A 144,179-nucleotide genomic window follows, 5' to 3' on the forward strand; every position below is an offset into this window, starting at 1 on the left:
TGGAGTCCAATGATTTGTCAACCTGGCACTGGAGTCCAATGCTTCGTCAACCTGGCACTGGAGTCCAAGGCTTCGTCAACCTGGCACTGGAGTCCAAGGCTTCGTCAACCTGGCACTGGAGTCCAATGATTTGTCAACCTGGCACTGGAGTCCAAGGCTTCGTCAACCTGGCACTGGAGTCCAAGGCTTCGTCAACCTGGCACTGGAGTCCAATGCTTCGTCAACCTGGCACTGGAGTCCAATGCTTCGTCAACCTGGCACTGGAGTCCAAGGCATCGTCAACCAGGCACTGGAGTCCAATGATTTGTCAACCTGGCACTGGAGTCCAAGGCTTCGTCAACCTGGCGCTGGAGTCCAATGATTTGTCAACCTGGCACTGGAGTCCAAGGCTTCGTCAACCTGGCACTGGAGTCCAAGGCTTCGTCAACCTGGCCCTGGAGTCCAATGATTTGTCAACCTGGCACTGGAGTCCAAGGCTTCGTCAACCTGGCACTGGAGTCCAAGGCTTCGTCAACCTGGCACTGGAGTCCAATGATTTGTCAACCTGGCACTGGAGTCCAATGATTTGTCAACCTGGCACTGGTGGAGTCCAATGATTTGTCAACCTGGCACTGGAGTCCAATGTTTCATCAACCTGGAAATGGAGTCCAACTCTTCGTTAATATGGGATTTTCAAAATAACGAATGAATGCTAAATGAGGCTTTTTGCGTGCAAGGTGTTCTTTTAGTGACTCGATTATGCTCACCTGGTACTTTTAACCTGCCAATGCAAGGGCGAAATGTGTAAGTCACATCGTCTTTTTAACTGTGTAGGATGTAAAGTTTTAACTGTGTAGGATGTAAAGTTTTAACTGTGTATAATGGAAAGCTTTAACTGTGTAGGATGTAAAGTTTTAACTGTGTATAATGGAAAGCTTTAACTAAGTGTGTATCATGGAAAGCTTTAACTGTGTATAATGGAAAGCTTTAACTAAGTGTGTATCATGGAAAGTTTTAACTGTGTATAATGGAAAGCTTTAACTAAGTGTGTATCATGGAAAGCTTTAACTGTGTATAATGGAAAAGCTTTAACTGTGTATAATGGAAAGTTTTAACTGTGTATAATGGAAAAGCTTTAACTGTGTATAATGGAAAGTTTTAACTGTGTATAATGGAAAGCTTTAACTTAGTGTGTCGGATGTAAAATTTTAACTGTGTATAATGGAAAGCTTTAACTGTGTATAATGGAAAGCTTTAACTGTGTATAATGGAAAGCTTTAACTCAGTGTGTCGGATGTAAAATTTTAACTGTGTATAATGGAAAGCTTTAACTGTGTATAATGGAAAGCTTTAACTGTGTATAATGGAAAGCTTTAACTCACTGTGTATAATGGAAAGTTTTAACTGTGTATAATGGAAAGCTTTAACTAAGTGTGTATCATGGAAAGCTTTAACTGTGTATAATGGAAAGCTTTAACTAAGTGTGTAGGATGTAAAGTTTTAACTGTGTATAATGGAAAGCTTTAACTAAGTGTGGAATGTAAAGTTTTAACTGTGTATAATGGAAAGCTTTAACTAAGTGTGTATCATGGAAAGCTTTAACTGTGTATAATGGAAAGCTTTAACTAAGTGTGTATCATGGAAAGTTTTAACTGTGTATAATGGAAAGCTTTAACTGTGTATAATGGAAAGCTTTAACTAAGTGTGTAGGATGTAAAGTTTTAACTGTGTATAATGGAAAGCTTTAACTAAGTGTGGAATGTAAAGTTTTAACTGTGTATAATGGAAAGCTTTAACTAAGTGTGTATCATGGAAAGTTTTAACTGTGTATAATGGAAAGCTTTAACTAAGTGTGTATCATGGAAAGCTTTAACTGTGTATAATGGAAAAGCTTTAACTGTGTATAATGGAAAGCTTTAACTAAGTGTGTAGGATGTAAAGTTTTAACTGTGTATAATGGAAAGCTTTAACTAAGTGTGTAGGATGCAAAGTTTTAACTGTGTATAATGGAAAGGTTTAACTATGTGTGTATCATGGAAAGCTTAAACTGTGTATAATGGAAAAGCTTTAACTGTGTATAATGGAAAGCTTTAACTAAGTGTGTAGGATGTAAAGTTTTAACTGTGTATAATGGAAAGCTTTAACTAAGTGTGGAATGTAAAGTTTTAACTGTGTATAATGGAAAGCTTTAACTGTGTATAATGGAAAGCTTTAACTAAGTGTGTAGGATGTAAAGCTTTAACTGTGTAGGATGTAAAGTTTTAACTGTGTAGGATGTAAAGCTTTAACTGTGTAGGATGCAAAGTTTTAACTGTGTATAATGGAAAGCTTTAACTGTCTAGGTATAAAGTTTTAACTGTGTATAATGGAAAGCTTTAACAGTGTAGGATGTAAACTGTAAAGTTTTAACTGTGTATAATGGAAAGCTTTAACTGTGTAGGATGTAAAGTTTTAACTGTGTATAATGGAAAGCTTTAAATGTGTAGGATGTAAAGTTTTAACTGTGTATAATGGAAAGCTTTAACTGTGTAGGATGTAAAGTTTTAACTGTGTATAATGGAAAGCTTTAACTGTGTAGGATGTAAAGTTTTAACTGTGTAGGATGTAAAGTTTTAACTGTGTATAATGGAAAGCTTTAACTGTGTAGGATCTAACGTTTTAACTGTGTAGGATGTGAAGTTTTAACTGTGTATAATGGAAAGCATTAACTGTGTAGAATGTAAAGTTTTAACTGTGTCGGATGTAAAGTTTTAACTGTGTATAATGGAAAGCTTTAACTGTGTAGGATGTAAAGTTTTAACTGTGTATAATGGAAAGCTTTAACTGTGTAGGATGTAAAGTTTGAATTGTGTAGGATGTAAAGCTTTAACTGTGTAGGATGTAAAGTTTTAACTGTGTAGGATGTAAAGCTTTAACTGTGTAGGATGTAAAGTTTTAACTGTGTATAATGGAAAGCTTTAACTGTGTAGGTATAAAGTTTTAACTGTGTATAATGGAAAGCTTTAACAGTGTAGGATGTAAAGTTTTAACTGTGTATAATGGAAAGCTTTAACGGTGTAGGATGTAAAGTTTTAACTGTGTATAATGGAAAGCTTTAACTGTGTAGGATGTAAAGTTTTAACTGTGTATAATGGAAAGCTTTAACCGTGTAGGATGTAAAGTTTTAACTGTGTATAATGGAAAGCTTTAACTGTGTAGGATGTAAAGTTTTAACTGTGTATAATGGAAAGTTTTAACTGTGTAGGATGTAAAGTTTTAACTGTGTATAATGGAAAGCTTTAACTGTGTAGGATGTAACGTTTTAACTGTGTAGGATGTGAAGTTTTAACTGTGTATAATGGAAAGCATTAACTGTGTAGGATGTAAAGTTTTAACTGTGTCGGATGTAAAGTTTTAACTGTGTATAATGGAAAGCTTTAACTGTGTAGGATGTAACGTTTTAACTGTGTAGGATGTGAAGTTTTAACTGTGTATAATGGCAAGCTTTAACTGTGTCAGATGTAAAGTTTTAACTGTGTATAATGGAAAGCTTTAACTGTGTAGGATGTAAAGTTTTAACTGTGTATAATGGAAAGCTTTAACTGTGTAGGATGTAAAGTTTTAACTGTGTCGGATGTAAAGTTGTAACTGTGTATAATGGAAAGCTTTAACTGTGTAGGATGTAAAGTTTTAACTGTGTATAATGGAAAGCTTTAACTGTGTAGGATGTAAAGTTTTAACTGTGTATAATGGAAAGCTTTAACTGTGTAGGATGTAAAGTTTGAATTGTGTAGGATGTAAAGCTTTAACTGTGTAGGATGTAAAGTTTTAACTGTGTAGGATGTAAAGCTTTAACTGTGTAGGATGTAAAGTTTTAACTGTGTATAATGGAAAGCTTTAACTGTGTAGGACTGTAGGTATAAAGTTTTAACTGTGTATAATGGAAAGCTTTAACTGTGTAGGATGTAAAGCTTTAACTGTGTATAATGGAAAGCTTTAACTGTGTAGGATGTAAAGCTTTAACTGTGTACAATGGAAAGCTTTAACTGTGTATAATGGAAAGCTTTAATTGTGTAGGATGTAAAGTTTTAACTGTGTATTATGGAAAGCTTTAACTGCGTAGGATGTAAAGTTTTAACTGTGTAGGATGTAAAGTTTTAACTGTGTATAATGGAATGCTTTAACTGTGTAGGATGTAACGTTTTAACTGTGTAGGATGTAAAGTTTTAACTGTGTATAATGGAAAGCTTTAACTGTGTAGGATGTAAAGTTTTTACTGTGTATAATGGAAAGCTTTAACTGTGTTGGATGTAAAGTTTGAACTGTGTAGGATGTAAAGCTTAAACTGTGTAAGATGTAAAGTTTTAACTGTGTGTGATGTAAAACTTTAACTGTGTATAATGGAAAGCTTTAACTAAGTGTGTAGGATGTAAAGTTTTAACTGTGTATAATGGAAAGCTTTAACTAAGTGTGTATCATGGAAAGCTTTAACTGTGTATAATGGAAAAGCTTTAACTGTGTATAATGGAAAGCTTTAACTAAGTGTGTAGGATGTAAAGTTTTAACTGTGTATAATGGAAAGCTTTAACTAAGTGTGGAATGTAAAGTTTTAACTGTGTATAATGGAAAGCTTTAACTGTGTATAATGGAAAGCTTTAACTAAGTGTGTAGGATGTAAAATTTTAACTGTGTATAATGGAAAGCTTTAACTAAGTGTGTAGGATGTAAAGTTTTAACTGTGTATAATGGAAAGGTTTAACCAAGTGTGGAATGTAAAGTTTTCACTGTGTATAATGGAAAGCTTTAACTGTGGCAGATGTAAAGTTTTAGCTAAGTCTGTAGGATGTAAAGTTTTAACTGTGTATAATGGAAAGCTATAACTAAGTGTGTATAATGTGAAGTTTTAACTGTGTATAATGGAAAGCTTTAACTAAGTGTGTAGAATGTAAAGTTTTCACTGTGTATAATGGAAAGCTTTAACTGTGGCAGATGTAAAGTTTTAGCTAAGTCTGTAGGATGTAAAGTTTTAACTGTGTATAATGGAAAGCTTCATCTAAGTGTGTAGAATGTAAAGTTTTAACTGTGTATCATGGAAAGGTTTAACTAAGTGTGGAATGTAAAGTTTTAACTGTGTATAATGGAAAGCTTTAACTGTGTATAATGGAAAGCTTTAACTGTGTATAATGGAAAGCTTTAACCCAGTGTGTCGGATGTAAAGTTTTAACTGTGTATAATGGAAAGCTTTAACTGTGTATAATGGAAAGCTTTAACTAAGTGTGTATCATGGAAAGTTTTAACTGTGTATAATGGAAAGCTTCAACTAAGTGTGTAGAATGTAAAGTTTTAACTGTGTATAATGGAAAGCTTTAACTAAGTGTGTAGAATGTAAAGTTTTAACTGTGTATAATGGAAAGCTTTAACTCAGTGTGTCGGATGTAAAGTTTTAACTGTGTATCATGGAAAGCTTTAACTGTGGCAGATGTAAAGTTTTAGCCAAGTCTGTGGGATGTAAAGTTTTAACTGTGTATAATGGAAAGCTTTAACTAATTGTGTCGAATGTAAAGTTTTAACTGTGTATAATGGAAAGCTTTAACTAAGTGTGGAATGTAAAGTTTTAACTGTGTATAATGGAAAGCTTTGACTAAGTGTGTATAATGTAAAGTTTTATGTGTGTATAATGGAAAGTTTTAACTGTGGCAGATGTAAAGTTTTAGCTAAGTCTGTGGGATGTAAAGTTTTAACTGTGTATAATGGAAAGCTTTGACTAAGTGTGTATAATGTAAAGTTTTATGTGTGTATAATGGAAAGTTTTAACTGTGGCAGATGTAAAGTTTTAGCTAAGTCTGTGGGATGTAAAGTTTTAACTGTGTATAATGGAAAGCTTTAACTAAGTGTGTCGGATGTAAAGCTTTAACTAAGTGTGTATCATGGAAAGTTTTAACTGTGTATAATGGAAAGCTTTAACTAAGTGTGTATCATGGAATGTTTTAACTGTGTATAATGGAAAGCTTTAACTAAGTGTGTATAATGGAAAGCTTTAACTGTGTATAATGGAAAGCTTTAACTCAGTGTGTATCATGGAAAGTTTTAACTGTGTATAATGGAAAGCTTTAACTAAGTGTGTCAGATGTAAAGCTTTAACTAAGTGTGTATCATGGAAAGCTTTAACTAAGTGTGTCGGATGTAAAGTTTTAACTGTGTATAATGGAAAGCTTTAACTAAGTGTGGAATGTAAAGTTTTAACTGTGTATAATGACAAGCTTTAACTAATTGTGTGGAATGTGAAGTTTTAACTGTGTATAATGGAAAGCTTTAACTGTGTATAATGGAAAGCTTTAACTAATTGTGTAGAATGTAAAGTTTTAAGTGTGTATCATGGGAAGCTTTAACTAATTGTGTAGAATGTAAAGTTTTAAGTGTGTATCATGGAAAGCTTTAACTAAGTGTGTAGAATGTAAAGTTTTAAGTGTGTATAATGGAAAGCTTTGACTGTGGCAGATGTAAAGTTTTAGCTAAGTGTGTAGGATGTAAAGTTTAGTCAAGATAATGATTTGACATTGTTTACACAGTTATATACTTCGTCGCCGGAGGCATTGTTATACTTCATTATGAATAGTTTCGATTAGTTTGGGCATATTTATGTGATCATATTGCAGGGTCCTAGAATAATTTGGGCACACTTCGTCAAGTAATGATTGGTATGTTAATAACTACAATATTATAACTGCGATGGCTCAAAGTAATGTTTATAATGGGTAACGAGCTACACTCTGCGGGGTTACCTGAAGGATGTGGTGTACAGTAGGTAACCAGATACACTCTGTGGGGATCCCTGAAGGATATGGTGTACAGTAGGTAACCAGCTACACTCTGTGGGGTTACCTGAAGGATGTGGTGTGCAGCAGGAAACCAGCTGCACTCGGAAAACTTCGACATGAATCCAGTAACCCTGTATGCATCTATCTTGGGAGAATTTTTTTGCTGAATTTGTCGTTTAATTGTTCATCGATGTCATCACTGGTCACTTTGAACCTTTGCAATAACAAATCAGGTAAGCAAACCTTATTTTTGCTCAATTACCTGTGTTTTCTTTGTTAAAATACAAAATATTACTTGACGAAGTGTGCCCACATTATTCTGGGACATCCTGTACATATAATTTGTGAAGTGCCTGTTTGAGTCTTTGTTTACCTCCACCACCAAAGGTATCCGGAGGTTATGTTTTCATCCATGTTTGTCTGTCCATCTGTCTGTCCGTTTGTGAACAAAATATCTGAAAAAGTTGTGGACGGATTTGGACGAAATTTGTCAGAGATGTAGCGTACTGTATGTGACAAGGACGGAATGATTAGATTTCGGTGAAGATCCGGATTCGGATCCGGCTCCAATAATTATTTAATTTCTAGTAATTCTTCACCATTGGGAGATAGGGCCAAAAACGATACATAGCAGGATATCTCAAAAAGTCGTGGACCGAATTGGACGAAACTTGGTGGACCGGTTGTGTGTGTGAACAGCACTAATCATTTCGATTTTGGTGAAGATCTGAATATAGATTCGGCTACAATAATTATTTAATTTTTAAGATATTCTTCACCATTGAGAGATCAGGTGAAAAGCGATACATAATATGATATTTAAAAAAAAGTTATGTACGAGTTATGAATAAACTAGGTGGATGAGTTGGTTAAGTGACAAGAACAAGCCGATTCGATTTTGGTTCAGGTCCGAATCCAGATCCGGCCTATCAGTGGGATATAAAACGTAAACTGTTCACCAGGTGGAGGTATGCTCTCGACTGAGTGCCGTTCTAGTTACTGGTTGTGTTTGACATCTATATGACTATATGCACTCCTGAACTGATGGATTGAACAAGATAGAAATTGGTGGTTGTACCCGGGAGAGTGTTAAGGGGGTAAAAACAAAAATCAGTCACAGGGGTTCAGGTTAGGAGGACAACCCCAATTTTCTCTTTACGTAAATGTGTATCGTATAGCACCATCTGGTGGAAGTCAGTATTATTAATCATAATAAAATATACACCCCAGACGTCATCCAAGTGGGGCAATTAAGTAGGATGGCATTTTGATGGCGAGTATAAAATGTACTATTATTGATATATCCCCATAACCGCCAGTCCAAGCCAACTGATGATTAAGAAAATATTAATGACTTGTTCACACATAATTAATTATCTTGCCTTAAATATGATTGATTCTCTCTCTAAATGCATCCAGGGTACACAAACCATCAATGCGGCCTCAAGGATCATTTTGCTTGTTCAAGATGCCATCGAGCGTGTGGCGTTCATTGCACTTCTCATGACACTTTGAGCCTTAGTACGCTGGAGGATTTTGATTTTGCATTGGCGAAGAGCAGGAAGGATTCTTCACCGACGTCGACCTTCTCCCAGTCTGCGCAGGCGATCGTCGGAAGGTGATGGACCGGTACGAATCGTTCGTAGCCCTGCCATCTATAAAAGCATGTCATAGAAAAATGGGAGTTTTGTCTCTATCCACTGCGACCATCATTAATCACGACGCAATTAACCACCACAATCTCGCCAATAATCAGCTCACTCCTTCATCTTGCTCTGCCCCATGCCACTTCCTGTGCCCACTCTGATGCCCTCATTTTGCTGCCATAATAAGTTACTCAGATTACAGGAGCTTATTCCAACACTGATACTCACCTACAAACATGTTTCTCATCTCACTTCAGACTGGCCTGCTTGGTATTCTATATGAGTACAGGGTTCGAGATGCTAGAATATCCCAAACTCAAATTTCATATAAACGAGTTGATTTGTCCATTGCCTCATTATCTCCTTGTCCGAAGCTCAAACATCAGCCTGAGATCATAGTTGTGCTTCATTTTGCTACCAAACCAAAATTTTGAACTGTGTGCAATTTTTTTCCCAAACATACGTATCTCTGATAAAAGCAACAGTATAATGGTGTATGGAAAGCTTGGTGGTGCTCCCTGCTGCCTCACATTTTACCCAGAGTCGGGGGATAAGATCTTGATCGGGCACAGCAAGCCCCATGCAGGCAGATGCCAGTCAAGTACTACCATCACTCATCGTTCAGGGGTGTGGTTTTACCATCACTCATCGTTCAGGGGTGTGGTTTTACCATCACTCATCAGTCAGTGGTGTGGTTTTACCATCACTCATCATTCAGTGGTATGGTTTTCCCATCACTCATCAGTCAGTGGTGTGGTTTTACCATCACTCATCATTCAGTGGTATGGTTTTACCATCACTCATCAGTCAGTGGTGTTGTTTTACCATCACTAATCATTCAGTGGTGTGGTTTTACCATCACTCATCAGCCAGTGGTATGGTTTTACCATCACTCATCAGTCAGTGGTGTTGTTTTACCATCACTCATCAGCCAGTGGTATGGTTTTACCATCACTCATCAGTCAGTGGTGTTGTTTTACCATCACTAATCATTCAGTGGTGTGGTTTTACCATCACTCATCAGTCAGTGGTATGGTTTTACCATCACTAATCATTCAGTGGTGTGGCTTTACCATCACTCATCAGTCAGCGGTATGGTTTTACCATCACTAATCATTCAGTGGTGTCGTTTTACCATCGGTCATCATTCAGTGGTATGGTTTTACCATCGCTCATCATTCAGTGGTATGGTTTTACCATCGCTCATCAGTCAGTGGTGTGGTTTTACCATCACTCATCAGTCAGTGGTGTGGTTTTACCATCACTCATCATTCAGTGGTATGGTTTTCCCATCACTCATCAGTCAGTGGTGTGGTTTTACCATCACTCATCATTCAGTGGTATGGTTTTACCATCACTCATCAGTCAGTGGTGTTGTTTTACCATCACTAATCATTCAGTGGTGTGGTTTTACCATCACTCATCAGCCAGTGGTATGGTTTTACCATCACTCATCAGTCAGTGGTGTTGTTTTACCATCACTCATCAGCCAGTGGTATGGTTTTACCATCACTCATCAGTCAGTGGTGTTGTTTTACCATCACTAATCATTCAGTGGTGTGGTTTTACCATCACTCATCAGTCAGTGGTATGGTTTTACCATCACTAATCATTCAGTGGTGTGGCTTTACCATCACTCATCAGTCAGCGGTATGGTTTTACCATCACTAATCATTCAGTGGTGTCGTTTTACCATCGGTCATCATTCAGTGGTATGGTTTTACCATCGCTCATCATTCAGTGGTATGGTTTTACCATCGCTCATCATTCAGTGGTATGGTTTTACCATCGCTCATCATTCAGTGGCATGGTTTTACCATCACTCATCATTCAGTGGTATGGTTTTACCATCGCTCATCATTCAGTGGTATGGTTTTACCATCGCTCATCATTCAGTGGTATGGTTTTACCATCGCTCATCATTCAGTGGTATGGTTTTACCATCGCTCATCATTCAGTGGTGTGGTTTTACCATCGCTCATCATTCAGTGGTATGGTTTTACCATCGCTCATCATTCAGTGGTGTGGTTTTACCATCGCTCATCATTCAGTGGTGTGGTTTTACCATCGCTCATCATTCAGTGGCGTGGTTTTACCATCGCTCATCATTCAGTGGTGTGGTTTTACCATCGCTCATCATTCAGTGGTATGGTTTTACCATCGCTCATCATTCAGTGGTATGGTTTTACTATCGCTCATCATTCAGTGGTGTGGTTTTACCATCGTTCATCATTCAGTGGTGTGGTTTTACCATCGCTCATCATTCAGTGGTATGGTTTTACCATCACTCATCATTCAGTGGTATGGTTTTACCATCACTCATCATTCAGTGGAATGGTTTTACCATCGTTCATCATTCAGTGGTATGGCTTTACCATCACTCATCATTCAGTGGTATGGTTTTACCATCACTCATCAGTCAGTGGTATGGTTTTACCATCACCCATCATTCAGTGTTATGGTTTTACCATCACTCATCATTCAGTGGTATGGTTTTACCATCGCTCATCATTCAGTGGTATGGTTTTACCATCGCTCATCATTCAGTGGTATGGTTTTACCATCGCTCATCATTCAGTGGTATGGTTTTACCATCGTTCATCATTCAGTGGTATGGTTTTACCATCGCTCATCATTCAGTGGTATGGTTTTACCATCGCTCATCATTCAGTGGTATGGTTTTACCATCGCTCATCATTCAGTGGTATGGTTTTACCATCGTTCATCATTCAGTGGTATGGTTTTACCATCGCTCATCATTCAGTGGTATGGTTTTACCATCGTTCATCATTCAGTGGTATGGTTTTACCATCGCTCATCATTCAGTGGTATGGTTTTACCATCGTTCATCATTCAGTGGTATGGTTTTACCATCACTCATCATTCAGTGGCATGGTTTTACCATCGCTAATCATTCAGTGGTATGGTTTTACCATCGCTCATCAGTCAGTGGTATGGTTTTACCATCACTCATCAGTCAGTGGTGTGGTTTTACCATCACTCATCATTCAGTGGTATGGTTTTACCATCACTCATCAGTCAGTGGTATGGTTTTACCATCACTCATCATTCAGTGGTATGGTTTTACCATCACTCATCAGTCAGTGGTATGGTTTTACCATCACTCATCATTCAGTGGTATGGTTTCACCATCACTCATCATTCAGTGGCATGGTTTTACCATCGCTCATCAGTCAGTGGTATGGTTTTACCATCGCTCATCATTCAGTGGTGTGGTTTTACGATTGCTCATTGTTCAGTGGTATGGTTTTACCATCACTCATCAGTCAGTGGTATGGTTTTACCATCACTCATCAGTCAGTGGTATGGTTTTACCATCACTCATCATTCAGTGGTATGGTTTTACTATCACTCATCAGTCAGTGGTATGGTTTTACCATCACTCATCAGTCAGTGGTATGGTTTTACCATCACTCATCATTCAGTGGCATGGTTTTACCATCGCTCATCAGTCAGTGGTATGGTTTTACCATCGCTCATCAGTCAGTGGTATGGTTTTACCATCGCTCATCATTCAGTGGTGTGGTTTTACGATTGCTCATTGTTCAGTGGTATGGTTTTACCATCGCTCATCATTCAGTGGTATGGTTTTACGATTGCTCATTGTTCAGTGGTATGGTTTTACCATCACTCATCATTCAGTGGTATGGTTTTACCATCGCTCATCATTCAGTGGTGTGGTTTTACCATCGCTCATCATTCAGTGGTGTGGTTTTACGATTGCTCATTGTTCAGTGGTGTGGTTTTACGATTGCTCATTGTTCAGTGGTATGGTTTTACCATCGCTCATCATTCAGTGGTGTGGTTTTACGATTGCTCATTGTTCAGTGGTATGGTTTCACCATCACTCATCATTCAGAGGCATGGTTTTACCATCGCTCATCAGTCAGTGGTATGGTTTTACCATCGCTCATCAGTCAGTGGTATGGTTTTACCATCGCTCATCATTCAGTGGTGTGGTTTTACGATTGCTCATTGTTCAGTGGTGTGGTTTTACGATTGCTCATTGTTCAGTGGTGTGGTTTTACCATCGCTCATCATTCAGTGGTATGGTTTTACCATCACTCATCATTCAGTGGTATGATTTTACCATCGCTCATCATTCAGTGGTGTGGTTTTACCATCGCTCATCATTCAGTGGTGTGGTTTTACCATCGCTCATCATTCAGTGGTGTGGTTTTACGATTGCTCATTGTTCAGTGGTGTGGTTTTACGATTGCTCATTGTTCAGTGGTATGGTTTTACCATCGCTCATCATTCAGTGGTATGGTTTTACCATCGCTCATCATTCAGTGGTGTGGTTTTACGATTGCTCATTGTTCAGTGGTGTGGTTTTACCATCGCTCATCATTCAGTGGTATGGTTTTACCATCGCTCATCATTCAGTGGTATGGTTTTACCATCGCTCATCATTCAGTGGTGTGGTTTTACGATTGCTCATTGTTCAGTGGTATGGTTTTACCATCGCTCATCATTCAATGGTGTGGTTCCACCATCACTCATCATTCAATGGTGTGGTTCTACCATCGCTCATCATTCAGTGGTGTGGTTCTACCATCGCTCATCATTCAATGGTGTGGTTCTACCATCGCTCATCATTCAATGGTGTGGTTCTACCATCGCTCATCATTCAATGGTGTGGTTCTACCATCGCTCATCATTCAATGGTGTGGTTCTGCCATCACTCATCATTCAATGGTGTGGTTCTACCATCGCTCATCATTCAATGGTGTGGTTCTGCCATCACTCATCATTCAATGGTGTGGTTCTACCATCGCTCATCATTCAATGGTGTGGTTCTACCATCGCTCATCATTCAGTGGTGCGTGGTTCTACCATCGCTCATCATTCAATGGTGTGGTTCTACCATCGCTCATCATTCAATGGTGTGGTTCTACCATCGCTCATCATTCAATGGTGTGGTTCTACCATCGCTCATCATTCAATGGTGTGGTTCTGCCATCGCTCATCATTCAATGGTGTGGTTCTGCCATCGCTCATCATTCAAATGTGTGGTTCTACCATCGCTCATCATTCAATGGTGTGGTTCTGCCATCACTCATCATTCAATGGTGTGGTTCTACCATCGCTCATCATTCAATGGTGTGGTTCTACCATCGCTCATCATTCAGTGGTGCGTGGTTCTACCATCGCTCATCATTCAATGGTGTGGTTCTACCATCGCTCATCATTCAATGGTGTGGTTCTACCATCACTCATCATTCAGTGGTGCGTGGTTCTGCCATCGATCATTCAGTGGTGTCATTCTATCATCGCTCTTCATTCAGTGGTGTCATTCTATCATCACGTGTTGTCCAGTGGTGTGGTTTTACCCACACCCATCGTTCAGTAGTGTGGTTCTATTGTAGCGGTTACCGCTGGATGCACACAATCACCTTGCACCGGCCAGAACACGGCCAGACGCGCCTCTCCCGGGCATGCCCGGACTCACTGTTCCCGGGCACGCCCGAACCTCCCGGGCACGCCCGGTCTCGTCTTTCCCGGGCATGCCCGCTCTCGCCTTTCCAGGGCTCGCCCAGAGCGTCCGGGCATGCCCGCTATCGCCTTTCCAGGGCTCGCCCAGAGCGTCCGGGCATGCCCGCTATCGCCTTTCCAGGGCTCGCCCAGAGCGTCCGGGCATGCCCGCTATCGCCTTTCCAGGGCTCGCCCAGAGCGTCCGGGCATGCCCGCTATCGCCTTTCCAGGGCTCGCCCAGAGCGTCCGGGCATGCCCGCTATCGCCTTTTCAGGGCTCGCCCAGAGCGTCCGGGCATGCCCGCTATCGCCTTTCCAGGGCTCGCCCAGAGCGTCCGGGCATGCCCGCTATCGCCTTTCCAGGGCTCGCCCAGAGCGTCCGGGCATGCCCGCTATCGCCTTTCCAGGGCTCGCCCAGAGCGTCCGGGCATGCCCGCTATCGCCTTTTCAGGGCTCGCCCAGAGCGTCCGGGCATGCCCGCTATCGCCTTTTCAGGGCTCGCCCAGAGCGTCCGGGCATGCCCGCTATCGCCTTTTCAGGGCTCGCCCAGAGCGTCCGGGCATGCCCGCTATCGCCTTTCCAGGGCTCGTCCAGAACGTCCGGGCATGCCCGCTATCGCCTTTCCAGGGCTCGCCCAGAGCGCCCGGGCACGCCCAGCCTCGACTTGCCAGGCCGCAGCCAAACACGCCCGGGCAGGTCCAGACTCGCCTTTCCAAGGCTCGCCCTTGATACCCGGGCATGCCCGGTATAGCTTTTGCCGGGAAAACTTCCCGACATAAATGTGTATATATATTGCTGCCCGATAAACGGGCTTGTCAGAATACCTGAGCTGTTTTGTTTCAATAAAGCAACTCGGACGAATTCCGTCTTTGGTCGCGTCAATTCTTTCGACTCGCGTTGGAGCGCAGCTCCTTCACTATCATCATTTGGTGATTTTGCCTCTTTTTGCTGCTGATCACTAATGGCATTTGTGTGACGTGAAAATCCATTAATGGAAATCAATTGTGGATTGGAGTGGACATGCCAGTTTTGATTACTCCCAAAGCACCCACAAACAAGGTTGGCATAGATAGGAGTGAGAAAACAGCCATGAGCCCTCAAGTTGCAAAAATCTCAAAACATCAGTAGATGTGCTTGCGTCAAGGGGAAATTGAACAGAAAACGCTCATACCTGTAAATTATGCTGTCCACCATGTTGCTTGAACCATCAAAGGAGTTGGCAACAATGAGAAAGCTGTCATCTCCGACTGTGAAAAATTCCCAGTCCGTGGCACTATGTACAGACAGGAAAATGTGCCGTTACCTTGGACAGTAGGAGAATACAGTGCATGATTCTGCAGCATAACAAAAAAACATTTTATATCTCCCTTGACAACAACGATGATTCATTCATGCTCCGAATCTCTTCCCACTTTCATCAGGATGCGATGTAGTCTTGTTTCAAAAGATGACTTGCATTGCAAAAGCAAATGGCCTTCCTGGGTGTTTGGTACCACAGCTATTGACCCACCACGCTGTGAAAATGCACCTCGAGTGTGTGTCCTGTCAGGAACATTCTCCATCAAATTGCGAATCAGGTGCAAAGAGCAAACGTGCCAAGCTGGGGCCTGAGGATGCATTTATCGTGGCACAGCCAAAGCCATTTTGGCTTCTCCTCGGGTAACAAATATACCATGTTCCCAAACAGGTCATTAGTGTTTTGCCATTCCTTTGAGCACAAATTGAAGGATCTTCTTCTGTCCAGCCTGCCATTGCTCTTTTTCTAATAACGTGCCAGATTACCACGACTGATGTACATGTTACCTTTGCTCTGTAGGAAATGGATCAGTCCTGCACTCCCCTGGCCACCTGTTGCCAATTTAATTGATTGGGCATGATTTAGAAACAAACACACGTTTATATATAGAAGGTCCCACAGTTGACGGTTCTATATAAGGTCCCACAGTTGACGGTGCATGTCAGAGCAGAAACTCTACCATGAAGTCCAAGGAACTGTCCGTGGAACTCCGATATAGAATTGTGAGGAGGAATAGATCTGGGGAAGGATGTTAAACAATTTCTACAGTGTTGAAAGTTTCCAAGAACACAGTGAGCTACATCATTAAGAAATGGAGATTATATGGAACTACGCAGACTCTTCCTAGAGCTGGCCGTCCAACCAAACTGAGCAACTGGGCAAGAAGGACCTTAGTCAGGGAGGTGACCCAATGGCCGCTCTCACAGAACTAAAGAGTTTTTTTTTAGCTGAGATGGAAGAACCTGCTGAAAGGACAACAGTCTCTGCAGCACTTCACAAATCTATGCTTTATGGGAGCGTGGCCAGACGGAAGCCACTACTGAGAAAAAGGCGCATGACAGCATGCCTTGAGTTTGCAAAAAGGCACGTGAAAGACTCTGAGAACAAGAGGCGAAAGATTCTGTGGTCTGTTGAGATTAAAATTGAACTCGTTGGCCTGAATACAAAGTGCTAAGTCTGGTGGAAACCGAACACAGCTCATCACCCATTTAACACCATCCCTACCATGAAGCATGTTGGTGGCAGCATCATGCTATGAGGATGCTTTTCAGCACCAGGGATTGGGAACAACTAATGTAGCCAAATACAGGAAAATCCTTGAGGAGAACCTGCTTCAGAGTACAAAAGACCTTGGACTGCGGCAAAGATTTACATTCCAACAGGACAATGACCCCAAGCATACAGCGAAAGCAACACTGGAATGGCTTCAGAACAAGAACGTGAAAGTCCTTGAGTGGCCCAGCCAAAGCCCAGACTTGAATCCCATTGAGAATCTGTGGAAAGACCTGAAGATTGCTGTTCACCGGTGCTCCCCATCCAACTTGACAGAGATTGAGAAAATCTGTAAGGAAGAATGGGAGAAACTCCCCAAATCCAGTTGTTGATCCAGACAAACCCAAGAAGACTCGAAGCTGTAATTGCTGCCAAAGGCGATTCTACAAAGTATTTACTCAGGGGGTGGAATACTTACGTAAATTAGATATTTCTGTCTTTCATTTTCAATAAATTTGCGAAAATTCCTAAAAACATGTTTTCACTTTGTCATTATGTGGTATTTTCTGTAGATCGGTGACAACATTTTAAAATTTAATCCATTTTAAATTCAGCCCGTAATACAATAACTGTGAAAAAAAATCAAGAGGTGTGAATGCTTTCTGAAGGCACTCTATGCCATCACCTCCTCATGGGGATATATAGGGTAATGACAATGTCACCAGTGAAGTGGTATTCCAGTCATAATTGGTTGAATTGCAATCTTTATCTGAAAATTGTGAAACTTCATCTATCTTATCTATGAGCCATGAATGTGAGGGAAGACTTAAATTTATGACATACATATCCATGCCAAGAAAGTATGTTACATAATAGGGTGCATGGATGATACGGTTTTATGGGCCATGTAATAGCAGTGGGCCATAATGGTAGCGTGTTCAGTTAACGATGGGATTTTTGTTCAGAATTAATGCGCAAGGTGAGACCGTGCGCTCTGCGAGTGCTGTTCGAGTTAATTTTGTTATCGGAAGCAGCCTCAGATAAAAATATCACGATATTAAGCTATCTATACAGTATACACCTTAACATAGATTTCACCCAAGGTGGAAAACACCCTTGGAGAGGAGGCAAATGAAGTTGCTATAACCTCAATCGTGTGACCCTTCATCTTCTTGTCAAGTTCGGTTCATAATCATCATCACCATCATCATCACCATCATCATCATCATCATCATCATCATCATCATCACCGGGTCGATCTCGATCGGACACAACTGACAATCCTTTTTCATTGTTCTCTTCTCGCCATCGCTTCAGGGAGGTCACGCCTGTTGATTTTGGTGTCGCGTTCCAGTGTATCGATGTAGGTTGTAGGGGGTCATCCTCTTGAGCGGTGACTATGAGAAGGTGCCCAGAAAAGTACCATCTTGGCTATCTCTCGATCACTTTTCCAACAATGCCAACTAAACCTGAGACGTTTCTGGAGTAGTGATTCCGATACTCTGACTTTGCTATGTATGCAGTTTTCAGTGCTGCACGCTTTTCTATTACATTTTCATGTTCCGAAAGTACTCGACATTTGCAATTAATCTTTTCTGGTATATGTTTCTCAGCTGCGTAGTTGTGAGCGGCACCGATATTGTTGTACATAGCATGTACAACATTCCTGTACAGCTGCGTAGCAAGTTCGGTTGAGATTGGATAAGTAAGGACCAAATGTATCACAATCAGACAGACAAACAGACATACACCAAATTGCATGTTTTAGGAGGATATACTTAACGTTATCTGTGATATTGTTATGTCGGTGGGGTAGTGATGACTTTAGACCAGGTAGATTTGTATAGGTAGCCTGCTCCAACTGTCGTGTAGAAACCACCATGTAATAAGAACTTGTTAGCCCGGATGTCGGATTAAATGTATATTTGTCCCCGTCACGAGGGGGCGGGCATGTTAACTAGCTTAGGGAACAAGGGTAAATTATCCCTTGTACGTCGTCCCCTTGGTGATTTATCTTTTGTCCCTTTTGGCACCACACCATAGACACGAGTTAGAATTGCCATTAAACGACACTAAATAATAATAAAAACCAACCGGAAGATAGGCATCAAGCACTAGGCTGACAAACCCGCCTGGCAGACACACATAGCTCAGGCAGGCGAAGAGCCATGCCCTGAAGGGCAGTGATTTGGCGGGAGTTGACCAACAGGAAGGGCGGGGTAAAAAGCACCTCGCTGATTGGTAGAGGGAAGGGCGAGTAGGAAGCATCACGCTGATTGGCAAGGCACGACTGACGACGTCAGAAGGCGGACTGTGCGCTGATTGGTGGGGAGCTGGGCCTCTGGTGTTGGCCTGCGGAGATTGGAAGAAAAGGGCCGATGCCGTCAGAGCGGGACGTTAAAAGAACACTCTCCAACCGGGAAATTTTCTCTCTTGCGCTCTTGCCTCTCTCTATTGCCTTCATCTCCTTCTCGCTCTTGTGTCTGCTCACGTTCTGGACCTCACAAGCGATTGTGCGTGGACGACCGGCTCCAGGAAGCGATCGGACTGACCGTGTTCAGAGACGCCATCGGGAGATGTGCAGAGGCAACAGGAAGAGCCGCGGCCCGGGAACTGCGGTTCTCCGTGTGGACAAGTGCGGCTTGCCGCTGCAGCGTGACGAGGCCAAGTGAACAAGGGCGCATCGAGGCCTACTGAGCGTGTTCCTGCGCACGGACCTCCGGGGCCTTGGCGATTCCTGTTGAGAGCCCCCCCCCCCTCCCCCCGAGTTGATCAGACCTAAGTGCACGATAAACCACACGTTTTTATTTTCCAGTTTGTTTTAATCCTTCATCTGTGTTTTAAGTCTGGTGTGGGGGGACGTCCCATTTAGGAATATAGTTTACCGGCGCATTTTCTTATCGGCATTTCTTTTAATAAACCCTTTTGTTGTTTTTGTACATTTCTAAATCCGTTTTTGTTTGAGTTATTTTCTACAGGTTCGGGAACTGCCAGCGGACAACAGGTAAGCTCTTCTGTTTCTCCCTTCTCCCTTTCTTCCCCCGCGTGTATAAAGTCCGCATTTGATCGTCGCCTCAGAGTTAAAGCTTGCTCGGAAAATCTGTTTCCTGGTAAAGATTTTAATCGCTAGGAACGCGACAATATTATATTGACTTTCACAGAAATTTGAATTATTATCATCCTATATTGCACACTTCTAATTTCCCACAAAAGTTTCAAGGGGAACAGCACCACAAAAGTTAAAGTAATCCAATCTTTTGCACAGTATTATATATGAATTTGTTTTTCCTAATACCTTTCCAAATCCCTGGGTCTATTTCTGGGCTCGTAAGTTTTTTTTCATGTGTGTTTTTTCCCCTTGCCCATTCTTCTAACAAGTGTGCCTCTGTTGGGCGGTCTACCCTGTGTGTTTCCCTCCTTTCCACTGTTTTTATAATGGATTTATGGCTTTGCCTATTTATGGTTTGATCTTGGGTAACAACAATCAACTTGATGCTTTACTGAAGTCTAAATAACCCGATCTTGATCGGGTGACCCAACTTGCTCAACATATGATCAACATCGAGATACAAAAAGCGATTGCAAACACTCTAGCGAACAGACCGAGGGATGGATGGTAAACAAATAACAATTTAATGTCACAGTGACTTGGTGCCATCTACCTGTACGTCAGAATATCTTGGAACTTGACAAACATAAGTTGAGCCAAGTCCAGTTCGTAGATGGTTGAGTTGATGACGTACTCGCTCAGCCCACTGGCAGGTGGAGTGAAGCTCACACTGTTGGCCACAGCAAGGAAATGACGCTCATCAATTGTGAAAGGTTCCCAGTCGGTGGCACCACGAGTCTGCGGATAGAAATCTCGAATAATACCTATAAGGGTTTTACTCCATGGGCCTTCACCGCATGTTACCACATAATTGAAAGTTTATTATGCATCGCCACCATAGTTCTATGAAATGACAAACAGGTGCCTCAAAGTGAAAATATGAAATGCAGTCAAATTTGTCTCATGATAACCCAAGATAAGCGAGGTTTGTTTGTTATAAGTCTGGTATTTCAGCAGCATGATGGAATCCATTCCTGAAATTCAGCTCACCTTAATAGACTGAAACAGGACAAAGCGTTCTCCCTGAAGAACATAGATTGCAGAGTCAACATGTGTGGATGAACCGTTGAAGGAATTGGCAACAACCAGGAAGGAGAAAGCACCGACAGAGAAAAACTCCCAATCATATGCACCCGAAGTAACGATGGCTTGGTGCTCCTCAAATCGACGCCGATTGCAGTTCCACTTGTATATGATGCTCTCAGTGACGTGATTGAGTTCTGCTCGCCATACCAAGGGGCTCATGGTGAGCTGAAATAACTCGGTCTTTTTGAGGAACTTCAGCGAAGGTCCCATTTTAATGCCATTGAAATCAACTTTTTATTGTGGTGCAAGATGCATTATAGAATTGTACAAACAAAGCACAGTCGCAGAAACACAGAGTGTGGTGGCGTCGCAGAAGTGCAGAGCACGGTGTAGTTGCAGAAGCGTAGATCATGGTGTAGTCGCTGAAGCGCAGAGCGGGGTGGAGTCGCAGAAGCATAGAGCACGGGGTAGTCGCTGAAGCGCAGAGCGGGGTGGAGTCGCAGAAGCGCAGAGCGGGGTGGAGTCGCAGAAGCGCAGAGTGCGGTGGAGTCGCAGAAGCGCAGAGCGTGGTGGAGTCGCAGAAGCGCAGAGCGTGGTGGAGTCGCAGAAGCGCAGAGAGTGGTGGAGTCGCAGAAGTTCGGAGGGCGGTGGGGTCGCAGAAGTTCGGAGGGCGGTGGGGTCGCAGAAGTTCGGAGGGCAGTGGGGTCGCAGAAGTTCGGAGGGCGGTGGGGTCACAGAAGCGCGGAGGGCGGTGGGGTCGCAGAAGCAGAGGGCGGTGGGGTCGCAGGAGTGCGGAGGGCGGTGGGGTCGCAGAAGGGCGGAGGGTGGTGGGGTCACAGAAGCGCGGAGGGTGGTGGGGTCACAGAAGCGCGGAGGGCGGTGGGGTCACAGAAGCGCGGAGGGCGGTGGGGTCGCAGAAGCGCAGAGGGCGGTGGGGTCGCAGAAGCGCGGAGGGCGGTGGGGTCGCAGAAGCGGAGGGCGGTGGGGTCGCAGAAGCGCGGAGGGCGGTGGCATCGCAGAAGCACGGAGGGCGGTGGGGTCGCAGAAGCGTGGAGGGCGGTGGGGTCACAGAAGGGCGGAGGGTGGTGGGGTCACAGAAGCGTGGAGGGCCGGGTTGCAGAAGCGCAGAGGGCGGTGGGGTCGCAGAAGCGCGGAGGGCGGTGGGGTCGCAGAAGCGCAGAGGGGGGTGGGGTCGCAGAAGCGCGGAGCAGGCGGGGTCGCAAAAGCGCAGAGGGCGGCGGGGTCGCAGAAACGCAGAGTGCCTCAAATGAGTATGCAAAAATATATATTTTTAAATGAACCAAAAACTTCTAAACTAAATCGAGCTGTACTTTCACTCAATAACTCCTAGTATGCCACTCTACCCTTGGTCCCGACAGGTTGATCCAGTTTATACACTTTGAGCTGTCTAGTCTGGGTTCGATTCCAGATCCGATTATAAATGTCAGATTGGTGCTCCATAGCCAGGGCATTTGCAAAGTCACAATTACATCACAACACAAAGTCCCTCAGCTGGCATTAGTTAAGTCGGGCATCCCATCCGTTAACATTAGTTGCTCAATGCTGAAGATCACATTGTGCCTTTGTGTTTTTGTGAACAGTACATCCTGAACAAATTAAAATTCCTGACAAACCTAGCAGGGACACCACATCAGAGGTATAGTCGCTCCCCAGAGATGATGCAACCTGCAGGCAGAATTTGTATCGGACTCCCTGCTATTATGCATACAGATGAATGAAATATATCCATCCCTCAGAAAAGACCACTAAGAAAATTCAACGCTATTTTTCCATGATCATCCTCTTGCCAAGCTCCAGTTTTTGAAAGTTATTTAGCAACATGAGGCACAAACTGTATCTCGTGACATCATGCAATCCAGCTTGCTTCCAAAGGCAGATGACGCTTAGACATTCTCTGCAGCAAAAGACTCGTCTCAGTTTCGCACACCTTTCATCTGCAGTACGTTTCCTCACTTTTGGCTGGGACTCCTGCAACCGATCCAGCAGTTTTTGAAGCTGTCAATTCTGAAGTCCTACTTATGGCTGTGATATCTCATTTGGAAGTCCATAAAGACCAGGATTTATTTTCACAGCAGAGACGACAGCTGAGTATTTCCCTGACTGGAGGTTCTGAGGGTGACTCTATGCTGTGAAAACTGTCCTTGTACCGTATTCCCTTTGAGCCAATCTCTCCTACCAGGACCTGGCAGGTCATACACATTAATCAACTACTATATGATCTCCTTGTTATCCCAAAGTTATGAAACATTTTGCTGACCTGTACTCTTTTTCTCCCATCTATTGAATCTTCATACATCTCTCCGCTCACCTACACTATCTAATGTCATCTCCCATACCTATCCTCCACCTTTTCTCTGCACTATCCTTGTTTGTTAGTTTGTCCCATGTTTTCCTTTATCCGTACTACTAAGCTGGACACTATGTTAACCTTCTATAATTTTACGGTTAACTTGCCTTTGAGCTTATAGCTACTGTAAGTAGACTGAAGGATTCAGTTGAATGGATTACTCTTGTATTTATATTTTGCACCGATAATCTTCAATAATCACATGACACTGTGGAGACCTTTCACGTGGTTGGCCACCACCAGGTAAGTGTTTCCCTGGAGTTGAAATGCCTCCACATCTCGAGCGCCGTTTGTGTGCAGGTGCTGATGGGGCAGGAAAAGTTGTAACCGACGGTTCCAACGATAAACGACCGAGCTCGGCTTTCTGTTGTCTTTCTCACCTCCCAAGTTGGCCACTGCAAGGAAGATCTGTCAAAATGAAATTAAACATAATCATCAGCGGAAGCGTAGACGTTGTGTAAACTGTATTCGTCTAATGCCTTTTGTGTGTTACCTACTCCTTGTGGATAACAGATTAATTATTGAATAAGGTCTGGTCAGGTCAGGTTCTGGTCAGGTCAGTCTTTAGGGACTGCCACTGCTAACATGTATGTGGATAACAGATTACTTATTGAATAAGGTCTGGTCTGGTCAGGTTCTGGTCAGGTCAGTCTTTAGGGACTGCCACTGCTAACATGTATGTGGATAACAGATTACTTATTGAATAAGGTCTGGTCAGGTCACGTTCTGGTCAGGTCAGTCTTTAGGGACTGCCACTGCTAACATGTATGTGGATAACAGATTACTTATTGAATAAGGTCTGGTCAGGTCACGTTCTGGTCAGGTCAGGTCAGGTTCTGGTCAGGTCAGTCTTTAGGGACTGCCACTGCTAACATGTATGTGGATAACAGATTACTTATTGAATAAGGTCTGGTCAGGTCACGTTCTGGTCAGGTCAGTCTTTAGGGACTGCCACTGCTAACATGTATGTGGATAACAGATTACTTATTGAATAAGGTCTGGTCAGGTCACGTTCTGGTCAGGTCAGTCTTTAGGGACTGCCACTGCTAACATGTATGTGGATAACAGATTACTTATTGAATAAGGTCTGGTCAGGTCACGTTCTGGTCAGGTCAGGTCAGGTTCTGGTCAGGTCAGTCTTTAGGGACTGCCACTGCTAACATGTATGTGGATAACAGATTACTTATTGAATAAGGTCTGGTCAGGTCACGTTCTGGTCAGGTCAGTCTTTAGGGACTGCCACTGCTAACATGTATGTGGATAACAGATTACTTATTGAATAAGGTCTGGTCAGGTCACGTTCTGGTCAGGTCAGTCTTTAGGGACTGCCACTGCTAACATGTATGTGGATAACAGAGTAATTATTGAATAAGGTCTGGTCTGGTCAGGTCAGTCTTTAGGGACTGCCACTGCTAACATGTATGTGGATAACAGATTACTTATTGAATAAGGTCTGGTCAGGTCACGTTCTGGTCAGGTCAGGTCAGGTTCTGGTCAGGTCAGTCTTTAGGGACTGCCACTGCTAACATGTATGTGGATAACAGATTACTTATTGAATAAGGTCTGGTCAGGTCACGTTCTGGTCAGGTCAGTCTTTAGGGACTGCCACTGCTAACATGTATGTGGATAACAGATTACTTATTGAATAAGGTCTGGTCAGGTCAGGTTCTGGTCAGGTCAGTCTTTAGGGACTGCCACTGCTATCATGTATGTGGATAACAGAGTAATTATTGAATAAGGTCTGGTCTGGTCAGGTTCTGGTCGTCAGGTCAGGTCAGTCTTTAGGGACTGCCACTGGTATCATGTAACCCAGTGCTTCCTGCCGCATGGTCGGGTTGGCGGCGACAAAACCGACATCCCTCACTGATTTTGAAAGTGGGGAAGATGACTGTGACCCAGCCAAGGCCAAAAACAACACCTAGCAAAGGGCGGTTGAGGTCCTGTAGGGAGCCAATGGCCATCCGGCAAGGAGATGGTGTCTCCTAAAAACACACATCCGGTTTGGACCGGTTCTTCCATGCTCGAAATGGTACGTGCTGCTTCCATGCTCGAAGAGGACAGGGCATGGACAATCCCCATCGGTTGTCATCCATCGGGAGGAGGAAATTCCTCTTGAGGAAATGCCACGCTGAGTACGGTGAGAAAAGCGGCGCCATTGTTGTGATATCGCTGGTACCCAGAGTATCCCCAGGAAGTGACAGAAGTGACGGTACTTCTCCCCCAACCTCAGTGGCTGTGTTAAGTGTTTGTCTTGTGTGTGTGTGTGTGTGTGTGTGTGTGTGTGTGTGTGTGTGTGTGTGTGTGTGTGTGTGTGTGTGTGTGTGTGTGTGTGTGTGTGTGTGTGTCAGCTCTATTACGATCCTTAGCCTAAGTATAAAAAAGGGAGTGCAGCGACAGGTAGTTTTTAATCAATATGTAAGACTATAGTCAGACGTGAAGTTGTTTATCAGGTTGTTTTATCAGGACGTACAAGGAAAGTTTGGCTAACCCCCGCTCTTGCAGGGAAAATGGCCTTAAAATTCATGTTGTTGTTGTTGTTGTTGTGTACAAGGAAAGTTTGGCTAACCCCCGCTCTTGCAGGGAAAATGGCCTTAAAATTCATGTTGTTGTTGTTGTTGTTGTTGTTGTGTACAAGGAAAGTTTGACATAGGAGGCTCTTTATCCAGTCATCTCTGTGCTTGTCTTTATCACCTTTGTTATTACTGTATATATTTACAGGTGTTCCTGAAGTCATTGTGCAATTTTTAACTTTTGTAATTTTTGATGAACACATATGTTATAAACAAACTGAAAATGGCAAATGAAAGCATAGTTCATCAAGTCTTCCCTTTTTGGAAGAAGCACCAGTCATTGGTAAACGTTACATTGCAATGTTGTAGAATTTATTTGTTCCCAAACGATGACGATAAAATCTTTTACATAACACCTTGTACCAGCAAGACTCGACTCCGTGCCCCTATGCTTAGAATGTGCGACGGTTCCTGAATGACGTCCTCCGAGAGGAGTGTATCAGTAGACGTGGACCAATTGTTTGACCATCTTGTTTCTTGTCCTGCCCCCATTGGACTACATTTGATAGGGCTACCCAAAGCTGTTGTTTACTCATCAAAATCACGTTCGTTGGACTTATGGCTAAGATCACAAATGCAAATCACGAAATTACTCAGCAGCACCTGGAGAATGTTTTCAACAAGTTGGAAAATCGGAATGAATGATGTATTATGAAAGAGGCGGTTATGTTGAAGCCTAGAAATTTGAACCGTATTGTGTAAAACCTCGATGAACTAGGACGGCACTCGGTAGAGCGCATACCTCCACCAGTATGAACGGTTTACGTTTTGTATCCCACTGATAGGCCGGATCTGGATTCGGACCTGAACCAAAATCGAATCGGCTTGTTCTTGTCACCGAACCAATGCAACTCCTGGTTTTGTAATAACTCGTGCACAACTTTTTAAAATATCATGCTATATATCAGTTTTGGTCCCATCTCTCAATGGTGAAGAATCACTCAATAATTTTAAAAATTCTCGTATCCGGATCCAGACATTCACCAAAATCTAATCATTTCGTCCTTGTCACACACCCAACCTATCCACCAAATTTCGTCCGAATCTGTCCACAACCTTTTGAGATATCCTGCTCACAGTCAAACGAACAGACAGACAGGGGTGAAAACATAACCCCATCCACCTTCACAGAGGTAATTGTGCTTTCATACACTATATACAGTTTGTTTCTAACATGTTCACATCAAAATTCAAAAGTTATAAAAGTTCAAAGTTGCACCAGGAGTCTATGGGCACCTTGCATAGATGTAAATATGTTTAAGATCATCGAAAAGCGAGGTGATGGGGGGTAAACAGTCAGTGAACCGATAGTGGGGCAACAGTTGGGCAAAACAAGAAAGGTGAGCAGGGGAGGGAACATGCAAGGTTACATACAAGCTTAGAGGAGTTAATGGGGGTAAAAATATAACAGGTAGAGATGGGGGTGACCTAAGATAGTGGTGCACCACCTGCATGAAGCTCTGGAGGGAGAAGTGGAGACAGTTCACCCCAATGTAACCTTTATGTTCACCTAATTTAACATCTACATCCCTTTATATTTAATTTTAAAATCCTGATTTACTTATCGGCAGAAATCTGATGGGATGAGGCATATTCAGTTATGATCGCATGAAAGATTTGATCAGACTTGGATTTCAACGAAATGAACGTTCAGGTACGAGGTACTCGTGCAGGTACATTGGCAATACCCTTCCAGGTATTAGGTAGGTGTGATGGTGGTGGCTGACAAATTAAAGACATCTTTCTCGTTTGTAATGAAGTTGATGAAGTTGGAAAGAGGATTGACGAGAAGGGGAAGAGGTTCAAGGAGTGGCAGAAGGCGAAGGGTACGGGAGCAGAAAAGGCAGAGCATGAAAGTTATAAGGCAGCCAAGAAGGCTGCAAAGAAAGAGGTAGCAAAGGCGCAGGAGGCATGTAGGAAAATGTTCGGAGAACGCTTGGATTCGGAAGAGGGTCAGAGAGCGGTATTCAGGGTTGCAAAGCAGATAGCGAAAGAGAGGTGTGATGTGATGGGGGTGAGCTGCTTGAAGGATGAAGTGGGACAAATCGTTGTGGACCCAGATGGAATTAAAGGAAGATGGAAGAGATATATGGAAATACTGTTGAATGCAGAGAATGAATGGGATGGCAACATAGAGAGTAACCCAGTGTTAGGAACGGCAGAGAAGACAACTGAGAAGGAAGTTGAGGAAGCGATAAAAGCAATGAAGAGTAGAAAAGCAGGAGGGCCGACGGAGTTGTGGGAGATATGTTGAAGGCAGCAGGAAGTTGCGGCGTGAAGAGAATGACAGAGATCTGTAATCTGGTGGGGGAAAGAAGGCCGCATTCCAGTGGTTTGGGAACTGAGTACCCTCGTCCCTCTATACAAGAGGAAAGGTGACCCTCTGGAGTGTGGCTCGTATCGAGCGATAAAGTTATTGGAGCATGGAATGAATGTATTGGAAAGGGTGTTGGAGAGGAGGATAAGGAAGAAAGTGAAGATCGACGAAATGCAGTTTGGATTTATGCCAGGAAGAGGTATGACAGACGTGCTTTTTATTGTGAGGCAGTTGCAGGAGAAGTACATGGAGAAGAAGAAGAAGTTGTTTCTTGGGTTTGTTGATCTAAAGAAAGCATTTGATAGGGTTCCACGCGAAGTAGTGACATGGACATTGAGGAAGTTACGAGTGGAGGAATGGTTGATCAGAGTAGTGATGGCAATGTATGAAAGAGCACGCATAGCTGTAAGGATGAAGGACGGGAACAGTGGTGGGTTTGAGGTGAAGGTGGGGGTGCAACAGGGGTCGGTACTAAGTCCACTACTATTTGTAGCTGTGATGGAGGTGCTGGCTCGGACCATAAAGGAGGGTTTACCGTGAGAGTTGTTGTATGCAGATGATCTGGTATTGATTTGGGAGAGTAGGGATGGACTGAAGGAGAAGATGAACAAGTGGAAGGAATGTATGGAGGCAAAAGGTCTGTCGGTGAATATCGGAAAGACGAAGGTGATGGCAAGTGGTAAAGCATGTGGTGAGGTTGAAAGAACTGGGAAGTGGCCGTGTGCTGTGTGCAGGAAGGGTGTCGGAGTGAACTCCATTCAATGTACAATGTGCGCTGAGTGGGTTCATCAAAAATGTAGTGGTCCGAGAGGCAGCTACATTAACCAGTGTGGCAGCTACATTCAAGTGTAAGATGTGCACAGAGGGAGCTGCAGATGGAGGAAATGTTGAGTTGGATCTTGGAGACCGAGTGAAGCTGGAAGGTGTGAAAACATTTTGCTACCTCGGAGACATGCTGAATGGAGAAGGTGGATCAGACTCGGCAACGGTTGCTGGAGTGAGATGTGCATGGAAGAAGTTTCGGGAACTGAGTGGCGTGCTGACGAGGAGGGGAGTGTCGTTGAAGCTGAAGGGAAAGGTGTATGCTGCATGTGTGAGAAGTGTTATGATTTATGGGAGCGAGACATGGGTCATGAACATAGAGCAGCAACGAAGGCTGGAAAGGGTGGAAATGCGAATGGTTCGGTGGATGTGCGGAGTATCGTCGAGAGAGAGGAAGACAAATGATGAATTGCGAAAGATGATGGGAATAGCACCTGTGATGGATGCTGTGAAGAGAAACAGGTTGAGATGGTTTGGTCATGTGTTGAGGAAGGATGAAAGTGACTGGTTGAGAAGAGTGATGGAAATGAATGTAGAAGGAAGTAGAGGACGGGGAAGACCGAGAAAGACTTGGCTAAAGGTGGTGGAAGAAGAAATGCGGGCAAGGGGGTTAACAAGGGGAGATGCAGAAAATAGGGCAAAATGGAGAAGATTGTCATGGGGTCCGCAAGGCTAACCCTCGCTCTCGCAGGAAAATGGTCTTAAAATGCCTGTTGTTGTTGTTTCTCATTTGTAACAAATAATTATGGTAAAGATAATAATTACAGAGTTTATTAAAATATAATAATTGCAGATTTGTTCAAGAATGTAAATAAGTTCTTCTCATGAGAAAACTTAAGTTGATTTCATCTGAATATACGAATTCATGTTCATTAGGGTGAATGTGAGTTCGGCTTGACTGCAGCATTATGCTCCATTACTGTACATTTTCATGCACTGGAACTACAAGATACTTACTGTCATTCAACATCACATTGCAGATTTTCGTGACTTGATCGCAAAAAGCAAAGAGGTGAAAGTCCCATTTCAGAGGGAAAGCCCGAAAGCCTCTCAGAAGAAGCACTTAATGGAAGCCGACGTGGTAGTTCGTATGCAGCACAAAGCTGTGGGGTAGCATCATTGGGTGAAGGCGTGCCTGTGCCGCTGATGCAGTGCCCTATGCTGATTAGAGCAGGAATTTGGAATTTGGCCAGGGTGCCGGCAATAACTTGCCTAAACTTCGCGAAGCACACCTTTCGATCTTTCACATCCTCCAACAAATTCTGGCATACTGGATGCCCGTTTGACGTTCCTCTGAGAGGTGGCACACACATTGATGAATCACCCTGCCTGGATGACCGTTTATAACTGGGTCTTGATTTGAACCCACGCTTGATTTGAACCTCCTAGGGGCGAGTGTGCATACCTCTAGACCATAGGTTCTTAACCAGGGGTACCTGTACCCCCTGGGGCTACGAACCTTCAAGCTGGGGGTACAAGACACGCCACCCCAAAATAAATTTAAATTAAAAAATAAGGGTATAACAGTATTTAAAGAAAAAAAGAAGGGTTAAAATGTTTTTGTTTAAAAATTACAAGGGTTTGGGTTTTTTAAAATAATAATTTAGGACTTTAGGTGTTCATAATTATTTTATCTTTTAAATATATTTTTATTCAATTATAGGCAAATATTATATCATAAAAAGATATGCATTATGATTATTGTTTCCATAAATGTGTTTGTTTTAATGTGAAAATAAAGAAACTTTATTAATCTATTGTTGTAGTTTTAAGTCATTCTTGACAGGGTTACAGGAAAATATTATGAAAACTCAAGGGGTACAAGCACTTAAAAAGTTTAAGAACCACTGCTCTAGGCCATCCTGTAATTCAGTGGAAGTATAAGTTGGTTGGGAGCAGAGGGAAATGTGTGGAAGGGAAATGAGAAAGGCACAGAAATCATGAGCTTTGACAATATGGTGGAAGACTTTCAGTGTGTTTTTACCAAAAGTCGGTACACAAAGTTTGTGCATTTAAGGTACACTTACATCTCTCCCTATGGTAAAGAACTCCCATTTCTGTGCATGTTCAGTGGAGATCACTTGATGCTGGTGAAACGTTCCGTTGTCCCATTTGAAGATGGTTGACCCAGAGCCGGAGTTCTCGCTGGCTGCTGCAGCAAACAGCCCGACACTGTCGATCCGGAAGATCTCTATGTCCCTTGTCCTGCCATTGGTGAGAAGCTTTCCATAGTCTTCCACATAGCTTAGCTGTTTGGTAGCTGCACATCAGGTGAGAAATTGTTTATTTTTTTTCATTGTTTTCAAACATGACACATAGTAATAACAGGAAAGAGAAATCAGATTGCAGATCCTCACCAGGACGTGTTTTCAGTGGTTTTGAAGGCTTTTGTAGTAAAACAAATATGACGGCCGAACCACGTGACCGATGACGTCATCATTATTATTTTTCTCCACCAATTTATCCCTAGCTGATGCTCAATAAATTTCATCTTGATCGGATGAAGTTTTGTACTTGTCGAATTATGACGTCATAATGGAGGCACCAATGACATCATCATTAGCATATTTTATTCCCCATGGAGAGTTCTTTACATTCGGCCCTGTCTCAATGTTTTCTATTCAGCGCTTTCAGAGATATATAGGTGCAAAGTTTTTAGGTTTTTCCAAGATAGTGGCCGAACCACGTGACCTATGACGTCATCATTATTATTAAAACATTACACAGGTGGAGTTGCACCTATGGTGAAAATTTCCTGTCAATCGGACCAACGGTTGCAGAGAAAATCATATTTATCTTGTGCGGACAAACAAACAAACACACCGACAAACAAACAAACAAAGGGACTCAAATGCAATACCCTCTCCTCTGGCTCGGATAATAAATATGAAATCAAGATCCAGGTGATGTTTAGTTAGTAGGTCGCTCTATTTTATCGTAAAGGCACAATTATATCATAACTTGTCAAGGAGAAATAGGGTCAGGCCTAACGATTCGGCAACAGTGCTGCCTTCATTGCGGAAACATAATAGCTTGGTTTCTGAGCCACGATGACAAGTGGCACATTCTGTCGAATTCTGCAGGTGAGAGTAGCGAGAAGCTCATTGTTAAATTCACTGTTTGCACACACTCTGATATTTGAGTAATGTCAGCTGAGATTATGAAAGACACCTGTCTTCATAAAAGACAATTTGAAAACTAGTTTAATTGCACCATTCTCATTCAAGCTGCAGATGTTGTTGCATCTCGTGCTACCATTGGATAAAGCAAATTGAAGGCTGTTTTGCAACAACATTAAGTAGGAAATGGCCGGTCAAGACCTTGACAGCTTGGTGAGGTTGTGTGTCTTCAGGCCTGCTAAACGGCTGGATATAAGATAGTTATTAGTGTTGTTTGAAGGTTTAAATAGGGAAGTGATAGTACCATATAAGGACACCCAAGCTTTGCCATCGCAGACCTGGATGACCCTCCTATGGGAGTCAAACCACACGATGCCAGCAGATGCCATTTTGCATGATTCCTCTTCACGAAGAGTCAAGCGAAGTTTCCTCTCTGTGAGAGACATGAGGAAGCAGAGACTGAGCATTTAACTGCAGAATCGTACTGCGGTATATATAGAGTACTGCAGATCTGAGAATGAATGATCTATTTTTATGTAGATCTGTATGCGGACTCACACACACATACGTATACATACACACACTCACACATACACTCACACATACATATACACACACACACACATACACACACACATACACACATACACACACACACACACACACACAGACACACATACACACACACACATACACACACATACACACACACACACACACACACACTTTATCAATTTTAAAAGTAAAATATAACAAAAACAATTAAAAAGGCAAAAAATCATTGCTGTCTTTGTTTTTGTGCACAGTATAGCATTTATTTGTTATGTGACTGTCCCACAAATGTAACAAACGATATGAGTACAAATCAGAGTTTTGATGAGAAACATTTGATGGCGGGTCATCACCACCAGCGGTTCCTTGAAATTATCACCACCGGAGCTATACCCACTAGGACCACATAAAATAATACTGACTCATTCACTTTGTGTGAAAATGTGGTTTCCTTTTCTACAAAGAGTGTGTTACCAAATGGCCCATCTTCTCCAGGCCTGAGTGGTGCGGCGGTGAGTAGAGAACTTGGGACGTGGAGCTCTGCGGTTGCCGGGTTTGCGCTCGGACAGATGATGCGCACTGCGTCGGCACCGGGCAGGAGCACCAGCTGTCTCAGCAGGCCCTGGAACATGCACAGGTGCCAATCACTGCCTCAGACAACTACCTCTCCGCTTGTCTGCAATAGCATGTATGTGTGTATTCCTAGCATAACCTCACGTACCGAATGGATGTATCGTCGAGTTCCAACCAAGTAGCAACACGCGTTCGCACTTGCTCGGTCTATGGGCGATTCCTCGCGTCTCTGTGTCGGACGATCTTGCTGAGCTCTCGGTAAATGGTCTAACACTCAACCGCTGCCAACTCTACAAAGTCCCAAATAGTCCACTTCCAAGAAAATGGCAAGAGCCAACCCAACTAACACAACACCGTTGGGCCAACGTTGGAGCAACGTCAGCACTTTCGTTGGACCAACGTCGAAAACTATAGCCGAGCCAACATCGCCTCGATGAGGTTAAGTCCCAGGCGACTACATGGGGGCCGACCTTTGAAGGGAGGGTGGCACAACGTTGTTGTGTTAGCTGGGAAGGCAGCAGAGTTTTGGTAGGGCGCATTTGACGGCCAGTAATAGCTGTCTCTCTCGGCCAAAAGCCGCCTGGAGTTGTACTTTCACTACGGTGAGCCTCGTAAGGCTTTTTCACTTCCTCATCCTTAAAATAACAATGATGTACACCATACACATTATAACAACAACAATATACATGTTAGAACTAGATGGTATTCATAGAATACTTAACCCACGCGGTCAACTTGGTGCGAGCCAACTCTTCTATTTTTTTTAAAGGATTTTTTTTCTGTGATCCAATATGGCTGCCAGACCACGTGAGCGATGACATCATAAATTTATATTCTCCAATATAATTGTTGCAGTGATCACGCTAAAGAAATTTAAACTGATCGGACTAAGCATTGTACTTGTCGAATTATGACGTCATAATTAAGGCACCAATGACGTCATCGTTAACAACACTGATTCCCCATGCGGATTTTGTTACAACGAGCCACGTTTCATTTTTTTGCATGGATTTTTTGCAAGGAGCAGTTTCGGAGATATAGAAGTGCAACATTTTTCGGTTTTTCCAAGATGGCACCTGTATCACGTAACCTATGGCGTCAGAATTATCATTAAAACATTCTACAGGAGGAGGCGCTCCAATGGTGAAAATTTCATGTCCATTGCACTAATAGTTGCAGAGAAAAAAAAATCATATTGATTGGATCAAACCATGTACTTGTCGAATTATGACGTCATAATGAAGGCCCCGATGACATCATCATTAACATATATTATTCCCCATGGGGAGTACTTGACAATGAACCATGTTTCAATGTTTTCCATGAAGCGGTTTCAGAGATACAGAGGTGCAAAGCTTTTCCAAGATGGCGTCTATACCATGTGACCTATGACGTCATAATTATCACTATAAATTAAACAGGAGGAGGCGCTCCTATGCTGCAAGGTTTTGTGTCAATCGGACCAACGCTTGCTGAGAAAATGAATTTTAAAAATGCAGACACGTACGTATGCCATCCATACATAATACCGATTGCTTAACCCCGCTTTTCGCTTCGCAAGCGCAGGGTAATAACAACAATGTACACTTTGTGCAAGCTGCCCTGAGAACGATAAGATTCCTCTGAAAATGATAAATATACAAATAGCAGTTCAAATGCAAGGCTGAAGCTCGAGGCAGGTTGACTAAGACTTAGTGGAAACCTATGTGGGACTGAAAAGACAAATTACAAAAGGCTCAAGTCAAACTTGGTCAGAATCACAAAGCTACGAATCCCATACGTAGACATCTGCTATATGATGGGTCGGTAAAATACTGTCCGGGAAACCATATCATCACCAATCCTTGATGACTCCCAGTTGACTTCACTCCCTGCATTCACTCTCAGTTAGCTTCATCCACCTAAATCTACATGCATTTACTTCTACTTAACTTCACTCACCCCCAATGATTCACACTCACATTCACTCACCACCCATCAATCTCAATGACCCCAAATCAGGCACACTCAACCCCAATGATTCACATTCACTCATCACCAATCAATCTCACTCACCCCCAATGATTAACACTCACCACCAATCAATCTCACTCACCCCCAATGATTCACACTCACATTCACTTACCACCAATCAATCTCATTCACCCCAAAATCAATGACATGCACTCACCCTGACTCATCCCCAATCAACCTCACTCATCCCCAATCAACATCACCTTCACACGCCCTAAGTCTATCTCATTCACATCCAATCGACCTGACTCATTCTGACTCATCTCCCAATCAATCAATCAATCAACCACACACACACACACACACACACACACACACACACACACACACACACACACACACACACACACACACACACACACACACACACACACATACACACACACACACAACGAGAACGACACTCAGTAGAGAGCATACCTACGCCTGGTCAGCCATATCATTCAATGGTGAAGAATCACTTTAAAAATTATACCAGCTTGATCCGGATCCGGATCTTGACCAAAATTGAATCGATTCTTCCTTGTCACACACACAACCTCTCCAACAAGTTTCGTCCAAATCCATCCATACCTTTTTGAGATATTCCGTTATGTATCGTTTTTGTCCCTATCTCCCAATGGTGAAGAATCACTTAAGAAATTAAATAATTCTCATATCCGAATCCATATTCAGATCTTCACCAAAATCTAATCTATTTGACCTTGTCAGACACCCAACCGGTCCACCATGTTTCGTCCAAATCCGTCCACAACTTTTTAAGATATCCTGCTACGTATCGTTTTTGGCCCTATCTCCCAATGGTGAAGAATCACTTTAAAAATTCTAGTAGCCGGATCCGAATCCGGATATTAACCAAAATCTAATCATTTCTTCCTTGTCATATATGCCACATCTCTGCCAAATTTCGTCTGAATCCGTCCACAACCTTTTGAGATATTTTGTTCACAAACAAACAAACAAATGAAAAATCGGTCAGAGACCGAGGACTTGCCGGAATATACTTTTTTATCGGCCATTTTTGACAAATATGGCGGCCGATCCACGTGACTGATGACGTCATCGGTATTTGTTGACTATCATCTATTTTGTCATCATTATTTAAACTAATTTATTCCTAGATTATGCTCAAGAAATTTCATCTTTATCGGATGAAGTTTTGTACTTGTCGAATTATGACGTCATAATGGACGCACCTATGACATCATCATTAACATATTTTATTCCCCCTGGAGAGTTCTTTACAATGAGCCATCTCTCAATTTTTTCTATTCAGCACTTTCGGAGATATAGAGGTGCAAATTTTTTCGGTTTTTCCAAGATGGCGGCAGAACCACGTGACCGATGACGTCATCAATTGGGCACAGTCTATTCCAGGGCAAGACAAAAATGTGTGTAAAATTTGGGGATTCCACGTGCAACGGTGTAGACGTAGTGCTGTGCACAGACAGACAGACAAACAGAGACAAACCAACCGATCAACATACTTGCTGGAATCTTTTCCGGCAAGTAACCAGAAGACGTCATGCAGAGCACGATACTTGCAAAATCCACCCCCTCCCCACCCGCTCCCCCCCAAAAGGACGCCATTGATCCATCAAATTGTCCATTTCATCCAGATTTAAATTGACGATCTTGATCAATGCTCGGGTTAATAGGATGAAAAGTGACGATTTTCGAATGAAAGCTGATGATTTTAGAAGTTTCACCTTGCATTGACCTTTGACGTTTTGACCTCAACAATAGTTGGGTTCCTAATTCAGTGACTCAATGTGCAAATGCTGTTCAATTTTCAATTAAATCGGATGAAAATTGATGGTTTTTCAGATGAAAATTGATGATTTTGGAAGTTTGACCTTGAGTTGACCTTTGACCTCAAAAATAGTACGTTTCCCAATTCAGTGAAGCACTATGCAAATACTGTTCAATTTTCAAGTCAATCGGATTTAAAATGGCGATTTTAGAAATTTGACCTCCAGGTGATGACCTTTGACCTGTGACCTCAACATAAATAGGCTTCTCAATTGTGACGACCTCTACATCTTGTTGAAGTTTCGTGACGATGGGTTTCGAATTGTGACCTGTAGGCTGGTGACAAACAAACCGACAGATGAAAAATCACTCATAGAGCGACACTTGGCAAAAGAGAACAAAGCAGAATGGCACTCAGTATGGTATCCTTTTGACCTCACAAATGGTTGTTGAATTCAGTTCGCTGATATGTAAATCCCATTCAAATTTCAAGTGAATCGGATGAAAATTGAGGATTTTAGAAATTTGAAATTGTTGTTGACCTTTGGCCTATGTTGACCTTTTGGCCTGTGCTGATCTCAAAAAGAGTTGGTGGTTGAATTCAGTTAGCTGAAATGAAAATCCTATTCAAATTTCAAGTCAATCAGATTAAAATTGAGGATTTTATAAATTTGAAAAAAAGTGGTTGACCTTTAGCCTATGTTGACCTTTTGGCCTACGCTGATCTCAAAAATAGTTGGTGGTTGAATTCTGTTCGCTGATATGTATATCCTATTCAAATTTCAAGTCAATCGGATGAAAATTGAGGATTTTATAAATTAGAAAAAAAGTGGTTGACCTTTGGCCTATGTTGATCTTTTGACCTTTTGACCCCAAACATATATAGGATTTTGTCGGACCACAAACTCTACCATTTGGTGAAGTTTTGTGACGATCGGTTTCAAATTGTGACCTGTAGGCAAGTATAAGTGAGTGGACAGACTAACACACACACACACACACACACACACACACACACACACACACACACACACACACACACACACACACACACACACACACACACAACCCGGCGTGATCAACATACTTGCGAAAAAAAAAAAATTAAAAATTGCCAAGTAACAAACAGACAAACAAACAAACAGACAGAATAACAAACACAACCGACCAATATAATTGAAAAATCTTCCATTTTGCAAGTAACAAACGTACAGACAAACAGAAAGGGGTGAAAACACACACACAGACACAAACACACACACATAAACACACCAAAATACAAGCACACACACACAAACACAAACACACACACACACTCTCTGCTCTTGAATAGACATGCACATATCCTCACTCTCAACACTCAGCTTAATTCCACCCCAGTCAACTTCAATCACCCCCATTAATCTCACCCTGACTCACCCCCAATCAACCCCACCTATAAACCTCAATCATCTTCACTAACAACCCCAATCAACCTCATTCACCCCAATCAATCTCACTCACCCCCATTAATCTCACCCTGACTCACCCCCAATCAAACCCACCTATAAACCTCAATCATCTTCACTAACAACCCCAATCAACCTCATTCACCCCAATCAACCTCACTCACACCCATTAATCTCACCCTGACTCACCCCCAATCAACCCCACCTATAAACCTCAATCATCTTCACTAACAACCCCAATCAACCTCATTAACCGCAATCAACCTCATTCACCCCAATCAACCTCATTCACCCCAATCAACCTCATTCACCCCAATCAACCTCATTCACCTATATTAATGTCACCCTGACTCACCCCCAATCAACCCCACCTATAAACCTCAATCATCTTCACTAACAACCCCAATCAACCTCATTCACCCCAATCAACTTCATTCACCCATATTAATGTCACCCTGACTCACCCCCAATCAACCCCACCTATAAACCTCAATCATCTTCACTAACAACCCCAATCAACCTCATTCACCCCAATCAACCTCATTCACCCCAATCAACCTCATTCACCCCCATTAATCTCACCCTGACTCACCCCCAATCAACCCCACCTATAAACCTCAATCATCTTCACTAACAACCCCAATCAACGTCATTCACCCCAATCAACCTCACTCACCCCCATTAATCTCAACCTGACTCACCCCCAATCAACCCCACCTATAAACCTCAATCATCTTCACTAACAACCCCAATCAACCTCATTCACCCCAATCAACCTCATTTACCCCCATTAATCTCACCCTGACTCACCCCCAATCAACCCCACCTATAAACCTCAATCATCTTCACTAACAACCCCAATCAACCTCATTCACCCCAATCAACCTCACTCACCCCCATTAATCTCACCCTGACTCACCCCCAATCAACCCCACCTATAAACCTCAATCATCTTCACTAACAACCCCAATCAACCTCATTCACCCCAATCAACCTCATTCACCCCAATCAACCTCATTCACCCCCATTAATCTCACCCTGATTCACCCCCAATCAACCCCACCTATAAACCTCAATCATCTTCACTAACAACCCCAATCAACCTCATTCACCCCAATCAACCTCATTCACCCCCATTAATCTCACCCTGACTCACCCCCAATCAACCCCACCTATAAACCTCAATCATCTTCACTAACAACCCCAATCAACCTCATTCACCCTAATCAACCTCATTCACTCCCATTAATCTCACCCTGACTCACCCCCAATCAAACCCACCTATAAACCTCAATCAACTTCACTAACAACCCCAATAAACCTCATTCACCCCAATCAACCTCATTCACCCCAATCAACCTCATTCACCCATATTAATGTCACCCTGACTCACCCCCAATCAACCCCACCAATAAACCTCAATCATCTTCAATAACAACCCCAATCAACCTCATTCACCCCAATCAACCTCATTCACCCCAATCAACCTCATTCACCCTAATCAACCTCATTCACCCTAATCAACCTCATTTACCCCAATCAACCTCATTCACCCTAAACAACCTCATTCACCCTCATCAACCTCATTCACCCTAATCAACCTCATTCACCCCCATTAATCTCACCCTGACTCATCCCCAATCAACCCCACCTATAAACCTCAATCATCTTCACTAACAACCCCAATCAACCTCATTCACCCCAATCAACCTCACTCACCCCCATTAATCTCACCCTGACTCACCCCCAATCAACCCCACCTATAAACCTCAATCATCTTCACTAACAACCCCAATCAACCTCATTAACCGCAATCAACCTCATTCACCCCAATCAACCTCATTCACCCCAATCAACCTCATTCACCCCAATCAACCTCATTCACCTATATTAATGTCACCCTGACTCACCCCCAATCAACCCCACCTATAAACCTCAATCATCTTCACTAACAACCCCAATCAACCTCATTCACCCCAATCAACTTCATTCACCCATATTAATGTCACCCTGACTCACCCCCAATCAACCCCACCTATAAACCTCAATCATCTTCACTAACAACCCCAATCAACCTCATTCACCCCAATCAACCTCATTCACCCCAATCAACCTCATTCACCCCCATTAATCTCACCATGACTCACCCCCAATCAACCCCACCTATAAACCTCAATCATCTTCACTAACAACCCCAATCAACCTCATTCACCCCAATCAACCTCACTCACCCCCATTAATCTCAACCTGACTCACCCCCAATCAACCCCACCTATAAACCTCAATCATCTTCACTAACAACCCCAATCAACCTCATTCACCCCAATCAACCTCATTTACCCCCATTAATCTCACCCTGACTCACCCCCAATCAACCCCACCTATAAACCTCAATCATCTTCACTAACAACCCCAATCAACCTCATTCACCCCAATCAACCTCACTCACCCCCATTAATCTCACCCTGACTCACCCCCAATCAACCCCACCTATAAACCTCAATCATCTTCACTAACAACCCCAATCAACCTCATTCACCCCAATCAACCTCATTCACCCCAATCAACCTCATTCACCCCCATTAATCTCACCCTGATTCACCCCCAATCAACCCCACCTATAAACCTCAATCATCTTCACTAACAACCCCAATCAACCTCATTCACCCCAATCAACCTCATTCACCCCCATTAATCTCACCCTGACTCACCCCCAATCAACCCCACCTATAAACCTCAATCATCTTCACTAACAACCCCAATCAACCTCATTCACCCCAATCAACCTCATTCACCCCAATCAACCTCATTCACCCTAATCAACCTCATTCACCCTAATCAACCTCATTTACCCCAATCAACCTCATTCACCCTAAACAACCTCATTCACCCTAATCAACCTCATTCACCCTAATCAACCTCATTCACCCCAATCAACCTCATTCACCCTAATCAACCTCATTCACCCCCATTAATCTCACCCTGACTCATCCCCAATCAACCCCACCTATAAACCTCAATCATCTTCACTAACAACCCCAATCAACCTCATTCACCCCAATCAACCTCACTCACCCCCATTAATCTCACCCTGACTCACCCCCAATCAACCCCACCTATAAACCTCAATCATCTTCACTAACAACCCCAATCAACCTCATTAACCGCAATCAACCTCATTCACCCCAATCAACCTCATTCACCCCAATCAACCTCATTCACCCCAATCAACCTCATTCACCTATATTAATGTCACCCTGACTCACCCCCAATCAACCCCACCTATAAACCTCAATCATCTTCACTAACAACCCCAATCAACCTCATTCACCCCAATCAACTTCATTCACCCATATTAATGTCACCCTGACTCACCCCCAATCAACCCCACCTATAAACCTCAATCATCTTCACTAACAACCCCAATCAACCTCATTCACCCCAATCAACCTCATTCACCCCAATCAACCTCATTCACCCCCATTAATCTCACCATGACTCACCCCCAATCAACCCCACCTATAAACCTCAATCATCTTCACTAACAACCCCAATCAACCTCATTCACCCCAATCAACCTCACTCACCCCCATTAATCTCAACCTGACTCACCCCCAATCAACCCCACCTATAAACCTCAATCATCTTCACTAACAACCCCAATCAACCTCATTCACCCCAATCAACCTCATTTACCCCCATTAATCTCACCCTGACTCACCCCCAATCAACCCCACCTATAAACCTCAATCATCTTCACTAACAACCCCAATTAACCTCATTCACCCCAATCAACCTCACTCACCCCCATTAATCTCACCCTGACTCACCCCCAATCAACCCCACCTATAAACCTCAATCATCTTCACTAACAACCCCAATCAACCTCATTCACCCCAATCAACCTCATTCACCCCAATCAACCTCATTCACCCCCATTAATCTCACCCTGATTCACCCCCAATCAACCCCACCTATAAACCTCAATCATCTTCACTAACAACCCCAATCAACCTCATTCACCCCAATCAACCTCATTCACCCCCATTAATCTCACCCTGACTCACCCCCAATCAACCCCACCTATAAACCTCAATCATCTTCACTAACAACCCCAATCAACCTCATTCACCCTAATCAACCTCATTCACCCCCATTAATCTCACCCTGACTCACCCCCAATCAACCCCACCTATAAACCTCAATCAACTTCACTAACAACCCCAATCAACGTCATTCACCCCAATCAACCTCATTCACCCCAATCAACCTCATTCACCCATATTAATGTCACCCTGACTCACCCCCAATCAACCCCACCTATAAACCTCAATCATCTTCAATAACAACCCCAATCAACCTCATTCACCCCAATCAACCTCATTCACCCCAATCAACCTCATTCACCCTAATCAACCTCATTCACCCTAATCAACCTCATTCACCCCAATCAACCTCATTCACCCTAATCAACCTCATTCACCCTAATCAACCTCATTCACCCTAATCAACCTCATTCACCCCAATCAACCTCATTCACCCTAATCAACCTCATTCACCCCCATTAATCTCACCCTGACTCACCCCCAATCAACCCCACCTATAAACCTCAATCATCTTCACTAACAACCCCAATCAACCTCATTCACCCCAATCAACCTCACTCACCCCCATTAATCTCACCCTGACTCACCCCCAATCAACCCCACCTATAAACCTCAATCATCTTCACTAACAACCCCAATCAACCTCATTCACCCCAATCAACCTCATTCACCCATATTAATGTCACCCTGACTCACCCCCAATCAACCCCACCTATAAACCTCAAACATCTTCACTAACAACCCCAATCAACCTCATTCACCCCCATTAATCTCACCCTGACTCACCCCCAATCAACCCCACCTATAAACCTCAATCATCTTCACTAACAACCCCAATCAACCTCATTCACCCCAATCAACCTCATTCACCCCAATCAACCTCATTCACCCCCATTAATCTCACCCTGACTCACCCCCAATCAACCCTGAAGGAGCTGGGGCTCCCACGTCGATCGGAAGAATGGACGCGACAAAAAGCTGGAATTCATCTGAGTTGCTTTATTGAAATCAAACACTCAGGCACTCTGAAAACCCGTTTATCGGTCAGCAATATATATCTATTAACCCAGGGGGTTTGCCCAGGCCCGGCGCCAGGGGGCGTGGCCCAGCGTCCCGACCGAGGCCTGGCAAGTTGAGCGCGGGCCTGCCCGGGCGTCCTGGACGAGCCCGGCATGGTGATCGCTCCGCGTCCTTGATAGGTGCAAGGCGATTGTGAACACCCAGCGGCAGCCGCTACACACGTCCCCCCAGAATCGACTTGCACCGGCAGGGTCAATTTGAGGGGGGTCCTGATGACCCGGCCGAAGCGACCCCTGGCGGGTCGTGGGAGGGGGTCCGGTGAGGTGGTGGGCGGTCGAGTGGGGGGCACCGTGGATGGGGGGCGGCCTCGCCGCGGCGGAAGGGCCACCCGTGGTGGGTGGTCGACGTCCACGTGCGCCGGCTTGAGGCGGTCCACTGCAATCCGGTCCGACCTGCCGCCGATGTCGATGACGAACGACTTGTCGTCCCGTCGCAGCACCCGGAAGGGCCCGTCGTACGGCGGCTGGAGTGGCCACCGATGTGCGTCGTGACGCACAAAAACATACTCCGCTGTGCGGAGTGCTGGGGGGACGTAGGACTGGGGGTCACCGTGGTGGGATGTTGGCACGGGGGCAAACCGTCGGGCGGCCTCCTGGAGGTCCGAGCGCTGGTGAGCTGCGGACCAGGGACTGGTAGCGTCGGGCACGAATTAGCCCGGGACGCGTAGCACCTGGCCATAGACAAGCTCGGCGGTGGATGCCTGGAGGTCCTCCTTGGGGGCCGTGCGAAGGCCCAAAAGGACCCACGGCAGCCGGTCGGCCCAACCGCCGTCTTGAAGGCCGGCCATGAGCGCGGCCTTCATGGAGCGGTGGAATCGCTCGCACAACCCGTTTGCTTGGGGGTGGTAGGCCGTAGTACGGTGGAGCTTGACCCCCAGGTTGCGGGCGACCGCGCCCCACAGCTCGGAGGTGAACTGTGGTCCGCGGTCTGACGAGATGTCCGCCGGTGCGCCGAAGCGGGCGACCCAGGTGGCGATGAAAGCCTGCGCCACGTCGGCGGTGGTGGTGGAGACGAGGGGAACGGCCTCCGGCCACCTGGTGGTCCTGTCCACCATGTTGAGCAGGTGTGTGAACCCCCGTGACGGGGGGAGGGGGCCCACCAGATCCACGTTGACGTGGTCGAAACGTCGTTCGGGCACGGTGAAAGGTGCCAGCGGGGCCTGGGTGTGTCGGTGGACCTTGGCACGTTGGCAGGCCGTGCAGGTGCTGGTCCAATCGCGGACGTCCCGACGAAGGCCGTGCCAGATGAAACGCGCCGACACCAGCTTCTGGGAAGCTTTCCGGCCCGGGTGGGAAAGGCCGTGGAGAGAGGCGAAGATGCGGCGTTGCCAGGTGACGGGCACGATGGGGCGAGGCTGGCCTTGGGAGACGTCGCAGAGCAGGACAGTGTCCGCGCAGGGGATGTCGGCCAGGCGGAGGCCCGTGTCCGCCGCCCGGAGGGCTTGCACCGTGGTGTCGGTGGTTTGGTCCGCCGCCATAAGCGCAAAATCCACGCCCAGGTGGACCGCGTTCGCGCAGGCCCGGGAAAGACAGTCGGCCACGGCGTTGTTTTTGCCGGCGACGTGCCGGATGTCCGTGGTAAACTCCGACACGGCGGAGAGGTGGCGCTGTTGGCGGGCCGACCATGGCTCCGTGACCTTGGCCATGGCGTAAACCAACGGCTTGTGGTCGACGAACGCCGTGAAAGGTCGGCCCTCCAGGAGGTGGCGGAAATGGCGGACGGCCAGGTGTAGACCGAGGAGCTCCCGGTCAAACGTGCTGTATTTGAGCTCGTTCGGCCGGAGCTGCCGGCTGAAAAAAGCGAGTGGCTGCCAAACCCCGTTCACCCATTGCTCATGTACGGCGCCCACCGCGTAGTCGGAGGCATCCGTGGTGAGGGCGATGGGAGCGTTGAGCACCGGGTGAGCGAGCAGTGTTGCGTCGGCGAGGGCCCGCTTTGAGCGTTGGAAGGCCGCATCCATTGCTGCGGACCAGGCGATGTCGTGCTTGGCCGGCTTGCCCCGGAGGGCTTCGTAGAGGGGCCGCATGAGTTGAGCAGCGCGGGGCACGAAGCGGTGATAAAAATTCACCATTCCCAGGAATTCCTGCAGGGCCTTTATGGTGCGGGGACGCGGGAACGTGGTGATGGCCTCGACCTTGGTTGGCAGCGGCACGGCCCCGTTCTTGGTGATGTGGTGGCCCAAAAAATCAACGGCCGTCGTGCCGAAGTGGCATTTGGCCGGGTTGACGATGAGGCCGTGCTCGCTGAGGCGCCCGAACAGTGTTCGGAGGTGGAGGAGGTGCTCGGCCCGGGACGTGCTGGCGACGAGGATGTCGTCCAGGTAAACGAAAAGGAACGGCAGGTCACGCAGCACGCCGTCCATCAAGCGCTGGAACGCCTGAGCCGCGTTCTTGAGACCAAACGGCATCCGCAAGAATTCGAATAAGCCGAACGGCGTGATGACTGCCGTTTTAGGGACGTCGGCCGCCCTGACAGGTACCTGGTGATATCCCCGTATGAGATCAATTTTCGAAAAAATGACCCGTCCCGCCAGACGGGCGGAGAAGTCTTGGATATGCGGGATCGGGTACCTGTCGGGGGTGGTAGCGTCATTGAGACGGCGGTAGTCGCCACACGGGCGCCATCCACCCCCCGGCTTTGGCACGATGTGCAGTGGCGAGGCCCACGCGCTATCGGAGCGCCGCACGATGCCGAGGTGCTCCAACGCGTCGAATTCGGCCTTCGCTACGGCGAGCTTGGCTGGGTCGAGGCGGCGGGCCCTGGCGTAGACCGGCGGGCCCGTGGTTGGTATGCGGTGCTCGATCCCATGCCGTACTGCGACGGCCGAAAACGTCGGCCGCGTGAGGGCCGGGAACTCCGTGAGCAGGCGAGCAAACTCGTTCGCCGCCAGGACGGTGCATGCCAGCTCGGTCGGCGCGGAGCTGCTCAATGTGCATACCAGGGAGCTGAAGGTTTCAGCGTTGATTAAACGACGCCGTTGGACGTCCACCAGCAGTCCGTGTGCGCAGAGGAAGTCAGCGCCTAGCAGAGCCATGGGCACGTTGGCGGTTACAAACGTCCAAGCAAAGCGTTGGCCGCCGAAGCAGAGGGTGACGTTGCGCGGGCCGAAGGTGCGGATAGTCGATCCGTTGGCCGCAACCAAGGAGGGGCCGCAAACCGCGGATTGCCTGTCCTGGTCAGAGGCGGGTATGACGCTCAGTTGGGCGCCGGTGTCGCACAGGAAGCGCCGTCCGGACGCTTTATCCGTGATGAACAGTAAGTTGCCCGTGTGGCCGGCGCTCATGGCTGGTAATGAACGCCGGCCCGGCCGTTTCCCGGCCTGCCGAAGGTGCACGGGGGTCGGCATGTCCGGGCCTTTTGTCCGAACCTGGCATGATAGTAACACCACGCTTGGTCGGGTGGAGGCCTCGGTCGTCGTGCTGGAGGTGGTCGGCACGGTAGAGCGGCCGCCAATTGCGTCGGCAGTTCGGCCGTCGACCGTGCCGGGTGCTCGGGCGCCATGGTTGTTGCGTCGGACGGCGGTGGGTCCCATGTCGCCGCTGCGATGCGCCGTCCTGCAGCGGAGATCTTGTCGGCTTCTCTGGCAAGGGCCCGGGGATCTGTGATCGTCGTGCTTGCCAGGGCGAGGCGTACCGGGTTAGGCAGCTGACGGAGGAACAGCTCCCGGAACAGGAATGCCGGAGAGTGCTCGCCGAGCAGTGAAAGCATGTAGTCCATTCGCTCGGAAGGGCGCGTGTCGCCGAGCTCAGGCAGTTCGAGCAGGCGCCGTGCGCGTTCCGCCGATGGGAGGGCGAAAGCATCGAGGAGAAGCTTCTTAATCGCGCCGTATTTGTCAGCGGCTGGCGGGCTTTCGAGGAGGCTCAGGGCGCGGGCCGCGGTAGCCGACCCGAGCGCAGCTACCACATGGTGGAAGCGGGTGTCGTCGGCCGTGATGCCTCGCAGGGCGAACAGGGACTCCGCCTGTGCGAACCAAACCGCCGCGTGAGCCTCCCAGAAGGTAGGCAGTTTAAGGGCGACTGCCGTGTCCATGTCGATAGGTCACCAATGAAGGAGCTGGGGCTCCCACGTCGATTGGAAGAATGGACGCGACAAAAAGCTGGAATTCATCTGAGTTGCTTTATTGAAATCAAACACTCAGGCACTCTGAAAACCCGTTTATCGGTCAGCAATATATATCTATTAACCCAGGGGGTTTGCCCAGGCCCGGCGCCAGGGGGGCGTGGCCCAGCGTCCTGGCTGCGGCCTGGCAAGTTGAGGGCGAGCCTGCCCGGGCATGCCCGGGCATGCCCGGGCGTCCCGACCGAGGCCTGGCAAGTTGAGCGCGGGCCTGCCCGGGCGTCCTGGACGAGCCCGGCATGGTGATCGCTCCGCGTCCTTGATAGGTGCAAGGCGATTGTGAACACCCAGCGGCAGCCGCTACAACCCCACCTATAAACCTCAATCATCTTCACTAACAACCCCAATCAACCTCATTCACCCCAATCAACCTCATTCACCCCCATTAATCTCACCCTGACTCACCCCCAATCAACCCCACCTATAAACCTCAATCATCTTCACTAACAACCCCAATCAACCTCATTCACCCCAATCAACCTCATTCACCCCCATTAATGTCACCCTGACTCACCCCCAATCAACCCCACCTATAAACCTCAATCATCTTCACTAACAACCCCAATCGATTTCACTCGCCCTCAAGCAGCATCACTCACCTCCACTCACACCTCTCACCGTGAAGGTTCCTTTACGCCGGCCACGGTTTCCGACATGCACCGTGGTACTGCTGGTGCTCAGCTCAGCGGGGAAAGGGGTCTTCAGGGTCCTGGATCAGGTGAAAAAAATGATGGTAGTGACTCGAAACAAACCATATATAACTCAAAACTAACATTTCCTTCTCCAATATAAAATAACTGTTGTTTTGTTTAAAATTATCATAAAAGAGCCAAACGGGAGCAGAGCGTCGCCGAGTACACGGAACAGAGCACACCTCGACATGGTGGCTCCACAGTCCGTGGTCAGGGTCACGTGGTTGAGAGTGACACTCAGGATGAGCGTCCGCCATTGGAAGTTAAACATGTGGTTGTGAAAGCGGACTCGCTCATTCCAGGTTCCACGTCTGTCCGATGGAGAAAACTCGAACAGCAAGGTGGTGCGGGTCACGTGGATGGCAAACCGGACATTGCCGCTGTTAGGGTGCTCAATCGCCAGGATGGTCTCCCATTTCTGTGGCACAACCAACCAGATTTGTGTGTGTGTGTGTGTGGTGAGTGAACAAGCACAACCAACCAGATATGTGTGTGTGTGGTGAGTGAACAAGCACAACCAACCAGATATGTGTGTGTGTGGTGAGTGAACAAGCACAACCAACCAGATATGTGTGTGTGTGGTGAGTGAACAAGCACAACCAACCAGATGTGTGTGTGTGTGGTGAGTGAACAAGCACAACCAACCAGATATGTGTGTGTGTGGTGAGTGAACAAGCACAACCAACCAGATTTGTGTGTGTATGGTGAGTGAACAAGCACAACCAACCAGATATGTGTGTGTGTGGTGAGTGAACAAGCACAACCAACCAGATATGTGTGTGTGTGGTGAGTGAACAAGCACAACCAACCAGATGTGTGTGTGTGTGGTGAGTGAACAAGCACAACCAACCAGATATGTGTGTGTGTGGTGAGTGAACAAGCACAACCAACCGGATATGTGTGTGTGTGGTGAGTGAACAAGCACAACCAACCAGATGTGTGTGTGTGTGGTGAGTGAACAAGCACAACCAACCAGATGTGTGTGTGTGTGGTGAGTGAACAAGCACAACCAACCGGATATGTGTGTGTGTGGTGAGTGAACAAGCACAACCAACCAGATATGTGTGTGTGTGGTGAGTGAACAAGCACAACCAACCAGATATGTGTGTGTGTGTGGTGAGTGAACAAGCACAACCAACCAGATATGTGTGTGTGTGGTGAGTGAACAAGCACAACCAACCAGATATGTGTGTGTGTGGTGAGTGAACAAGCACAACCAACCAGATTTGTGTGTGTATGGTGAGTGAACAAGCACAACCAACCAGATATGTGTGTGTGTGGTGAGTGAACAAGCACAACCAACCAGATATGTGTGTGTGTGGTGAGTGAACAAGCACAACCAACCAGATATGTGTGTGTGTGGTGAGTGAACAAGCACAACCAACCAGATATGTGTGTGTGTGGTGAGTGAACAAGCACAACCAACCAGATATGTGTGTGTGTGGTGAGTGAACAAGCACAACCAACCAGATATGTGTGTGTGTGTGGTGAGTGAACAGGCACAACCAACCAGATATGTGTGTGTGTGTGGTGAGTGAACAAGCACAACCAACCAGATATGTGTGTGTGTGGTGAGTAAACAAGCACAACCAACCAGATTTGTGTGTGTGTGGTGAGTGAACAAGCACAACCAACCAGATATGTGTGTGTGTGGTGAGTGAACAAGCACAACCAACCAGATATGTGTGTGTGTGGTGAGTGAACAAGCACAACCAACCAGATATGTGTGTGTGTGGTGAGTGAACAAGCACAACCAACCAGATATGTGTGTGTGTGGTGAGTGAACAAGCACAACCAACCAGATATGTGTGTGTGTGGTGAGTGAACAAGCACAACCAACCAGATATGTGTGTGTGTGGTGAGTGAACAAGCACAACCAACCAGATATGTGTGTGTGTGTGGTGAGTGAACAAGCACAACCAACCAGATATGTGTGTGTGTGGTGAGTAAACAAGCACAACCAACCAGATTTGTGTGTGTGTGTGTGTGTGGTGAGTAAACAAGCACAACACTGTTCAAGCAGGAAATCAAATTGCGGGGCAATAGTCATGGACATGCAATTCCCTTTGCAGATCCATTCTTTGGAATTTTAGGGTAGTATGTAGGGAAGGGTGTTTGTACATGTGCGTAGGAGAGTGTAAGAATGTGTAGGGGATTGTAAATGTTTGTAATTAAGGGTGTGTATGTAAGGGATGTGTGTAGGAGGGTATAAAGGAAGGTGTGTATGTAAGGGGGGGTCGAAGGGGGGAAGGCAGCGTGAGGAGAAGTGAAGGCAGTGTAAGGAGACGGGAAGTGAAGGCAGCGTAAGGAGAAGGGAAGTGAAGGCAGCGTGAGGAGAGGTGAAGGCAGTGTAAGGAGAAGGGAAGTGAAGGCAGCGTGAGGAGAAGTGAAGGCAGTGTAAGGAGAAGGGAAGTGAAGGCAGCGTGAGGAGAAGTGAAGGCAGCATAAGGAGAAGGGAAGTGAAGGCAGCATGAGTAGAGGGAAGGTCCTCCCACCCCCAACCCTTCTCCTCCCACACCTTTCCTTCCCCTGCCTCCTAGCACCCCAGGGGCATATGCAATTATTAATTTGTAAATAATACTGTGGTATAGTGCAGCATTGAGGTTTTATAAGCACCCCCTTTTTGTTTAATGGTACAATCAATTACTCCCCCTTTTTGTAATGGTACAATCCACACTTTGAATCAGGAAATGGGTAAAACCGGCCCGAACCTCATGGACTAAAAATAGCACTCAAAGTTGAATGTCAAAAGTCATGTGTAATAATCAAAGTTATCATCAAAGTAAAAAAACAAATAAAGAGAATGAAAGGTAAGAGAATGGTGAACAGCGGGGTGTTCCATTACCAAGCTGCTTGTAGAGCGCTCACCAAGCAGCTTAAACACTCAAGTAAGAATCTCCAACAAAACGGTTGAGATGCCTGGAGTGTCAAACAATGCCCAAATTGGACAAATGAACACTTGCTTTCGGAGTCGGAACAGCTGCTGAGGTCAATCCCGGAGTTAAAATTTGTAAATTCAATTCAGGTGTAGAGATTATCGAGCTTATCGCATGTTAAATGTAAAACGTAAGCAGAAATTAAATAAAGAATGACCACTGGCGTTTCTAAGCGTTGCAATGTATAGAGGAATGCAGCGATTCGTGGGTATGAAGATCAGCTGTATAATACCATTCATGAATATTAAACTTTTTTGTACAGAAACCGACCTGTTCTGAGGCGAGGCATATTTGAGCTGAGCGGACAAAGTGGCGGAATTAAGACCCAGAGCTGAACACAGGCTGACCAAAGGTAAGCCTGTTTCTATTTTTAGTGTAAATTTTAGTGTAAATGATCTTCAAATGGTGTTTAAACGCACCCATACACCCAGTTTTCATTTGTGCACTCCATTGGAGATCGAGAAGTATGCATGCAACGTTTGAGGCCGCTAGCTTTCATAATTTTGGATTTATGGAGACACACACACACACACACACACACACACACACACAGCCTTTTATTATTATCGATTTTATTTTTGGCTCACCTGGACGGTAGTTCCGGGAAGCTTATGGGATGGTGCGTCATCAGTTTGTCCATCCGTCCGTCCGTAAACACTTTTTTGTGACCAAACTTTGCTAAAATAATATTTGGCATGTTGGAACATAAGTTAGTCCACAGCATGAAAAAATTTGGTGTGTTAGGGGGTGTACTGGGGGGTCAAAGTGGGTCCAGGTTTAACCCCCCAAAATAGAACTACACACATGATTTCTATGAAAATTGACCACAACCATCATCACATGACATTTAAATGTTCACGACATTTTAAAAAATCTGGCCCTGAGGGTGTCTACGAGGGGGAAGGGGGAAATGGGAAGCAGGGAGGTGGGGGAAGAGGGTTGCTCCCCAAAATAGGTATTTGTTTTTTTTCCGAGCCTTATTACATTCTTGTGATTCTACGTGCTGCTCTGTCTCTTAGCAACCATTGAAATTGGTTTAAAATACAGTGATACTGTTTAAAATACCTTTAGTCGGTGTAGTATACTGCTTTATTATACCACGTGAGCACCCAGGAGTATTGCCCCTATTTCTATTAATACCACAGCGGAAAGGTTGTGCCCAAGAACCAAGAGCGGCCCCATGGGTGAGAAGGCAAAAAAAGAAGATGGGAAAAATGTAATTGGGATGGACTGTAAGAGATGGCTTGCATGAAGAAGAGGATGACAAATAAATTACCATATCACACTCAATCTGGATCCCTCAAGATCTTTCCTAATTCCTGAGAGGATTGGCTGCGAGCATGTCCTGTTCAATTGGAGATTAAACCGGAAACTATTTTACAATATTAACTAAAGAGTTCATAGAATACCTTACTGATTATGGCAAGTCAATAATTGTACAAGAATGTGCAGTCTTGGGGGGAAAAAGACATGGGCGGGGTCTGTGTGCGGCAAATTTGATTAGTCAAAATGAGGTAAAATGCTGTAATATTTTGTCCAATTACTGCTAGACAAAAGCTTCTTGAAAGTGTCAAAAAGGTGATTTGTGTTCTACAGTGTTCAAGTATATAATTCATTTGAAATAAAATACCGATTTTAAAGGTTGTCGTAAAAGAAAATGCAGTTTTTCTTTTTTTGTGTGCAACATCGAGGTTCGTGTAAGAGCTAACATTAATGACAAAAAAAACAAACGAACACATGAGACATAATAAAGGGAGCGTGGGACAAAATGGGGAGAAAGTGGGAAGCACACAAGTTCAACATTTGAGAGCAGGGACATCGGGAGATCTGTGGGAGGGAGAGGGCTTGGGGGAGGAGGCGTGGGAAGGGGGATGGGGGTGGCAGAGGTAAAAAAACAAAAAAAAACACATGGACACTGCTTGGACTTCCAGGAAAGAAGTCGGTATTTCAGAAATGTCTGGATCTGGGTTGAATTAACGGGGGTAGAAAAGATCAAGGTTTTGGATGGGGGAAGATAAGAGATGGTGGTGAACAGCTGTTTTAAAGACCTGAAGGGAGGAGTGGGATTGAAAAGAGTGAAGGAGTTTGTTCCAGAGGCGGGAGAAAAGAGGAATGAAAGAGTGAAGGCGAGCAGAGAGTCTTGATTTTGGCAGTTTCACCAGAAGAGGGTTGCTGGCAGATCTTGTGCGACTTGCAGGAGTATTTGGGGGACAGAGCACAGACAGGGCTGGGGGGGGGGGGGGCTAGGCCAGAGAGGAGTCGGTAGAAGACAGAAAGACCACCAACCTACCTGCGGCGAGTGAGTGTAAGGCCCTCAGAGTTAGCTTCATCACGGGTGATTCCAATGATTCTGAAAGCTTTGGTTTCAACATCGTGAAGCCGAGCTAGGTGTAAGGCAGGAGCACCAGCCCAGAGGGGAGAGCAGTGTTCCATTCAGCTGCGGATGAAAGCCTTGTATGTGGTGAGGAGCTGAGGTGTGCCAAGGAAGGACTTCGCACGACGGAGGATGCGCAGTCGGCGATTTTAGAGGCCACCTTGCAAATGTAGCTTTCCCAGGAAAGATCATGGTAGATTGTGAGACCCAAGAGCTTGAGTGACAGAACTTATTGGAGAGGATTATTGAGAAAGTAGATGGGAGGGTTGTCCAGATGGTCTTTTCGGAGAGACATAGTGAGAGTGTGAGATTTGTCAGGATTGAAAGACATGTTCCACTTGTTTTACCAGTCTGTGATTTTGTCCAGGTCTGCAGAGAGTGAGGATCTGAGGGATGAGGTATGGAGCAGCCGAAAGTGGTATCATCAGCAAAGAGGTAGAGAGGATTTTTTCAGAGTTGGATAGATCATTGATGAAGACCAGAAAAAGCACAGGACCCAGAACACTGCCTTGGGGAACTCCAGCCTGAACAGGAAGGGGCGATGAGAGAAATCCATTTAGGGCCATATGTTGACTACGACCAGAGAGGAAATCCGCAAGCCATGCATGGAGATTTCTATGGATACCATAGGAGGAGAGTTTGATGAGCAGATCGGGGTGCCAGACCTTATCCAAGGCACGTGATATGTCAAGGGAGACGGCTCTAATTTCCTGTTTGACATTGAGGACCTCCATCCATTGTTGAGACAGCAGAAGCAGCATGTACAGAGTAGAGTGATCTGGTCTGAATACAAATTAATGATCAGAGATCAAGCCATTGGAGAAGAGTGAGTGGTGATGTGATGTTTTTGTGTAAAGCGGTGATGTTGACTGATTTCCAAGCTGATGGCAGATGACCTTGAGCAAAAAGCAGGTGAAGAGAATAGAGAGAGGGTGAGATAGAGCGGCAGAGCAGGATTTTAGGACACGTGGGCTGATGCTGTCTGGTCCAGTTGCAGAATCAGAGTTGATGATTGACAGAAACTTCTTCACCTTGTCAGGGGAGAAGGACACAGAGTCCAGGAGCAACTGGGTACGACTGGGTATGGTGGGTACAGAGAGAGATGGGTTTACCTCCATTGATGCAGCATCTATTACACCACCTTATTTAACATGTTACATGAGTTCTTCATGCCTGTTGTGTGTGTCCGTTATGCTTATTGCATCCTTAAAAACACTACGTTTCCTGTTTGGAATGATTTTCTATTTTTTTGTTTGCCAGACAGGCAGACAGATTACTTCTTTTTTTTAATCTCAATCATCTCTGCGCAAACGCAATGGAGACAAATTTAGAGCCAAAGTAAAGTATTGCTAAACTGCAGATTCCTGTTCAAAATATAACTTCAATTGAAATTAAGTTGTTCCTCGATCTTAAACTGGCGTTTGTGGACAGACAGACAGGCAAAGTGACCCAATTGCTTAACCCCGCTTTTCACTTTATGCGCAGGGTAATTACTGTTTCTGGGACTAGCAGGATAACCTCGGGGTATGTGCACTCTCCCCTGAGCTTTCTTTCCTAAGTTTCACAGGCAGGGTCAGTTTGTGGACATTAATGATCCGATGGTGTCCTTTTCGAAGAGTAGGTGAGATATCTCCAGCACCCTGAACAAATTCCAAATTCCTTAGCCGAGTATCCTGCATGGAAGGGTGAACCCCGGGATTGTAACCCTGGGCCAATGCAACTTTCTCGACAGAACCGACGCTCTGTATAGAGCATGGAGCACAAGTTAAATTATTCCTGCAGTGTCCGGAAGGTGTGTCAATCATCAGGTGTCAGCAGTGAGATGCATGCATGGCATGCTTTGAAAACAGACAATTAATTCACTGATTGGATTGCAAGAACACGAGACAACCAGGAATCACCAAACGCAACTTTTGAAATCAAATGACCTATGAGTGTTAACATGGCCTTTCGAGCATGCGCTGTGTGCGCGTTTTCAGTGATGATCGGTTCTGCTCGCCGGGCACTTTTGGCCTGCCGTTGCTAGTGAGAAATCTAAAATTCAAATAATCCTTTTAACAATTTTCAGCATTTAGACTTAAGCGAAAGAGTGGAAATTTAAAAATGGTTAACTATAATTATTGATTTGCTCCTGCATGCAAATAGGACTCACATAAATATAGGAAGTACGAGAAATATCCGTGGATGAGAGGTGGAGAGTTCGCACCATTTCCTGTTCATATAAGCTATTCGCAACAGTGAGCATAAAACATATACACAGACAGAAGCTTCTCCCTTTGCCAACAGATGCAAAAATCTCGTATAATTACCCTGTGCTCGCGAAACGAAAAGCAGGGTTCGGCATTCGGTTGCGTACGTACGCGTGGCGTATGTGTGTACGTGTGGCATGTGGCGTGTCTGAATTTTTTAAATTCATTTTCTCGGCAACCGTTGGTCTCATTGACATGAAATTTTCACCATAGGAGTGCCTCCTCCTGTATAATATTTTAATTATTATTATGACGTCATAGGTCACGTGGTACAGGCGCCATCTTGGAAAAACGTTACACCTCCATATCTCCCAAACTGCTCCATGGAAAAAGTTGAAACGAGGCTCATTGTGAAGTACTCCCCTTGGGGAATAAGATAGTTTAATGATTATGTCATCGATGCTTTAATTATGACGTCATATTTCGACAAACAAGTACAACGCTTGATTTGATCAGTATGAATTTTATTTCTCTGCAATTCTTGGTCCGATTGACGTGAAATTTTCACCATAGGAGCGCCTCCTCCTGTAGAATATTTTAATGATAATTATGATGTCATAGGTCACGTAGTACAGGCACCATCTTGGAAAAGCTTTGCACCTCTATATATCTGAAACCAAACAATGGAAAAAATTTAAACATGGCTCATTGTCAAGTACTTCCTATGGGGAATAACATATGTTTGTAATGATGTCATCGGTGCCTTCGTTATGACGTCATATTTAGACAAGTACAACGCTTGATTCGATCAGTATGAATTATTTTTCTCTGCAACTGTTGGACTGATGGACACGAAATTTTCACCGGAGCGCTTCCTCTTGTAAAATATTTAAATGATAATTATGACGTCATAGGTCACGTGGTAGAGGTGCCATCTTGGTAAAACCGAAAAACGTTGCACCTCTATATCTCCAAAACCGCTCCATGAAAAAAATTAAAATATGGCTCATTGTAAAGAACTCCGCATGGGAAATAGGTGTTGTTAACGATGACGTCAATGATGCCGTAATTATGACGTCATAATTCAAGAGGGACAACGCTTGGTCTGATCATTTTGAAATTTATTGAGTGTGATCTATGCAACAATTATATTAGAGAATATAAATTTATGATGTAATTGCTCACGTGGTCTGGCAGCCATATTGGATCAAAGAAGAAAAACTTTTCAAAAACAGAAGAGTTGGCTCACACCAAGTTGACAGCGCAGGGTAAGTATTCTATGAATACCATCTAGTTTATCTCATGTCCCCAGAGCTAAACAAAAAAATGGAACATGAATAATAGTAAATATAGTCATTTTAAACGTATCTTATACATTGAAAAGCCCCAGATATGACCTTCCCATCGGTGTTAAGAAGCAACTAAATAATATACAGTGTCTCCCTCTGGGAAGTATGCCTGAACGTTGATAATGCCGGCATCGGCTTTCCAATTGAAGACGTCCATTAAATAAACCACAAAGCCTGCCATATTCACACAAAGTAATCCCGCAAGTTTCAAACTCCACTCACTGACAGGGATGATCATGGAGGTCGGGTAGAATGTGCCTGTTCACTTGCCTTGCACGGGCCCATACTACCAGAAGTTGTTGCAGTACGGGCTGCAAGATGTCACCTTTCTGTCGTGTTGGTCTTTAATTTCTTCAAATCCTTTGTTGTGCAAAGGCACATCCCTTTCTCACCGATAGTCTTCCAAGTATTTTTGGCTTATTTTAGAAGCTTTGTGAGCCATTTTAGGTAACAATCCTTTTCTGGCGTGCACCATATACATTCCCTGCCCCAATGACCATTGTTGCTAGAGATTTTTGCGCATACGCGCTGAGCATTCTTGGACAGATTACATAATTTTGAAAGTATGGTACCATATTGGAGGGAAGATATAATGGACTCATGGATACAAGATAGATCGTGGCCCATGAAACCATGGAGGTCATACTTGTTCTGGAATCAGTCAGTGTAGAGTAGAGTGGTGCTGGGTTGGCAGATTCGGTTATTACACATGGCAATGGCAGGTGCTGCAGTGGTAAAGTGCAGATCATGGTTGTAAATTTGTTGAGCTCATAGGCTGCCAAACCATGGCTGAGATAGCAGTGGAGAGAGGTGTTCATGAGAGGGCCATGGACATATTAGCAGAACATTGTGCTGCAGCATTTGAGACGAGGAGAGTGTGATGGACTATCATTCGAACGAGTACCAAGAGAGCTAAAGCTCCTTATTTCGAAGGTGAGTGTCGACTCTGTCTCATGACTCATTTGATGCATTGAGCATGACAACAATATTGACCTCTCCCCTTTGACCCAGAACATTGTACCATTTATACTGCCATGCATGGTTATGAAAGCCTGGTGTTGGCTTAACGGTTTCAGGTGACTGGGTTAACATCTTAGGGTCCGGAGTTAAAGCCCCTGTCAATTCCGTTGAAATAACACCACGTGGGTTGACTCAGCCTGTCATACTTCCGAGTTCAGCAAAATGAGTACCAGCTTAGTGGGAAAAATGAGCAATTCCTGCGTCGGAGTGGCGACAGGTCCAGGATTGTAACCCAAAGCCAATGCAACGAGATAGTATTCATAGAATACATACCCTGCGCAGTCAACTTGTTGCGAGCCAACTCTTCTGTTTATGAACGGTTTTTTGATCCAATATGGCTGCCAGAACACGTGAGCGATGATATCATAAATTTATATTCTCTAATATAATTGTTGTGTAGATCACGCTCAATAAATTTCAAACTGATCTAAGTGTCGCCTCTGTCGAATTATGACGTCATAAATACGTCATCAATGACGTCATCGTTAATAACACCTATTCCCCATTTGGAGTTCTTTACAATGAGGCACGTTTCAATTTTATCCATGGAGTGGTTTTGGAGATATTGAAGTGCAACTTTTTTCCAAGATGGCGCCTGTAGCACGTGACCTATGATGTCATAATTATCATTAAAATATTGTACAGGAGGAGGCGCTCCTATGGTGAAAATTTCATGTCAATCAGACCAAGAATTGCAGAGAAAAAAAATTCATACTGATCAAATCAAGCGTTGTACTTGCTTGTCGAAATATGACGTCATAATTAAAGCATCGATGACATCATCATTAAACTGTCTTATTCCCCAAGGGGAGTACTTCACAATGAGCCTCGTTTCAACTTTTTCCATTGAGCAGTTTGGGAGATATAGAAGAGTAACGTTTTTCCAAGATGCCGCCTGTATCACTTGACCTATGACGTCATAATTATCATTAAAAATGATATAGGAGGAGTCACTCCTATGGTACAAATTTCGTGTCAATCGGATTAACTGTTGCAGAGGGAAAAAAAATTCATACTGATCAGCTCAAGCGTTGGATTTGTCGAATTATGATGTCATAACGAAGGCACCGATGACCTCATCATCAACATATCTTATTCCCCATGGGGAGTACTTGACAATGAGCCTTGTTTCAACTTTTTCCATTGAGCGGTTTGGGAGATATAGAGGTGTAAATTTTTTCAAAGATGGCGTGTTTTCCACGTGACCTATGATGTCATAAGTATGAATGAAAACATTATACAGGTGGAAGGGCTCCTATGTTAAAAATTTGTGTCAATGGAACCAACGGTTGCCGAGAAAATGAATTTTAAAAATGCAGACACGCCACACGTACACACATACGCACCCGAATGCCTCACCTTGATTTTCGCTTCGCGATTGCAGGGTAATTACCTGGGCAGCCCTATAATCTGAAGACGTGAAAAGTGGTTCTTCTTCTTCATGGTTGTGAAACCACTACATGTCTACAATCTGAGCGACACTGCTTTGCTGTGCCACTGAAAACGAGATGCTATTTCATTGTTCATTGTCCTTGTCCACACCATTTTGTTCTTCAACGAAATGGCCTAGCCATCACCACAGCTCATTACTTTTGTCTCCAAACTACAGGTTGATTCTTCCCCAAAACTCCCATGGAAAAGCCAACTTCAGAGACTGGTACGATGAAGTGCACTACACATATGAGAATGAAAGCCAACTATGAACCATATAAGATAAGTACATCCAGGCAGTGGACAAAAAATTAGAAACGTCTGGGTAAATGAGGTACACCAAGTATATTGAAAGCAACGACTTCCCATGGAGTGACCCATGTATTAATTAATAAAGCAAATAACTCAGCATGCTTAGGGTCATGTATAAAAATGCTGCAGGCCTGGTTGCCTATAATTTTGGCTAGGATAGTTGCAAGAGGAGACCTCAGTGACTTTGAAAGAGGGGAGATTGTTGGGGTGTTTGGCAGGAGCTTCAGTGACAAACACAGCTCAATTTGCTGATGTTTCATGAACAACGGTGTCGAAGGTGATGTCAGCATGGAATGCGAGGAAAAGACATCATCAGCATCAGAAAAGACAACATCGGCAAAGAAGGCGAGCAAGTGCAGATCAATTGACTAAATTTCAACATGGGGCGTGAGCAGACAGGTTCATCAAAAACGGTCTGCGAAGAACTCCACAGAGTGGGATACCATACTCGGATTGCATGACATTTGGAGACAATGGACAATCATAATACATACAATTCAACCTGGGATCCAGCTTCACAAGATAATTGCTCTGAGGGGAACACAAAACAAGTAGGAACAAGGAAAAGAGCAATCAGAGATTGCAAACCCTTGCCAGGATGTATTCTCTGTGGTTTTTAAGGATTTTGTGTTAAAACAAATATGGCGGCCGAACCGCGTGACCGATGACATCATTATTTTTTTTCTAAACTAATTTATTCCTAGATTATGCTCAAGAAATTTCATCTTGATCGGATGAAGTTTTGTACTTGTCGAATTATGATGTCATAATGGAGGCACCTATGACATCATCATTAACATATTTTATTCCCCATGGAGAGTTCTTTACAATGAGCCACGTCTCAATTTTTCTATTAAGCACTTTTGGAGATATAGAGGTGCAAAGTTTTTCGTTTTTTCCAAGATGGCGGCCGAACCACGTGACCGATGACGTCATCATTATTTTTTTCTCCACCAGTTTATGCCGACATGGCGCTCAAGAAATTTCATCTCGATTGGATGAAGTTTTGTACTTGTCGAATTATGACGTCATAATGGAGGCACCTATGACATCATTATTAACATATTTTATTCCCCATGGAGAGTTCTTTGCAATGAGCCACGTCTCAATTTTTTCTATTCAGCGCTTTCGGAGATGTAGATTGTAGAGGTACAAAGTTTTTCGGTTTTTCCAAGATGGCGGCCGAACCACGTGACATATGACGTCATAATTATCATAAAAAAATTCTGCAGGTGGAGTTGCACCTATGGTGAAAATTTCCTGTCAATCGGACCAACGGTTGCAGAGAAAATCATATTTATTCTGTGCAGACAAACAGACAGACAGACAAACAAGCAGACAAACAAACGGACTCAAAAGCAATACCTTCTCCTCTGGCGAGGGTAATAATCTTGAAAGATCACCATTTAAAGAACCAAGAGGATGCTACATCTAGGCTATTAAATGGGTGAGAGATCATTGTCCACCTGAACTTGGCATTGGCCTCCGATTCCTTTACCCTTGCATTGAAAAGCTCTTGCATTGTCTTGGTGATGGAAGGGTTCTCCAATGTCAGCGTTAGTGCAGGTTCTTGTAATGTGTCTCCATGTAATGTTATGATTGATGGTTGTACCTGTGATATCAATAACATACAATTATGACACCTTCAATATCCCATTATAGCAGTCACCATGTGCTTGCTGCCATTGATCGTACCATCGATGTGCAATTAGTTGGACATTCTTTCTGGAACGCCTCCTTTGATTGAAGTTTCACGAAGCAAACCTTACAGTTCACCACCTTCAATAATGCGGGAAATGACTCGTTTTTGGCCTCCAAACACTGTCGGAGAATTGTGCATATTGTCTTTCTGGTTTCTTTGTGAAATGGGATTAGCTTTGTTATTATGTGTCAATGCGAGACACCCATCGGAAGCACAGCCCCGAGGCAGGGCGGCTCATTCTACACACGAAGCTCAACTCACAGTGCACGATGTGCCAGGCACTTCGAACCGCTTCACCAACTATCTGCCTGCTAAGAACCATAGCTGTTCCTAACAACACTAACTCTAACCCAGCGCGAGACCTGCTTTTAGACCCACTGATGCCAATGGCAAAATGTTGGGCAACCCCTGCGTGTACACAATTTTGGAAACAACCGCCTTTTTTCATACAGTGTTGAGAAATTTAATCCCCTTTTTTGTAACTAAATCGAAGTTCCTGTAAGAGCTAACACCTAGAGCATATAATAAAAGGAGCGGGAGACAAGAGGGGAGAGAGAGAGAGAGAGAGAGAGAGACAGAGACAGAGAGAGAGAGAGAGAGAGAGAGAGAGAGAGAGAGAGAGAGAGAGAGAGAGAGAGAGAGAGAGAGAGAGAGAGAGAGAATCACAACAACAGTAGGAAATAGGGACATCAGGAGATCTGTGGAAGGGAGAGGGCTGGGGTGGAGTACATGGTATAAAGAAAAAGGACACAACTACGACTTTCAGGAAAGAAAACGGAATTTGAAGGAGGTGGATTTGGGGTTATTAACGGGGGTAGAAAAGATCAAGGTTTTGGATGGGGGAAGATAGGAGATGGTGATGAACAGCTGTTGAAGACCCAGAAGGAGGAGTGGGATTGAAGAGAGTGAGGGAGTTTGTTCCAGAGGTGGGGCAAAAAGAGGAATGAAAGAGTGAAGATGAGCAGAGAGTCTTGACTTTGGCAGTTTCACCATAAGAGGGTTGCTGATAGATCTTGTGCGTCCTATAGGAATATTTGTGGGACAGAGCACAGAGAGATCAGGGGGAGCTAGGCTGGAGAGGAGTCTGTAGAAGATGTCTTTCAATCCTAACAAATCTCACACTATTACAATGTCTCTCCGAAAGGACCGACTGGAAAACCCTCCCATCTACTTTCTCAACAATCCTCTCCAAGAAGTTCTGTCGCTCAAGCTTTTGGGTCTCACTATCTGCCATGATCTTTCTTTGGAAAACCACATTTCGAAGCTGGCCTCCAAAGCCAGTCGCCGACTGGGCATCCTCCGTCGGGCGAAGTCCTTCCTTGGCACACCTGAGCTCCTCACCACATACAAGGCTTTCATCCGCAGCTCAATGGAGTACTGCTCTCCCCTCTGGGCTGGTGCTCCTGCCTCACACCTCGCTCGGCTTCACGCTGTTGAAACCAAAGCTTTCAGAATCATTGGAATCTCCTGCGATGAAGTTAACTCCGAGGGCCTTTCACTCACTCACCGCAGGCAGGTTGGTGGTCTTTCCGTCTTCCACCGACTTGCTCCCCCAGCTCTCTCTGTGCTCTGTCCCCCCAATATTCCTTCAGGTCGCACAAGATCTGCCTGCAACCCTCTTATGGTTAAACTGCCAAAATCTACGCTCTCTGCTCACCTTCACTCTTTCATTCGCCTTTTCTCCCGCCTCTGGAACAAACTCCCCCACTCCCTTCAACCCCACTCCTCCCTCCAGGTCTTTAAAACAGCTGTTCACCACCATCTCTTATCTTCCCCCATCCAAAACCTTGATCTGTTCTACCCCCGCTAATTCACCCCAGATACACTTTTTTTTTGAAATTCCAACTTCTTTCCTGGAAGTCCTTGCAGTGTTCATATGTTTTATACCTCTCCCACCTCCCTCCAAGCCCTCCCCCTCCCACATTTCTCCCGATGTCCCTGCTCTCAAATGTTGTGATTGTATCATTCCCCCTCTCTCCCCATCTTGTCTACCGCTTATTACCTTCGCAAAAGCGGAAGGTTATGTTTTGATCGCTGTGTATTTATTTGTACTAGGGCATGCCCGTACTATATATATATCTAAAATTATATCCCCCCCCTCTATTTACATGAAATGGTTTGGTCCAAAGCGAACGGCTTGCGAGTGGTGACAATCCCCCCCCTCTATTTACATGCAATGGTTTGGTCCAAAGCGAACGGCTTCCGGAGTTTGGTAAAGAAATCGCCATCGCGTGCACAAACGCGCAGGAAAGCGAATGAATCGCAAATTCGTTTTTATTAGTTGTAAAACATAGTTTAACGCCAACATAGTTTGCAAACGTGAAATAAATGAATACGCTCTCAAATGTGCCATCCGAGGCAGAGTGTGCCCGCCACGTTCGGCACACGCGATCGTTCGCTGCTCTCTGATTGGTTGAATCGTTTTTTGGACATAGCTCGGTAAGTAATTGTCCGATTAATATGAAACCTTGAAAAGGCACATCCTCGGGTCCCCAGCAATATACCTGGCAAGTTAAAAGTATATCGGACCCGTGGTTGTCGAGAAACAGCGGTCACAGACAAACGTACAGACGTACAGACAGACAGACAGAGATTACTGGAATTATAGATAGATGTCTGTGTGTGTGTGTGTGTGTATGTTATTCGCATAACTCAAAAAGTATTCAACCGAATTGCATGAAATTTGGTGGGATGATTGGTTATTATACGGGACACATTTGATTAGATTTTGGGAGCAATCGGGTCAAAGGTCAAGGTCAAGGTCACGAAAAGGTCAAAATCACTGTTCACTGTTCTGTTCCCTACACTCCCATGCCAAGTACAGAACAGTAGCTGCGGCGAAGGTATGCGCTCTACCGAGTGCCCGTTCTAGTTTTGTGTGTTTTATGTGTCGGTTTGACTTTTTGTGTGATTAATGTTAGCTCTTTCACGAGACTAGATCTTATATACAAAAAAGAAAGAAAAAAAAAAAGACAGAAAACCACCAACCTGCCTGCGGTGAGAGAGTGAAAGGCCCTCGGAGTTAGCTTCATCGCAGGAGATTCCAATGATTCTAAAAACATTGGTTTCTACAGCGTGAAGCCGAGCTAGGTGTGAGGCAGGAGCACCAGCCCAGAGGGGAGAGCAGTACTCCATTGAGCTGTGGATGAAAGCCTTGTATGTGGTGAGGAGCTCAGGTGTGCCAAGGAAGGACTTCGTACGACGAAGGATGCCCAGTCAGCGACTGGCTTTGGAGGCCAGCTTGGAAATGTGGTTTTCCCAGGAAAGATCATGGCAGATAGTGAGACCCAAAAGCTTGAGTGACAGAAATTCTTTGAGAGGATTGTTCAGAAAGTAGATGTGGGGGTTGTCCAGACGGTCTTTTCGGAGAGACAAAGTGAGAGTGTGAGATTTGTCAGGATTGAAAGACATGTTCCACTTGTTTGACCAGTCTGTGATTTTGTCCAGGTCTGCAGAGAGTGAAGAGGCTGCAGACTGCCGATCTGAGGGATCATTAATGAAGACCAGAAAAAGCACAGGGTATGAAAAAGCACAAAATGCGTATGAATGCTAAATGAGGCCTTTTGTGCATGGTGTGTGCGGGTGTGCGTGTGCGTGTGTGCGTTTTTACACTGATTTGGTTCTGCTTGCCGGCACTTTTAACCTACAGTTGCTAACGCGAAATCTGTTATTCAAATCATCTTTTTAACATAATTTTCAGCATTTAGATGAAAGAGGGGCAATATCAATATGGTTAACTATAATTGTTCTGTTCCTGAATGCAAATCGGACTCACGGAAATACAGGAAGTACGAGAAACATCCGGGGATGACAGGTGTCGAGTTTGTACCATTTCCTGTTAATACAAGCTCGCAGCAGCAGTGGACATAAAACACATACACACACATACAACACACACACACACACACACACACACACACACACACACACACACACACACACACCTGCTTCGCCTTTTACCAATAGATGCAAAGATCGAGTACAATACCTCTTGTGGCCCTGGAACTAAAAAAAAAATGGAGGTGTCAAGGTCATACCCATTTCCTGTTAGTTAGCGTGGATATCGTACAATTTCTTCATTAAATCGTGTGGACAAGCTAGCATTGGCCGCAGATATCTCCCTCTCTCCCCCTCTCTCTCTCTCTCCCCCTCTCTCTCTCCATCTCTCTCTCTCCGTCTCTCTCTCTCTCTCCGTCTCTCTCTCTCTCTCCGTCTCTCTCTCTCCGTCTCTCTCTCTCTCCGTCTCTCTCTCTCCGTCTCTCTCTCTCCGTCTCTCTCTCTCCGTCTCTCTCTCTCCGTCTCTCTCTCTCCATCTCTCTCTCTCCATCTCTCTCTCTCCGTCTCTCCCTCTCTCTCTGTGTGTGTGTGTGTCTCTCTCTCTCTCTCTCGCTCTCTCTCCCCCTCTCCATCTCTCTCTCTCCGTCTCTCTCTCTCTCTGTCTCTCCCTCTCCCCCTCTGTGTGTGTGTGTGTGTCTCTCTCTCTCGCTCTCTCTCGCTCTCTCTCTCTCTCCCTCTCTCTCCCTCTCTCTCTCTCTCTCTCTCACACGCACACACACGCACACACACACACACACACACACACACACACACACACACACTCAACTTTAAGCAATAGATGCAAAAATCTAGTATAATTTCTCTCATGCCCCAGAACCAGCTAAATTACATTTAGTATTCGGCCCCTTAGATCAGTACTTGTTAGAAGCACCTTTTGCAGCAATGACTGCTAGGAGTCTTTTGGGTCAGTCTCTACCAGCTTTGCAGAGTGAGATGTTGAAATGTTTTCTCATTCTTCACATGAAAATTTCTCTAGTTCTGCCAAGTTTGATGGGGATCGTCGATGGACTGCAATCTTCAGGTCTCTCCAAAAATGTTCAATTGGGTTCAAGTCAGGACTTTGACTAGGACACTCAAGAACATTTATGTTCTTTTTATTCAGCCACTCCAGTGTGATTTCGCTTTGTGCTTCAGGTCATTGGCTGCCGAAATTTGAATCTCCGACCCAGTTTCAGATCCATGGCTGACTCAAGCAGGTTTTCATCAAGGATTCTCCTGTACTTTGTACTGTCCATCGCCCCTTATATCTTGTCAAGCTTCCCAGTCCCAACTGATGAAAAGCAGCCCTATAACATGATGCCACCACCACTATGCTTGACAGTAGGGATGGTGTTGACAGGGTGTTGTGCAGTGTTAGGCTTGTGCCTGACATAAAGTTTTCAATTTAGACCAAAAAGTTCAATTTTTGTCTCGTCTGACCACAAAACCTTTCTCCACATGCTTGCAGTATCATTAAGATGCATTTTCACAAACTCCATACTAGCTTTTACTCTGCATCTTTTTCAGTAATGGCATCTTTCTTGCCACCTGTCCTTAGAGGCCAGCTTCATGAAGCAAACAGGACATTGTTAATTGATGAACACTGACCCCCATCTTGGACATAGAGCCTTGCAGATCTTTCATAAGTCATTGTGGGAATTACAGTGATTTCCCAAACAAATTTCCTGTTTGCCCGGCTGCTGAGTTTGGATGGGCGACCTGATCTGGGTAGAGTCTGGGTGCTGTGATACGTTTACCCTTCTTAACGATGATTTCACTGTATTCAAAGGAATGATGATCGAGTTTGAAATCTTCTTATAACCCTTTCCTGAATGGTACTTCTCCACCACTTTATGTCTGACTTCTTTGGAAATCTCCTTGGTCTTCATGTCTACCTTATTGGTTGACCAAGTGAGTTGCACCTTAAAACTCCTTAGATAAGTGGGGGAGCTTAATTTTTAAGTTAAACCACTAATTACATACAAGAGAAACCTATTACACTTATTTTGTAATCTTTCAAACAAATAATTTGCTCCTGAAGTGATTTAGGGTTAATTAGGTAAAGGCTTTGAATACTTGTGCAACTGAGAATCATCGGATTTTCTTTGTTAATCTAACTTAATCACATTTTAGCTTTATCACTTTGTCATAGTTTGCGAAGACTATATATTAAGGTTTATTTGAAAACATCATGAAATAAGCTCAGGTGTCTTCAAAATGTGAAAACTTTGGAGGGGGATGAATACTTTTGCAGGCCACTGTATAACAGCCCTCACAGCTCCCATAACTTCCCCTCCCCACATGATTAATAGTAAACGTCATCATTTTAAACTTATCCTGTACATTCCCAAGCCCCAGATCTGCCCTTCCCATCGGTGTTCAGAAGTAACTAGTCCAGACACACAGTCCATTCATTGGTAGTGATCCATCGAGGGTTGGGGGGGGATCGAGGGTGCAACACATCCCTCCCCTCGGGCCTTGCACCGACCCATATGCTCGGGAGTTTGTACTATGAACAGCTGCCCATTCGGTGAGCTGAGAAATTTATCTAAGTCTTTCATTGTGTAGAGGCACTGTGTTTTCTCTCGGGTACTTTTCCAAGTATTTTCGCTTCTTTTAAAAGCTTTGTGAGCCATTTCAGGTAACAATCATTATCCTGGACAAATAATATATTTTATTTCACCCGAACGCTGCAGTTTCTTGGGATTTCTGCGCATGAGCACCAAGCATTTTGGGAGAATTACATAATTTCGAAAGTCGCGTATTGTACTGTTTATTGCTATAGTCTTGGGGTGATCAGCTGCTATTAATCCAAATATAAACTCAGATCTGCCCTTTTAAAAAACCCACAGAGACGACTATGAAAAAACACCATTTTCCTTCTAGTCAGAGTCCCAACTGTGCAAAAAAACCCTTTCTTTGTGAAGACGGAGATCCGCATGCATAGTGCATACCTGATCGTGTATGAGAATGACAACATCAGGCTCTTAGGGTCCCAATCCCCCTCAAATTTCTGCAAGGCACACATGGTCCACCATCAACCCCTTCTGGTGAAACTCTCTAACTCCAGGATCACTGCACACCACCACTCATTTGTTCTTCTTTTTTCCTGTCTGTGGAACCAACTTCCGCATCCTCTTCAATCTCATTCTTCTCTCCAGGTTTTCAAGACAGCTGTTCACCACCATCTTAGATCACCTCAATCCAAAATCATGATTTTATCTACCCTAGTTAACCCCCCCCCCATCCCCCCCACCCCACCAATCCCTCCTCCAGCCAAATTTCCAGTTTTCTCTACCTGAAGTTTTCCTTCTGTATCCATCTTGTCCACCTCATGCGTCATCTTGTCAACCCCACGCATCCTCTACTGCCACCCATTCCTCCCCACACCCATTGTTTGTCCAAGTCTCACTCGATCTTGGCCTTCTACTCTGCTGTTGGTGTTTCCCACCTCTCTCTACTGTTCCTTTTGAATCCTGTTATGTCCTGATCCATCCAGTGTACGAGCTCTTGCACGCGCCTCGACATGTATACAAAAGAACATTCTGTCTTCAGATTTCTTATTTGGTGCTTGTCAATAAAACCGAAATTACTATTATTATTATTATTGTGCATCCATGGGCCTCGACATTGTAGACAAAAAATAAGTGGACAACACAAACAATTGGATTATACAGCAGTTATACACTTTCATTTGTGAAATGTCTCATTTACATCATGTTGTGTTATAATGAGCACAATTGGAGGTTCCATAAATAACCAGAAGTGTTACCCTGTTCACGTTCAGAACAAAAGTCCTCTACTTATTCCTCCAGGGTATCAAGATGGCAGCACATCACCATCTTTTGTAATCCACCTGCCAACGCTTCTTGCAATCTTTTCTACCACTTTCACCTCCAAGATTTTCTTTCTTTTTCTTTTTTTCCTTTTTCTCTCTCTCCTCTCTCTCCTCTCTCTCCTCTCTCTCCTCCCTCTCTCTCTCTCTCACCCCTTTCTCACCTCTCTTACACATGTATTTCTTGCCTCACTCTATTTTTATCTTTCTTCCTTTCTCTCTCTCCTCCCTCTCACTCTCTTGGATCTCTCTCTCTCTCCCTCCATCTCTCTTTTGGCCTTTCTCTCTCTCTCTCCTCTCTCTCACTCTCCTGGATCTCTCTCCCACTCTATCTGTCTTTATATCTCAACCTCTCTCCCTCTCACCCCTCTCTCTCTCTCTCTCTCTGTCTCTCTCTCTCTGTCTCTGTCTCTCACTGTCTCTCTCTGTGTCTCTCTGTCTCTCTCTGTCTCTATTGCATCTCTCTTATTTCCTCCTTAGCCGTTTGCCTTTTGTGCCTGGTTGTTTCCCCACCACATTACTGTTAGTACATTACCCTTTTATCATGTGCCACCTTGGTCTCAATGACACTAGATTCTGCACAACTACAAGAACATAAAACAAGAATGCAGGCCTTACAATGGGAAGATTGTGGAAGAACTTGAGTGTGAAGACCATGGAGAACTCTTCTGGAAAGAAGTGGCAATGTTTGAAGATGTGGATCGCGGGGAAGGTGAGACCGTGACGATGCGACAGCACATTGATCGCACGCAAGCCATATGATTCGACGACATGGGTGGCATGAGATTGAGCTTGGCTGTTCATCAGTGCAGTTTCCAAGAGATCCACTGGGCCTTGATCTGTACGAAGAACATGGAAGTTGTGAAATTATTTACTTTAGCCACTCTAATTTCTTTTTCTCTATGACAACACATGCGCTTGGGATCCTAGGATCCTGAGTTCGAATCCCGGTCGATCGCTGAATTAACACTAGGAGGGTTGAATCAGCCTGTCATCCTTCCGAGGTCGGCAAATTGAGCACCAGTTCACTAGTAATTCCCTGTGTGTTGCAAGAGGCGACTAACAGGGTTGGCGGCAGGAAGGGCATCCGGCCATAAAACATTGCTTCAAAAAGGGGACCACTGTGTCCGAAAAAGGTCAACCTCCGCTCTGCGGGGAAAAATGGCCTCTAAAGGTGGTTCTCCCTCTAAAATATATAAAGAAGAACGTTTGTTACTTGCGAAAATCGAAGATATTTCAAGTGGTTGGTCTTGTGCGTTATTCTGTCTGTCTGCCTGTCGGTCTGTTTGGCAATCGCCTAAAAGTAACAATTTTAAACTGATCTTCACAAAACTTTACGAAATGGTAGAGTTGGTCATAAGCAAGAAGCCTATTTATCGAGCTGAAAAGGTCAAAAAGGTTAACATCAGCCAAAGGTGCAATTTCTTTGGTGCAATTTCTAAAATCCTCACTTTTCATCCAATTGACTTTAAATTTGAAAAGGATTTGCATATCTGGTCACTCAATTCAACCACCAATTATTCTGAGGTACAAAGGTCAACATCGACAAAATTTCTAAAATTCTCAATTTTCATCCGGTTGACTTGAAATTTGAGGGGAATTTGCATGCCAGGTCACTGAATTCAACCACCAATTATTTTTGAGGTCAACATAGGCCAAAGGTCAACAACTTATTTTATTGATTTCGCAAATATCGTGCTATGCATGACATGTTTCTTGTTTGTTTGTTTGTTTATGCATTCGGACCATGCAGGAATCAATGCAACCAAACTTTGCATGGCCTCCTCTTTCATCCAAAAGAAGAATGAGGTCTATGTTTGGATGAAAATTGAAAAAAAACAAAAAACGATCAGTTCTTGTGCTTATACACTGCCTGCATTTTTTCCCGGGAATGATCGAGTAATATGTATTGTGAAGATCATGTTTTTTCTCTTTTTAAGGTCATTTTCCCAGCTAGAGCGGGGGTTAGCCTTGCGGGCCCCTTGTCAATCATCATGGTTCCCTTTTTACCCTCGCCAGAGGAGAGGGTATTGTATTTGAGTCCGTTTGTTTGTTTGTCTGTTTGTTTGTCCGCACAGAATAAATATGATTTTCTCTGCAACCGTTGGTCTGATTGACAGGAAATTTTCACCATAGGTGCAACTCCAGCTGTATAATTTTTTAATAATTATGACATCATAGGTCACGTGGTCCGGCCGCCATCTTGGAAAAATCGACCGCCATCTGCCCCGGTTTAGAATAGGTACACCGTATCCCTGCGTGTCATAAGAGGCGACTAAAGGGTTGGCGTCAGGAAGGGCATCCAGCCATAAAAACATTGCCTCAAAAAGGGAACCATGATGATTGCCATGGGGCCCGCAAGGCTAACCCCCGCTCTCGCAGGGGAAATAGCCTTAAAAAGGGAATTTATTTATTTATGATAACACATACCGAAATTCTCGAATGCCCTTCATCCTAGATTCTGCTTTTTAAAACCTCATTCAAGATATATAATACATTGTCCTATCTTAAACATCCTCCAACTCTTAAGCTCTAAAGCTTCCATAAACTCTAATACTATTGCTTCTGGAGTCCTTCATCCAAAATCCTACATTTAAATTTGTTCATTCACCGCCATAAACCAAGGATTCTACATACAGTGCTTTCAGAAAGTATTCACACCATTTCACCTTTTTCACATTTTGTTGTGTTACAGCCTGAATTTAAAATGGATTCAATTGAGATTTTTTTGTCACTGATCTACACATAATACCTCATAATATCAGTGGAATTATATTTTATAAATTTTTACAAAACAATTAAAAATGAAGTACAGAAATATCTAATTTACATAAGTATTCAAGCCTCTGAGTCGGTACTTTGTAGAAGCGCCTTTGGCAGCGATTACAGCTTCAAGTCTTCTTGGGCATGTCTGCATCAGCTTTGCACATTTGGATTTGGGGAGTTTCTCCCATTGTTCCTTGCAGATTTGCTCAAGCCCTGTCAAGTTGGATGGGGAGTGTTGGTGAACAGCAATCTTCAAGTCTTTCCACAAATTCTCAATGGGATTCAAGTCTGGGCTTTGGCTGGGCCACTCAACGACTGTGAAGCCATTCATGTTGCTTTGGTTGTATGCTTGGGGTCATTGTCCTGTTGGAATGTAAATCTTTGCCACAGTATTTTGCACTCTGAAGCAGGTTTTTCTCAAGGATTTGCCTGTTTTTGGCTCCATTCATTGTTCCCACTATCATTACAAATTTCCCAGTCCCTGCCACTGAAAAGAATCCCCATAGCATGATGCTGCCACCACCATGTTTCACGGTAGGGATGGTGGTAAATGGGTGATGAGCTGTGCTTGGTTTCCGCCAGACATGCATGCAGGCTCGCTCAATGTGCTTTGCTTTCAGGCCAAAGAGTTCAATTTTCTTCTCATCAGACCACAGAATATTTTGCCTTATGCTCAGAGTCTTTCAGGTGCCTTTTTTCAGACTCCAGGCATGCTGTCACGTGCCTTTTTCTCAGTAGTGGCTTCCATATGGCCACTCTCCCATAAAGCCTAGACTTGTGAAGTGCTGCAGAGACTGTTGTCCTTCTGGCAGATTCTCCCATCTCAGGCAAGGAACACTGTAGTTCCGTGAGAGTCGTCATTGGGTTCTTGGTCACCTCCCTGACCAAGGTCCTTCTTGCCCGGTTGCTCCATTTGGTCAGATGGCCATCTCTAGGACGTCGGTGAACAGCAATCTATATTCTTTCAATTTTCTCATGGTGGAGCTCACTGTGCTCTTGGTAACTTTCAACATTCTATAAATTGTTTTATTCCCCAGATCTATGGAACCACCTTCAGAGGTCATTTTCCCCACAGAGCAGGGGTTGGCTTAATTGGGCACCGTGGTCCCCTTTTTGAAGCAATGTTTTATTGCTGGATGCCCTTCCTGCCGCCAACCCTGTTAGTCGCCCCATGCGACACACAGGGAATTACCAGTGAACTGGTACTCAATTTGCCGACCTCGGAAGGATGACAGGCTGAGTCAACCCCACTGGCGTTAATTATTCCTCAGATCTATGACTCCTCACAATTCAATCTCTAAGTTATACAGACAGTTCCTTTGACTTCATGGCAGAGTTTCCGCTCTGACATGTACTGTCAACTGTCGGACCTTATATAGAAAAGTGTGTTCCTTTCTAAATCATGTCCAATCAATTGAATTGGCCACTGGTGGACTCCAATCAAGTTGTAGGGACATCTCATGGATGATCAAAGGAAATTGGATGTACTTGAGGTCAATTTGGAGTGTCATAGCAAAGATGCTGAATATCAATTGACTCAAGACATTTCAGCTTTTCATTTTTAATTATTTTGGAAGAATTTTTTTTTTAACTCCACTTTGACATTGTGGAGTATTATGTATAGATCAGTCACAAAAATATCTTAATTTCATCCATTTTAAATTCAGGCTGTAACACAACAAAACGTGAAAAAGTTGAGGGGCGTGAGTACTTTCTGAAGGTACTATATGGATGGAATCAACAGAATGTTGATCGAGATTTGTCAACCACTGTGGAAAGCAAGGAGAAGCTGATGTTTCGGGTGTTAACCCTTTGTCGGAGCAAAAGATGTGCTGTTGATTGTTCTACGCGTTTGCCAAAGATGTGCTGTTGATTGTTCTATGTGTTCGCCGAAGCAGATTGACACTAACCCTCATGAGTGAGTCAAATTATATTCAGAGTCCTATGCAGCATATATAATTAATTATATATATATATATAGTGTTATATATATATAATTATATACAGTGCATATCAAAAAAAACGTAATCCGAATTCAAGGGGTTAATATGCAAAGGTTATTAATTTTGACAATTTACATGTGGTTTACTAATTAAGAGGAGATCCTCAGCTTTCCATTGATACCTTCCATGCATTATTGCTGTCACACATGACCGAATACCTGTTCATTGAAAATGACAAGTTCAAATCGCATTTTTACAAGTTTGGCTAATCGATGCAAGTCAGGATAATTGGTGCAAAATGAACATCAGATGTGAACTTTTCTCAGGAATGATTGGCATTTATGCACCTAGACATTCAACATGTCCACCTCCCCTTTCAACACAAAGCTCACAGCGGCGGAGCAGGCCCTGAACTGCTCGTCTCACCATAGCCGGGTCATTGCGCAAAGCATCCACTTCATGTCGAATACGGCCCTGCAATTCGTCAAGATCATGGGGAGGAGTTACGAACACCTTGTTCTTTAAATGTCCCCAAAGGAAATAATCACATGGTGTGAGGTCAGGTGATCTTGGGGGCCATTCCACTGCATGGTTGAAGGCGATGACACGGTCTCCAAAGAGTTCCCTCAGTCGATCTCGGACAGCGATAAGATGATGTGCTGGGGTGCCATCTTGGGCCCACCAGATATCTGAAGACACCACGAACCTGTCGCTCAAAGTTCTCCTCCAGCTGCGGTAAAACCTCATCATTGATCATCTGCAGATAACTGTTACCATTGACATTCCTTTGACAGAAAAATGGTCCGATCACCTGACAACTTCCACAAAGTCCCAACCAAACAGTCCACTTTTGTCAATTCATGTTGGTGTCAAAATTAAATTCCGGGGGTTGTCCTGTCGGTGCATATTCAAGAACATTATGGGTATTGACCTTGCCGTCCATGGCGAAAGCAGCATCGTCGCCAATAACGAGATGCCACAGGAAATTGACATCTGCTTCACAACGTGCTATCAACCATCTGGCAAGTACCAGCCTCCTGGCAAAATCTCCTGGCATAAGTTGATGCCGGATGTGAATCCGATATGGATGTTGGTGGAGGTCCAGTCTTGTGATTCGGTTGAATGTTGCCTAAGGCAATCCCGTCCCATTTCGTCTTGCGCTGGTATCCCTAGGATGCTCCAAAACTTGCTGCCTTACTGCTGCAATGTTCATTTCCGATCGCCCAGTGCGCCTCCTACCATAATTCTCCTTGTTGAGGTTGAGGCTCTTGGTATTTTCTAACATTCGCCCAGATGGTTTTGGCTGCTGGAGGTTCCCGTTCTGGGAAACGTTCCCTGAACGCATCACGAGTTCGCTGCAAACTTCCAGTTTGGTGAAAGGTTGTAACCACGAAGGTCCGCTTTTCAGTCGTAAGTTGAACCATCTTTTGAATGACTCACACTGTCTCTAAACCCATACACTGTAGGCCCATCTTAAATACCCATCTTAAACAAAGGATGACGCAACCGAAGATTATCAGACCAGCTTAATAATTTTACATAATCAACTTGGCAGTCGACAAGTAATGCGTCCATTTAAAACTGTCTTGCACCGATTAGCCAAACTTGTAAAAATGCGATTTGAACTTGTCATTTTCAATGAACAAGTACTCAGTCATGTGTGACAGCAATGATGCATGAAAGGCATCAATGGAAAGCTGAGGATCTCCTCATAATTGGTAAACCACATGTAAATTGTCAAACTGAATAACCTTTGCATATTAACCCCTTGAATTCGGATAACCTTTGTTTTGATACGCACTGTATATATAATTATATATATTACTACGGTTTTGAGATTTGCACATATTGATCATTAAAGGTTAAAGGGTTGCCCCCCATAGTTCCACGAGCAACACGTAGGCCCACTTATAGTATTAGTTATGTCATAGTATGTGTAAGTATAGGCCATTTCCCCTATTTAATACCTGCATTGTGTAAAGACATGAGATTAGGTCCCGGTCATTTTTGCGTCCACCCTCCAATTCCACCTCGTTGGGCGTAATTGATCCCGTGCCCCATTTGGCTGCCCGCTCAGTTTATTACGCTTTGGCTGCCCGCAGCATTTGCTTCCCTTTGCTCGCTCACTAGTCGAGTAACACGAGGTAGGCCTGAGAAGGAGGAGCGCAGGCTCGGGGTGGGGGCGGCGTCAAGGCGGAGCATCAGAGGCGATGACGGTAAGAGCCACCAGCCAACCAGGGCTCGGTGGGCATGGCATGAGAGGGCGTGGAGAGGCGCGTCTGGTGAGTTCTAGAAGGTTCGCGGGGCATGCCTATATAAGTCACTGCACAAAGCCCTTGAGAGGACTAGTGCTGGAGGACTTAGAGGACTAGCGCTGGAGGATGGAGGACTGACTCGCAAGTGGAGAGAGATAAAGGACATGAGGGGGCGAGCGCATTGTGAGCACTTGTTACAGCGAGGAGAGAACTTGGTGCGATAAGCGGTTGGAGGCATTGAACTGTAACTCGCACATTATAACGTACGCGCCAGAGGAGAGGAAGAAGAGGCGTTGAGTACACGGCTGCAGCCAGACGCGCCGGTGGCGAACAGCGCCTACTTCAGCCATGCAGGTAAACGCGGTAATAACCTGCGAGTGATTAACCGCCAACCGCCAGAGCCCACACCCTACCGTTCACCCCATAATAACCTTGTGCGCCAAACGACACGCAGAGAGCTCCTGCCTTCTTTACTTATCATCTGCAAGGGACGAGCCGGAGACCGGAGGGAGCTGCACGGGAGCCATCCTTGGACGCGGACCATCATTCTGCAGCTGCACGCCCCGTAAGAGTGTGTGTGATTGGCCCGTTTGTCCTGGGTATTAAGTTAAGACTGTTTTAAGGCTGCACTGTGTCCTCTTTTCTCTGAACCATTGTGAATAGTGTAAATAAACCTGTTCTTCCCTTTTTTCCAATTCGACCGCTTCTGTGATTTATCCATTGACTAAGCGTGGCATGAATAAGATCGCTAGAACCGGGTTCACCATATAAACGGCACGGATCGCGTGTATGCACCGCTTGGCATCTCAACACGCACGGTTCATGCGGGGCTTATTTCCTCGTATCAGGGCAGCGCGAGTAATTAGGTAATAGCGAACCCTAGTCCTAATACCCTATTTCGCGCTGTCCAGGAAGGACGTCATAGGTCCCGGGTCCCGCCAGGCCAGTCAAAGACAAGGGGACTAATCCCCCCTTGGTAAGGGGAGAAGGCCGGCGACAAGAACCGCAACATTTGGTGTCAGGAGTTTGGATTGGGACCCGAAGTGCGCTTAACACACTCGAAAATTACGAGCGACCGAAATTTAGTATTAACATCTAAATTAAATTCGTGCCATGGCTAGCCAAAGCGGTCGGATGCCGGTGGGGGTAAATGAGGAGATAGATGAGTTAGAATCGATGACTCAGGACCCACAGGAAGAATTGGGGGAAGAAGAGGCAATTGATGAGGGGCCAGCCGTAGGGGTAGAAGATGATGGCGCCTCGCATGAGGCGGCGGGAGCCAAGCCCGCTGTGCAGGCTGGTTTTGACATGCAGTTATTCATGACTCTATTTAAGAAGGAAATGGACAAATCAACCCAGGAGATGAAAGATGGGTTATTGGGGTTTGGAAACAGAATAGGTGGCCAAATAAAAAAAAAGGGGGAGAACATTGAGCGCAGGTCGAGCGGGAAAGTCGCATAGGTACGCGACGAGGTAACGCGGTGCGTGGAACGCGTGGAGAGCCCGGTAGAGCAGAGCGCAGTTAAGTTGACCGGAGCTAAAGAAATCGCGACTCGGGGTGTGGAAATGCCGATGGCCGCCGAATTAGAAGATAAAATTTTAAGCGTGCCGGCAGTCGTTGGGCTAGAAAAATAAAAATAAATTATAGTGGAAATTGGGGACAAAGAGATGGCAGAAGCAGAAATTAAATCGGAGATTGAGATGGAATGCACTCAAAGTCCACGTTCGCATCGTGATGTCGTGCTGTCTAACCCCAATGAGAGTTTACAGGTGTTGGTGGGAAAGCCGGAGAAGAAGGTCCCGAAGGTGAGTAGGAGCGTATATGGCGCGAAAATGTTTGGCGCGAAAATTCTTTTCGCGCGCTTAGGATACCCGGGCGCTCGTGGAAGGTCCGTGAGGAGGTGTACGAGAGTGAATGGCGCACGTGTGCGAACGGCACCGAAGCGCGAGTGTCTAACGGGAGAGTGTGTTACCGAGAGTGAGCGAATGCACAACGGAGTGTATGTGTGAAGAGTGCGACACAGAGTGTGCGATGGCCGAAGAGGGTGTGCGGGAGTGCACACCAGAGCACATGATTGGGTGTGCAACAGGCGATTGCACACCTGTGGGTAAGTGTGCGCTGATTGGGTGTGTACCAAGAGAGTGCACACCCATGGGTAAGTGTGCGCTGATTGGGTGTGTACCCGGAGAGTGCACATCCATGGTTGTTACTGAGTGTGTAACAAAAGAGTCTGCGCGAGGGTGTGCAATGGCCAAGTGTTTAGCGGAGTGTGCGAGTGGTATGAGAGCGCCAGGATGTGCTCGAGGATGTGTGATGATGGAGTGTGCGAACGGCGTGAGTGCGCCTGTGTGGTGTGCACCTGAGTGTGTAACGGAAGAGTGTGCACGGGAGAGTACTGTGATAGAATACAGGGAGTGTATGAGAGGCGCTGGAGTGCCGCGTTGTGCGAGTATGGAACGGGTCGCGTGTGGGTGTGAGAATGCGACTCGGGCATCGACGCAGACCGGGCAGCGTTTAGGGTGACGGATAGCCGATGCGAGCCCTCGGTGAGTTGGGTGCTTTGTGTGCTGCGGGGACCGGCGGGGATCGTTGCCGCGGTGGCATGCACGAATCGTGCCGGGCCCCGCCCTGTATGGTCGGTGCCGCGCCTTGGCGGGAAAGGCAATCGGCACGGTTCGAGGGGGGGTAGGAGAGGTCGGAGCTTCGCCCCCTGTTGGGCACGGTGCTTCGACCTTGGGAGGTTGGGCCATCGTGCCGGGGGCCAAAAGGCTCCGCGCAGGGATGGCGCCTGGAACCTTGGCCCAACAAAACTCCTCCCCTGAGTTGAAAATGCCGGACGGACCCAACCAACAGTAGACCAACCACCTGCATGCATTGCTCGGCTTTGCGAAGCCGAGCTGTGATGGAAATGTATTACCGCACGGAGAGGCTCAAGTGGAGTGGACAGTTAGCCATCGTGTTGGCGAATGGTAGCTTTACCATTCTTGGGGGCACATGAGCAATAGATTATGGGGTGGCAGTGTAAACTAACCGAGGGCGGGCTAGGATATTGTTAGGGATTTAGAGATGACAATGGGGACAAGATTTAAGTAGTGACATTTGAACAGGTAGAGGGGACGTAGAGAGATTAGAGGGATGATAATGACGAGGGAGTGCTTAGTGTAAGGGAAGACGGGAAAGCACTGGTATTAGAGGGAAGTAGTCAGTTAGATGATGCTGTGTGTGTGTAGTCGTGTGGAGAAATTGTGGGTGTGTCTTGGGCTTGAGCAAATGAGGAATTGAATGGGAACCACTGTGTGCATGGGCTTGAGCAAATGAGGCATTGGTCGGGGATGACCAGAGGTGATGTATGAGTGGTGTATTGAGGACAAGTGGAATTGTGTTGAATGAATTGACTTGCATGGTGTGCAAGTGGGGAACTTGGTGTGTGTCGAATGAGTGGTGTGGAATGAGTGGAGTGGAATGCATGGTGCGAAGGAGTGAATGGGGGAAGATGGACCCCTTCACGAATACCCGGGGAGGGTAGTTTAAAGTTAGGTAGAGGGCTTAGGTAAATTGTTTGGATATTGACATCTGTGGTGCAGGAAGTAGCATGAAGTGCTTGGATGGGTGCATGAGTCAGTGAATGGCTGGGCGTGTGGGCTTTGTTGGTGCGTATGGTTATTGGGGCACTCCGCCACTGGTAGTCTGTTGGCCAGGTGAGGCCGCAGGTAGGCTCTGGGAGCCAGTTAGAGTCAGAGTAGTGTTCAGTGGGGCCCGAGGATCCAGGAGAAGGACCCGTGTAGCCCAATGCCAGAGAGGGCATCAGAGGGGTGAGAGAGCCAGGAGGGGCCTTCCCCGATTTAGGGTAGTCGCAAGGAGCAAGGTAAGCTCGGGTGGCGACTTCAGTGGCGGAGGTGCGCAGGTAGGTAGACCTGCTAGTGGAGCCACACGACCCAGCCCCGAAATTGTGCAAAGGCACAGATTGAAAAAATTGGGGAGTGAGAACCAAATTCAGAGGGCACCACAGGGTGGGTCAATGGGAATTGGTTTTTAGAACCACATAGTGGAACGATGGCCAATTGAATTGGCAGGGCAAGACCCCGGGTAGTGTAAATGAGTTAATGTTATTAGAGTATAGTTAGGATGAGGAATCTCTTCGCACCATCCACATCCACTCGCCAAGGGAGACGGAACTCCACACCAGGTTTTGTGAACTATTTGGATGGTAAAGACACATCATGACGTGAGTTTGACATTGTGTTTATTCCATCTCTTCCTTCTTGGGAGGGATTCGAAGACGAATTTGGTTTAGAGGGGGATATGGGAGACAGGATGTAGAGACGGATTTGTAAATTGTAAATACAGTGAAGGGCAAGGGTAGTGTAGGCTGACACAGGGGGGGGGGGGGAGGGGGGTAAGAACGGATAGGGACGAGCTTGCTCTGCTCGCTCTCCTGCGCCCCTCATGTTGCATTGCCTTGTTTTGATATGTACCCTTGCGCCCTTTCCTCTGCTAACTGTGCTTTGTCTTCCTCCCCACCCATGGACCCATTTTGGAGGGGAGTGTGCAGGAACCCTGAACTGTGCAGCTGCGCCTGGCTACATCTGTGCGGTGCTGCTGCTACCTTTTGCTGCACCAATACACCTTATGGACCACACGTTCTGTGGCCTGGCATCTTTGCTGAGCGGTCGTTTGCTGCAAACGTTACCTTGCACCTGCGGACCACTGGTTCTAAGTGGTGTCGGTGTCACACAGTCAGACCACCTAAGATTGGCCCTGCTGGTAAATGACAACGGACACGGGTTTGTACATTGTATTCTGGTGTGTCAGGAAAGAAGACCTTTAAGTGTTATAATGGCACACCGAAGACGAAGCAGGAAGCAAGAAGATGCAGCCAAGCACCAGCCAAGCAGCAAATGTAACGTTGATTATGACATTTGATTGTGCATTTTTGTGTATTGGTGTATTGGTGTATGGCTGTGTTTTCTCCCCTCCAAATTTCTTTCCACAAAAGAACAGGTCCTGGGGTATAGAGATGTAAATAATTCGTTTAGTGTTGTAAATAACATGCCCCCCCCCCCCCCCCGGCTTTATGTGTAGTTTGAGAATCAATTCCGCAATTCGGTTAGCTGTGGGTGTGAGTCTGTTATTTAGTACACAATGCAGTAGGTGGGACATATCTAGTGTTGTAAAACCGTCACATACAGGGTGTTAGATTAAATGTAGAGGGAAACCACATCTAAGTGTCACACGTAATTTTTTAAAACTAGTCCCGAACCTTTCTCAAAACCGGTCGTTCTCACCTGTGTGGGTTCAACTCGGGGACGAGTCTGGCAAGGGAGGGGGGCAGTGCTACGGTTTTGGGATTTGCACATATTGATCATTAAAGGTTAAAGGGTTGCCACCCCATAGTTAGTTCCACGAGCAACACGTAGGCCCACTTATAGTATTAGTTATGTCATAGTATGTGTAAGTATAGGCCATTTCCCCTATTTAATATCTGCGTTGTGTAAAGACATGAGATTAGGTCCCGGTCATTTTTGCATCCACCCTCCAATTCCACCTCGTTGGGCGTAATTGATCCCGCGCCCCATTTGGCTGCCCGCTCAGTTTATTATGCTTTGGCTGCCCGCAGCATTTGCGGCCCTTTGCTCGCTCACTAGTCGAGTAACACGAGGTAGGCCTGAGAAGGAGGAGCGCAGGCTTGGGGTGGGGGCGGCGTCAAGGCGGGGCGTCGGAGGCGATGACGGTAAGAGCCACCAGCCAACCAGGGCTCGAACGGCATGGCATGAGTGAGCATGGAGAGGCGCGTCTGGTGAGTTCTAGAAGGTTTCGCGGGGCGTGCCTATACAAGTCACTGTGCAAAGCCCTTGAGAGGACTAGCGCTGGAGGACGGAGGACTGACTCGCAAGTGGAGAGAGCTAAAGGACTTGAGGGGGCGAGCGCATTGTGAGCACTTGTTACAGCGAGGAGAGAACTTGGTGCAATAGGCGGATGGAGACATTGAACTGTAACTCACACATTATAACGTACGCGCCAGAGGAGAGGAAGAAGAGGCGTTGAGTACACGGCTGCAGCCAGACGCGCCGGTGGCGAATAGCGCCTACTTCAGCCACGCGAGTAAACGCGGTAATAACCTGCAAGTGATTAACCGCCAACCGCCAGAGCCCACACCCTACCGTTCGCCCCGTAATAACCTTGTGCGCCAAACGACACGCGGAGAGCTCCTGCCTTCTTTACTTACCATCTGCACGGGATGAGCCGGAGATCGGAGGGAGCTGCACGGGAGCCATCCTTGGACATGGACCATCATCCTGCAGCTGCAAGCCCCATGTGAGTGTGTGTGTCATGGGCCCGTTTGTCCTGGGTATTAAGTTAAGACTGTTTTAAGGCTGCACTGTGTCCTCTTTTCTCTGAACCATTGTGAATAGTATAAATAAGTCTGTTCTTCCTTTTTTTCCAATTCGACCGCTTCTGTGATTTATCCATTGACTAAGCGTGGCACGAATGAGATCACTAGAACCGGGTTCACCACATAAACGGCACGGATCGCGTGTATGCACCGCTCGGCGTCTCAACACGCGCGGTTCGTGCGGGGCTTATTTCCTTGTTTCAGGGCAGCGCGAGTAATTAGGTAATAGCGAACCCTAGTCCTAATACCCTATTTGGCGCTGTCCGGGAAGGACGTCATAGGTCCCGGGTCCTGCCAGGCCAGTCAAAGACAAGGGGACTAATCCCCCCTTGGTAAGGGGAGAAGGAGACAAGGGGACTAATCCCCCCTTGGTAAGGGGAGAAGGAGATATAATATATATATTATATATATAGTTATATATATAATTATATATATACTAGTGGGGTCAACCGTGGGAATCCCACGGGCATGGACTTGTGTGACATTTGGACATCTTCATTTAGATGCTACACATTCAGTTTTACAAAATGGTTACTGCCAATTTATCAGATCCACAAGTGATGTAATCTACACAATGTGTTTACTTCTGATAACATGTGAATGCATGTGCTTGCACATGGGAAATACAGTTTGAAATGTGTCATTACATCTCATGTAAAACGTGACTTCAATAGCTGAAATCCTCTCCCTCCCGCATCACGCACACTGCACCGGGGAGTGGATCACCCATGGGGGAGTGGGTCACACACGGGGGGAGTGGGTCACACATGGGGAGAGTGGGTCACACACGGGGGATGAGTGGAATGCAGAATTTATTGGTTTCATGCTTTAGCAATCACCATTATTGCATTGTCTGTTTGCTTTTGGCCTCCCACCCATGTGTGTGTGTGTGTGTGTGTGTATATATATATATATATATATATATATATATATATATATATATATATACAGTGCATTCAGAAAGTATTCAGACCCCTTCACTTTTTTCACATTTTGTTATGTTGCAGCCTTATGATGAAATCGTTTAAATTCATTTTTTCCCTCATCAATCTACACTCAATACCCCATAATGACAAAGAGAAGAGAGGATTTTAGAAAGTTTTGCAAATTTATTAAAAATAAAAAACTGAAATATCACATTTGCATAAGTATTCAGACCCTTTGCTATGACACTTGAAATTTAGCTCAGGTTCCTCCCATTTCTCTTGATCATCTTTGAGATGTATCTACACCTTGATTGGAGTCCACCTGTGGTAAATTCAATTAACTGGACATGATTTGGAAAGGCACACACCTGTCTATATAAGGTCTCACAGCTGACAATGCATATCAGAGCAAAAACCAAGCCATGATGTCGAAGGAACTGCCTGCAGAGCTCAGAGACAGGATTGTGTCGAGGCACAAATCTGGGGAAGCCTACAAAAATAATTCTGCTGCATTGAAGGTTGCCAAGAGCACAGTGGCCTCCATAATTCTTAAATGGAAGAAGTTTTGGAACAACCAGGACTCTTCCTAGAGCTGGCCGCCCGGCCAAACTGAGCAATCGGGGGAGAATGGGCCTTGGTAAGAGAGGTGACCAAGAACCCGATGGTCACTCTGGCTGAGCTCCAGAGATCCTGTGTAGAGATGGGAGAAACTTCCAGAAGGACAACCATCACTGCAACACTCCACCGATCTGGGCTTTATGGCAGAGTGGCCAGATGGAAGCCTCTCTTCAGTGAAAGACACATGACAGCCCACAGAATCTTGTTTCTCACAGTCTTTAGGTGCTTTTTTGCAAACTCCAAGCGGGCTTTGTTGTCTTCACTGACGGAACATCCCCCAAAGCGTTTTCATTGTGTAAGATCTCTGATGATGCTTTACCATAAATGGCAAACTGTAATAGATTTAATGAAGCGTTTGCATTCAATAATTTGCATGGTTGACTTGTTTTTGTCGCTGGTGGAATATTCCGTGAAGCTCTCGATTACAGTCCGGCTAAAATTTGTGGCCGCAAAAGCCATGAATCGCAAATCACAAAGCAGTGAATGTATAAGCAGGTCATGCTCGTGGCTCGTAGATGTTTTTTTGCGTACGTATGTCCAGCTGCTTTATACATGGCTGGTGAAAGATGGGTTTTATAAATGTGTCAAGCTGACAGCTCATGAAAAAAAAAAATTTGCGCCCCTGAAAAACCACGAATTCGCGCAACACGGCCGTGAATAGAGGGGGAAAAAACGCGATTTCGTGCAACACGGCCGCCAATAGGGGAAAAAACCGCGAATTCATGCAACATGGCCGTGAATAGGGGAAAAACTGCGAATTCACACAACACGGCCACGAATAGGGGGACAAAAACCGCGAATTCGTGCAACACGGCCGCAAATAGGGGGGAAAACGCGAATTTGTGCCACGGCCACGAATAGGGGGACAAAAACCGCGAATTCGTGCAACATGGCCGCGAATAGAGACAAAAACCGCGAATTCGTGCAACACGGCCACGAATAGGGGGACAAAAACCGCGAATTCGTGCAACACGGCCGCGAATACGGGGACATAAACCGCGAATTCGTGCCAACACGGCCACGAATAGGGGGAAAAACGTGAATTCACGCAACACGGCCCCGAATAGGGGGAAAACCGCGATTTGGCGGGTCACGGCCGCGAATATGGGGAAAAAAACCCACGAATTTGAGCAACACGACTGCGAATAGGGGAAAAAAACCCGCGATTTCACGGAACACGACCACGAATAGAAAAAACCCCACAAATTCGCGCAACACAGCCGCGAATAGAAAAAAAACCGCAAATTCACGGGACACTTTTCCACAAGTAGAGAAACAGGTCGCATTTTATCAACCGCGAATAGGGGAACAGCGAATAGGGGGTCCGACTGTGTATATACTATATATATATATATATATATATATATATATATATATATATATATATATATATATATATATATATATATATATATATATATATATATATATATATGCAGAAATTATATATTTATAATTCATTCGATTCTCATTTAGCATTTTATTACTTCCACCATTTTGCGTAGGTGATGGCCCGGTTATATAATACATCCATAAGTAAAAAATTTGAGGATTTCCTTAACTTCTCCCTTAAGTTGAGGATGGTTGCATATACGAATAATCCTTAAGTGTTTCCTTGGATTCTTAAAGCTAAGGGAGCATTCCCCCACCCCATCCTTAACCACGAACTTTTGAGTTTCGAAATGGTGCTTTTCATGGAAATTGGTCACGAAGAGGACGATTTATCGCAGCGTGACGTTGGAGGATGATTATAACAAAACTTCCGCAATTCTCACTCTTTCATGACATCCAGATATTCTGCTTGTAGTTTCGCACTCGTATTTCACTTTTATATTTCACTCTTTCACCATTCTCAGAGAGTTTACAAACATTTACTTCACATAATACTCATTCAAAATAAAATTGTTAATGAGAATCGAATGAATTTTACACAAGAATCATATTATTCCTCCTTCATCCACAAGCACGTGTTCCCCATGCAACATATAACAGGCATCATTTAAAATCACGTGTTCATTATGTATTCTTACTTTCGAACAAGTGTCCTTTCTCTAATCTGATTAGTTGCCTGGCATAGCAATGGCTCCTGAGGATATCCTTAACCTTAAGGAAATCCTTAGCTAATGGGGAAAAAATGTACCTCAAGGTAAATCTTTCTTTAACCCATAAAGCGTGTCGGGCCGGTCGATACGTGTATGCAAATGAGTTTAAACTGACATAAACCCAAACAACGAATCATGACTTTTCTCACAATGTAATATTAAAAAATATATCACAATAGAAAAGATCGGGGTCTAAGCGGGTCTACCGGGGGTCAAAGTGCATCCAGGTTTGACCCCAACCCCCAAATAGGAATTTGCTTTTTTATCTGTAACTGCACACAATATTTCGATGAAACTTGATCACAACCTTCATCACCCGTGATGTACCGAAGTTTGTTCACGGCACGAAGAAAATCGAAGTATAAAGGGGTCTATGGGGGGGGGGGGGGTGGGGGGGTGGGGGGTCGTCAAATTGGGTCCAGGCCTAACACCCCAAAATAGGTATTTGCTTTCTTCTCTGAAACTACACACACGATTTCAATGAAACTTGACCACAACCTTCATCACCCGTGATGTACCAAAGTTTGTTCACGGCATTAAAAAAAATCGGGCCCTGAGGTGGTGCATGGGGGGGGGGGGGGTTATCCCCCAAAACAGGTATTTGCTTTTTTCTCCTAATATACACACGCAATTCTGATGAAACTTGGCCACAACCTTCATCACTCGTTTTGTACCAAAGTTTGTTCACAGCATTAACATTTTTTGAGTCTGAGGAGGTATACAGGATGGGGGAGGGGAGGGTAGGGGTAGCCCCCCCAAATAGGTAATTTTTTGTTTGTTTAAAGTCTTATGATTATGTTAGTACAATTCCACATGCTGCCCTGTCTTCTATAAACCATTCAAATTGGTTTAAAATACCTTTAGTCAGTGTAGTATACTGTTTATTCTACCAGGTGAGCACCAGGGGTATTGCCCCTATGTTTTTGACTGCCAGGCAGACACACAGACTGAAGCAATTGCTGTACCGCACTGTGCGCATGCGTGCATGGGACGAGACACTACAATTTCGCCAAATTCAGAGCCAAAGTACTGCTGAACTGCAGCCGATTCATGTTCTACAATGTTCAAAATGTGAAATTCCATTGAAATTAGGTAGTTATATTACTCTCATAAACTGGCAAACACATGCAGAGTGAACCAATTACTTACCAACTGCTTTGTGCTAAGAGCATGGGGTTAATGATTACTGCTGTGATTACATGATAAACTGAATTTGAAGTATTAATGAGTTGATGTGTTCAGACACGAGGATTATCCCTGGATGAGGATGAGTTAAATCTGTGAGTGAAACTGAGTGAAGATAGAGTGGTATAGAGAGTGAAACAAACACGCAAGCACAGGTAATTCAGAAATAAGTAAGCGCTCAAAGTGTCCCAGTGGTGAACTTGATCCGAGCAGACAATAGGTTTTTTAATCCGTTCGTGATGAAAGCTTACAAAGCTTCAGACAATGGTTAAAGCTTGGGGAGATGAGAATGCAAAGGTACTGCGCGTTCCCTTAACATTTTCAATTCAGAGCCCACCACCATCAATACTGGGTGTGCATCATGGATACCGTCCGTATAGCCGACAGCTAGCAGACTCACCCGACAACGCAGTCCGGTAAAACAAGGGCTTTTCAAAAGATGTTTCTAAGGAGGTTACATGCGCAGTAGGTCTTTCCAAGGTTGACCCTTCAAACATGCTTACAAGGACCAATTATGACCGTAAAGGACCAATTGTAACCTTAAAGGACCAATTATGACCCTAAAGGACCAATTGTAACCTTAAAGGACCAATTATGACCTTAAAGGACCAATTGTGACCTTAAAGGACCAGTTATGACCTTAAAGGACCAATTGTGACCTTAAAGGACCAGTTATGACCTTAAAGGACCAGTTATGACCTTAAAGGACCAATTGTGACCTTAAAGGACCAATTATGACCGTAAAGGACCAATTGTAACCTTAAAGGACCAATTATGACACTAAAGGACCAATTGTAACCTTAAAGGACCAATTATGACCTTAAAGGACCAATTGTGACCTTAAAGGACCAGTTATGACCTTAAAGGACCAATTGTGACCTTAAAGGACCAGTTATGACCTTAAAGGACCAATTGTGACCTTAAAGGACCAGTTATGACCTTAAAGGGCCAATTGTGACCTTAAAGGGCCAATCGTGACCTTAAAGGACCAATTATGACCTTGAAGGACCAATCATAACCTTGAAGGACCAATCTTGACCTTGAAGGACCAATTGTGACCTTGAAGGACCAATTGTGACGTTAAAGGACCAATTTTGACCTTGAAGGACCAATTGTGACGTTAAAGGACCAATTATGACCGTAAAGGACCAATTGTAACCTTAAAGGACCAATCATAACATTAAAGGACCAATTATGACCTTGAAGGACCAATCATGACCTTGAAGGACCAATCGTGACCTTGAAGGACCAATTGTGACGTTAAAGGACCAATCGTGACCTTGAAGGACCAATTGTGACATTGAAGGACCAATTTTGACCTTGAAGGACCAATTTTGACCTTGAAGGACCAATTGTGACCTTGAAGGACCAATTGTGACCTTAAAGGACCAATTGTGACCTTGAAGGACCATTTGTGACCTTGAAGGACCAATTGTGACCTTGAAGGACCAATTGTGACCTTAAAGGGCCAATTGTGACCTTGAAGGACCATTTGTGACCTTAAAGGACCAATTGCGACCTTAAAAAAGTAATGCATAGAAATGGAATCACTCCTTTATGTTCACACAAATACCTGTTCCTGTTCACACAAATAAGTTCCTGTTCACACCTGTTCACACAAATAAGAAAGTTAAGCACAGGTTGTTTTCCTGGATCATCACAATGAACTTAGAAAATTGTTCAGAAGCCATATCCTTGATGAAAAATAAAACCATATAAGTATTGGTAAGATGTGCATGTTCCACAAATGACTTAGGACAAATTCAGAGGTGTTGTTGATTATTATTTTTTATCACAAAATGAAGATGTCTGTAATGGCAATGGCTGTTTTACATTTAAAAAAAACTATCGCTGGCACTCTGGCCAAGTTCCCAATTCCTGCTCTAACCCACAGGGGGCACTTCATCAGCGGCACTGCTGCGCTCCTGCACGAACTGGTGCTGACCCGCAGTCACATGCTGCATACGAACGACGAATGTGACACCAAAAAGGTCGATGACTCTTGAATGAGGCTGCTGGCAGAACATGGTGTGATGTCGGGCTCAAGACCAGTCAATAATGGCATCCAATGATGTCACCAGAAAGGATGTCAAAAAAGGTCAACAATGTGTGTAAGCACCATTAGAATGAATGACCGTTGCACCCTCCTCAACCACTGAAGAAGCCACCAGATAATTCAAAAAAAAGTTGTTGCCATTTCTGGTGCAAAGCAGCTTTCAACTGTGACAGAATCTGTACAGAAGGGTCCATTTTCTTGAATATACATTTTCTTGAATTCTTGGATATTCCTTGTTTCATTGTCGTGATGACATAACTTCACAAGAAGTCAACTACAAGAGAAAGATAGGGTCTGGCATTGTCATCCATGAATACAGGTCTTGAGAGAAGTGGGTGATTGAATCAATGAATACAGGTCTATCCTGCAGCACAAAGTCAGTTCCAGAAAGTTATCTTGGATAACCTCCGAGGGAGATTCCATTCATGCCAAAACTGTGATTATGGCAAAAGGAATACATCTGACAAACTTGTCAGAGCTGCATTATCTCTGTGAGGGGTCACCCTAGGTCATCCAGATTGAGGCCTGACTTTAACATCATTGGTCTGTTGATGTTTATCTCTGTGGCGAAATATAATTTTTTCCTGCACTCTCAACACTCCCAATTTCCGAACTGTATCAATTTCCTAGCTGTATCTTGGAGCCGGCAGGGACTTTCAGAATTTAAATTTGTATCAATAATGTGAATATAAATCAGGCAGGATTGGCATAATACAGACTTGGCATTTAATATGGAATATTTTTTTTGTGGGGGTGAACTTACTTTTCAAGATGACTTAGAACCAAAAGTTCATTGGAATTATTCTAGATTTTGTTAATGTAGACTTTAAAAGAAACAAAAACTACATCTGACATTTCGAAGCAAATAAATTGATCCTTGAAAGTGATGTAAACTGATATCGAACTCAATTCACGGACAGTACTGTGTTAAACTTCTGTACGTTTTCCAGAAGTATCTCTTTATTTTGCACATTAGCCAAAAAAAAATTCAACAAAAACAAAAGCTAAATTATGACTGGGATTACGGACAGTAAAATTACAGTTCAGTACTTCGTGTAACCCCCACGAGCATTCAGGAGAGCACGTACACGTCGAGGCATGCTGTTCACGAGATTTGCCAAGGTTTGGACAGGAATCGCTTACGATGCAGTGACAATAGCCTGCTGCAATTCACGCACAGAGGTCGGCTGCTGGTCCAAGTTGTCGATTTGACGCGTTAATTCTGCCCACAAGTTCTCTATCGGATTCATATCCGGGGACATGGCAGGCCACTCCATATGCTCTACACCACGGTCAGCAAGAAAGTGTTGGATCATGCGAGCATGATGAGGCCGTGCATTGTCATCTTGGAAGACAAAGTTTCCTCTAAAGGCTGCACGAGCAAATGGAAGCAATGTTTCTTCCAGAATGACCCTGTACTTGAACAGGTTCAGGTTTCCATTCAGAACAACCAGGTCAGTTTTTCCCCCTGCATGAAAAGCAGCCCAAACGGTCACCCCACCACCTCCAGCTTGGACTCTTGGCACTATACAATCTTTGTTGGAGGCTTCATGCACTTGTCTGCGCACTCGGACGTGGCCATATTGACGATAGACCAGAAATCTAGACTCGTCACTGAAGGTCACGTGATTCCAGTGTCCTGGCTGCCATTGACGGTGCTCTCTGGCCCACTGCAATCGGCGCTGGCTGTGTTGTCTGGTCAGGCGTGGCTTTCTCAGGGGACGCCTGGCACGATAGCCTGCTTGAACCAGTCGTTGGTTGACTAGCCTTCTGGATAAAGGCACATTTGTCCGTTGCTGCCACTCAGCCCAAAGCCTATTAGGTGACTTGGTACAGCCATTGCAGACTAACCGGTGCAGCTGGCGATCATCTCTCCTTGTGGTTCTGCGTGGACGTCCTGGCCTCGGTATTGGAGTAGGGACACCCCTCTGAGCATTTCGTTTCAGGATCTTTGACACCTGACCTTGAGTGATGCCATACTGCCGAGCAATAGCACGCTGTTTCATGCCAGAATTTCGTAAAGCCACCACTCCATGACAAACAGCATTGTCAAGTTGACGGACCATCTCCAGAGGAAGCGGCAATAACTTTTGTAGATGTGCAGCAGTTGTTTTCCACTAATACAGAACGCAACAACCCTTATATACCCGATTGTGAAGCCAATCATCAAATGTACCTGTCCTTACATTTTGTCACGCCACCTGTGATATAATCCTGTTATTGACTTCTTGCTGCGAAAGACAATCAGTGACATGGTTCTTTTAACAAAGAAATCACCGAAGGGTAAAATAAACTCACCAGATTGATATACTGAGTTCAGAAAGTAAACCCAAGTCAAGAAAAAATATATATTCCATATTAAATGCCAAGTCTGTATTTTACCTTGACCTATTTTAAGGTCATGACCTAATTATGGACATTTTAACCTTTTCACCCTAAATCGACAAAGGTTTGTCCGATTAGAACGAAATTGCCCTCTAGATAGCCACGAGGAAGACGCATTTACTCATAATTTACATCTTGCCCTCCGAGTTAAAGGTCTTGGACTCTAGGTCCTACACTCCTAGGAGTATGAAACCACCATTTAGGTTTTGGTCTCTTTTTTTCTGCCAATGTCCGAGCACTTTCGGAATTAAATTTTGCATCAATAATGGGAATAAACAGTATGCGGGGTGACGTATTTTTGACCATGGCCTAATTTTAAGGTCATGACTCAATAATAGACATTCAACCTTTTTCACAAAAACTTGACTCAGGTTTATCTGATCGGAACGTAATTGCCCTCATTAGATAGCCCAGAGAAAGGTGCATTTATGCTTCATTTACATCATACCCCTCCGAGTTAAAGGTGAAGGTCAAATGGCAGTCTGAAAAAAATAGCACGCTCAAGGTCAAATGGTAGTCTGAAAAAAATATACTTTTTGACATCGCTCAATTTTGCCAATGTGGAATCTCAAAGACCGTTTGGCCTTCCAATGTGTCCTTGCATCATAATAGTGGAACTGCATTGAAGTTGTGCACCTGATACTTGATTAGTGTCCTTGACCTTCATTTTTCGGATTATGACCTAAATCCCAAAATACACTTTTTGATCATAACTTCAATAATTTTCCTTCTATTTTCATGATGTTTTGTTTAATGGGTAGATTGTAGATGGGGACACATTTTCTTACTCTACACTCTATCCATAAATGTTGAAGGTTAAGGTCATATGGCGGTCAGAAAAAAATATGCCATCATTGGATCATGGGCCAAGGATAATTTGCGGACAATCACCAAGGGTACGCCAGGGTGGCTTACCCTTGGCGATCACTTTACGATCATAGATATCTAGTTACTTGCAAAATCGAAGATTTGCATTTATATTGGTTGGTCTCGTCTGTTCGCCTATAGGTCACATTTGTGCTCCGACCTTCACAGAACTTAACCACCTTGTCAAAATAGTTCCAAGCAGGAACCCTCTTGCTTTTGACGTCAATAGGTCAAGGGTCAAGTTCGCTGAAAAACATGGGCAGACGATGAGCCCTCGTCGAGGTTAAGCATCCGTCGACCCATGTGAGTATGGCTATTAATTGCATACTGTTTGAACATGAGATGAACCATGAGTACGTCTATAAATTACGTATTATTGGACCATGATTACGTCTATTAATTATGGGCTATTATAAAATACCTTTTAGAAATTTCGGCCTTTCTACTCCCTAGAACTTTTAGACCCATTTAAACCCCTTCAGACCATTTTTGACCTTTTAGAACATTTCAACCTTCTAAGACCCTTTAGACCTCATTAGACCCCTTAAGACAATTTATAGACCTTTTAAGACCATTTTAGACCCTTTGGACCTTTCAAGACCATTTCAAACCCCTTTGACCCTTTAGATCACTTAGATCCCTTGAACCTTGAGATTCCTTTAAACCTTTTAAGATCCTTTAGAACCCATTAGATTTCTAAAGACCTTAAATCCCCTTTGACCGCTTAGATTTGGCATATTGTTTATTTGACATGTTGTTTATTTGGCATGTTGTTTATTTAGCATGTTGTTTATTTGGCATGTTGTTTATTTGGCATGTTGTTTATTTGGCATGTTGTTTATTTGGCATGTTGTTTATTTGGCATATTGTTTATTTGGCATGTTGTTTATTTGTCAAGTTGTTTATTGGCATGTTGTTTATTTGGCATGTTGTTTATTTGGCATGTTGTTTATTTGGCACATTGTTTATTTCGCACATTGTTTATTTCGCACGTTGTTTATTTCGCGTTGTTTATTTGGCATGTTGTTTATTTGGCATATTGTTTATTTGGCATGTTGTTCATTTGTCAAGTTGTTTATTTGGCATGTTGTTTCTTTGGCATGTTGTTTATTTGGCATGTTGTTTATTTGGCATGTCGTTTATTTGGCATGTCGTTTATTTGGCATGTCGTTTCTTTGGCATGTTGTTTCTTTGGCATGTTGTTTCTTTGGCATGCTGTTTATTTGGCATGTTGTTTATTTGGCATGTTTTTTATTTGGCATGTTGTTTATTTAGCATGTTGTTTATTTGGCATATTGCTTATTTTGCATGTTGTTTCTTTGGCATGTTGTTTATTTGGGATATTGTTTCTTTGGCATGTTGTTTCTTTGGCATGTTGTTTCTTTGGCATGTTATTTATTCGGGATTTCCCTATTGATTCTTGTCTTTTTGCAATTGTTGTTTTCATGTATTGTTATGCATTATGTTTTCCACTCTGTCAAAGTGCCTTTGGGCTTCTTGAAAAGCGCTATACAAAATAAATGAATTATTATTATTATTATTATTGTTTCTTTGGCATGTTGTTTCTTTGGCATGTTGTTTATTTGGCATGTTGTTTATTTGGCATGTTGTTTATTTGGCATGTTGTTGATTTGGCATGTTGTTTATTTGGCATATTGTTTATTTGGCATATTGTTTATTTGGCATGTTGTTTCTTTGGCATGTTGTTTATTTGGCATGTTGTTTATTTGGCATGTTGTTTATTTGGCATGTTGTTTATTTGGCATGTTGTTTATTTGGCATGTTGTTTATTTGGCATGTTGTTTCTTTGGCATGTTGTTTCTTTGGCATGTTGTTTCTTTGGCATGTTGTTTATTTGGCATGTTGTTTATTTGGGATGTTGTTTATTTGGCATGTTGTTTATTTGGCATGTTGTTTATTTGGCATGTTGTTTATTTGGCATATTGTTTATTTGGCATATTGTTACCCTCGCCAGAGTAGAGGGTATTGCATTTGAGTCCGTTTGTTTGTTTGTCTGTCTGTTTGTCTGTTTGTTTGTCCGCACAGAATAAATGTGATTTTCTCTGCAACCGTTGGTCCGATTGACATGAAATTTTCACCATAGGTGTAACTCCACCTGCAGAATTTTTTAAATCATAATTATCACGTCATAGCTCACGTGGTTCGGCCGCAATCTTGGAAAAACCGAAAAACATTACACCTCTATATCTCCTAAAGCGCTGCATAGAAAAAATTTGAGACATGGCTCATTGTAAAGAACTCTCCATAGGGAATAAAATATGTTAATGATGATGTCATAGGTGCCTCCATTATGACGTTAAAATTCGACAAGTACAAAACTTCATCCGATCAAGATGAAATTTATGGAGCGTCATCTAGGGATATATTGTTGGAGAAAAAAGAAATTATGACGTCATTGGTCACGTGGTTCGGCCGCCATCTTGGAAAAACCAAAAAATATTTCACCTCTATATCTCCAAAAGTGCTGCATAGAAAAAAATTGAGACATGGCTCATTGCAAAGAACTCTCCATGCGGAATAAAATATGTTAATGATGATGTCATAGGTGCCTCCATTATGACGTTAAAAATTCGACAAGTACAAAAATTCATCCGATCAAGATGAAATTTATTGAGCATAATCTAGGGATAAATTGGTGGAGAAAAATAATAATGATGACGTCATCGGTCACGTGGTTCGGCCGCCATATTTGTTTTAACACAAAAGCCTTAAAAACCACTGAAAACACATCATGGTGAGGGTTTGCAATCTCTGATTGCTCTTTTTCTTGTTTATCTTGCAATGCACTACATCTTTCTTGTTTGTCTATTTATCTGTCTGTTTTGAGCAGGATAGCTCAAAAAGTTGTGGACAGATTCCGACGAAATTTGGTGGACAGGTTGGGTGTGTGACATGGACGAATCGAATCGGTTTTGGTGAAGATCCAGATCTGACCTATCAGTGGGAGACTACACCTAAACTGTTCAGCCTGGTGGAGGTATACACACTCTACAAGTGCTGTTTATATTCTTGATGAGTGCATATTCGGGGAGATATTTGCCATCACTTGTCTTCATTTTGTCGAGATGCGCGCCTCATTTTAAAGTAATTTATATTTTTTACTATTTATTTAACAGCACAATAATTATTATTTTAACACCAACCCTAACGCTAACCTTCCCCTCTTCTCTAACTAATCAAAGTTTATTCGATGGGATAATAAAATGTCAGTCTGGGACGTGAATACCCGATACTCGTAGATCGAGACCGCGAACACACCATGCAATCCGAGCCAATAAACCCGAGTCTACCCCGCACGAGCTGCGACCCGCACCCAGACCCGAAAAAGTGGGACCGACGCGCGTACAGTGGAGACACCCGGGTGCGTTACCCGTGCAGCGGTGCTGTGCCGAGGCACGCAGTTGCAGCGCGACGAGGCACAGCTGGAGCGCGAACCGTGCCGCCCACATGCCGAAGGAGCCCGTGTTGGGAGAGCACAACGCGTTTGCCGTCCCGTGTGAAAGTTCGAGTGCGTGAGCGGAGGATGTGCTGCGTGCGGAGGAGGATGAAGGGGGAAGGAGGGTGCTGCGTGCGGAGGAGGATGAAGGGGAAGGAGGGTGCGGAGAGGTCAATGGGCGGCTCTTCGATGGCATGTTCGCATCGCCCATTAACGCGTTTCACTACTAAATGGGTACTCAACACGTTTCACTACTAAATGGGTACTCAGCAAGATAGGAGCATTTTAAATCTTTAAATGATTCCTCACCATTGAGTGATTGGGCCAAAAACGATATATAACATGATATTTAAACTAGACCAATGCGATTGTTTCCAATATGCCTCCGAATAGTCCCACAACAGGTAGATGCCCTCGTTCACTGTCATAAAAATAAACAAGTTTGATTTAAATCCCTTCAGCTGTTTTCAAGTATCACATTTTCACCAGCCATGACAGGTTTCACACCGATTGGTGAAGCGGTTTCAGAGAAGTTTTTTTTAAATTATCGGCTTTCAAGCTAATATGGCTGCCACACCACGTAACATATGACCTTTAAAAATGCACACTCCTGCATATGTATGGGAAGGTGATCACGTTTGTGAAATTTAGTGTTGATCGGACAAGGTTCGTTTTTCTATCCAAGATGGCTGCCAAACCACGTGACCTATGATGTCATCATTTTCAAACTATATGCAACAGTGGTGTTAGATGATATTTTTTTGTAAAATTTCGCATTAATAGGGTAAGCGGTTTCAGAGATATAATTATGTAATATTTTCCTTCAATCCAATATGGCTGCCACAGTGCCACACCATGTGACCAATGATGTTTCCATGATCATCTTTTAATCACCATGCCGAGTCAATGACACATGTAAAGTTTTGAATCGATCAATTAGGTGGTTTGGGAGATGTTTTTTTAAGGTTTTAGGTTAAATCCAATATGGCTGCCAAAACATGTGACCTATGATGTCATAAATGTAATATTTCAATACAAATGGGTCACAGATCATGTGCATGTAATTTCAAGTTTTTTAGGACTAGTGAGATACCCGTGCTATGCACGGGTGGGAGGCCAGAAGCAAACAGGCAATGCAGATACGGCGAATGCTAAAGCATGAAACCAATAAATTCCACATTCCTGTAGCACCTTCAGTCGCATGTCAGACATGGACAGCAAGTTCGTGAAGGACTTCCATGAAAAAGTACCCGTTTGTTACGTTTCGAAACATCATCATCGTGGGTCTTTGGCGAATCTGCACATGGCGATCCGCGAAGTTCACGTTCAGAAAGTAGAAACCATCACGGCATGTCGTCATTTACTTGAACTCGATATCTCTTTTTTTTATTCCAAACAACATAACTCCAATTAATCACAAAATAAAGTTTTAACAACATTGTTAATGTTTCCTGCATTGTAAAAACTACCAAATCAACAGTTAATTTGAGCCGATAGCTGTTACGGCCTTGGCAAGATCGATGGAGACAGCGATCTGTTGACGTATTCACTGCCCAAATAGCTATGTGGAATTCTCTCATGTGGAGATTAAATGTCGTTTGAACTTTGGCCGAGGTCATTATTTACTTTTAATGATGTTTATATACGAATGATGTTTATATTGGTTTTGGGTCGGCCTTTCCGCATATCTCGTGGGAATGTAAGTTGGAGAGACGGCCGTGATGGCGGCGAGGGGGTTGGAATTCTCTCAAGCAGGGATTCAACCCGTGTCCTTATAAACGGTCTTTGTCCGAGGTCACCGAGTTCGATCGGTGCAGTCGTTTGTACGGCACCCGGGAAAACAACATCGTCACAATGAAAACATCGTTACAATGAACGTTATGCGAACGCGAATTTTATGCGGGAGTCCAAACCTGAGAATGATGGAGACCAAAGCTGAAATTGGGAAAACTAAATAGCCTATTTTAGTAATTTTACTCCTGGAGATCCCAGGATTACCCACCCAAAATATCGTTGCGATCGGTTCAGCAGTTTTTGCGGTACATTCGAACGGACAGACAGACAGACGGACGGACATTTGGTGAATTATAGTAAGACTAGCGGGGTCACCCGTGGGATTCCCACGGGTGACCCCGCAAGTTTGCATTGACGTTCGTCGATGGACTCGTTCGCCCGTCTCATTCGTTTTCTTGTTGCATCCTGTTCAAGTCTGCGTTCTTCATCGATCGTCTCATTCATTTTGGAAATAGAAGTTTCCACGCAGCGCATGAATTGTCACGATCCTCAAGAGGAATTTGTCTCGTAATCATCAAATGATAAATGGCAAGTAAATTATATTGTGGAAAATTAAAGATTTCAAATAAACCTATTTAAAGTGTATTCGCACATAACTAATTTTAAAAAACGAAGAAATATCTCTCGGTAATTTCCTGAAACATATTTTACTTCCGGCTAATAATGTTGAATTAAATAAAAACGAAGAAATATATGTCGGCATCATTGTTGACGTTTTTGTGACGACTGTCATCAAACGAAAAAGTAATATATCTTAACGGAAAAGCAAAAGCGAATTTTTAATATATATCGACACGTTGCCGTCGGTGTCATGTTGGGCGGTGTATGATACACCATGACGCGATTTTTAAAAATATATCTCTGCATTTTCCCGCGTGTGTGGAATGTTCTCAATTATTGCTGACACCGAGTCCAAAACCATCGATAAAAATGAAATCATATGGTGAGTTAGATTGGAGATAAAGGCGTGAGAGAGACTCAATGGCCTTGAAGTTGAAGTTACAGGCGTTTGAGAATTCATTTCGTTCTATAAACGGCAACTTTCATTGGATTTCCTTCCCGTTTTTTTTCAACCGAGTCGAAAACTATGTTAGCGACTGTGAAAAATGAAATGATATATCGAATTTTTAATATGTATCGACACGTTGCCGTCGGTGTCATGTTAGGCGGTGTATGATACACCATGACGCGATTTTAAAAAATATATCTGCATTTTCCCGCGTGTGTGGAATGTTCTCAATTATTGCTGACACCGACTCTAAAACCATCGATAAAAATGAAATCATATGGTGAGTTAGATTGGAGATAAAGGCGTGAGAGAGACTCAATGGCCTTGAAGTTACAGGCATTTGAGAATTCATTTCGTTCTATAAACGGCAACTTTCATCGGATTTTCTTCTCGTTTTTTTTCAACCGAGTCTAAAACTATGTTAGCGACTGTGAAAAATGAAATGATATATCGAATTTAAAATAGATATCGACACATTGCCGTCGGTGTCATGTTGGGCGGTGTATGATACACCATGACGCGATTTTAAAAAATATATCTCTGCATTTTCCCGCGTGTGTGGAATGTTTGTGGAAAATTAAAGATTTCAAATAAACCTATTTAAAGTGTATGCGCACATAACTAATAAAAAAAACGAAGAAATATCTCTCGGTAATTTCCTGAAACATATTTTACTTCCGGCTAATATGTTGAATGAAATAAAAACGAAGAAATATATGTCGGCATCATTGTTGACGTTTTTGTGACGACTATCATCAAACGAAATAGTAATATATCATAACGGAAAAGCAAAAGCGAATTTTAAATATATATCGACACATTGCCGGCGGTGTCATGTTGGGCGGTGTATGATACACCATGACGCGATTTTAAAAAATATATCTCTGCATTTTCCCGCGTGTGTGGATTGTTCTCAATTATTGCTGACACCGAGTCTAAAAGTAAAACCATCGATAAAAATGAAATCATATGGTGAGTTAGATTGGAGATAAAGGCGTGAGAGAGACTCAATGGCCTTGAAGTTACAGGCCTTTGAGAATTCATTTCGTTCTATAAACGGCAACTTTCATCGGATTTTCTTCCCGTTTTTTTTCAACCGAGTCTAAAACTATGTTAGCGACTGTGAAAAATGAAATGATTTATCGAATTTGATTTGAAATAAAACTGGGGGAGAGCAAGACACCACGGGCCTACAAAACAGGACTCAAAGCTATGCGAGTTAATAAAATGGTGGATATTTGTTTATAGCCACTCCCAGAATGGGTGGAGCTATGGGTGGAGCTACTCTGCAAACCGAGTAAGCCACACCCCGGACAGACACCCAACAGATAGACAGACAGACAGACAGAATCATCTACGGCTATTATAATATAGATAAGGCATTCGATGAAAACATTTTTGTCTGGTATACCACTTCACCAATGATGTCATCATGATCATGCTTTTGTTCCCTATTGGGAGTACTTGACAATGTGCCAAGTTTCAAAAAAATTCATTCAGCGATTTCCGATAAATATTTTTTTAAATGTTTATTCCAAGATGGCTGCCATACCACGTGACCTGTGACGTCACAATTATGATTTAAAAAAACATTCTGCATGGGTGTCACTCTTACCTTGAAAGTTTCCCCTCAATCTGACATGTGTTTGCTGAGAAAAACTAGGTTTAACCCGTACGGATGGATGGATGGTGGTACGGACGGACGGATGGACACCCCAAAAACATAATGCCTCAGGCCACCTTCGGGGGCCAAGGCATAAAAAGTTATCGACAATTATGGCTAAATTTGGTGGACGAGTTGGTTTGGTGACAAGAACAAGCCGATTCGATTTTGGTTCAGATCCGAATCCAGCTCCGACCTATCAGTGGGATACAAAACGTACCTGTTCAGCCTGGCAGAGGTATGTGCTCTACCGACTGTTGTTCTAGTTAACGAGTGTGATTTTGCATTAGAATGGTATAACACAGGATACTGTACGAGTTTGAAACCCTCATCCATAATTGAACTAGAAAGCAAAGCCTGGCCACACCAGTTTGTACTTTGACGTCTTCTTCTTCTTCTTCTTCTTCTTCCATATGCTCAAAATAACGAAAACGGTTTAACAGGAAACACAAAATGAAAGTTGATGATTTTATACAGCCTTGACCTTTCAGTTTTAAATCTAAAAAAAACAATCAGCTTCTAGCTTTTGATTGGTGAACCAATTCAGTGATCCGATATGCAAATTATTTAAATTTCAGGTCAATCAGATGTAAATTGACAATTTTATGTGACGCTGACCTTTGACCTTGAGACCAAATTATTAATTTGCCTTCTCCATATTCTCACAATAAAGCTTTGGTGAAAATTTGATGACAAAACTCGACTGGTAAAAAAGTTACGGCCCAGACAGGCAGACACACACACACAGACAGACACACATACAGACAGAAACACACAGACAGACACACACACACAGACAGACACACACACACACACACACACACACACACACACACACACACACACACACACACACACACAGAAGTGATTACAAAAGCCTGTCTCCTGCTGTGCAGGGGATGGGGAAATGAGGGTCGCTATGTTTGAAACTAGGTTCAAGGTATGCTCAAGGTGGTAGATTTGAATACCAGACCGTTCCTCTTACAGATTCATTAAATATCAACACCGAAGTTCACATGGGGATACCTGGTGGTGATATCCCCACGTTTTCGTCCACATACCGTTTTGTCGGGTGTCTGACAAACTCTTCGATTTCGAGCAAATTCTAAGTTTGACCCAAAAATATAAATTGTTGTTCTTTCCAAAAGTGATAAACCGCACAATGGCGAACACAACACGAGGAGCAGGCCGGGCGCGCCATAAAGATTTTATGGTCGCACGGTGTGTCGATAGCTGTAAAATGACGTCATGTTCGGTCCTTTCAAAACAACACAGAAGCAGGAATGGCGGGACAACAGGGAATGGGCGGACACGTGATAAGATCCGTGTAACAGACACTCCTATTCACCCACTTTGTCTCGCAAGGAACGTTGGCGCTTTCTGTTGTGTAACGACAACAACGATCGGGATCACATCTCGATAACATGGCCGAGTGCACCCCAGCAGTACCTTGGGCTTGCAGTGGTAGCAGGTGTGATCCTCTCGTGTGGTTGTCCTACTTTAAATCCGAACTACCACAACCACTTTCAATTCGTTGCGCAATCGGGCAGGTGCGTCGACTGACTCCCACTTATTCAATACACCTGCTTGTAGCTCACGGGGTATCATTTCGGTATCTGGGTAGTCCAATAGGTAATGCGCGAGATACTCTACCAGGTAATCCATGATGGACTCATATCAGTCATAAAAATGGAGCGTAACCATTGGACGTAAGAATCCTGGGAATAACCGCTTTGATGAGGCGGTAATGAGGAGGTTTAAACGCAGGTGTGCTCGTATCACCACAAGGGTGGATGTTGGTCCCATTTACTGGGAGGTGCCAACTTTGATCCTTCACCCTGGGTGGGAACTCTAGGATTAAAGGTTCGAGCGTGGGCGCTTCTTCATTTGTTTAATGTTATCAAAATACAAACGTCAAACATGTCCACACAGGACACGTCGAGGAGTCACAGCCGATCCTTCAGTTTTGGAAGCGACGTCTTCGGCATTTGCTGTTGTGAGCGGGTAAGACAGAAACCATCATGAGACGACCAAAACGGGCTGTATAGCACATTCCTATTTTGGATCCATATCCCTGTTTTGGATCCACATTCCTATTTTGGATCCACATTCCTGTTTTGGATCCACATCCTGTTTTGGATCCACATCCTGTTTTGGATCCACAATCCTGTTTTGGATCCACAATCCTATTTTGGATCCACATTCCTGTTTTGGATCCACATTCCTGTTTTGGATCCACATTCCTGTTTTGGATCCACATTCCTGTTTTGGATCCACATTCCTGTTTTGCATCCACATTCCTGTTTTTGGATCAACATTCCTATTTTGGATCAACATTCCTATTTTGGATCCACATTCCTGTTTTGGTTCCACATTCCTGTTTTTGGATCCATATTCCTGCTTTGGATCTACATCCCTGTTTTGGATCCACATCCCCATTTTGCATCCACATTCCTGCTTTTTGATCCACAATCCTGTTTTGGATCCACATTCCTGCTTTTTGATCCACATTCCTGTTTTGGATACACATTCTTCTTTTGGATACACAATTACACATGCACTATGTGACCCAAAGTATGTGGACACCCGAACATCGAACATCTCATTCCAAAATCATGTGCATTAATATGGAGTTGCCTCCCCCCCCCCTCCCACCCCCTCTTTGCTGCTATAACAGCCTCCACTCTTCTGAGAAGGCTTTCTACTAGATGTTGGAACATTGCTGCGGGGATTTGCTTCCATCCAGCCACAAGAGCATTAGTGAGGTTGGGCACTGATGTTAGGCGATTAGGCCTGGCTAGCAGTCGGCGTTCCAATTCATCCCAAAGGTGTTTGATGGGGTTCAAGTCAGGTCTCTGTGCAGGCCAGTCAAGTTCTTCCACACCGATCTCGACAAACCATTTCTGTATGGACTTCGCTTTGTGCATGGGGGCATTGTCATGCTGAAACAGGAAACGGCCTTCCCCAAACTGTTGCCACAAAGGTGGAAGCACACAATCATCTAGAATGTCATTGTATGTTGTAGCATTAAGATTTCCCTTCACTAGAACTAAGGGGCCTAGCCCGAACCATGAAAAACAGCCCCAAACATTATTCCTCCTCCACCAAACTTTGCAGTTGGCACTATGCATTCGGGCAGGTAGCGTTCTCCTGGCATCTGCCTAATCCAGATTCATCCGTCAGACTGCCAGATGGTGGAGCGTGATTCATCACTCCAGAGAATGCGTTTCCACTGCTCCAGAATCCAATGGCAGCGAGCTTTACACCACTCCAGCCAACGCTTGGCATTGCGCATGGTGATCTTAGGCTTGTGTGTGGCTGCTTGGCCATGGAAACCCATTTCATGAAGCTCCCACCAAACAGTTGTTGTAGTGACGTTGCTTCCAGAAGCAGTTTGGAACTTGGTAGTGACTGTTGCAACCGAAGACAGATGGTTTTTACATGCTACATGCTTCAGCACTCGGCGGTCCCGTTCTGTGAGCTTGTGGTCTACCACTTCGTGGCTGAGCTGTTGTTGCTCATAGACGTTTCCACTTCATAATAACAGCTCTTACAGTTTACCGCAGCTCTAGCAGGGCAGAAATTTGATGAACTGACTTGTTGGAAAGTTGGCATCCTATGGCACCGTCATGCCACGTCGTGCACCGTCGTGCCACGTTGAAAGTCACTGAGCTCTTCAGTACGGCCCATTCTACTGCCAATGTTTGTCTATGGAGATTGCATGGCTGTGTGCTTGATTATATATACCCGTCAGCAATGGATACAGCTGAAACAGCCAAATCCACTAATTAGAAGGGATGTCCACATACTTTTGGTCATGCAGTGTACCTGCTTTGTATTTACATTCCTGCTTTTGGAGCAAAATCCTGCTTTGGTTGCCGATTCCTCTTTTGGTTTCAGATCCCTCTTTGTATCTACATTCGTGCTTTGGTTTCAGATCCCTCTTTGGATCTACATTCGTGCTTTGGTTTCAGATCCCTCTTTGGATCTCCATTCGTGCTTTGGTTTCAGATCCCTCTTTGGATCTACATTCCTGCTTTGGTTTCAGATCCCTCTTTAGTTCCACATTACTGCTTTGGGTCCACATTCCTGCTTTGGTTCGAGATTCCTGCTTTGGAGCCATATTCCTTTTTTGGATCCAGATATGTGTTTTTCTTTTTGGATTCGCGGTTTCATTCCACCTTCCTGTTTTGGTTCAAGATTCCTGTTTTGTAAACCATGTCGCTCTATGCAGTTTGGTTCCAAAAACTCGCTCCATTAACAGCTGTAATTTCTCAAGGAATGAATGGATGGATAAGCGTTGAAAGGTTTTGTTTTTCTGTTCCGTCCTCGATACTTCACAACAGGCTGTTTTTTTCAGGGGATGTGGGAGGGAGTAGAGGTAGTATGGAGTGGGTAGTGTCAGTATTGTTTGCGAAAAGTGTGCAATTGGTGAATACTCTCGATATGTTTATTCACTACAGACTACACAACAGCACGTATTGTAAACCTGTGACTTCTCAATAACCCGAACGTCATACAAACTATATTTACGGAGCATTGATCACCTGGTACCACTTTTTATCCCCTGTACCCCCGACAAGGTCGGAGACGGGGTTAATAAAAAATGAGCTCCATCCGATCGACCGATCATCTGTCCATGTATTTCGTTTACGCGATTTTTCAAAATATTAGATGTAGATGTCTATATTCCTCATGACAATATCTCAACCTGATTAGATCACGGCGGTGATTGGCTGAATTATATTGTCATGGCAACCAACTCGGTAACTTGGCTTGGACACGCAATATTCCAAAAACCATTCAAAATTTAGCTTTTATATTATACATATCTATTCTTCATACTAACAAAAAGCCGGGGGACCTAGAGTATAAGCTCCTTCTAATTTTATACATACATACATACATACATACATACATACATACATACATACATACATACATACATACATACATACATACATACATACATACATACATACATACATACATACATACATACATACATAACCCTGGTGTTGGGCTAGCGGCTAGGGTGCCGGCTTAGGATGCCTAGGATCCTGGGTTCGAATCCCGGTCGATTGCTGAATTAACGCCAGGGGGGTTGACTCAGCCTGTCATCTTTCCGAGGTCGGCTAATTGAGCACCAGTTCACTGGTAATTCCCTGTTTGTCGTTAAAGGCGGCAAAAAGGGTTGGCGTCAGGAAGGGCATCCGGCCGTAAAACATTGCTTCAAAAAGGGGACCAAAAAACAACAACCACGGTGCCCGAAAAAGGCCAACCCCCGCTTGCGGGGAAAAATGGCCTCTAAAGGTGGTTATATATATATATATATATATATAGTGCCTATAGAAAGTCTACACCCCCCTTCAAAATTTTCACCTTTTTTGCCTTGTAGCCTGGAATAAAAATGCCTTAAATCAGACTTTTTTCACTTTTATTCACACATCCTAACCCACAACTTTCAAGTGAAAAACAAATTCTACAAATCCCAGAAAATTAATTAAAAATACAAAACTAGAATATCTTGGTTCGATAAGTGTTCACTCCCCCCCCCCCCCCCCCCATCGACCCTCCCCCATATAATAGCAATTGTAACATAGCTCAAGTGCAAACAATCACCATCAAAATCATACTCCAAGTTAATTAGCCTCCACCTGTGTTAAATTGTCGTGGTTCAGATTATTTCAGAACAAAATCCGCTGTCCCTGCATGTTTCCTCCACTGCATAGTGCATTTCACAGCAAAGACTCAAAGATTGTTGAAGGAACTTACAAAACCAAGGTGGATGTTCAACCTCAACCAAGGAGCCTTCAAAATACATCTGGGATAAAGTTGTGGAAAGGCACAAATCAGGGGATCGGTATAAAATATTTCAAAGCCTTCAATATCCCTTGGAACACAGTCAAGACAATCATTAATAAGTGGAGGGCATATGGTACCACCAAAACCCTGCCCTCCAAACTGGATGACCAAGCAAGGAGACTGATCAGAGCGGCCACCAAGAGGCCGATATCAATGTTGAAAGAGCTACAGGCCTTTATGGCAAAGATTGGTCACTGTGTGCATGTGACAACAATATCCCAAGCACACTCCACAAGTCCGGTCTGTACAGTCGGGTGGCTAGAAGGAAGCCATTACTCAAAAAAGCCCACCTTGAGTCACGTTTGAGGAATACAAAAAAACACTGGAGATTCTGAAGCCACGTGGCAAAATGTTTTGGGGTCTCATGAAACCAAGATGGAACCTTTTGGCTGAAATGAAAAACATTACATTTGGTGCAAACCCAACAAGCACATCACCCAAAGAACACCATCCCTACTGTGAAGCATGGTGGTGGCAGCATCATGTTATGGGGATGTTTCTCATCAGCAGGGATGGCCACTTGCCAGGATAGAAGGGAAAATGGATGAAGCAAAATACAGAAAAATCCTAGAGGAAAACCTGGTGCCCTCTGTAAAAAAAACCAAAAAAAAACCACCTTTAGAGGCCATTTTCCCCGCAAAGCTTGGGTTGGCCTTTTTCGGGAACCGTGGTTGTTGTTGTTTTTTCGGTCCCCTTTTTGAAGCAATGTTTTGCGGCCGGATGCCCTTCCTGACGCCAACCCTTTTTGGCGCCTTTAACGACAAACAGGGAATTACCAGTGAACTGGTACTCAATTAGCCAACCTTGGAAGGATGACAGGCTGAGTCAACCCCCCTGGCGTTAATTCAGCAATCGACCGGGATTCGAACCCAGGATCCTTGGATCCTAAGCCGGCACCCTAGCCGCTAGCCCAACACCAGGGTTCCTGGGCCCAACACCAGGGCCCAACACCAGTGTAAGAAAGTAGAAATTGGGACGGAAGTTCACCTTTCAGCATGACAATGACCTGAAGCACACAGCCAAAGCTACGCTGGAGTGGCTAAGGAACAAAAAGATAAATGTCCATGAGTGGCCCAGTCAGAGCCCCGACCTAAATACAATCGAAAATCTGTGGCATGACTTGAAGATTGCTGTCTATCAACACTCCCCATGCAACTTGACAGAACTTGAACAGTTCTGTACAGAAGAATGGGCAAATGTTTCCCAATCAAGGTGTGCAAAGTTAGGAGAGACCTATCCCAACAGACTCAGGGCTGTAATTGCTATCAAAGTCGCTTCCACCAAATATTAACTCAGGGGGGGTGGACACTTATCCAACCAAGATATTCTTGTTTTGTATTTTTAATTAATTTTCTGCAATTTGTTGAATTTGTTTTTCACTTGGAAGTTGTGGGTTACGATGTGTAAATACAGGTGGACAAAGTCTCATTTAATGCAATTTAATTCCAGGGCATAAGGCAACTAAAGGTGAAAAAATTGAAAGTGGTCTTGACTTTCTATAGGCACTGTATATACGTATCCACTCGCTGGCTGACTCAAGTCATAAATATTTAATACGTATTTTCTACATGCCCAAGAAAGTTGAAATTTGGCATACTTGTGTAACTCGGAGCCAAGATCACAGGTATAATCACCAAACTGTACCTAAAGTCCTAAATGACTGTAAACAAAAATATCCATAAATAAGTCAGCCCATGGAGCCTCACTCCTGCTCACAAAGGGTCACATGACCAAAGACAACGGCAGGTCATGTAAATCTTGCAGGGCATGGGCACTATCGATCAAGCACTATAGGGAGCAGGTGTTTCTCGGTTTTCTGGCGGTATGGATTGGATTGGGGAAGTGTCCGTGGGTTTTTGTCGTTTACGGATTGGGTACAGTGTTAAGTGTTGCAGTGAATATTTTGCATATTGCATGTCCCATGCATCGAATGATTGCGACATTTTTTTTTTTTTGTATGCAAGATCGAGGCTCGTGTAAGAGCTAACATTAATCACAAAAAAAAAAACGGACTGTAAAGTATCTCGACAAACTGCGATCAATTGTCGTACGCGTTTATTCACTCTGCCGATCAAGGCCCGATTCACAGCAGCGCCATCCGAGCTCTGGCGTAGGGATACAACCCGGTCCCGGTGTAGGGATACAATGGTGAACATTTGCACTGCATACATGACATCCTCCCCTTTAAGTCCAAAATTACCAAGAGCAATACGTGCTAGATTTCCAGAATTGACATTTCAAAAGCAACATTTCCAAACCATGTGAAAATATGTGTGCAAACGGTTATGAGAATAATGTAAAATACGTGAAAATAGAACATGTGTCAACGTGAAAAAAAAACATCTTCAAAGATTCAACCGGTCGGGTGCTTTTCTCTCACGCATTGAGCGTCGCGGTGTACCAGTGGATACAGAGTCCGAGGTGATTCCTTTGGTCTCCACGAAGGGTGTAGCGTTTGCAGAGGTTTTCGGGGCATCCGAGCCGGCTGGAGCGGCCACGACGATCTCCGGCAGTGGCGGGTCGAACTGTTGTCCTGACTGTGACGATGCTACAGGCTCCATCGACTCACAGTGACGGTAGGTTATGTGGTCCTGATGTCGACGAATTTCGCGGCCGTCCTGCAGGCGAATCACACTGGACAGTGGACCTGGCTTCTCGATGATGTCTCCCGGTAGCCACGTCGCACCTGCACCAAAATTTCGGGCAAACACTGGATCTCCAATGTTGATACATCGACTGTTGGACGTCTTATCGTGCACCAACTTTTGATTAAGCTGGCTCTGATAAACATTTGATGATATGTCTGGTTTGAGATTGTCAAGTGTCGATCTCAAGTGTCGTTTCATCAATAACTCAGACAGAGCTGCACCGGTTGTTGATTGTGGCGTGATGCGGTATTTGAACAGGAGACGAGACAGCTTTGTTTCCAGGGTTCCCTCCTGAAGTTTCTGCAATCCGGATTTGATGATTCCCACGGATCGTTCGGCCAAGCCATTTGAAGCCTGGTGATGTGGGCTGACAAACTTATGTTTGATGCCGTTCCGACGTGTGAACTTGGCAAACTCGGTACTGGAAAAACACGAACCGTTATCACTCACGATCATCCTGGGCAGACCATGAGTGGTGAAACAGCGTCTGAGTCTTTCGATGACAATGGCTGACGTAGTACCACGCGTCACATAGGCATCAATCCATTTTGTGTGCGCGTCCGTAATTATTAGAATCATGCTGCCGTTAATAGGCCCGGCATAATCGAGATGTAGGCGATGCCACGGTTCGCTGGGCCATTCCCAGGGATGCAGTGGCGCTTTCGCAGGTGTATTCCGGGTGCTCTGGCAGGGGTAACAATGTCGAACATGATGTTCGATATCAGCATCAAGATTCGGCCACCACACATAGTTTCTGGCGAGTGACTTCATCTTCACAATCCCGGGGTGACAGTCATGGATTTCATCCATGACCCTGGAACGCAGATTTTTCGGGATCACGACACGACATCCCCAGAGTAGGCAACCATTTTCCACGCTGAGTTCGTTTTTACGTGCTTTAAAAGCCGCAAAATCTGGGTCACCCTCAGGTAGCAAATGCCATCCAAGCTGTACAGCCTGGACAGTTCTGGACAGAACGGGGTCTCGTCGAGTATGAGTGCGGATCTGGCCGGAATCGACAGCACAATCTTCCAGATGATCCATCAGTGCGATAATGGATCCTGGTGTAGGCGAATCATCAACGGATTCTGGAAGGGGTAACCGACTCATGGCATCTGCATTTGTGATAGACAAACCGGGCTTATAACATATGGTGTAGTCATAAGCAGCGAGAAACAGGGACCAGCGGATGATCCTGGGCGGTAGTGTGTCAGATGTCGCCTTAGTTGGACCAAACAGACTGATCAGCGGCTTGTGATCAGTGCGAATCGTGAAATGATGTCCAAGAAGGTACTGGCGAAATTTGCCGACGCCGAAAACGATTCCCAATCCTTCCTTGTCAAGTTGGGAATAGTTTTTCTCTGCCGGGGACAACGTTCTGGATGCAAATGCAACCGGTCTTTCCGTACCATCAGGCATCACGTGCGATAATACACTCCCCACTCCATACCGACAGGCATCGCATGTCAGCACAAGATCCTTCTCTGGATCAAAATGAACGAGAACATTGGACGATTTGAGCAGATCCTTAGAGGTCTGGAATGCTGATTGTTCAGTAGACCCCCAGCTCCAGGAGACTCCTTTCCTCAAAAGCCGATAAAGGGGGCCCAAAACGTCGGTCACATTCGGGATGTAACGACCATAGAACTGAAGCAAACCGAGGTATGACTTCAATTCGGTCACATCTCGTGGAGAAGGACCATCCTTGATAGCTCGGACTTTCTCATCTGTCGGGTGTAGACCCTCGGCATCAATCGTATGACCCAGGTACGTGACTGATGGCACCATAAACTTGCACTTGTCTCGACGCAAACGTAGGCCGGAGTCCGAAATCTTCTTCAGAACTCTCTCCAGGTTCTGTAGATGTTCCGCGTCCGTATGACCAGTAACCAGAATATCATCCTGGTAACAAACGACGTTGCGTTCGGCGGCAAACAAACTGTCCATGACACGCTGATAAATTCCAGGTGCAGATTTCACTCCAAAACTAAGTCGGTGGTACCTATACAACCCACGATGCGTGTTGATGGTAAGATACTGTTTCGAATTCTCGTCCAAGCAGAGCTGTAGATAGGCGGATTTGAGATCGAGTTTCGTAAAAGTCTTGCCTCCCGTGAGACGAGCATAGAGGTCTTCGATCCTCGGGATTGGATATTTATCCAATGAAGAACACCTGTTCACGGTCATTTTATAATCTCCACATATGCGGATGGACTGGTCCAATTTTATGACCGGAACGATGGGCGCCGCCCATTCGGCATACTGGATTTGCTCGATGATCCCCAGATTTTCAAGATGATCCAGTTCCTTGTCAATCCGCTCACGCAGGGCGAAAGGGACTGGGCGAGCCCTGCAAAATATAGGATTGGCATCCCGGTCAACCCTGAGTTTAGCCGTATGTCCTTTCAAGGTTCCAAGCTCATCCTTGAAGACATCCGGGTACGTATCCAGCACATTTTTGAGTGTGTATGCTGCGGTAGGAGAAACGTTGGCTGCCCGGAGTTGATGAATGCTTTCCCACTTCAGTCGAATTATGCTCAACCAGCTCCTGCCGAGTAAGGAAGGGCCCTTTCCAGGAATGACGATCAGGGGTAGGTGAAACTCACGGTTATCGTAGCCCACCGTGACATCACATGTACCGCAGGGAACAATCTTCTCACCTGTATAGGTGGAGAGTCCATAGGTAGTAGGTTTCAGATGGGGTCGGTCAGCATCACTCCACAGGTTTGTGAAAACAGCATGGCTGATGAGCGAGACGGCCGCACCAGTGTCGACCTCCATTTGCAATGGTCGATTGTTGACGACAACATTGGCAAGAAGAGGGTCCCGCCTATGGTGAGAATCAATATGAAGCAGGTCATACGATTCTGAGTTGTCGGAAACAGAGCTCACCTGGTCAAGCTCGGGTTCCTCCGAACCGATAAACTGATGAATCTTGTCAGCAGCTTTTCCTTTTCCCGATTTGCGAGTGATGCAAGCTGGAGCAATATGGCCAGGGATCATCGAGCAAATCACGAAGCATGTCATCGATCGTGTCCCCAAACTCACACAGATGTGACAGTTTTTTGAGGTGTGCAATGAAGTCTGCGATCGACTGACCTTGCTGCTGTCTGCACATGTAAAAATTAAACCGACACAGGATGACTGAAGGAGATGGGTTGCAATGTTCCTTCAAAGCGGCCTTGAGCTCTGCATACGTGAGCTCCTGGATTGTCCGAGGCCGAATCAGGTTTTTAACGAGTGTGAACGTCTCACCTCCGCAAACGGACAGGAAGACGGCCTTCATCCGGCCTTCGGTCGCAATGCCGTTCGCCTCGAAGTAGAAAGACAACCGCTCAGAATACGTGTCAAAATCCCCCTCATGAGGGTCGAATTCATCGATATGGCCGAAAGATGTCATGGTCTAGATGTTTACCTTCGTCGCCATGTAAAGTATCTCGACAAACTGCGATCAATTGTCGTACGCGTTTATTCACTCTGCCGATCAAGGCCCGATTCACAGCAGCGCCATCCGAGCTCTGGCGTAGGGATACAACCCGGTCCCGGTGTAGGGATACAATGGTGAACATTTGCACTGCATACATGACACGGACACACAAAACATACAATAAAGGGTGCAGGAGGCAAGATTTGGAGAGAGAGGAAAACACAAGTACAAAAGCAGAGAACAGGGACATTGGGAGATTTGTGGGAGGGAGAGGGCTTGGGGGGAGGAGGCATGGGAATGGGGGGGCGGGGGGGGGGGGGAAGAATGAGGTATAAAACACATGGACTCTGCTAGGACTTCCAGGACAGAAGTTGATATTTCAAAAAAGTGTATCTGGGGTGAATTAGCGGGGGTAGAAAAGATCAATGTTTTGGATGGGGGAAGATAAGAGATGGTGGTGAACAGCTGTTTCAAAGACCTGGAGGGAGGAGTGCGATTGAAGGGAGTGAGGGAGCTTGTTCCAGAGACGGGAGAAAAGAGGAATGAAGGAGTGAATCATTTGATCAATGCATATTTATTCTGTTATGACGTTTCACATCGCTGGAAACTCTGGATATAACAATTGCTTTGTCCTGGCAACTTCAATGTGAATACAAATCCCAAAGTCGGGAACACGTCAAAATACAGATGAGATTGCCAAAAATAATTATCAATAACATCAAAATAAACACGCATTTTATTATTCCCTGTGTTTCTGTGTCATCCTGGTGGTGACATACACCGCCCAGGAGAGTTACCATAAAAGAGGATTGAAAACACTCAGCTGGGTGTGGCTATGTTTGTACCCGCCCCTTAGGGAGTGCTTGGGTCTACATCAAGGCACTTTGAAGGGGGCTTTCTGTGAGTGATCGTCATACGTCACGTGTCTCCCTCGGCTAGAGAGGAGCCCAGCTTGGACTGCACCTGAGATGTTGAAGAGCGATGCGTTGTTGGGAATCAAACCCATATTGCATTTATTTTCTGTAAGCTGAATGGAAATTTATATACAAAGGGTCCATGATCTCCGCGAGACTACACTGAGGTCTCGCGAGTTGTGATGTGGTCATGTGTAACCTTAAACCATAAAATGAGGATGACATTTGGCTCATCATTGCTGTGTCGCATTCCCGAGTTAACCTTTGCTGCCGTAGACGTGGAAAACGTCCATTTCTGGGCTCAGATGTTTTTTTTTCTGTTTATGTTTTCAGATGCTTTCCTCCACTCTCTCATTCCTACTCCAAAATGTCCCTCTGGTGTCTCCCTCCACCTTGCTGTTGCTGTGTTTCTCTCCCTCCTTTTCACCCTGTTCATGTATTTTTGACTTTATTTTTGGCAATCTTGCCCAACAACAATTTTCTTGATGCTCTCCTAATGTCGAAATAACCCGATCTTAATTGAATGGCCAAACTTGGTTAATATAAATCACATCGTTATTATTTGAGATAAAATAAAACTATCGCCTTGCTTTGCCTCGACCTGAGTACAAAGTAAGCTGGAGTTTGTTTGTTGAACTTTAATATCTAATCTTTGCAGAAATCAGTTACAAGCACCGGGGTTCACAACACCCACATCAAAAGTTTCCTCCTAATGCTCGGTGGGCAACAATGTTTATTATGGGATAAAGCGCTGTGCTGTAATGGTTAGAATACCGAGTTCTGCGGGGGATAAGCACACATTACAGGTATTACCGTAATGTGAAAGACACCGAGCTCTCTCCCAATTGCCTGTATGTAAAGCCTCTCTTTATCACTATGGCATGAGATCCTCAGTGATTCAACGAAGTCGGCGGCTTTGATGTGTGTTTAAACCAGCACCAAGAGGGCAACCCAGATGTCTCTCAATGTATTTACTTCTGGACACCTCTTATCTCTCAACACTCATCACCATCTCCCTCATTACGCAACACCACCCCTCCCACCATCATTCCATCACACATCTACTCATCTCCTCTCCCTCCCCCCCTCACCGCCCAATCCAACAAAATAAAATGATGAGGTTGGAAGCAATATATATATATACTGTATATATACATATATATATATACATATATATATATATAATATATATATATATATATAATATATATATATATATATAATATATATATATATATATAATATATATATATATATATATATATATATATATAATATATATATATATATATATATATATAATATATATATTATATATTTATAATATATATATATACACAAAGAATTAAGTTAAGCACCCCCCCCGTTTTTTTACAACCTCGCACATTACAAGTTTGTTGTCGTCAAAACAGTGTAATATACCCATGATATTGCTATATTTTCTGGAGAAGTGATATTATGGTCACATAAAAACATAACAATCATGCCGTTTTCAATATTTTATTCTGAATAATTTAAGGTGAAATTTTTTGGGAATTTTAGGCATATTTTCACCTCAATTTAAGTATGGAGCTATAGGTCCATCACGGACAGTGTGGATGACGTTTATGTTTTCTAACGTACAGTCATTGTTCTGAGAAGACCTCTAGCGATCTTTGCGTCAATAACGTGTGTAGGACCCACGTGATCGGATCACTGACTCAACCAATCACTTTTTTTCACTTTGATCACTCAATTTCATCAATGGATAATTGCTAATGTCATACCAATCATTATTTGATCTCACATACCTTAGAATATATGCCAATGTATACATATACACAAATAATATATATTAGGGGGTGCTTACCTTAATTCGTTGTGTAGGGGTGCTTAACTTAATTCTTTGTGTATATATATATATATATATATATATATATATATATATATATAGATATATATATAGATATATATATAGATATATATATAGATATATATATAGATATATATATAGATATATATCTATATACAGTCGTGGCCAATAAATATTGGTACCCTTGCACTTTTTTCAAATAATGCACCATTTCTTCCAGAAAACTGTTGAAATTTAAAAATATTTTGGTGTCCACATGTGTATTTCTTTGGTTTGCAGCGGAACAAAACAAAAAAAGCTGAAAAAAATCACTAAATCTTAGCTTATTCCACACAAAAATCCGAAAATGGCCCGGACAATATTATTAGCACCGTTTAGAAGTTGTTAGAAATAATTAGACTTCAAGTAGGTGATTCTCCTTTACTTTGGAAATGAGGTCACCTGTGTTGAGTTGCAGGTGCCTGCAATATAAAAATCACGCATTCAACCACTTTGAATGGAGAAAAGGAGTCATTCGGCTGTTTTGTGTCTGTGTGTATGCAATGAGCATGGAGAAAAGAAAGAAAACCAGAGAATTATCTGAGGAGGTCAGACACAAGATTGTAGCCAAGCATAGACAATCTCAAGGCTACAAGTCCATGTCCAGAGACCTTGATGTTCCTGTGTCCACTGTACACAATGTTATCAGGAAGTTTAAGACCCATGGCACTGTAGCCAACCTCGCTGGATGTGGCCGCAAGATAAAACTTGAGAGAAGATTGCAGTGAAGTATTGTTTGAATGTTGGAGAAAGAACCTCGATCAACTGCCAAACAGATTCAAGCTGACCTTCAGACACAAGGTACCGCAGTTCCAACTCGCACCATCCGTCGCAAACTCAATGAAAGGGGGTTCGGAAATGAAAGGAGGACCCCCGCTGCTGAGAAAGCCCGGCTGAAGTTTTCCAAAACAAACCTGAACAAGAAAAAGAGCAATCAGAGTTTGCAAACACTCGCCAGGATGTATTTTCAGTGGTTTTTAAGGCTTTTGTGTTTAAGGTTTTTGTTTAAGCCAAACAGTTCAATCTTGGTTTCATCAGACCACAGAATCTTGTTTCTCACAGTCTGAGAGTCCTTTAGGTGCTTTTTTGCAAACTCCAAGCGGGCTTTCATGTGTCTTTCACCGAGGAGAGGCTTCTGTCTGGCCACTCTGCCATAAAGCCCAGATCGGTGGAGTGTTGCAGTGATGGTTGTCCTTCTGGAAGTTTCTCCCATCTCCACACAGGATCTCTGGAGCTCAGCCAGAGCGACCATCGGGTTCTTGGTCACCTCTCTTACCAAGGCCCTTCTCCCCCGATTGCTCAGTTTGGCCAGGCGGCCAGCTCTAGGAAGAGTCCTGGTTGTTCCAAACTTCTTCCATTTAAGAATTATAGAGGCCACTGTGCTCTTGGGAACCTTCAATGCAGCAGAAATTTTTTTGTAGGCTTCTCCAGATCTGTGCCTCGACACAATCCTGTCTCTGAACTCTGCATGCAGTTCCTTCGACCTCATGGCTTGGTTTTTGCTCTGATATGCATCGTCAGCTGTGAGACCTTATATAGACAGGTGTGTGCCTTTCCAAATCATGTCCAATCAATTGAATTTACCACAGGTGGACTCCAAGCAAGGTGTACAATCATCTCAAAGATGATCAAGAGAAATGGGAGGCACCTGAGCTAAATTTCAAGTGTCATAGCAAATGGTCTGAATACTTATGTCAGTGATATTAGTTTTTTCTTTTTAATAAGTTTGAAAAACTTTCTAAAATCCTGTTTTCTCTTTGTCATTGTGGAGTATTGAGTGTAGATTGATGAGGGAAAAAATGAATTTGAATGATTTCAGCATAAGGCTGCAACATAACAAAATGTGAAAAAGTGAAGGGGTCTGAATACTTTCTGAATGCACTGTATATGGATGCTCTGTCAAGTGGTTCGGAGAAGGAGGATGAGATTAAGAGAGATGGGAAGAGAGATAAAAGAAGATTTTCAAAAGGGGGTTTGAACCTTCTACATAAACACAATGCATTTCCCTGTCCACAGTGTTACGAGGGGAGAGGTAATCTAACTAAACAAAATACTACTGATATATCTAAACTCCAGGGTCCCTTTATATGTTGGAAGTAACTCCCTGGCATCTTTCAAAACCGCAACAATATAGACTCCCTCCATGTTATTCTTAAAGAAAGCTGCATAAAGCAACCAAGAAAATATACACAAGGTAAGCCCTTTGCTGGTGCAAACTCTACCAAAGTTCCTCTACAACTGTAGACAATCACAATTAGCACATACATGAGAATCCCAATGCTACACGTCCCCTCAGCCATTGGAACGGTTTCATCACTTGTTGGTGAGTCATCAACGACAGCGAAGAAGGAAACGTGCATCACCAAGGTTCCCAATCATGTACCACATGCAATGACAAATAGCAATTGACATACAAATTACAAGACCCAATCAAGTCTCTCAACCATATTTGGAGGGAATAACCAATCAGCTCTCACCTTATCAATTACCCCAGGTGGCTAGGAATCCTAGATTATATAAATTTAACCCTTCCCATGCTCTTCCAGCCGAAGAAAGATGCATATAGGAACCAAGAAAAGCGACACAAGGCAAGCCCTTTGGTGTTTCAAACTCCACCCGAGTTCCTCTGGAGATATAGACATTCACAAGAAGTACATACATGAGAATACCGATATCTATGTATATTTATTGTTATGGAAGCGGCCTGGATAACTCCGAAAGCCCAGTGTGTGTCAATCAAAAGACCACGGATGCCATCCATCTACAACACTCACCTCTGGTTGAATTTTCACTCCCAGGCTTGGTTTACCATACCTGTGAGATGAATGAAGCAGGTGCGGAACCATGCCTGTGACTGCATAACGGCTATTATTTGGCCGAGCAAACCAGCATTACGCGTCACACCCTATCGCCGATCAGACCAATTAATCATTTGGGCCAATTGCCCCCAGTAGGACTATCTCAGATCAAACCCAAATAGGATAAATCAAGACACGATATCAACTCTTTCATTAATTTATTACACAAGCAGGAAATTGACGGGAGAAATTACGGCTGGGGAATTAAAACGGGGAAATGGCGGAAGAAATCAGAAAGGCAAGGGAAGCCATATTGACAAGTGTCCAAGCACATATATATTCCCAATTATCCTGATATATGATATACCCTCCATTGAACACCTTAAACCAATTACTTAGCACTTTTATGCAAAATGGATCCAAACACCTGAAGAAGTGAGAGAAAGTTCTGGAAGAGGGGTGAGAAATAGTAGTGAGAAAGAGGTAGTGAGGGGTCTTTTACGAGTCTTCTATGTGCTTTGTCCTTCCCCAGGGTTCAGAACTGTCCTTCCCGGGCCTCACAACAATCACAATATACGGGGCTCACAACAATCACAATATATTCACTCCATGTTCGGGGATTTTTCCATGTGCTGGTCGAATCTGCCACTGTCGCTTCAACCTCATTAAAGCTAAGTTTTTCGAACTGGATCTGTTGTATTTTTTTTCTGTTATATCTTCGTCCCTGTGTTGCTATTATATGCCATCTAATATTCTGTGTCAAATAGTACCTTGTTTGTGCTGTATTTATCAAATTAGTTTCTGCATTTTTGGTTCTCGAGTTATCAAGTGACCACTATATTCGTCATGTGTGTGCGTCTGTCTGTGTGTGTGTCTGTCTGTCTGCAGCATAACTACCCGATGATATCATACGATCTTGATGAAACTTGGGTGGGAGGTTGATATCACGATCTAGTTCTGTCCTGCCGAGAGTGGGCGTATTGCGCCCATTGTGGGCGGAGCCACGCCCGAAAAAGATGTCTTTTTAGGGGGTAATCGAGTTCAAGCAACATCTTCTCCGAGGGGTTTGGTGGAATCTGACAGGGGTTTCGATATTTGGTTACGCCAATGTCATGTGTCTAGCCCCATGGAGCTCGATTTTTCATTTTTTTTTCTTTTCATTTCATTTTTCACCGAATTAACGGTATTGTGTAGCTAACTAACCTCATAACTGATTATACATTATTTTCTATCTCATTTCAAGGTCAGTAACCTTCGTTTTGACATTTCCGGGCCTGGCCTGTCCGGGCTTGTTTCGGTTATAGTCCGTCCTTTGTCATTGAATACCGCTCGCTCGTGAACCATCGTCATCTCCTGACTTGTTGTATACATAGTCGAGGCTTGGGGAAGAGATAGAATTCGTACACTGAACGGATCAAGACACAACAGGACAAAAGAAACAGTGTGAAAGGAGGGGAAATGCCAACAGCAGAGTTGAAGGCCAAGATAGGGGTAAACTGAATGAATGAGTGAATGAATGAATGAAAAAATGAATGATCATTTTAAGGCCATTTTCCCTGCTAGAGCGGGGGTTAGCCTTGCGGGCCCCATGACAGTCATGGTTCCCTGTTTGAGGCGATGTTTTTATGGCCAGATGCACCTTCCTGACACCAACCCTTGGTCGCCTCTTGCGATGCGCAGGGATACGGTGTACCTATTCTAAACCGGGGTACACACCGGGATCATTCATCCCAGCAAGCTGGTACTCAATTTGTCGACCTCGGAAGGATGACAGGCTGAGTCAACCACCTGGCGTTAATTCAGCAATCGACTGGGATTCGAACCCAGGATCCTAGGATCCCAAGCCGGCACCCCAACCACTAAGCCAACACCAGGCTAAAATCCCAAGCCGGCACCCCAACCACTAAGCCAACACCAGGCTAAATCCAGGAGCACCATTCACCTACACTCGTTTGTTCATATTTTGTCCTACCCGTGGTAAACTGAGACAAACAATTGGAGTGGGGAGGAATAGGGTCAGGAGAGGATGCATGGGGTGGACAATTGGATACAGAAGGAAACTCTCAGGAGGGAACCATCGTCATCTCCTGACTTGTTGTATACATAGTCGAGGCTTGCGGAAGAGATATAATTCGTACACTGAACGGATCAAGACACAACAGGACAAAAGAAACAGTTGTGAGAGGAGGGGAAATGCCAACAGCAGAGGTGAAGGCCAAGATAGGGGTAAACTTAGACAAACAATTGGAGTGGGGAGGAATAGGGTCAGGAGAGGATGCATGGGGTGGACAATTGGATACAGAAGGAAACTCTCAGGAGGGAACCTGGAAATTTGGAAGGGGAAGGGAACGCGGTGGGTTCAGGGGATGGGTGAGGAGGTAACGACGGTAGAAAAGATAATGGTTTTGGATTGGAGGCGATCTGACATGGTGGTGAACAGCTGTCTTGAAGACCTGGAGAGAAGAACAAGTTTGAAAAGAACGTGGAACTTGGTTCCACGGGTAGGACAAAATATGAACAAACGAGTGGAGGTGAATGGTGCTCCTGGATTTAGGTAGTTTAACCAGAAGGGGGTTGCTGGCAGACCGTGTGTGGTCTGGACCATGTGTGCCCTGTAGAAACCTGGGGGTGGGGGATGGGGGAAGGGGTGGGGACAAAGCATGGAAAGAGCAGTGTGTGCAAGACCAGAAAGAATGCGGTAAAAGACGAGACGGCGTCCTGTCTGCGATGGTGTAGTGATAGACCCATTGACTGAGCTCCATCATGGGAAATTCCAATAATCGTGTTGTCTTAATTCCAATAATCATGTTGTCTTAATTCCAATAATTGTGTAGTTCAAAGACTACCTTAGTCACTCCTCAGATCGCAAATTTGAAAAATCTGTCACTTTTGTCTTCATATTCCTAGTTTTGCTTATTTCTTCCCAAATATTTTACTTATACCTCCTCAACATCATCCTACATCCCCTCCTCACTTCAAAAAATAAAATCAAACAAAAACTAGAATGGTACTCATGGAGCACATCGTTCATTCTGAATAAAAATACCATTGTTAACTGAACATGCTGTTATTATGGCCCATATACCTGTATCATCCGTGTATTATGTCACATTATGTCACATGACTATTATGTCACATCGTTTCTTGGCATGGGTTATTAACGTCATAAATGTAATTCTTCACTTACATCGAGTCATGGATCAGATATATGAAGTTTCAGATCTTTCAGATAAGGATTTCCATTTACCCAATTATAGCTGGAATACCACTTCTTCGATGTCATAATTTCAAAAAATGGCATCATTGTTCTGTCATTTCCGATGATGTCATCATTGTCACCCTATATAGTCAATGGAGAGTTGATAACATTTGCCAAGTTTCAATCTTTTTTGTTGTGTGGTTTTGGAGAAAATGATATCCAAATTGTTTTCCTTCAATCCAATATGGTTGCCACACTATGTGACCGATGATGTCGTGAATTTAATTCTTCACATACATCGGGTCATAGATCAGATATATGAAGTTTCAGATTTTTCAGATGAAGATTTCAATTTAACCAATTATGGCTGGAATACCACTTCACTGATGTCATCGTTGTCACCGTATATGCCCCATGTGGGAGTTGATGACATATGCCAAGTTTCAATCTTTTTCGTTGAGTGGTTTTGGAGAAAATGCTATCGAAATCTTTTCCTTTAATCCAACATGGCTGCCATATTTCTGGCATCATGTGACTGACGATGTCAAAGTTAGCAATAAAATATTCTCCATGGGGAATCCCTCCACTATTTAAAGTTTTGCATCGATCAGATAAGTGGTTGCAGAGAAAAAAAATTTAAAGCCAAAATATATAGACGAAGACACACAAACAGACACACAGACAGACCGACAGGTGTTACAATATAGTCCGACAACCCTTTTGGGGCGAGATTAATAAACTGCGTACATATTGGTCGTACCAACGGTCAGGTCATGGACATAAGCCCCCATCCCGCCAGAGGGCGTGAACGACACATTTGCCATCTGTACCAGCGATTCAGTTAGTAATATACATGAGGCTATTGGGAAAACTTTTCCTTCCATCAGTTTCACCCTTGAAAAGGAACGGAATGGATCCATCGCATTCCTGGACACCATGGTGACAAGGGGTCCGCAAGGAAATTTGAACATCACCGTTTACAGGAAATCCACTCTCACTGACCGGTACTTGGATTTCGACTCTTGCCATCCCATGGACCACAAACGAGCTGTTGTGCACACCTTCCTTAAAAGAGCACGTGATTTTCCATCGACAATCAAAGATAAAAGGAGAGAGGTAAAACATCTACAAAGCGTTATAAAGGCCAATGGCTACGCTGACAGATTATTACCAAAAAGGGATGCGATCTTGGCAAAGCCTCGCAACATGACTGTCCCACAGCAACAACCAAAAGGTTATTGTGTTTTGCCTTTTGTGCCGGGTGTGTCCCAAAGGATTGGCAGAGTTTTGAAATTGGCAGGTGTTAGGGTAAGTTACAAACCTATGTTCACCATGAGACAAGCACTTATGCAGGTCAAGGACAAGCTTCCCAGGAATGACCGGGCAGGGGTGGTATACCCGGTTCCCTGTGTTTGTGGGGCTGAATATTTTGGTGAGACAGGGAGAACATTAAGACAACGGGTCAATGAGCACTGCAAGGCCTTCGAGTGCAACTATCCAAAGAGATCAGTCATTGCCAAACATTGTCTGAAGGCTGGCCATGTTCCCCTATGGGATAATGCCAGAATTTTGGGTGCAACCCCCAGTAAACGCAGAAGGAGGATTTTGGAGGCATGGCATGTGGAGGAGTCTGTTGTATCTCTCACAGAGGAGGTGCTTGACTTACCACGAGCGTTTGTCCCTCTCATGCAGAAACGTAACAGAGAAACTATATTACCAAGCATATAAATTAGTACCTCGTTTGCTGTCACTTTGATGTACATTGTTACTTTATATGTATCCCCACATTAAGCCCCACCCCTCCATCCCCCTCCCCCCACCCCCATCCCACCTCTCACCCCCTTTTTCTAACACTATTTCAGTCGTTCCGGTATCTCAGGCCATTACTTTTATGTTTACAATATATCCGTTTAATTTAATTGATTTAAATTTCCACCATCACTTGAAGCAAGTAATAATTAATGTTTGTTTGTTTTTTCAACAATTTATTTGAACTATGTGGCGGTTCGTTTGATTTAACGTTTGATTTAACCGTTGTTTTGGTGTAACATCCCAATGCGTTTCAATTGGTTCAACGGTTTTTGGTTTGATTTACGGTTTACATTTGAATGGCACGAGTTTGTTCCAGAATGGCATTGATTGGTGATTTCGGTGTCCCCACCCCCCTTTTCCCTTGATATAAAGGGGGATGTAGAATTGTTTTTCTTTACTCTTGAGAAAGGTCAGTGGATGCACGGTTTTCCGTGTTGCTGATGGAAACGTCCAGCAGTTATTTATTTTGCTGATTAAGGTTGGAGAACTCAAGATGGATTCATTTGATTTTAATCCCAACCACAAGTCTATGTTCACCATGACACACACACATATATATATATATGTGCAGCTCCTATGCAGCATATATATAATTATATATATATATGTATATATATATACAGACTTGGCATTTAATATGGAATATTTTTTTGGTGGGGGTGAACTTACTTTCCAAGATGTCTTAGAACCAAAAGTTCATTGGAATTATGTTGAAATTATTCTAGATTTTGTTAATGTGACCTTTAAAAGAAACAAAAACCACATTTGACATTTCGAAACAAATAAATTGATCCTTGAAAGTGATGTAAACTGATATCGAACTCAATTCATGGACAGTACTGTGTTAAACTTCTGTACGTTTTCCAGAAGTATCTCTTTATTTTGCACATTAGCCAAATTTTTTTTAACAAAAACAAAAGTTAAATTACGACTGGGATTACAGACAGTAAAATTACAGTTCAGTACTTCGTGTAACCCCCACGAGCATTCAGGAGAGCACGTACACGTTGAGGCATGCTGTTCACGAGATTTGCCAAGGTTTGGACAGGAATCGCTTGCCATGCAGTGACAATAGCCTGCTGCAATTCACGCACAGAGGTCGGCTGCTGGTCCAAATGGTCGATTTGACGCGTTAATTCTGCCCACAAGTTCTCTATCGGATTCATATCCGGGGACATGGCAGGCCACTCCATATGCTCTACACCACGGTCAGCAAGAAAGTGTTGGATCATGCGAGCACGATGAGGCCGTGCATTGTCATCTTGGAAGACAAAGTTTCCTCGAAAGGCTGAACGAGCAAATGGAAGCAATGTTTCTTCCAGAATGGCCCTGTACTTCAACTGGTTCAGGTTTCCATTCAGAACAACCAGGTCAGTTTTGCCCCCTGCATGAAAAGCAGCCCAAACGGTCACCCCACCACCTCCAGCTTGGACTCTTGGCACTATACAATCTTTGTTGTAGGCTTCATGCACTTATCTGCGCACTCGGACGCGGCCATCTTGACGATAGACCAGAAATCTAGACTCGTCACTGAAGATCACGTGATTCCAGTGTCCTGGCTGCCATTGACGGTGCTCTCTGGCCCACTGCAATCGGCGCTGGCGGTGTTGTCTGGTCAGGCGTGGCTTTCTCAGGGGACGCCTGGCACGATAGCCTGCTTGAACCAGTCGTTGGTTGACTAGCCTTCTGGATACAGGCACATTTGTCAGTTGCTGCCACTCAGCACAAAGCCGATTAGCTGACTTGGTACGGCCATTGCGGACTAACCGTTGCAGCTGGCGATCATCCCTCCTTGTGGTTCTGCGGGGACGTTCTGGCCTCGGTATTGGAGTAGGGACACCCCTCTGAGCATTTCGTTTCAGGATCTTTGACACCTGACCTTGAGTGATGCCATACTGCCGAGCAATAGCACGCTGTTTCATGCCGTAATTTCGTAAAGCCACCACTCCATGACAAACAGCATTGTCGAGTTGACGGACCATCTCCAGAGGAAGCGGCAATAACTTTTGTAGATGTGCAGCAGTTGCTTTCCACTAATACAGAACGCAACAACCCTTGTATACCCGAATGTGAAGCCAATCATCAAATGCACCTGTCCGTACATTTTGCCACGCCACCTGTGATATAATCCTGTTGTTGACTTCTTGCTGCGACAGACAATCAGTGACATGGTTCTTTTAACAAATAAATCACCAAAGTGTAAAAGAAACTCACCAGATTGATATACTGAGTTAAGAAAGGAAACCCAAGTCAAGAAAAAAAAAATATTCCAGATTAAATGCCAAGTCTGTATATTGATACGGTTTTGAGATTGTAAATATGACATCATTAAAGGTTAAATGTTTTCCCCCCATAGTTAGTCCACAAGCAACACGTAGGCCCACTTAGAGTATTAGTTATGTCATAGTATGTGTAAGAGTAGGCCATTTCCCTAGTAATATCTACGTTGTGTAAAGAAATGAGCTTAGGTCCTTTTCATCTTTGCGCCACCCCCCCCCCCAGCCCCCCAATTCCATCATGGGCATAATCGATCGCGCACCCCATTTGGCATCCCTCAAGTTTGTTATGCTTTGGCTACCCGCAGTTTGTTACGCTTTGGCTGCCAGCAGCGTTCGCTGCCCTTAGTTCGCTCGAACTAGCCCAGTGACACGAGGTAGGCCTGAAAAGAGGGAGGAGCGCGGGTCGGGGTGTGGCAGAGTAGAGGAGCATGTCAGAGGCGGTGACGGTAAGGGCCATCAGCCAACCGGGGCTCTGTGGGCATGGCGTGATAGGGCGTGGTGAAGAACGTCTGATGAGTTCCAGAGGGTTCCACGGGCGTGGCAATAAAACCCTTTGCGCGAGGCCCCCACCTCAGTTATGAGAAGGGAGAGGCAGATGCTCGAGTCGAGGACTGTATTGAAAGGACTGACCCGGAGTTGTGAGGAGGACTTGGAAGCGCATTGTTAGCGCCGATTGAACTGTTACACACGCAGCCACGCGAGTGATTAACCGCCAAAGCCCAACCCTACCGTTTGCCCCGTAATTATCCCGTGCGCGCCAACGACATGCGGAGAGCTCCTGCCATCTACTGTTTTCATCTACTTCGCGGTGCGAGCTGGGGACCGGAGGAAGAGCTGCCCGGACGCCATCCCTGGACCATCGACCTGTTCGTCTGCAAACCCCGTGTGAGTGTGTCTGAGTGTGAACGGGCCCGTTTGTCCAGGGACTAAGTTAAGACTGTACTTAAGGACTGCACTGTGTCTTCTTCTGCTGAACCATTGTACATTGTGTAAATAAATTCTGTTCTTCCTTTCTTCCAAATTCGACCGTTTCTGTGATTTCCATCATTAGGTAAGCGTGGCACGATTAAGAACCGCTTGGATCGGGTTTAGTCATTGATAACGGCTCAGGTCACAGGTTCGCTACCGCTCGGCGTATCCACCAACACCCTTGATTCGGGCGGGGCTTATTTCCTCGTTTCTGGGCAGCGCGGGTCATTAGGTATTAGTGATTAGTCCTACGACCCTACTTCGCGCTGTCTGGGAAGGACGTCATAGGTCCCGGGTCCCGTCGGCTAGTCAAAGACAAGGGGACTAATCCCCCCTTGGTAAGGGGAAAAGGCTGGCGCTGAGATCTGCAACAATATATATATATATATATATATATATATATATATATATATATATATATATATATATATATATATATATATATATATATATATATATATATATATATTCTTGCCATATACATGAGGCTAGCCATATACATGAGGCTTGCAATATACACGGACTTCTATATATATATATATATATATATATATATATATATATATATATATATATATACTGTATATATATATATATATTGTTGCGGAAATGAGGATTGTGTTTTTATATTGTGTTGTATTGTATTGTAAATTGTTATGAATTATTGTTTAGTCTGAGCCCTCCTTGCTCCAGTGTGTATAAAGGTCAAAGGGCGTTCCGGTAGTTAATTCCATAAAGCATACATTGAAGGACACTATAATACCCTTGTTCAGTAGCTTATATCCTTATTCTGTGTATCAGGTTAAGGCTTTGTCTTCCATTAAAATGACACTCCATTGCACCAAGTGAAATAGATAGATTCCTTTCATTCCCCATTCCCACTCCCAAAACTTCCATTGCCAAGCCTCAATTTCCAGCTACATCCCCTCCAAGTCTCCATTGCCAACTGCACTGGGCAGTTTGCCAGTTTGTTACAGCTGTGGGTTGTTTTCGCCCCAAAACCACCATTGAACATGTGCTCGGGTCGGGGAAGAAAGGCGTGCCTGCCCGTCGTCATCAAGGGCGGAGCCAGAGGGTCGCGCGACCAACCAGGGCCGAGGTGAGCACACCGATGGGCGTGTCCTGAAGGCCGGCGGCTTAATCGCCGGAGGCGCTATAAAGGCACGCGCGCAAGAAGTTGGGAAGAGCTGAGTTGTGTGGTTTTGGTCAGAGCGGGGGTTGGTCGTCAGTGGTGGTCAGTGGTTGCGTTGAGTGGTCAGTGGTTGCGTTGAGTTGTCGGTGGTGAAGAAGAGTTGGACTAAGTAAGAGAGAAAGAGTCCTGGAGTTAGTGAGAGAGGGAGAGAGACCCGTCACGCCAGACCCCCCACCAGCAGCGTTGGCTTGGCTCTACCAAGCAGCTCCGACCCGTTACCCCGCGCACACGACAGGATCGGTGGCATCGGCGGCCGTCGAGGTCCAGCCCGACGTCCCGTGCGGGATCAAGCTCCAGCCAGCTCCGTGCCTTCCTCCCCCTCCAGCCACCCACCTGTCATTCCTGCCTGCAAGTTCCCCATTCGTGTACGTGAGTTTGTTCTGTTTGTTTTGTCCCTGGGGATTTAGTTAAGCCTGTTTAGATAAGCTAGTAATTTTCACTGTGTCTCTAAAAGCTTCTGTATATTATTTTCTTATCCTTCCTTCTCCTTGGTTATTTTGAGCCTGGAAATAGTAAATAAATTTAGTAGTATTTTCAACCTTTTTTGTCGTCTTCTTCTTCTTCTTCTTCACATCCGTGTCGCTTTTGTCTTTTCCATATTGAATATCTGGCGCGATCCAGCCAACGTTCGGGAAGGGTTAATCGGGGTAACTGTTCGGCCGCGGTGCCTCCGCTCGGCAAACAACATCCTTATCCGCGGACCGCAACAATTGGTAGTCAGGAGTTGGGATTCGAACCTGGGACTAAATTTATTTAGCCCAAATTATGGAACACCAATTGTACTATTGGCGGTAACAATCTGTGTCGGGAGCGGGGTCGGACCCGAAGCGCGCTTAACGCGCTCAAAATTACGAGCTGCTGGAAATTGTTTTGTTTTTAAAGAAAAACCCGAATTTTGAAATCGCACCATGGCTGGTCAAGGCGACGGGATGTCGGTGGGGGAGATAGACGGGGTAGAATCGACCCAGGACCTCGGGGAAATGTATGTGGAGGAAAGAGAGGAGGAGAAAAATGGCAATGTGGTTGAGGAGGTGTCAGGCGCGCAAAATGGCGCTCTCGCGCACGAGGTTATGGGCGCACAAAATGGCGCCTCGCACATGGCTGCGGGGACTGCGCCCGCGACCGTAGCAGCGCCGCCGTTGGATTCGAACCTTTTGTTGCTACAAATCGGGGCCCTTATGGACAAAATGATAAACGGAATGAGGGCCGATAGGGAGGAAATGGCGAGGGACAGAGTCGCATATGAGGTAAGGGAAGCGGAGAGGGACAGAGACCGCAAGTTGGGCGAAAGGGTCCCAGGGGTGCACGACGAGGTAACGCGGGTCGAGAAGCACTGGTTGAACGAAGCGGAGAAAAGCGTGGGTACAATGACGGGGGTAGAAATCGCGACACGGGGTTTGGAAAAGCCGGCGACCGATGAGGTAGAGGAAATTTTATTAAAGCCAACGGTCGTCGAGGTGAGTAAAGAAAAAGTGGAAGTGGGCATTGAAATTGAAGAGACCGGGGACTTAGAAAACCACTCGCGGCGGGAGGAAAAGATGGAATATGTACAAAGTCCCTGCTCAAATCATGATTATGTTCTCACTAACCAAATAAAGAGTTTGCAGGTGCGCGTGGAGAAAAGGATCCCCCCAGGTGAGTCGTGCTGTATATTGTGTGGGTAGATTTTGTAGAAGGGGGTTTGGCGCGAAGAGAATAGTCGCGCGATTGGGATCGATATGGCACCCGGGCGTTGGTAAAGGGTCCCGTGTGAGTGGAAATGGCACGCGTGTGAAAAAAAAGTGTGCGTCAAGGGGTGAGCGTGTTACGAAGCGCGAGTGTGATACCGAGTGCGAGCGAGAATGCACGTCGGGGTGTACGGAGTGTGACACAGGGAGTGAGAGCGATACGGAGTGTATGTGCGAGGGTGAGAGTGACCCGGAGAGTGAGTTGGTGGTGGAGCGGGTGCGAGAATGCACGCTTGGAATGGTTGAGGGTGTGCGAGGAAGCACACCTGAGTTGGTCATGGCGTGGGTGTGGGAGAGCCCATGTGAGCGCGTTAGTGGGTGGATGCCAGAGTGCACGCCCATGGTGAGTGGTACGGTGTACGTACCAAGGGAGAGTGCGCAAGACGGTGCGCGAGGTGTGTTAAAAGAGTGTGCGAACGGTGAGTGTGCGCGAGAGGTGTGGTGTGTAACAGGGAGTGCGTTGGTGGAATGGACGGACGGCGTTGGAACGCCGGGTTTTGTGAGGGTGAAAGGGGTAGCGTATGCGTGTGAGCATGCAGGTGAAGCATCGAGGGTAACCGGGTTAGCGGTTAGAGCGACGGATAGCCGATGCGAGCACTCGGGGCGCGGTGTGCTTTGTTGGATGCGAGGCCCGGTGCGGATCGAAGCTGCGTCGCTTCTCTTCGAAGCGTCATTGCCGATTCGGGCTTGGCCCCGCCCCGCACGGTCGAGTCCGGGCTTTGTCGGGCGAGGCGACCGGCCCGGTTCAAGGGCGAGAGGGAGGAAGCGGAACGGTGCCCCCTGGCGGGGACGGGGTTCCGACCGGGCGAGCCTCAGCCATCGGGCCCGGGACCGCAAGGTACCGAGCCGCGATGATGCGTGGAACCTCGGCCTGAGCATGCCTCCTCCCCAGAGTCGTGAATGCCGGACGGATCCAACTGCAGGCGACCAAACCACCCGAATTCATTGCTCGGCTTTGCGAAGCCGAGTTTAATGATGTCATGACGCACCGAGGCTAGGATATAGCGGACTGTGATGATGATAATAGTGATAGTGGTTTTGATCTGAAATTTAGAAAAGTGAATAGAATTGGCAGTAATTGGAAATTTTTTGATTGGTTGCAATTGGATGAGCCAAATTGGTAGTGGGAGATGCCCGATGTGGTGGGATGGCCAATCCACCATCCCTCACAGCGGGGGCAAAGGAGCACTAGATTTATGGGGTTTGGCAGTGAAAACTAGCCCGGGAGGGTTTGGATAATGTGTAGGGACCTAGAGATTGACAATAGGTAACGGTAAGGTTAGGTAGCTACATTGGACAGGTAGCTGGGGACATAGAGAGGGTAGTTTGGATGATAATGACGTGGTATGTGCTTAGTTTAAAGGGAAGACGGGGAGCACTAAGTTAGCAGGGCAACAGGTAGTTTAGATGATGCCGTGTGAGTGTTGGAGGTGTATAGAAGTGTATGGTGAACAGGTGTGATTGCACAGGTGTGATTGCACAGGTGTGCAACTGGACAGGTGGATGGAGCAGTGTGTGATAGTGATGAGTTGTGCTGACCAAATGGTCCAGGAAGGAAGGAGGGTGCAGGTGGCACCAGGTGTGATTGCACAGGTGTGCAATGACAGGTGAATGGAGAATGGTAGTGTGGAATACCTGGAGTGTGGAATATATGGAGTATTGGAATGGATGGTCGTGGAGTGAGTATGGTGGAAACTATGGAGTGGAGTGGATGGTGCGAAGGTGTGAATGGGGGAAGGATGGACCCCCATCACGAATACCCGGGGAGGGTAGTGTAAGTGTTAGGTAGAGGGTATAGGTAAATTGTGGTTGGATATTGGCATCTGTGGTGCGGGTGAAAGAATGGTATTTGGATGGGTGCATTAGTGTTGTGGAAATGGCTGGGCATGTAGCCTGTTAGTGTGTGTAGTTGGTTTGGGCACTCCACCACTGTGAGGTTGTCGGCCAGGTGAGGCCGCAGGTGGGCTCTGGGAGCCGGTAGAGTTGTTGTGGATGGGGCCCGAGGATCCGGAGGACGGACCCGGGTAGCCCAGTGCCAGAGGGCACCGAGTGGGGTGACAGAGCCAGGAGGGGCCTTCCCCAATTAGATAGGTTAGGGTGAGGAGCTAGGTAAGCTCGGGTGGCAACTACAGTGGTGGAGGTGTGCAGGTGGGTAGACCTGCTGGGAGAGCTACACGACCCAGCCCGGAAATTGTGCAAGGGCACCGGGAGATGAATCGGGGGAGTGAGACCCCAAATTGAGAAGCACCACAGTTTGGTCAATGGGAATTGGTTTTTAGAACCCATAGTGTAGGTTGGCCAATGGATTGGCAGGGAAAGACCCCGGGTAGTGTAAAGTGTGTTAATGTCATTTAGAGGATAGTTAGGATGAAGATCTCCTCGCACCATCTGCATCCACTCACCTGAGATGACGTACCTCCACACCATGCCATGTTTTATTATTTTTATTGTGCAGATGTTTGGAATGTGAGATGCATCATGACGTGGGTGTGACATTGTGCTTTATGTTCCATCTCTTCCTCCTTATGAGGATTGATGATGAATTGGGTGAGGGCAAATTTTGGCTAGAGGGATTGTGGAGACGAATTTGGTGTAGGGGAAATATGGGGAAGACGTGACGATAGCGACGGATTTGTAAATGTGTAGATTTTGTACATATGGGGTAAGGGCCCGTCCATGGTACACGGAATCTTGTGGTGAGGCTGTTGCCCAGAAACAACTTGCCGTCGTCTCCTGGAAAGCAAATCCAACGGAAGGAAATCTCATTTCCTTTCACAAAGCCCGAAACGTGTGTGTGTCCACCCTCAGGAGAGCCAGGAAACAATATCTCTCCGTTCTCAAGACCGAACTCTCTTATCTGTCTCCCTCTTCCAAATCCTGGTGGTGTCTGGTCAAATCCGTTTCTGGTGTTTGTTCCCCCTCCATCCCCTCCCTTACCTCAAATGGCTACACAGCTGACTCCGCACGTGAAAAAGCTGAATGCCTCAACTCTGTGTTTGCCTCTAAATCTTGTGTCCCAAACCCATCCCTCTCTGTACCCACCATACCCAGTCATACCCTGCTGCTCCTGGACTCCGTGTCCTTTCCTCCTGACAAGGTGGAAAAGTTTCTGTCAACCCTCGACTCTGATTCTGCAATTGGACCCGACGGCATCAGCCCACGGGTCCTAAAATCCTGCTCTGCCGCTCTATCTCACCCTCTCTCTGTTCTCTTCACCCTCTCTTTTGCTCAAGGTCAACTGCCATCTGCTTGGAAATCAGCCAACATCACCGCTATGCACAAAAAAGGTGCAAAAACAGATCCTAGCAACTACAGACCAATGAGCCTTCTCCCAATTATCAGCAAAGTCATGGAATCCATCATTGCTTCGGATATGAAATCTTTCCTCTTCTCCAATGGCTTGATCTCTGATCATCAATTTGGTTTCAGACCAGGTCACTCTACTCTGGACATGCTGCTTCTACTGTCTCAACAATGGATGGAGGTCCTCAATGCCAAACAGGAAATTAGAGCTGTCTCCCTCGACATATCACGTGCCTTCGACACGGTCTGGCACCCCGCTCTGCTCACCAAACTCTCCTCCTTTGGTATCCATGGAAATCTCCACGCATGGCTGGCGGACTTCCTCTCTAGTCGTCGTCAACGTGTGGCCCTGAATGGGTTTCTCTCATCTCCTCTTCCTGTTCAGGCTGGAGTTCCCCAAGGCAGTGTTCTGGGCCCCGTGCTTTTTCTGGTCTTCATCAATGATCTCTCTGACTCTCTTGAAAATCCTCTCTATCTCTTTGCTGATGACTCCACTCTCTGCCGCTCCATTCCTCTTCCCTCAGATCGGCAGTCTGCAGCCTTCTCACTCTCTGAAGACTTGGACAAAATCACAGACTGGTCAAACAAGTGGAACATGTCTTTCAATCCTGACAAATCTCACACTCTTACTATGTCTCTCCGAAAAGATCGACTGGACAACCCTCCCATCTACTTTCTCAACAATCCTCTCCAAGAAGTTCTGTCGCTCAAGCTTTTGGGTCTCACTATCTGCCATGATCTTTCTTGGGAAAACCACATTTCCAAGCTGGCCTCCAAAGCCAGTCGCCGACTGGGCATCCTCCGTCGTGCGAAGTCCTTCCTCGGCACACCTGAGCTCCTCACCACATACAAGGCTTTCATCCGCAGCTCAATGGAATACTGTTCTCCCCTATGGGCCGGTGCTCCTGCCTCACACCTAGCTCGGCTTCACGCTGTTGAAACAAAAGCTTTCAGAATTATTGGAATCTCCCGCGATGAAGCTATCTCTGAGGGCCTTTCACTCACTCACCGCAGGCAGGTAGGTGGTCTTTCTGTCCTCTACCGACTCCTCTCCGGCCTTGCACCCCCAGCTCTCTCTGTGCTCTGTCCCCCAAATATTCCTACAGGTCGCACAAGATCTGCCAGCAACCCTCTGATGGTTAAACTGCCGAAATCTCGGCTCTCTGCTCACCTTCACTCTTTCATTCCTCTTTTCTCCCGCCTCTGGAACAAACTCCCTCACTCCCTTCAATCCCACTCCTCCCTCCAGGTCTTTAAAACAGCTGTTCACCACCATCTCTTATCTTCCCCCATCCAAAACCTTGATCTTTTCTACCCCCGCTAATTCACCGCAGATCCACCTTGTTTGAAATTCCAACTTCTTTCCTGGAAGTCCTGGCAGTGTCCATATGTTTTATACCTCTCCCACCGCCCCCTTCCCATGCCCCCCCCCCAAAGCCCTCGCCCTCTCTCAGATCTCTCGATGTCTCCATGTCTCTCGGTCCCTGCTCTCAAATGTTGTGTTTGTGTCCTTCCCCCTCTCTGCCCATCTTGTCTACCGCTCCCGATGTTATATGTTTTATGTGTCGGTTTGTCTTTTTGTGTGATTAATGTTCACTCTTTCACGAGCCTCGATCTTGTATACAAAAAAAAAAAAAAAAAAAAAAGGGCAAGGGTAGTGTAGGTGACAAGGGGGGGTGACGTACGGTAGGGACGAGCTTTTCTCACTTCGCTCTCCGTACGCACTTCGCCTTGCATTGCCTTATTGATGTGTACCCTTGTGACCTTACCCCTCGCTCATCTGTCTGTCCCCCCTTTTGTCTCCCACATGAGGACCTGAGCGCCACTGGGTGCCGAGGGGAGCGTGCGTGAGTTCGCCATTGTGCGCCCGGAACTTATGGACCACATGTCTGTGGCCGAGCACCACTGATGGACCCCATGGGTTGGGGCATGGCCCCTCTGCTGGAACCGGCCATGAAGGCCCGAAATCTTGCTGGCGGACCTTGATCACAGGGCACTGATGCCCCACAGGTGAACCACACTAGTAGGCCCCTGTGGGCCATAAATAAATAGACATGGACACATTGGGTGCATTTTTTATTGCAAATAGGCCACCAGCAAAGGAAGATGACAACACCAGGAACATAATAATAGCCAGCAGAGGGAGCCGAAGAGCAAGAGACCACCTGCAGGGTTAGGGGATTGTTTGTTGTTTTTATATTGATGAACAGTGATGACTGTGCACCGATTGGTGCCTGAGGGTGTGTTGGTGCGTTTTGGGTGCTTTCATGGTGCATTGATGCAGAGCAGACTGTCTCCCCCCCCCCCCCCCCCCGGAAAGAACAAGCACAGGTCCTGGGTTGCGTTTTGTAAATAAAGTAGTGTCAATTGTAAATAATGCTCCCCACCGTCAGTGTATAGTTTGAAGACCATTCCGCAATTCGGTTAGCTGTGGGCGTGAGTCTGTTAGGTAGGGTGCAGTGGAGCAGCGGGACATATTTATTTATGTTTTAAAACTGTCGCACTCAGGGTCAGGTTAAAAGTAGAGGGAACTACACCTACGTGTCACACTAAATTAAAGTGATAGGCCCGGGAAGTGCCTAAGAGGAGGAGGGTGCAGTGTTGCGGAAATGAGGATTGTGTTTTTTTATTGTGTTGTATTGTATTGTAAATTGTTATGAATTATTGTTTAGTCTGAGCCCTCCTTGCTCCAGTGTGTATAAAGGTCAAAGGTCGTTCCGGTAGTTAATTCCATAAAGCATACATTGAAGGACACTATAATACCCTTGTTCAGTAGCTTATATCCTTATTCTGTGTATCAGGTTAAGGCTTTGTCTTCCATTAAAATGACACTCCATTGCACCAAGTGAAATAGATAGATTCCTTTCATTCCCCATTCCCACTCCCAAAACTTCCATTGCCAAGCCTCAATTTCCAGCTACATCCCCTCCAAGTCTCCATTGCCAACTACACTGGGCAGTTTGCCAGTTTGTTACAGCTGTGGATTGTTTTCGCCCCAAAACCACCATTGAACATGTGCTCGGGTCGGGGAAGAAAGGCGTGCCCGCCCGTCGTCATCAAGGGCGGAGCCAGAGGGTCGCGCGACCAACCAGGGCCGAGGTGAGCACACCGATGGGCGTGTCCTGAAGGCCGGCGGCTTAATCGCCGGAGGCGCTATAAAGGCACGCGCGCAAGAAGTTGGGAAGAGCTGAGTTGTGTGGTTTTGGTCAGAGCGGGGGTTGGTCGTCAGTGGTGGTCAGTGGTTGCGTTGAGTGGTCAGTGGTTGCGTTGAGTTGTCGGTGGTGAAGAAGAGTTGGACTAAGCAAGAGAGAAAGAGTCCTGGAGTTAGTGAGAGAGGGAGAGAGAACCCGTCACGCCAGACCCCCACCAGCAGCGTTGGCTTGGCTCCACCAAGCAGCTCCGACCCGTTACCCCGCGCACACGACAGGATCGGCGGCCGTCGAGGTCCAGCCCGACGTCCCGTGCGGGATCAAGCTCCAGCCAGCTCCGTGCCTTCCTCCCCCTCCAGCCACCCACCTGTCATTCCTGCCTGCAAGTTCCCCATTCGTGTACATGAGTTTGTTCTGTTTGTTTTGTCCCTGGGGATTTAGTTAAGCCTGTTTAGATAAGCTAGTAATTTTCACTGTGTCTCTAAAAGCTTCTGTATATTATTTTCTTATCCTTCCTTCTCCTTGGTTATTTTGAGCCTGTAAATAGTAAATAAATTTAGTAGTATTTTCAACCTTTTTTTCGTCTTCTTCTTCTTCTTCACATCCGTGTCGCTTTTGTCTTTTCCATATTGAATATCTGTGGCGCGATCCAGCCAACGTTCGGGAAGGGTTAATCGGGGTAACTGTTCGGCCGCGGTGCCTCCGCTCGGCAAACAACATCCTTATCCGCGGACCGTAACAATATATATATATATATCTGTGCAGTGTAGCCTGGCGTTGGCTTAGCGGTTAGGGTGCTGGCTTGGGATCCTGGGTTCAAATCCCAGTCGATCGCTGAATTAACGCCAGGGGGGTTGACTCAGCCTGTCATCCTTCCGAGGTCGGCAAATTGAGTACCAGCTTGCTGGGATGAATGATCATGGTGTGTACCCCGATTCAGAATAGGCTTGCTGGGATGAATGATCATGGTGTGTACCCCGATTCAGAATAGGCACACTGTATCCCCGCGCATCGTAAGAGCGTGACCAAGGGTTGGCGTCAGGAAGGGCATCCGGCCATAAAAGCATTGCCTCAAACAGGGAACCATGATTGTCATGGGGCCCGCAAGGCTAACCCCCGCTCTAGTGGGGAAAAATGGCCTTAAAACGATCATTCATTCATTTTCATTCATATTTGTGCAGTCTGTCCTGTGTTGTGTTGTCTTGTCACTGAACTACTCCCTCAAATTTTTGTGAAATCGTACCAAACGTCTTGTATGCACCCACCTCTCCCGTCGGTATGTCATAAGGGTATTGATTTTGAAAAAATTTCCAAATTTTTTTTTTTTTTTTGGAATGTTTTTGGGAAAAAACATTTTTTCAACTTAAGTTTTCAACTTCAATTGTTTATAAAATGTGATATCACGTATATTACAAATACATTTGTGCATTATGATTGTTTGAATTATGATTGGTGTAAACCATGACAAAACAGCAACTCAGGTACAGTCATCTATATATATAAAACACAGTTTGTGTGTGTGTATGTGTGTGTGTGTGTGTGTGTGTGTGTGTGTGTGTGTGTGTGTGTGTGTGTGTAATGTTACCGATAGACTCCGAAACGGAGAGGCTCACGTGCTTGATATTTGGAATAGACATGGCCATTGAGCCTGGGACGAACATGGCCGAGACCATATTTGACAAGATCCATATTTTTTATTCATATTTACCTCAGCGCATTTCAGCGAAGTACCCGCTAATCTCAGCCAGTGCCAGAACAGCTCGCTGATTCGCTCAGAGCGATCACGTGATGTTCCATCCCGTCACACGTCACACGTTTGCACGTAATTCAAGGCGAAAAGCGATTGCGTTTTTTCACCTTTATGCGATCGTGTTTTGTGTCGATTTTGTGCGATATGAATTAAATTTTAATTCATATTTCGTGTTTACGAATTCGAATACGAAGGATTTCCCCTTTCGATTTCGAATACGAATCGAATACGAGCTTGAGTCGAGAGGGCGAATGTACGGGTTGGGAATGTACGGGTCTCCCTTCCCCCGCCCGGCAACGCCGGTACTGGAGGGCGTGGGACACAGGATCGGTGAGTTTCCAAAATCCGCTTCGTGCTCTTGGGAAGATGCAGGACGATGTCGCGATTGTTGTGCTGCTCTCCGACCATGAGAACTGCACGTCATTGTTGACTGGCCCTCCCCTTCCCCCTCCCCCGTCTGTCCTCCCCCTCCCTTCCCCCTCCATCCTCCCCCTCCCTCCCCCCGCCACCCTACCCCTTCCCCTCCCTTTTCCCCCTCCCCCTCCCTTTTCCCCTTTCCCCTCCCCCTCCCCTCCCCTCCCCCCTCCCATCCCTCACCCTCCCCTCTCCCTCTTCTCCACCTCTCCCCCTCCCCCTCTTCACCACTCCCCCCTTCTTCTCCCCTCCCCCCTGTTCCCCTTCCCTCCCCCGCCCGGCAATGCCGGGTACTTCTGCTAGTTTATCTATATATTGTGGCGGACACGATGACTCGCTGGCACAGTGACATAATTCCGAGCACCAGTGGGTGTCGGCCAAGCCCCAGATGAGGCGTGGCCTCCGGATATACACGCGGGCTCGCAGTCCAGAGCACGGCAGTGCTGACGAGTGAGCATGCAATAAAGAGCTCTACCTAACCCAAAGCATTGTGGCCTACCTTTATTTAACGTGTGTGCCCAGCACCACACTACACTGGTGACCTCCGACTGGTTCAGCCGTTGCTGTTCCCCGAACGCGCTATGGCCATCAACGCTGCCGAGATCAAGCTACCGGAGTTCTGGGAAGCGCAGGCCGACACCTGGTTTCTACAGGCCGAGGCCCAATTCCAGCTCCGGGGCGTCACGGCAGACGACACAAGGTACTTTTAAGTGGTCGCTGCCCTTGGATCCGGCATGGCCGCCCGAGTCGTGTCTTTCCTCCGGCACCCGCCGGACGAGAGCAAGTACGCGGCGCTCAAGCGGCTTCTCCTCGACACGTTTGGCCTCACAGAGGCCGATCGCGCTGAACGTCTTTTGGACCTTCCCGTACTCGGCGACTCACGACCGTCCGCCCGCATGGATTACATGCTGTCCCTGCTCGGCGACGGCCACGCGGATTTCCTCTTCCGTGCTCTCTTCCTCCGCCAGCTGCCTGTACCGCTACAGCTCGCGCTGGCCGGTATGACCATTACGGACCCGCGCGCCCTGGCCAGGGAGGCGGACATGTTTTTCGCAGCCCACGACGCATGGCCGGCATATAGCACGGCCGTCGTGGATCCCGGCGCCGCGCACGGTGCAGGTTTGGCGGATCCACGTTTGCGTTCGGATCCTCCCGAACACGGCGCAGGTTGGGCGGATCGCACCACACTACAATATCTACAAATCTGGGCAGTGTCTGTTGTCACTGAACTACTCCCTGAAACTTTTGTTTCCGGGGTTGTGAAGTGTTTTTAATAACGTGGTAGTGGTTTTGAATCACGTGGTGGTGAGGTATTTTGAATTATGTGGTGGTGAGGTGTTTTTAAATGACGTGGTGGTGAGGTGTTTTTAAATTACGTGGTGGTGAGGTGTTTTTAATTATGTGCTGGTGAGGTGTTTTGAATTAGTTGGTGATGAGGTGTTTTGAATTACTTGGTGGTGAGGTTTTTAAAATTACGTGGTGGTGAGGTGTTTTGAATTACATGGTGGTGAGGTGTTTTGAATTAAGTGGTGGTGAGGTGTTTTAAATTATGTGGTGGTGAGGTGTTTTGAATTACGTGGTGGTGTGTTTTGATTTACATGGTGGTAAGGTGTTTTGAATACATGGGGGTGAGGTGTTTTGGATTACGTGGTGGTGAGGTGTTTTACATTTGGTGGAGGTGAGGTGTTTTAAATTATGTTGGGGTGAGGTGTTTTAAATTACTTGGTGGTGAGGTGTTTTGAATTACGTGGTGGTGATGTGTTTTAAATTACGTGGGGGTGATGTGTTTTAAATTACTTGGTGGTGATGTGTTTTAAATTACTTGGTGGTGATGTGTTTTAAATTACCTGGGGGTGAGGTATTTTAAATTACTTGGTGGTGAGGTGTTTTAAATTACTTGGTGGTGAGGTGTTTTAAATTAATTGGTGGTGAGGTGTTTTAAATTACATGCTGGTGATGTGTTTTAAATTACTTGGTGGTGATGTGTTTTAAATTACGTGGGGGTGAGGTATTTTAAATTACTTGGTGGTGAGGTGTTTTAAATTACTAGGTGGTGATGTGTTTTAAATTACTTGGTGGTGATGTGTTTTAAATTACATGGGGGTGAGGTATTTTAAATTACTTGGTGGTGAGGTGTTTTAAATTACTTGGTAGTGAGGTGTTTTAAATTACGTGGGGGTGAGGTGTTTTAAATTACTTGGTGGTGAGGTGTTTTAAATTACTTGGTGGTGAGGTGTTTTAAATTACATGGTGGTGATGTGTTTTAAATTACGTGGGGGTGAGGTGTTTTAAATTACATGGTGGTGAGTTGTTTTAAATTACTTGGTGGTGAGGTGTTTTAAATTACTTGCTGGTGAGTTGTTTTAAATTACTTGGTGGTGAGGTGTTTTAAATTACTTGGTGGTGAGGTGTTTTAAATTACTTGGTGGTGAGGTGTTTTAAATTACTTGCTGGTGAGTTGTTTTAAATTACTTGGTGGTGAGGTGTTTTAAATTACTTGGTGGTGAGGTGTTTTGAATTACTTGGTGGTGAGTTGTTTTAAATTACTTGGTGGTGAGGTGTTTTAAATTACTTGGTGGTGAGGTGTTTTAAATTACTTGGTGGTGAGTTGTTTTAAATTACTTGGTGGTGAGGTGTTTTAAATTACTTGGTGGTGAGTTGTTTTAAATTACTTGGTGGTGAGGTGTTTTAAATTACTTGGTGGTGAGTTGTTTTAAATTACTTGGTGGTGAGGTGTTTTAAATTACTTGGTGGTGAGTTGTTTTAAATTACTTGGTGGTGAGTTGTTTTAAATTACTTGGTGGTGAGGTGTTTTAAATTACTTGGTGGTGAGTTGTTTTAAATTACTTGGTGGTGAGGTGTTTTAAATTACATGGTGGTGAGGTGTTTTGAATTACTTGGTGGTGAGGTGTTTTGAATTACTTGGTGGTGAGGTGTTTTGAATTACGTGGTGGTGAGGTGTAATCGTCCCAAACTTCCAGTCTGCACCTACCCCTACCGTATGTAGGTGCTGAGGGTTCTTTTTTGAAATTTATATATTTTTTCCACCTAAATCTTCAACCTAAATTGCTTATAAAAATGTAATATCACAAAAACTACAAATAAATTTGTGCAAAATAATTGTTTGTATTATGATTGCTGTAAATCATGACAACACAGCAACTCAGGTACAGTCATTGGTACAGTCATACAAAACCCCCCTCAGCTAAAATAAGTCCGTTCCTCAGCAACGACGCTTGGTGAGGCGAGCGCAGCGAGCCAAGCCAAGCTAGTATATATATATATATATATATCTGTGCTGTGTTGTGATGTGTTTTCTTGTCTTGTCCATCAGAAAGTGCCACAAATGAAAATTTATGTTAAAAAAAACTAAACACAAACGTAAAAAACAAAAAACAAACCTCAATCAAGATCTATCATTTGAAAATTGTTATGTAGCGGTTACCGGTAGCATGACACAATTACCCTGCACCGGCCGATGACACAACCGGCGAGCGGTCACGTGTCGGGACTCGCCCGGGCGTGTTGAGACTTGCCTTTACCGGGCGAACTCTTGCCTTGCATACCACGCCCCGTTGAGAGGCGTGGCTTATCTATTTGCATACCACGCCCCGCCTGAGAGGCGTGGCTTTTGTGTGTTGAGTTTCTGATATATATTGCCGCCCGTTCGATGGGCTGATTCAGTGCTTTGGAGTTCGTTTGAGTGAGCTGGGAATAAATAGCTCAGAGAAACCTAATTCCTGGCGTCGTCCATTTTGTCTGATTTTATCGTGCGAGCACAGCTCCCACAATTGGTGACCCCTTTCTACGAACACGGCGATGGAGTCAGCTGTAGCTTTGAAGCTCCCGGGCTTTTGGGAATCTCACGCGGCCATTTGGTTTGCTCAAGCGGATTCTCTCTTCGCCCTGCGGAAAATTACGGAGGACACGACGTGCTACCACCACGTGGTCTCCGCGCTCAACGCCTCCTCCGCTTCCCGGGTTCTGAGCTTCCTACAGCACCCGCCGGACGCCGACAAATACGGCGCGCTCAAAGGCCTACTCCTCGGTGCGTTTGGACTCACGGGGACCGAACGCGCACGACAACTACTACACCTCCTGGAGCTGAGCGAGGCCCGTCCGTCCGAAAGCATGGACCACATGCTACCTCTTCTCGGTGACCACAGCCCGGACTTCCTCTTCCGCGAGCTGTTCCTCCAGCGGCTACCCGGGCAGGTACGGTTAGCTTTGGCTAATTCGCCCATCACGGACCCTCGCGCCCTGGCCAAGGAGGCCGATAAATTTTGCTCGGCCAGGCGACACATCGGAGCGGCCGCCTGGGACCCTGGGCCGACCAAGGCAATGCCCGTGCCACGACCGGCGCCTCCACCGGCCGAGTCAGCGCCACTGGCGGCAGCGGCCACCGCGACGCCCCATCGACCGAACCCGACTCGACCGCCGGAGCCTCCACCAGAGCGGACCATGTGCTATTACCACGCCAGGTTCGGGCAGAAGGCCAGAACTTGCCACCCACCGTGCAATTTTGGCGGGTCGGGAAACGACCAGGCCGGCGCTCGCTGCCTGCCATGAGCGTCGGCCATTCAGGCAGCCTTCTGTTTATCATGGACACGGAGTCCGGGCGGCGCTTTTTGTGTGACACCGGCGCTCAGCTGAGCGTGATACCCGCCTCGGTGGAGGACAAACAGGCTGCACTTTGCGGCCCCGCTTTGGTCGCCGCAAACGATTCCTCCATCCGCACCTTCGGTTCGTGCAGCGTCGCATTCTGCTTCGGGGGCCAGCGCTTCAGGTGGGACTTCATCACGGCGAACGTGCTCATGGCCTTGCTGGGTGCAGATTTTCTTTGCGCGCATGGGCTTTTGGTCGACGTCAAACGGCGTCGGCTCATCAACGCGGAGACCTTCAGCTCGCTCGCTTGCTCATTGAGCGGCTCCGCTCCGACCAAGCTGGCCTGCGCGCTCCCGGCCGTGGACGATTTCACCCGCCTACTCGCCGAGTTTCCCGCCCTCACGCAGCCGACGTTTTCGGCCGTCGCAGTCAAGCACCACATCCCGACCACAGGTCCACCGGTCTACGCCATGGCTCCCCGCCTCGACCCGGCCAAACTCGCCGTGGCGAAGGCGGAATTCGACGTGCTGGAGCGATTGGGCATTGTGCGGCGCTCGAATAGCGCGTGGGCCTCGTCCCTGCACATCGTGCCCAAACCGGGTGGCGGATGGCGACCATGCGGCGATTACCGCCGCCTCAACGACGCCACCACCCCCGACCGGTACCCGATACCACACATACAGGACTTTTCCGCCCGTTTGGCGGGGCGGGTGATCTTCTCCAAGGTCGACCTCATTCGGGGCTACCACCAGGTACCTGTCCGGCCAGCTGACGTTCCGAAGACAGCTGTAATTACACCTTTTGTCCTCTTCGAGTTCCTCCGAATGCCGTTCGGCCTTAAGAACGCGGCCCAGGCCTTCCAGCAGCTGATGGACAGTGTGCTGCGTGACCTCACCTTTCTGTTCGTCTACCTGGATGACATTCTCATCGCCAGCACTTCCCGGGTGGAGCACCTCGTCCACCTGCGCACGCTTTTTGAGCGCCTCGGCCAGCACGGCATCATCAACCCGGCGAAATGCCAGTTTGGCGTAACGGCCGTCGACTTCCTGGGGCACCGCATCACGAAGCGCGGGGCCGTCCGGCTGCCTACCAAGGTGGAGGCAGTCACAAGTTTCCCGCGCCCTCGCTCCATCAAGGCCCTACAGGAATTTTTAGGAATGGTAAATTTCTACCACCGGTTCGTGCCTCGCGCCGCCCAACTCATGCGCCCCCTGTATGAATCCCTCCGGGGCAAGCCGGCCACGCACGTCATCGCCTGGACCACAGAGATGGACGCGGCGTTCACGGGCGCTAAGCTGGCCCTCGCCAACGCGACCATGCTGGCGCACCCGGCGCTCGACGCACCCATCGCCCTCACCACGGACGCTTCCGACTACACAGTGGGCGCCGTGCATGAACAGTGGGTGAACGGAGCTTGGCAACCGCTGGCCTTCTTTAGCCGGCATCTTCGCCCTAACGAGCGCAAGTATAGCGCTTTCGCCCGCGAGCTCTTCGGCCTTTACCTGGCTGTTCGCCACTTCCGCCATCTTTTGGAGGGCCGCCCGTTCACGGCGTTTGTGGACCACAAACCCCTGGTCTTCGCCATGGCCAACGTTATGGAGCCGTGGTCGGCCCGCCAGCAGCGCCACCACTCCGCCGTGTCCAAATTTACGACGGACATCTGGCACGTCGCGGGCAAGGACAACGCTATGGCCGATTGCCTCTCCCGGTCCGGCGCGAACTCCGTCCACCTGGGTGTGGACTTCGCCTGCATGGCGGCCGAC

At 45.2% G+C, this 144,179-nt stretch overlaps 1 protein-coding gene across 1 annotated transcript; it reads right to left on the reverse strand.

Annotated features, from left to right (window-relative positions):
* Positions 1-8,277: 8,277 nt before the first annotated feature.
* On the reverse strand, positions 8,278-89,270 carry TSPEAR (thrombospondin type laminin G domain and EAR repeats). Its single transcript, XM_068121544.2, has 13 exons — positions 89,132-89,270; positions 69,672-69,892; positions 61,199-61,312; positions 48,272-48,507; positions 48,016-48,106; positions 32,784-32,931; positions 32,062-32,190; positions 30,666-30,898; positions 23,148-23,337; positions 20,526-20,755; positions 20,089-20,273; positions 15,089-15,190; positions 8,278-8,431 (listed from the first exon to the last, which is right to left on the reverse strand). Exons 1-13 carry the CDS (start codon positions 89,268-89,270, stop codon positions 8,278-8,280), a joined length of 2,172 nt encoding a protein of 723 aa, XP_067977645.2.
* Between the last annotated feature and the right edge of the window lie 54,909 nt (positions 89,271-144,179).

Source organism: Myxine glutinosa, chromosome 7 (assembly GCF_964187855.1).
Source record: "Myxine glutinosa chromosome 7, kmMyxGlut1.1, whole genome shotgun sequence".
NCBI lineage: Eukaryota > Metazoa > Chordata > Myxini > Myxiniformes > Myxinidae > Myxine > Myxine glutinosa.

Bases quoted from the DNA above. Each gene is read 5' to 3' on its own strand.
- TSPEAR (XM_068121544.2), bottom strand. From the start codon at position 89,270: ATGTTCTGCCAGCAGCCTCATTCAAGAGTCATCGACCTTTTTGGTGTC. The intron at 69,893-89,131 runs GTTAGAGCAGGA...TTCTTCGTACAG, and splicing joins TGATGAAGTGCCCCCTGTGG to ATCAAGGCCCAGTGGATCTC. The intron at 48,107-48,271 runs GTGTGCTCTGTT...CACCTGATCCAG, and splicing joins TGTGGAGCCACCATGTCGAG to GACCCTGAAGACCCCTTTCC.